This window comes from Heterocephalus glaber, unplaced genomic scaffold (assembly GCF_053883595.1).
Source record: "Heterocephalus glaber isolate CG9 unplaced genomic scaffold, H.glaber_assembly_v1.0 deba00001461, whole genome shotgun sequence".
Classification (NCBI taxonomy): Eukaryota; Metazoa; Chordata; class Mammalia; order Rodentia; family Bathyergidae; genus Heterocephalus; species Heterocephalus glaber.
This window is the reverse complement of record NW_028258308.1, coordinates 29,014,304-29,158,482: the sequence shown is the minus strand read 5'-3', so window position 1 is coordinate 29,158,482 and position 144,179 is coordinate 29,014,304. Positions and strand designations below refer to the sequence as shown.

Here is a 144,179-nt window from a genome sequence, read left to right as displayed (position 1 = left end):
AACCAACCCTCATAGTAATTACCCTGGTTATACCTAATGCAACAAATACTATTCAACCTGAACAAAATAAGAATTTTATACTGTCTGGTTTATTCTTAACTCTTCCCTAAGGGCCTATTTGGTTTAGCATCAAATATAAGATTAAAAGACTCTAAACTTTAGCTGAACAGCCACTCAAAGGATTTAGATATGATCTCTTTATACAAAAGAGTTAGCATCTATCTGACATCTCCTGGAGACATAACACATGTTAATACATACAATCAATCTCTTTTTCCTAACCTTGATTGTTTATTTGCTAGTAAAATGAAAAACATTTAACACACCTTCAAAAAACTACTTCTACTGTGTATCAATTTACACTGAATAAAAAAGGAAAAAACTGAAGATTACAGTGACTATATAGTTACATAAAAATAGGTGTATGTATCTGCATAGTTGTGCATGTGTTCATGTATATGTCTATATTTGCATATATCAGGTTTGCAAGTATAAATTAAATGGGTAGACATGAAAGGAATCCTCAGCAGGTTAAAAGACTTGTCAAACTTACTAATAGGTTCCAAAGGAATTCAAACTTTCATCTTCTAACACCAATTTTAAGGTCTCTTGCATTACTTTATGCTGACCTTAAACTGTAATAGCTATTTGCAGGGCAGAGAAGAAACAAGTGAAGGGTAATATTTCTCAGTCCCACCATTTGGCTAATGATAAGATATTTTAGCATATGTAGTGAACCACTATGTACTTTATTGAAGCATTTAAACTTAAAAAAAGTATTTTAACAGTTTCCCAAAGAGGTAGCAAGAGTAGAAAACTGGAGGAGAAATCAATGACAACACAGTTAGAGAGAACACTGCCTCTCAACTTTTCTCCAGAATTCCCAATTGTAACATGGTGAAGTAAAAAACTGGAGGGCCAGGGATTTAGCCCAGTGGTGCCACCGCCTGCCTCGCAAGCACAAGGTCCCTCAATCCCCTGTACAAAAAACAACAACAACAACAACAAAAACAAACTGGAGAAGCAGGTTAGAAAGAGGACAAGGAATGGAGGAATGGAGGAATGTGGTGGGAAAGGTTCAGGAAGGCAGAGAGTTAAGCTACAGCATGCCACTTGGCCAGACCTGGCTAGGCTGGACTTGTTTTCATATCTCCATGGACCAGTAGAGAAAAGTCACTTTCCTGGCTTATTTGCATGTGATAGAATATGTATTTTTAAGTATTCATATAGTTAAACACTATTATTTGTATAGATAAACATTTAAATGATGATGATGTTGTACTTACATTTTCTAGAATTCACTATTTTCAGTTCCATAATGCTTGCATACATATCAAAATGGTTGGGTGGAGAGACTATAAAACACTCCTCATTTACAAATCCCACATGTTGTACATATGCATAGCTTATGTAAAGTTATATTTTTAAATGTTACAGTGTAACTAAGCATTGAAAAACTATAGACTTTCACTGTTTTCTTTGATTCTCCAGTCCTGTTTTCTACAAATGGAATTTGTGACTTCACTTCCTCTGAAATGGGTGAGCTCTTCTACCAAGTCAGCCTCTTGCCCCAATAAGAAATACTAGTGAGAATGTAACAGCAACCAAGTAAAAGATTAGGTGCTTTTGGAGAAAGGGTATTACTCATAACTGTGTATACATCCTGCCAATTGCTGGAGTCTGATGAATAGTATGTGACCAAAAACGAGGAAGTGATACAACATCTTAACCCCAGCTCCTTGAAGGAGAAGGTGGAGCTGCTGAGTGACTGCATACCTGGCCCTGTGTCACAGCACATACCAAGTAGAGGGGTGGGGTCCTTTCTCCTGGGTCTTGCTGCAGGCAGTTTCTGCTCTAATTTGTGAGTCTAACCAGGTTTGACATTTAGGTCTAAGTAGATAAAGTATAAAGAATCCCAAATGAATTTTTTGTTCTAAGCCAAAAAAAAAAAAAAAAAAAGTTAAGGGTCTAGGGTGGAGGGTACTCATGCAAGCAAAAAGTCAAGCTTTGTTTAGAAAATGTGTCATTTGTCCATTTTCATTTTCTAGTTTCATGATCAAATCAATGTGTCATGAATCTGTGTGTGTGCATGGGTGCTGGAGATTGAACCTACACCCCCGTCCCACTATGCATCCATTTTTCAGATCTCTAAGTATGTCAGTAGACAGTAACTTAATTTTAGAATAACAGACTGAGAATTTCAGATATCCTAGTAGCCTTCCCAATTAAGTTCTCACTCAATGAAAGGACTCTCTCTACTATACCCTGGAGAGTTGCTTAGATAGTTATTTCTGAAATAATACCAGTAGTCTGAGCAAATCATGACCTAACCAGTCCTGTCTGTCTACTTCCAAACACTTCTATTACTGCAAACTTCTTACATGATAGGATGGGACAGTGTTTTGGATACTTCTAAAAATTTGCATCTCCTTCACAAAGTACTTATGTGCATAAGGTGATATGATTGGGAGTCTTCCTTAGACCAAAAGGAGGAAGTAAAAATGGAAGAAAAGGGGGAATGGACACTACACAGAGTTTCCCTTTGGTTTGGTTGAAATGCTTATGGAAATAATGATTAAAGGCCCCCAAAATAAAACACTATGAGCACAAGCACGCTTCCTTGGGACCCTGTGCCCAATACCCAGCAAAAACTTTCCTTGCCATTCTTCATGGAGCCCAACCCTGTGGCAAGTCCTCAGAGGATAGACATGCTGGGGAGCATTAAGCAGGGTGTCTTTCCACAGGTATTGGGCCTTATTTGGGGTTCCAGCAGCTGCGGTAAGCACATGGCTTGTTCAAGTGCCTTTGTATGCAGCAAACATGGACAAGGGACAGGCAGAGTAGGAAATGAAGAATGTGGCAGATATCTTTGGGGTACCAATGTGGTTAGACTGGTTTGGTAACACATGTGAGTATTTGCAAATCCTCAAAAATATTTTGGTTGGGAAAGTGGGGGACAGGAGGGGTTTGTGCAAGGAAATGCTTGTGTGTAGCAGTGTGGGCAGAATGAGCTCCCTGGGTTGCTGATGTTAAAGGGTATCCAGGATGGTGAGATATAACACCATTTCATTTAAGTTACATTTATGTGGAGCCACAGTTGTTCCTTTTACAGCACAGGCTAATTACATTACTCTTCATATCTCAAGATTATAAGGATGAAATATGTTACTAATCCTCTGAACAGTTTTTTTAAGTCAAAAATTGTTCTTGTCAATAGAATTTATGACTTCTGTTTTTCATAGTATAAAACACACTATGATCTAGAGTCATACAAGGGAAAGGGAAAGGTACTGCAATAAAGTTATAAGCTGTCACTTAAAAGAAGAGTGGCTATGTATCATCCATATGTGGACACTTCCTTTTCTTTTTTTTTTCTTTTTTTTTTTTTTTTGGTATCGAACTCAGGACCTTGTGCTTGTGAGGCAGGTTGCGGAACCACTGAGCTAAATTCCCGGCCCCACATACGGAGACGTCTGAGAGCGGAAAAGGTGTTGTTATTTATGCTGCAACACGAGGCATTTCTCAGAGTGAACTGAGAAATACAGTTACCCCACCTGAAGGTGACAGATTTGTGATTGATAAGACAGGAGCCTTGAAAGCAAGTAGCAATACTTTTATTGACTAAACAATATGCAATGTACAATGCAGCCTGAATATACTCTACCATCTTGAAGCCAACATTTGCCTGTGGATGCCAACTTTCCCACCAATAAGAGTGACAGAGGGCCAGGGATTTAGCTCAGTGGTTTTGGCTGCCTGCTGCGCAAGCACAAGGACCCGAGTTCAATCCCCAGTACCAAAAAAAAAAAAAAGAGTGACAGAAAAAAAACCAGACTATTCTATAAACCTGGCATAGAGTGATACATAGATTTTCTGAAAGGAGAACTTAATGATCTCAATCAGTACATCATATATACAGCTAAAGATCCCCAAATTCTCTTTTCCCTATCTCTCTCCCCGAAGTCTCCACTGCAGCAGCTCCTATTGTCTTCCTCCCTCCTCATAATTCTCTCTCAGCTATTTTTTTTTTTTTTTTTTTTTTTTGGTACCAGGGATTGAATTCAGGTCCTTCTGATTGAGAGGCAGGCAGTGGAAACACTGAGCTAAATCCCCGGCCTCTCTCAGCTATTCTTGACTTTGTCTCTTTCATCATTTTCCTGTCAAATATTTCCCTCTCTTATCTGCCAGCCTGCCATGCCATTTAAAATGTGCAAAGGGGAAAGAGGGAGATTGTGCATGTACATGCATTAACTTTATATGTGTTTGTCACACATTTTAGAGTCTCATTACAATAAAAATTAAAAGCTACGTTAGAGAGCTTGATGACCCCTGTTTGAGATGCATGGGAAGAACAGAATTCATGTAGATGGTGTAGAAGCAACTGAACTGACAATTATCATGCACAATCTTGTAATGGGTCCCCTACTCATACAGTGTGAAATTGGAGTCCTTCTTGTCTTGGTGTGTATGAGGCATGAAGAAAATAGGTGATATGTTCCTATCCTGGGGGAATTTTTAAAGCAGTTTAGACATTTACCTACAAGGGTACAAAGGGACTCAGTTGGATTTTGAAGATTTGTGGAGATTATTTGGTGATTACTGCTGGTGTGCTATTAGTTCCACATGCATCCATATCTCTTACATCAAGCAAGAGGGAACTTCGGAAGACCATTCAGAAAACTGACATTCTAGAATTTAGATGGATCCAGCAGACTTGGATTTGCCTCATGCCTGAAAAATCTGAGGACCCTAACTGGCTGGCTAGTGGTTTTGCGGGCAGACTGAAGTAGACTGTCAGGCTGGGGATTGGCCAGGGTGTCCAGAAACTGGAAGGGGACACACAACTCATACTGCTCCTTGTGGACCTGATGTGATCAGCCCATGATGAAGAGAAGGAACAGGGGCACATCTTAGAGCCTGTCCCAGGCCTCAGCTGCTCTGCTCTTTCCCAAAGAGTTGAGGGGAAGTCAGTAACCACAACATCCATTCCACTCACCCAAGCCAAGCAGCCTGAGTGGGAGCCACCCGAGGCTGCAGGGATCAGAAGTTGGCAAGCTCTGGCCTGTGGGCTGGCTACCTGTTTTTATGAATACACGTTAATGGAGCAGAGCCGCACCTGACACAGTCATGACCCAGAAATCACAACAGGGACAGAGGATTGACTCCTGGGCCCTTAACCTGTTACTCATTAAAAGCATGATTTGTGCTTTCTTCTAACATTGACGGGGAGGGACTTCAAGTGGATTTTGCCAAACCATGACTCTTCACTTGGGCCTACCAATGCCTAGTGGGCAACTAAAAGTAGAGCAAAGTTTGTAAAACTCTCAGTTTGTGAATCTTTCTCAGCCTTACATATAGGCATGTGAGCCATTTAGGAGGTGTCTAAAAGTTGGAAAACAAGGTTTATTAGCTTTAAGTTTCCCTAGCCTATCTCATCATCCTCTATGGACATCTATGCCCAGACATCTCTATTGCCCTGCACCTATGGTTACCTTGAATTCCAGCAGAGCCTCATATGACCGAGACTCCCCTGAGTCATGAGGATTCCTCTGGAGCTATGAAAGCAGGACTGAGATAATGATCGACCAGACTCCGGCCCGCCATAGCACCTCATAAAACCGGTCCCTTTGCTTTACTCATAGGATGGTCTGAACCTTACTTATTAAAGGCCAGCTGAGTCTTCTTTCCTTATATTATCTCCTACTTTCCAGTTAAAGATATGCATGTAAATTCATTCTGTTCCATCTTCACTACAGCAAGGGACCATGCTAGCCAATGACGCACCCACTCATGGACACATTGTCTGTGTGCTATAACTTCAATAGAGGCTGAATGGCTTGCAAAGCCTAAAATATTTACTACAGAAAACATCTGTTGACCTGTGGCAGAGGTTCTCAGAAAACCTTCAAACATACCTCAGTTGTGAAAGAGTTGGGCTTAAAGGTTTCACATTCAGAGAGCAGGAAACCACATTAAAACATTACTGTTCAAGTAAAAACTTTCCATCCCCTCTTCTCACTCACTTTGCATTAACCAATTACTTTCCCATTCCAAGGAGTGAGCTCTACTCTAAGTCAGATTTCAAATTGGGCTTATTCCAATGGCCCAAACATTATCAATGACTAAATCAAAAATCTTATGATTAACAGTAAATGTATTTTTCAAGAGGTGAAAAAAACTTCTACCCCTAAACAAATGTACATGTATAGTGGGAGATGAAAAGCAGCCTTCCCTTTAAGATGATATCCCAAGAGTCCTGCATGTTCAATATATGTGCTGGATTAATGTCTTTCTTCAGAGAGGAAAGTTGGATTCCAGAGGCATCTCTGCCATTATTTATACTATACAGGACAGTGCTCATCCCTTCTGGAACTCAATTTTCTTTTCTACCAAGCAAAGGTTGGACCAGCATTATGAGGGATCAGCACGGGTATGCTCTGATTCTAGAGCTTAGGGTCAGGCCACTTTTTTGACTCTGCAGCATTCCATGCATAACTGCTATAGCCTTTGTGTAAATTGAATATAAATTTGGGAGAAGCTGTTCACAACATGGGTCCCACCCTCACCTCAAGAACAGTCTTTGAGAGCTATCCCTGCCCAGTCTTCCTCACTGACACAGGGTAAGAGCAGCTGAGGCAGACAGCTTTGGTATGGGATTTTATATTTATGTAGCTAGGAGTTAGGCTGTGTTTACTGTTTGCTGTAGTTGTAGTGCCAGAAGTCACAATTCCTTTTGAAGTCTTTGTTTTTCTCTTCCTTATCTAGAGAGTCTACCACTTAAATTTTTTCCAGCTGTATTCCCCTGTGATCTAGGAACTCTATAAAAGTGGTGCTAACCCTGGTGGGAGAGAAGCATTCATAAGTCCTATGATTAGGTCCTCAGTCTCTTTGAAAGCCTCACTGGGGTATTTCCCTTTGCCCTCATTGATTATGCTTTAGTGAAACCCCAGTTGGTCAGATTCAGCTAGAATATTTTTCCTTGAGGGGAAGCCTTCTTAAACAGAACAAAATGTTCTGGGTATATTTCAAATGCTTATGCACCTGTTTCCCTGCTGGAAGCATAAGCAGGTTTTTCCCTGGTCTTTACTCTTTCTTTCTTTCTTTTTTTTTTTGGTACCAGGGATTGAACTCAGGTCCTTGTACTTTCGGGGCAGGCAGCAGAACCACCAAGCTAAATCCCCAGCTCTCTGGTCTTTACTCTTACAAGTAAAAATTTTCTAAGAATTGAGGTGGGGCTCCCTAAGGCTGGGCCACCGGGAATTTTAACTTTTAAACTAATTTAGTCAGCACCCCGCAACTCATCAATTAGCAGTTAAAAGTTCTTGCTGATTTCAGCTACAGCTGCAGGCTTCTGTTCCCAGGAGGGTGTGATTGTCCTTGTCTTTTCTCTCCAGTTCTGGGGACAGCAGTCAGGCCTGTGACCTCAATTCTCCGATAGTTCTGAGAAGAGTTGCTTTTCACTTCAGCTTTTTTCCTTTTGTGAAGACAAGAGTGACAGTTTTCAAGCTCTTTACCTGTCTGACAAGAAACCAAAAGTCCTCTCATTTATATAGGCAAACTATATGAAATTGTTCATAGCACACAAATATTTTCCAACAAAATGACAATTTCAAATGAAGAAAAATTAATAATATGCCAAGAAATTGACACATTTGAGATTCAGAGTGCATCGTCCTGGGTGATTTAAAATTATTTTAATGACAATGTGGTATAAAATTCAGTTGGGAAATTCAGTTATGTAAATCTCTAAAGCAAATTTTGACTTTGTGATACCTCAGCACTGTTTCAAAGGGACTCTTGCTCCAAGTCCTTTAAACGATTCCCGACATGGAAGCTTTTTCCAGCACTTTTTACTGCACAGACTGTCATATACATTATCTCAGAGGTAGGCAGAATCAGTGGGGTCTTTGGGTATGTGCCTCAAGAATGCTATAGCTCTTTATGGCAATGAGGCTAGTTTGTGGCCAGCCCAGGAATGGAGGCTGCTGCCCTGTGACAGAAATTTGGAGAGAACATGCATTTGCAAATCTAAATTCATGTATAGAAAAAAAAACTTCTTCATTTTAACTTGAAACAATTACGATTTTTTATTCCCAACCTTAGCAGAAAATTCCATTTCTATCATTACAAAAGTTCCTACCTTTCTGAGATACAAAGAGCCCAGGAGTTCTACATGGTATTCAGAAGGGAGCAAGGCCACATGTGGTCCCCAGTCTGATGTGGTTGCCCCACTACTTAGTTTTCTAAGCCTGTGGTCTCTAGAAGTGAGCTGCTCCTCACTCTCGGCCCAGAGTTCCCCCTCCTCTTTTGGCAAGGAGCCCAGTGTCTAGTTTCAATGTTCAGAGTTTCTCCTAGAAGTGCTGTCAAAGATTGGGGTGGAGCTGCCAGGACACTTGGACTGTTGGACTCTATGATGTGGGGGGGAACCTTACACAAAACAAGTCTCTTTTTCCCCCTCTGGGACACAGCTGACTATTATCAGTGAACTCCACCTTTTGAAACAGAAGCCAGGTAGAGATACTGTTCTCTTTTATTTTCTGCCTTCTGCCCTGCCAAAAATGACCAAGGCAGCAAAGGGTCAGTATCCAACAGAAATATAAATATTTTAATGTTCCAGTGAATTATTCTGGCACACATTCAATAAAGTAGGAAATCAAAGAATATTCACATAGATTAATGTGATTTCAGACAATGTAATCCCCAAACATTTTTTTCTTAATTTCCTAGATTTGAATATTAACTAGGGAAGTTGTGTGATAGAGTGACAGAACACAAATGAATTTGCAAATTGGTACTAAATAAATTTCTAAGAAAGATCAATACATTTCTTCTGTATAAAGTCATCCAAAGATAAACACACTACAATATGTGACTCAAGAAAGTGGAAACAATGTAATAAACATTGCCTTGAAATTAAGACAGAATCACACACACAGAATTATATATTTTAAAAGTACATGGCACCATTATCTTGATACAAAGAAGGCTCTGATAGTGGTACCTAATCAGTCTCTGGTAACTTTCCTCCTTGATCTCAACCCTGCCTAATTGCTTATAGCTGAGTTTGTGCAATAGTAGTCAGTCAGCACAGAAGCCAAATAGCTAAGTGCAAAACCAGGGAGGGGAGCCCTTCAGGAAGGGTTGGTAACATTTCAGACAGAAAATGCCTGGGAAATAGAGAACAAACAGTAAAGAAATTCGCAAAGAGGAATGAAGCTATAAAGGAACTACTGATACAACCTCCAGTTGCTACTAACTATGGGTCTATAGGAGTTGAAGTGTGTTTCCTTAATCAAGAATGTAAGCATGCAAGAAAGAGAATTCTTCTCATGACTTAAGGTATATATCAGATAACCTTACACTGAGTGTAATGTTGGTTATTGAATACCTGTCCCAGTCATCGATGATCAATATCCCAGTGTCCTACAAGACCTAGAGATTTTCTATGTTTTTAGGTTTCTGACACAGGCTCTCTTTCCCATTTCATGCATTTATTTCTGTATTTTCTAGCATGTATAAGTTGGTATAATTACTTACTATTCTGTAGCCCAAAGCTTCATTGAAGCAGATATCCATGAAGCATATTTCTACTGAGGAACAACCTCTGAATTCCTGCTACTGGATATAACATAAATCTAGTAAAGGCAAAAACTATCTTAGAATGCTTTCAGGGTTTCAGAATCTGATGGAAGAGCAGAGGTGAGGATGAGGCAGCGCAACCTAGGCACTGAGATCACTCCTGTGGCAAGGTAAGGCCCTGTTGAGTCTCATGCAAGACAACCAATTTTGAGCAAGCCAACCAATTTTGCATCCATGCACACACACACACACACACAGAGTTCAATTTCTGGTAATATAATAGACAAAATGACAAGATATTCAGATAAACTTCAAATACAATTCACCTAAAATTGCTAGATGGGTATTTGTGTGTGTGTGTGTGTGTGTGTGTGTGTACAGATGAATAGATATTACATGAGTTAGCTAGTGGAAGGAATTTCCTTTGTGTCCAGAAATGACAAGAAATCTTTAAACAAACGAACAAGCCACTGGTACTGGAGCTTTTCCTGGAGATATCTTTGCAGCCTGGGAACACAGAGCCTGGGATTTACCAGGCCATACATAGGAATCAGGAGGTAAAGCCTGAACACTGAGACCACATATGAGAATCCCTTCATAACATGGTATGTCCATGGGTGACAAGGTTCATGTGCATGAAGAAAGAACTTGCCATGGAGAAGCAGACAATGAGCAGATCTGCTTATATTGGGTTTGGTGGTGGTGGGACTACAGAAAAATAGGAAAAAGCTCTCCTGTGACCATTTCAAACCACTAGACCATGCTGACAAGTGTCTATGGCCAAAATGTCTAATGTCTGGATGAGTTGAGACTCATAAGTTTAAATGTAAAATAGTTCTGTTAGGCCCCCTAAGATGACCATGTTCCTAGCTCACACTGAGAATGCTCACCCTAAACCAGACCTCCTTGCCACCAATGAGAAGGAGGACACAGGCTGCTCTAAAAGAGATTCAGCAGAAACAAGAAATCATAGATGTATACAGGTAGACAGTAGATATTCAATGAACACAAAATGACCATATTTAGTATATTTAGAGGAAAAAGGCAAATTGAAAGAATTGATGAATATAGGAAGAGGTTATGAAAATTGACCAGATCAACTTGAAAAGGAACCAGATGAATATCTAAAGATGAAAAACTGGAAATTGGAAACTCAATGACAGGATACACAGTAAATTGTGGGAAAACAGAACTGGTGAAATCATGCAAACAATGGCACAGATTAAACATGGAAATAGAAAATATGACCAATTGAGAGAGATAACAAGTAGAGTACAAGAAGTCAAAACCTTGATGTCTTAGAGAATCCTGGCAGACTCATCAAGTAGGATGGAGAAAACCTCCAAACCCCAGGGTCTGTACATCTCAAGTGAGAATCCTTTTCTTCCAGTTAATTCAGCTCAGTATGGATAGTTGAGGGCCTCAGAGACACCTGGCTCTCTCATAAGGCGACTATCTTGGAAGAAATCTCATTCCGATTACCATGTTCTGAAAACCTCCTGCCCATATATTTCTCCTGTAAAAAGAGAAAATTTAGACTAGTGTTAGATGATGTTTAAGGACTCCTTGAGTGCCACAAGTCTGTAGGTATAAATTAAATAAGAAGTATTCACCACTTTGGTAACTTATCAGATTAGAATGCAATGCTAAAGAAACACTTCAGGGCAGGTGTTTTTAAGAAGAGAAACATTTTTAAGTTGTAAAGCTGTCAGGAAAAATCAGAAGACAGAAGACTGCACATGAAACTGGATGGCAAATTCCTATGAGCTTTTAAATTTTAATTCTGACCATATATAGAATTTTTAATGTTTTTTCTTCAGCACCTGCTGCATTCCGTCTCAAAGTTTAATGTACACAGAAGTCAGCTGGCGAGGTGACAACGCAGGTTCTCATTCACTAGGTCTGCAGTAGGGATGAAAGTCTGTACACCCTGCTCACAGTGATCACATTTCAGTAGAGAAGTCTGGAGCATTTGGAATAGCAAGTGGACCCCTGGTGGCCACAGGAGAAAGGCACACTCATTTTGTCTCATTTAAATTCTTCTGAGAATGTTAAAAGACAAATTCCCTCTAAAGCCAAGGATTGTAATTGCCACATTATCAGCACAGCCAACATAGTTTATTAATTTGGACTCTAACTAGTACAATATTGGCAAAGCTAGCAGAGTTTATTAACTTGGACTCTTAATATGGAATTTGGTGTCATTCCAGACAGACCACACAGCCAGCAGTAGTCAAAGAAGGGACATGTTTAGTCTACATGCTAATGCAAATGCATTTTTCCCAAAAGAACATGGGGGGGCCAACCAATTAGTAATCTTTGCATGCCAATTTCTTTTTACTTCTTTTTTATTTTTCTTGGTACCCAGGATCGAACTCAGGTCCTTCCACTTGCAAGGCAGGCAGTGGAACCACTGAGCTAGATCCCCAGCCCTCCAATTAGTAGTCTTTATAGACAAATAATGAATGAGTTACAAGTGATTTTTCTTTATTAATTTTTTAAAAATTCTCAAGGTGCAAGGTCCCGATTCCCCATACTGCAAAAAAAAAGAAATTCTCAAGGCTTTTGATTTTCCTATCCCAGTCAAGGACTGCCATGAATTGTTTCATATAAAGTGTTCTCTCACTTGGGCTCTCTATGAATCAGACTAGCCTGCTTTTTAATTAGGAAAAGTGAGGGTAGCTTTATAGTAACTTTAAATTTCCCAGTCTATTGGCTCCTCTCAGTCTGTACTTCTCAAACAGAAAACAAAAAGGGCTGTGCCATTTGATGAACAATTGTCAGTGGCTCCAGTTAAATAAAGAATTCATAAACATTTGAAAGACACTGTCAATTTTGGTAACATAACTTTGCTCTATCTTTCTAACTACAAATATTTTTTTAATTTTGAATGTCAGTAGACACATTTCCTGGTTTTACCCTGCTACATAGTTAAATATACCAAAAATCATCCTGTTTATTTTATTTTGAGATAACAACAGAATTATTATGACTGTAGGGTGAAAAGTGAACATCCTGCCCCCAAAATGTGCTCCTTGTCAAACTTGAAGCTCATCCAATTGAAACAAACCTGGAAGTTAATAACTTGCTATTGATGTAAACCCTTCACCTTAGGCCTAATCCCTTATCACTGGGCCACAGTTTTGAGCAGATCCTGGAAAATGGTCCATTGGTTCATGGATATTTTTTTAAGTACAGTCATGTTCCACTGTCCATGCTTAGGGACACTAAATGAGACTTCCCTGCCCCCTGCAGGTCTGTTTTCTTTGTTGGCTTTCCATACCTCGCCGTATCCATTTACGTTACAATAATGTCACAGATTTTATATGTTTATTCAAACTTATCATCAGCCTTATAAAAAATATCTAGAGTCATTACAACTAATGAACTAGACTTGGCATTATTGAAAGAATTGTCTGTGTAGACAAATTCAAAGGCTTCTGTTCTGTTGGTTTGATGTAGGGAAGGCTTTCTCTATAAAAGCTTCATGAAGGGCCTGGGATTTAGATCAGTGTTCCACCACCTGCCTCGCAAGCGTAAGGACCCAAGTTCAATCCCCAGTACCAAAAAAAAAAAGCTTCATGAGAGAGACAAGCAATGATTAATTGCAAATAGTTCTGTATCCCTAGAGTGTAAAGTCAAAATTTCAAATGCATCTCTGACTCAGGGATCTACCTGTGGGTCATGTGTGTAACCAGATATCACTTGGTAATAGTTTCATTATACTTGAAAATGTTAAGTTATGTAACTTAAGTGGAATAATGTTAACCACCTGCTTATCTGTAGTTCATTACCTTCATCATAACAAGGACTAAGGAGGGAAAAGAACCTCAACAGATACCTCCTAAAATACAAAACATGGATTATTTTCCACTTTAAAACCCAATTTAACTTGTTCTTAAGTTAATTCTAATTTTATTACACTTCATACCTTTCATTCTATGGAGCTTTTATACTGAATGAAGTAGAGAACACAAAGATAATAATCGGGGTGGATGTTTGAGCTAGAATCAGAAACAAATAGTGCCATATGCCAGCCCTTTGCAACAATTCAAAGGAGAAACACTAACTAACTAACACTGGTTAAAGCAAATAGGTATTTCACTACCAAAACATGCAGCTCACACAAGAACCTTAATATTTATGTTCTCCCATATCTGTGATCCCTACTATGAAGTCATTTGAAAAATTTAAACTTTTATGGGATCAATTCAGAAGTTGAGTAGGAGCAGAGGTAGCAACAAGACTCAGCTGAGGGTAGACTTGGGGAGATTCCATTAGCTTGAGACCTCTCATACCCCAAATACTAAATGTTTTACTTAGTATTACTGCATTTACTGACTTCTGAAAAACAGAAATATATTTAAGACATAACTTTATGCATTACATGGGTAATAGTAATTCCCACATGAGATAGAATCAATTTCATCAGATTGCTTTCCTCTTACCTCTGTAGATCCCTGAAGGAACAGCTGTTTTCCCAGGGTAGAGGGAGGAGCCCTGATTGTGGGTTCTAGAATCATCTTTGTGATTGCCTTTCTGAGTCAGGTTAGGCCAGCAAAGTCAGGTCAGTCTGTAGGTTGGGTGGGGCAGAGGAATGAAGCTTCAACAGCTGGGAATTGTGGTGTAATGTACAGACAGGTAAATACTGAAAGTCAACTTTCTGAAAAAATTCAAAGTCACAGCCAATATAAACATTCAGAACTGGGTCAGCAACCTCATGGGCCAGATAGTGAGTGGGAACAAAGAAGATGTGCCAAATGGGTTAGAAAAACAAAATGAAAGAGGAGAACAACTGAGTGAAACTATCCGGAAGGATCCAAAGGGGCAGGTCCTTGGGGTCATGCTGACTGCACTTAGAAGAGCCAAAGCCAAGTCCAGCAGCACCTCCAGACTCTCCTCTTAGGTCTCCCTCCACTTGCCTTATAGAAGGCCCTGAAGAGGTCTGGAGCCTGTGCTTCTAGGGCACAAGGAAATCCCATTGCCACAGTGGGTGAGTCCCTGGAGCACTAGTTGGTATCCATTGTCCCAGGTCAGTCAGTGGAGGGGGCACTGGTTGTAGCAGTGACCATGGGGTGGATGTTTTCAGAAGAATAAATCTGGAGGTTGAAAAGTAAAGGGTCAGTGGTCTCTAGCAGCATGAAGGGTTCAAGTGGTGCTCTGGTTTCTCAAATGTCTGCAAGAATCTAAAGGAGACCCAGCAGCTTCCACTGAGATGTTCTCCTTGAGGGAACGATAATTTATTTTGACCTCCAGCACTACACAGGGTTGACTGCAAATCTTTCTAGGTGTTTTCCCCCCAGTTATCAGTCAACTGTCAGGCCTATTATTACAAATGGACTCCTTTTGGGCAAGTACACAGTGTATGGTTCTGGCAAATAGCATGGTGTTGAGGTAAATACACTATTTCAGTTCCCATACAGCAGCAGAAGCTTCCTGCATTGCTCTTTTATCTCACTAATATGATGTAAGGTAAGCACAGTATAAGCACTTTCCAGGCAGTTCCCACTGACTCCTTTCTGTACTCTATAGCAGACCCTCCCCAGCATCAGCAGTACCCGCCTTCTTTCCCACAGAGCTCCAATTCTATTCAGTTACCCACCACCCCCATCCTTATGCCTCAGAAGAAGTTCACTTCCTGCTCTGGCCAGGGTGATCTTGATTTGCCTGATGGTCATCGCATTCCTTTGGCTACTTCTTGTTTTAGGAAGAAGCACAACAGCATATTTTGGCTGAAGAAAATTAAAGGGACATATGCCAGGGGCCCAGAAAGTGTTTTCTCATCCTGGAACAAAGTGGCAGGAGAAGAGAGAGGAGGAGCTTCTCTCTCTGTGTTCAAGTTGGACCTCCATGGAATCCTGCACCTGCTTACCTGCTACTTGCCCAAGGTTAAAGCCTAGAGTAGGCAGAGGATGGGCCAAGGTTGTCAAGAGAAATCCAGCCAGACTGCTGATGTACTTTCCTCAGGGAAGATTCCTTTTTTCATGAGATAATAAAGCTCGTTGGTCAGGCCAATTTAAACAATAATTTCTGCTTACTGCAGCCAAATTGACCTATACAACGTATACTATCAGGGAGACTTTTTTTCTCTATATTCTATAGATGAGGAAATTGAGGTTTATTAAGATTGAGCTGTGTTTCTAAGATTATACCACTTCTTAACCCTTCCCACGGTGTGGCTGATCTGAGAGATAGAAACTCTTGTTACACATTCCTAAGGGGTAACATCTGATCAGCAACCTTCACAGGGAGAATAGAATCAGCATTTGAAGTCAAGGTACACCTACTTCTAAACCTATTTTCTTAACCCATACAATTCTGAACATACACAATATCATCTCTTAGCAAAATGATTAATCTGACTCTTAGCCAGAAGGTCAAAAGCTGTGAACGTGGATGCAGAGTGCTTTGATTTTTTGGGGGGCTGCCAATCCAGGGTGGCTAAGCTCTTCTCAGGGTGCTCAGCTTGGAGCTGGCCTGGTTAGGATGGCACTTTGGGAGGCCTAAGACAACTGGAATCAGGAATTCATATGCAAATAAAAGAAGAGGGCTATGATGAGGAGGAATCTCTCTATGTTACATAAAGACTCTTATTCATCCATGAGTCACCCTAAATGCCACCCCTAAATGCCATCTTCTCTGTGAGATTTTCCTCCTACATCTCAGGCTTTACTGGTCCCTGTTTCATATGCTATCTAGCACCTGAACTTCTTGTGTGTGCCTTAATTGTAATTAGGTAGTTGGTTGATATCTGTCTTCCCTGAAAACTGTAAATTTCTTGCTTTTTTGTTTCCTTTCTTCTAAACCCATCTATGTCCTAGCCAATGATTTGATTTTTACATCAAGTAACATCGATCCTCCTATCAAAAAGACAGGACATCTGGGGGGAATGGGCTGGTTCAAAGTTCAGTAGATGGGGAATGGGCATCTGAGGACAAGCTATGGGAGCGTTTGGCTCTCTGGGGTGTAGTGAGATTATGCCATTATGTCAGAGTTTAGAAAGGAAACAGGAGGAGAGATAAATCTCACTCTTTCAGCATTTTGGCTAGAAATTCCAGACAGAAAAAGGGGGGGTGTATAATCTTTTTACCAGTAAGACATATACATGTACACACACCACACACACACACACACACACACACTCCACAATAAGGGAGCTTGAGCTGACTCTTTCGTTACTATCATCAAGTTATGTAAGATTTTATGGATTGGCTTGAAAACTGTCACTTGTGATTTAGTTCTTATGGGAAAATATTTTGAAAGTTCCCCAAAATATGTACAGAATACACTTTTCATAAAATTTTATATCGCTTTGTATTGACATGAGTTTTGCTGGTGATGTCAGCGCCTTCTAAAGCCAAGTGTAATACCTTGAACCTAGCAGTTGTCTAATGAATAATTGTTGAATAACAGGAAGAAAATTGATGACTGACTATGCTTTCTTATGTAGAAAATGAGCAGAAAAATAAAACTTTTAACAAAGAATGCAGGTTGCTAAGGGTGTTGCTGCAAATGTAATTCTCTTCCACTGGTATTGGTTGAAAAAAATGGAAAATAGCGAAGGAAGCACAAGGTTGTTGGAAACAAAGGGCAGCTGTAAGAATCCTGTGTGCCTAGGGCCAGGTCAGGGTTGCTGTCTCTTCCTTTCCGCTAGTATACATGTATTTGGGACTGTACTCCCAAGACTATGCTCAGTGTTCTGAGGTGCACAGCAGGTGGTAGATTATCTGGTTCTGTAGGAAAGGAACAATCACAATCACAGCAACCATTGAAAGCCAGAATGAGGTCATGTTATTCTACTGCATGAAATGATATCCCATTGCCCATTTTAGCAAGAAAATACTCCGGAGCCTGCATATTCTACCAAAGCACCTACTTTTCCTCAAGTTATTCTCCTCATCCAATTTCTGCTTTCCAGACCTTCTGATGTTTCCATCCTTTAAGAGCTTCCTTCTCTTTTCCACACCTGGTTTTGTTTACCTGCAGTGGCCTTCCTCTTTCTTCCCCTAGTCAGTGCCTATTTGTCCTTCAAGGTCAAGTCTATCCTTATATATTGGGCAAGACCTCCCTGAGTCCCCCAGGCAGGGCCCAGCTGTCCTACCTGCCTCTCACAGGAACACCACATCCCTTTAAAAGTATTTATCCAAATTGTAATTCAGTAAATGGGCAAATTATGTTTTTAATATGTTTCCCTTCTAGAACTCAAACATAAGGAAAGCAAGCTTGTCTTTCTTATCCTTGTTGAATTCCCAGGGCCTAAAATAATGTTTATATATTTTTCATTGAGTGAATGAATGTCAAATATAGTTATCTTTTCATACTCTCTTACTTGTGTGGTGTCCCCTGCTCAAGAATCAGTTTTGGGCTTCTCATATTGTGTTCATCCCATAAAAGCCAGAATTGTTTAGTATTGTGTCCTGAGTCCTCTTTCCATTGGGAGACCAGGCACCAGTCACTGTCCTTGTGTTTGTGGCATCAAGGCAACTTTCCACAATGCTCCACCTCAGGACAGTGACCTCCTAGATCTCCTCCTGTTGATCTCACACAGGTACCTATATGCCTTTTTGGTATAAGCCCCTTTGTGAAAGTCTGGTCTGGTTACTTTAGTAATTTCATCACCCACATTCTTCCCACCTTTCTGAACAAATGCCAACACCTGAGTGGAGCTTCTCTCCTTCACCAGTGGGTCTTCACACAGCTGTGTTCAAACATGTGGAAAGGAATTGTAAGAAAGATGAAATGTTTTTTGTAGGACAGTAACATGAGGAACACGTTTTAGGAAACTTTATTTCACTTATTTAGGATCTTAATTTCCATCAATGACTTGGATGATGAAATAGGGTGACATATTCATGAAGTTGGCAGGGAATATTCACAGGCTTTTAATTAGAAGGAAACTACGTGAATTGGAAAAACAACAGGAATATAATTAAGTTAATTCAAGGAAAAGCAAGCAGAGTACTGCAAGAAGGGGAGAAACTTACTATGGGAAACAAGTATTTGCTATAAGCAAATGTGTTACAGCACTGCTAATTTACTCCTTTGTAGTAACACTGTAAAGGGAGTTAAAGGGAGGAACTGACTGGTGTGCTGATGCATCCCTGCATCTGGGACCTGAGGGTCAAGAAAAATTGACCCTCTTCTTCTGTATGCGAAACTGCAGTAGAATAGGATCTATTTAGACTGAGAAATTCACATCTAAAGACAAGGAATCTGAGCCAATAGATAAAAGGATCTCCAATGCCACACAGCAGGAGAAAGAGAGAGAGAGAGAGAGAGAGAGAGAGAGAGAGAGAGAGGGAGATCCAAGCTGCTTTCTTCCAAACTTGACTTCCTCATAGGTTTATCAATAAAAACAAATAATGTTGCTTGTGAATAAATCTTTAAACACGTAATTTCAGAGGAAGTATGGTTAAAAGGAGCAGCCTCTGGCAGTCTTTATTTATACAGCAACACTGATCAAATTAGAAATAGCTGTCATCGTCAAAATAAACAGTTTGATCTACTCTTCTGCCAGAAAGGTACTAGGGAGCTTAGAGAGGCCCAGAAAAAGAGTCAGATCAGAGAACTGAGGAGGAAGTAGAGTAGAAAACTCCAAGGAATAGTCAAAGACACTTATTTTCTTCAGTGGGTACTTAGCGTGTATTAAGACCCAAGGTATGTGCTGGGGATACAGACATGATACACACACCTTCCCCCCAGTGGAACCTATAACCTAGGCAGAGGAAGCAGACATGTAAAAAATACAGTACATTCAGTAACACAACAGAATTATGGCAGGATTGTGTTCTGGGCCCATTGCGGGCACCAGGGAAGGAAGGGCACAGTTTCTCCCAAGAGAGATGAGCTCATCGTGAGTGATTATTAAACCAGGAATCTGTGCTACTGAGAAAAGGGTCTTTCAGAGTAGGAATAGACCTAGGTATGGTCAAAACGAGGAGAAAGAATGAGCTTACATTGTGTCCTCAAAAGAGGTGGATAATAATTAGGAAAAATAGCATTACAATGAAATTTAATCCAGAAATTATCTTCTACAAATGGTGTGAAACCTAACCTTCCTTCTTAGAAAAAAGGTAGATTTTCATCTGACTGGGATGGTTTAATTATGTTAACTAAAGTTCTCAAGAGTCTTCCAACTCCTAGAATGTTATTTTTACCAAAAAAAAAAAAAAACCAACCCACCCACAATTACTTTAAAACATGACGGTAAGCATGACTAAATGGAAACAATTACTGCTTATAAAACAGTGACTCATGGTCCATGGTGTCTCCTAGAAGCTAACTATTCTACAAAGCTTTATAGTTATATATGGAAATTCTCATACTTAACAAAACTCCTAATTTACAAGCCATTACAGGAGCAAAGCTAGTTTCCAGAGCAAAAAATGTACCAACTCGGTCTGCTACCAACAGATGGCAGTGACAGTTATTCACCAACATTATCCTTTGAATACACTTTTGCTCATAGCATTAGCCATTAGTATAATGTGTTTTGGCTATGTTTACAGTAGTATCAAGTGGTTACTGTCTGTAAGATATTCATTTTTAAAGAAAAAAGGTATGAATGAATTTTAAAATAAATGTCTAAAATATATACAAAACTAACACAAGTTAAAAGAAATCAAAGTAGGTATCAAAGCAAAATATGGTAAGAGGGATAAAGAACATCTTTGATAATATGGAAGAAAGCTCTCATTCAACAACTTCAACTTCTCACTTTAAAAAACACAAGAGCAAAGTATGTGCAAGGTAAGCACAGGAAAAGAAATAATAACACAGACAACTCCATGAAATAAAAAACAGAAAAACAATGGAAAGATAAATAAAACCAAACACTTGGTCATTGAGGAGAAAAACAAAATTAATAAGCTATAGCCAATTGTATCAAGATAATAAGAAGGAAGACATAAATTACCTGTAACAGGAATGCTAAAGGTGATCTAACTCGTGAATCCTGTCACTATGAAAAGGATGAGAATATTACAAGTAGTTTTGTGTCACTAATTTGACAACTTAGATGAAGTGTACACATTTCTCCAAAGACGTAAATGACCACAGCTCATTCAAAACTTACTTGGGAAGAAACAAATAATATGAATAGTCCTGCATCTATTAAAGACATTGAATTTGTAATTTCCCCCCCAAAAAAGAAAATTCTAGGCCTTGACTGATAAATTCACCAAATGTTTAAGAAGAAACTGCACCAGTTTCACACAAATTCTCCGAAAGTGAAAAGGTGGGATTATTCCTAAACTCATAGGACCAGTATTGCTGTGATACCAAAATCAGATGATATTACAGAAAATAGAAACTATAGACCAGTATCTCTCCAAAACATAGATATAAAAATTCTTATCAAAATTTTATAAAATCAAAATTAATGAAATATAAAAAAATAGCATACATAATCAAGTGGGCTTTTCCCCCGGAAATCCAAAGTTGGCTTAACATTTTTAAATTGATCAGTGTAAATAAATATATAAACAATTGAAAAACTAAAAAAAGTCATACGATCATCTTGATACAGAAAAATCATTTGACAAATCCAACATCCTTTCCTGATAAAAACTCTCAACAAACTTAAAATAAAGGAGCACTTTATCCATCAGATAAGAAATATCCATAAAAATCCTATGTTTAGTCCAATATTTAATGATGGAAAACTGAATATTTTATCACCAAGAAAGGGAAGAAGATAAAGATCTATATTCTTGCTTCTTTTATTCAACATTCTTCTGGCATTTCTACTCATGCAATAAGAAACATTAATTAATTAATTAAGCGAAAGCACCTAGTTTTTTTTCTTTTGTTTGTTGCTTGCTTATGTGCAGATGTGGGGATTGAATCCAAGTCCTTGCTCATGCTAGGAAAGTGCTCTGGCACGGAACTGCATCCCCTAATACATTCCTATTTGAAAGGAAGAAGTGAAACTTAATTTATTAATAACATTTTTGAAAATGCTATGGAATCTACAAAAACTATTAGAACAAATACATGAGTTTAACAAGGTTGCAGGATATAAGGCTACTATATAACAATCAGTTACATGTTTATATAATAGCTACAAAATTTTAAAAAATGAAATTTAGTAAACAGTACCATTTTCAATAGTGACAAAAATATGAAATACTTTAGGTTTCATATGTCACAAGATGTGGGAGACCATTTAACTGAAAATGCCAAAATATTGCTGAAAGAAAATAAAGATTAAATTCATGGAAATGTGTGTGCTATGTTCACAAATCAGAAGACTCAATAGTGTTATGACATCGATTCTCCCAATTTTGATCTATAGATTCAATGTAGGATTTGCAGAAATTTATAAGCTTATTTTGTACTTTATAAGAAAGTATAAAATATCTTAAATAGAAAAAAATGCCAGAAAAGAACACAGTCAGAGGACTTAAGCTGCCTGAATCTAAAATATATGTTAACGGTAGAGCAACTAACACAGTGCAATAGTGGCATAACATTAGACAGATAATAGGAAAGATTAGAATGGAGAAATAGACCTGCATACTTTTGTTCATTTGTTTTTTCACAAGATGCAAAGGCGGTTTAATGGGGGAAATGTAGTTTCTTCAATAGATGATATTCAAAAAATTGTATATCTATATAAAAATTAACCTTGACGAAGTGCAAGGCCCTGAGTTCAATCCCCAGTACCAAAAAAATAAAAAATTAACCTTGACACTTACCTCACTGCATATAAATTAACTCAAAGTGAATCATAGGCCCAAATGTAATGCAAAACAAAAACTACAAAACTCTTGCACAAAAACATGGGAGAAAACTTTTAGTGGCTTTTGTTGGGTTGGGCAAAGATTTCCTAGATACAAAACCCATAAATGAAAAATTGACAAGCTTCATGTCATTAAAAATAATTTCTAGGGGCCAGGGATTTAGCTCAGTGGTTTTGCCGCCTGCTGCGCAAGCGCAAGGACTCGAGTTCGATCCCCGGTACCCCCCCCCAAAAAAAATTTCTACTCTTTGAAGAATGCTGACCATAAAAATTGTATCACACATCTCAAACGACTTCAAAAATACAATTAAAGGAAAATAAATATCATACTTTAAAAAGAGGCAATGGTACAAATAGATACTTCACCAAAAACATACACAAACAGTAGCTGAGCATGATGCTCACTATAATTAGTTATTGGGGAAATGCAAGTTAAAGCTACAATGAATTAGCACTACGTACTTATTAGAATGTCTTAAATATCAAAGTCTGAATCTAAGAATTGGTGAGGATGCAGAGAAGCTAGAATATTCATTCACTGTTGGTGGGAAGGTAAACTGTACAACTAATTAGAAAAACACTTTGATTGTTCCTTAAAAAGTTCAATAGACACTTGGCATATGACCTAGCCTTTCTAATTCTTGCTATTTAGCTATGAGAATTGAAAGCAGGTGTCCAGAGGGAGGTTTGTAAACAAATGCACAATGCAGCTTTTGACATAATATGCAAAAGCTGGAGACAGGTCAAGTGTTCATCACCAGGCAAATGAATAAACAAATCATGGTATATCAGTATATTAGAATACTACTCAGCAAAAAGTAGAAATAAATTGCTGATATGTGCAATAGCCTGGATAAATCTCAAAATGATAGGCTAAGTAAAAGACATTAGATAACAACAAATAATACTTAGTATGATTCCATTAACATTAAATGCTAAAAATTGCAAACTAATGTCTAGTGACAGAAAGCAAGTCAGGGATTGCCTGGTAAATATGTAGGAGTGGGACAGGAGGAAAAGTGTGAGAAAATATTTGGAGATGATGGTTGTGCTCAGGATTGTGATTGTGATGATGGTTTCAGGATTGTATGTCTAAGTCAAACTCAGGAAATCCCACAATTTAAATATGTGTAAGCTTTGTACATCAATAAAAAGAGTTAGATATTTATGTATACCTGCTTACATGAGAAGATCTTTAAAATATATTTCTTGTGGGGAAAAAAAGAAAGTGTATAGAAGTACTTATATTATACTACCTTACTGTGGTTTTTATCTTCTTTTTTTAAGAAACGTGCATATGTAGTCTGGTCACTAAATGAAATTTCTGAGAAGAACCACAAAAAACTCAATAGTAAGTCCCTCTGGATAAATGATGATTTGGGAGGATGCAAAAAGCCAAGATTTTATTTTTCATTTTGCATTTGAAAGTTTTACACAATTTATCTGTTACCTTTATTTAAAAAGATGTTCCTAAATAAACAGTCTAGAAAGAATTGGACAAAAAAGAAACATTTCAAGAGTAATTTCTGCCTGAGTGAAATGGGACAGTGGTTACTGTTCCATTTTTATATAGCTCCCTGTGAAGTTTGATGATCACGAATCTTCTGGCACATAAACTGTATGTTTTGCTAAATCACAAAACTTGAACATTTATAAAAATTGCCCTGCAGCTGTATACCTACTGAGGGAGAGAGACAGTTGTTTGCCTCTGCTATCTGTCCTCCCCTTCTCATACACCAGTGGGATTTTAACTGCCCAGAGAAATAGGTGATTGCCTTTCCCAGTTTTTTGCCTCTCTCTCCTTCCCTTACTCCTTCTCCCTCTTCCTCTCTACCTCTTCTCCCTCCCTCATCTTCTCCCATGCAGATTCCATGGTGCACACATCACAGTGTGCTTCCTCCTGGCTGAATGCTCCCAGCATGAATACCCTGTAAGAAACTGGCAGAGGCTTCACATCCTGGTTACCTGAGAAACTGTGAGGCATCACTTCTGCCCCATTCCAAAGGTCTGTTCACGTTCAAGGGGAGGTGACATAGATGCCACTCTTTGATGATGATGTCCAGCAATTCATGGAAATGTTCTACAAGCGTCATGGAGTCCTTTTGTCCTAATGAGATTGTGTGCATGTGCCCCTGTACTCTTCCTCATCTTTCCCTCCATCCTGCTTCTAGAAGATGGCTCTTACTAGCCTGGACCATGCACCCCAGAGCAACAAGACAGAGGGACTATGTGTCATTGTAGAATAAATACAACAGTCCTTTACTACCTAGTCAGATTGTTACTACTGTCTTAGTTAAGAAAATTCTATTTGGAGTTTTCCATCACTAAAGCCAAACTTAATGCAAACGGATTAGCAAGACCAGCAGCACTAGAACTTGAAAACCCCAAAAAGATCAGCCAATAATAGTAATCCCATGAGAATGCAGGAAAAATGACATTCTGCTAGCCAACTACCTTTGAATATGTGAATTATTTTTACGACTTTGTAGAGAGAAATTCTGTATTGCCATGGGTAGTCAGGGAGTTGCTCTAAACCACTGGTACCTCTGCTGGATTAGAACTGCACTGCGTCTGTTGAGCTGGGAGTTGGGATCTATGTCTTGGGGAGGGGGTGGAGCGGGGAGCCTGCTACACATTCTCCTCCAGCTTGTCTCATTAGATCCTTTGATCAAGAGTCTCACACATTCTCAAATTAGAACCTTTTCATCAAAACTGAACATCACCTCTTAACCTAAAGCAGAGTTTAGCATCATGAATGAGATTTGCAGACAGATTTCAAAGGCTGCCTGTGATGGTTGATTGTTGTCAACTTGAGTAAGAGAAGCTCAACTAAATTGGCTCAGCAATTCCACACCCAGGGGTGTGGAAGTCACACCCTAGGGCAGCTTGTAGACTGGATGGCATAAAATGGAAATGAAGAAGGATGCATCTGCTTCTGTTTCTTTGGAGGAGCTCCAGTCTTCACCTTCACCTTGGACATCATCTCCTGGCTTCCAGTGCAAACTCTTCGGCTTGCAGCAGGGATCCTTCAGCCTTCCATCGCAGACCCATTAGGGTCCTGATAGGGACTCAAAGGGGACAGACACTGCACTGAGTTCCAGAGCTTCAACTGGATCCTTTGGATCTTCATTGTGTAGTAGACCCTCTGCACTCTTCCATGTCCAACTCTGTGGGTGGCCATTGTAAGTCAATCTTGTAAATTCTTATATAATTGTGTATCTTGTATCATAATCTGTTTCTCTAGTAAACACTAATACATTGCCTAACATAAAAATTATTCAGGTGATATATGATAAAGTGTTATATGCAATATACATGAAGGTAATGTTAAGTGTGACCCCCTCCCCCTGGAATTGACATCTTTCCTATATAAATTATCCATGCTGTGAAGTTACAAAGAGTCTGTGACATTATTTTGTACTTGAATATCCTTTGGCTATAGAATTTTCCTATATTTTATCTCCATTTGTGTGAGTTCTTTCTAAATCAAGGATTCTAGTGGAATTAATTATGATGCATTTAAATGTCATTTTTCATCACTAGTCATTCTCAAAAACCTATAAATATTCTATGTTAGGTATTGCCAAGTATTAGGCATCATGGTTCTACCTGAAGAATCTTGTGCAGATAATTGCTGATAAGGCTGATGGCTTACTCACTTGCTGGGGTTCATGGAATTACATTGACCTAAAACTAATTAAATCACTGCTTTCTGCTTTTGAAATCCTGCCATAGAACCCTGGCTGTCGTTAGCACAGTTTTTATGTTGGAGGCTTCCCTTGGATTATGACACAGACATTTTTCCTAAGTGCTTGCTTGCGGTGGTGGGAGAGGGGAAAATTATTACAAGAATGTCACAGACAGTACTGAACTGGTGTGCACACAGAAACTTCAGTATGGGGTCTTGTTTCAGTTTCTTGTTCTTTTAGTTTTGCTTTTTTTTTTTTACTTTCTTAAACTTTGATCTCCTGAGTATCTGTTTGAATCTGTTTCATGGATTCCATTTCTTTCTTATGCTGGGTATTCATGGCTTCCAGCATGTTTCTGAGCTCATCTATTTTTTTTAATCTGTTCCTATTCTAGAGCCTCTAATCATGTCTTTCACTTTGCTCACCATCTCTGCGGATATCTGGGAAATTATTTCTGCTTTGAATTTTTCTAGAGCTTCATTCATCTGTTTTGTTACTTCCTGTGCTGTCAGTTCAGGGTATCCAGGTGGTTGGTTATGGGACTTTTCCATCTCATTTCCCCCAGGATTTACCCTTGGTGGGGTGGAAGTCTGAGTTTGTGCCTTGCTTAAATGTCTTCTCATTTTTGTTTTTGGTATTGTCCTTGGTTTAACTCCTGGGTTGATAGTTTGAAATTGCTTATTGTAGGTATCTTTGTTGCTTGTAATTAGAACCCTTATGGAATGATTGCTTCTCAGAGGTGTCTTCCAGATACAGCTGGTCTTTAAGTTTTGAGTCTCTAATGACTCTAAGGATATCTCATTTTCCTTATACTAGGAAGGTTCATTGACTAGATCAATAACAGCACCTTAGCCCAAGTGATACAATCAGCAGCACCACTGCATCAAGTACATCTTTGAAAATGACATTTTGTGGTAGTTATTAATCTATCTCCTTTAGCTGTGTGAATTAAATCAAGATTGAGGACCAACCCAACATATAGCGAATAAACTCTTCAATATAACAACTTTACCCTTCGGGATGGGGAGTTAGAAGGGGTTGAGGAGGGAGGGACAGATGGGAAGAAGGATAGGGGAAGGTTAGCAGTGTGGCCAGAGGACACAGGTGAGAAGGAAAAAGAGAATAATAGGAAAATAAAGAAGAACTCTGAATGAGGATCAAAACAGGGACAAAAAGGGAAGATGAACAATGTGGGAGAGCAAGACAGTGAGTGTAAGAGAGAGAAAGGAAAAAGAAAAGAAAAAAGAAAAGAAAAAAAGGAGAGAAAAACATATTTGCAAAGAGTAGGGAAAAAAATTAAAGATAAGAGGAGCAAAAGAAAAGAGAAAAAAAACAAAATAATAAAACAAATTTTGGGAATAAAAAATAACCATGAAGATGAAGGGCCTCTTTCAGGGTATGTCTCTGCTGTCACAATAGACAACGTGGGTAGCAGTGTGCAGATATAAGTCAATGAGTCTCAGAAAGCCAGTCGCAGACCCGTGAGGTTCAGGCAGATTTCTGGCTGCAAGTCCCAAGTTGAGCTCCCTGTCCTCCCGTAGGGTTGAGCTCTGCAGAGTTGTATTGCAGGTTCCAGCTGCCCTTCCCCTGAAGATAGTCCCTGTCCTGATGGGAGGTGAAGATGACTGCAACTTACCCAGTACAGTGGTCTGGTGGTCCCGTGTCCTCTGAGTCTTTGTAGTGTGGAACCAGGTGGCTGTACAGAGGAGCGGGGGGTGTGTGGGGGGTGTCCTGATTGCTGCTGGGGCACAGGCTCATTTGGCGCGTTCCGCGCTACTGGCAGCATATTTTCTTAAACTTTGAACTGTATGTTTGAGCTTGCTTTGTTTCTCATTTCCTTTTCAGAATTTCTCTTTGAATAGAAGTTTTGGCAATCAACCAGGTTTCCTTTTTTCTTTTAAAGCCTAGCTCTTTAAACTGAACTCATAATTATTATTATTTCATTTCTATTTCTAGCAAATGATTGATTAATTGATTTGCTTGGACAGGATCTCACTATGTAGTCCAGGCTGGCCTTAAATTCATGGCAGTCCTCCTGCCTCAGCCTCACCAGTGCTGAGATTCCAGGTGTGTTATGGTTTAGATCTAAAATTTCCCCTAAAGCCTCTTGTGCTCAGAGGCAGGGCTTTTGAAAGGTAACTGGATTACAGGCTGTAACCTAACTGTGGGATACTTTAACCACAAAATACAGATTTTTCAACTTAGGATATGACTGATGAAGAGCAGAGCTCTTCTTTATTCGTGGTTAAATTGTCCAGGATGCCCCTTTACATCGAGTATTCAAGGGTTAAAGCCAGTCAAGAAGGCCAACTGTGACTTGGTGCCAAGCTGCTCTGCTCTGCCATCCACCAGTGCTGTGGTCTCTTTGTCACTTGTGTGTCATTTCATCACCTCTGCCTCAGTTTCCTCCTCTGAAAAATGGGGACAGCACAGCAATTATACTGTGCCACAGGATTCAGTGACAAGTAAGGGAACATATGTGCACAGTCTCTAGACTAACAAGTAAATGAATAAAATCATTTATATAAATATTGTTATTGCTAATTTTAATTCTTATTGCTAATTATAATAATAAAACACACTTTCGTTGACTTGTACAGTTACAAAGTTTTCACACATTTCACTTGACCTGAACTGGTTATAATTAAGTTGTGTGTTACTTTTTTGTTTTTCGACAGGGTCTCGCTATGTAGTTCAGGCTGGCTTTGAACTCACTATGTAGCACAGGCAGGTCTTGAACTCATGTTGATCCTCCTGCCTCAGCCTCCTGAGTGTTGGGATTACAAGTGTGTGCCACCACACACTTTACTTTTATTATTCAAGAAACTGAGGTTAGAAAGATTAAGAATTTTTCTCAAATGACTCTTACTAAAAGCCAAAACTCATGTTGAGCTCTGCCAAATCCCACTTTAACTGTGTATTTTCCCTCTGCTTTTCAATCACTTCAGTGGATTTAGAACTGGAGGAGATATCAGAATGCATTTACTCTGAGCCCTTCATCATGTGGATGTGAAGAGCAAGGTCCAAAAAAATAGATCTGCCCAAGATCACTATTTTGGAGAAGATACTTAATTCTGTTACTATCTGAAAAGCTTTCCCCCTAGTATATGTTAGATAAAAACCCTAGTAGGGCACTGAGACTCAATGCCTTCTTCCCCAGTGAATAATAAGGCTTCCTCTTCCAGTAAGGTGAGAATTTTAGTATCATTAATTTTCTGCAAGTCAGTTCTGGAATTGTTATAAAAGGCAAAAAATAGCCTTTCCATCAACAAGCTATTGTCATAGTGCTAGAATCCCTTTAATTTCTCCTTTGGAGAAAAGGCTTTGACTCTATCACCTAGTAATTTCTCCTTTCTCATGGAAAACCAAGAGCCTCCTGGTAGCTCCCTGCCTTGTTGATTATTCTTATGTTTAGCCCTTCCAGGAGCTGTGATGTGTGTCCAAGAGACAGTGACATCAGGATTCATGCGTGCCTGCTGGAAGCACCATGGAACAAGGACATGATGTAGCTCACTGCATCTCACAGTAAGACTCAGTGGATAAGTACCTGTGGCTTGGTGGAAGCAGCTTCTCAGGCATTTTACAGCAGAGCCAAATGAAATCATCTTGGTACAAAGGATGGAAATCAAAGTTCATCTGACATTAACTCTTTGAAGTCTGACCACACTTAGGGGAACTGTTATGGGAACCTAGGGAGAAAATAATGTCCACAGAAGATGTTTATGGCTCGTAGGTACAAACAATGGTTCAAAAATAGAAAATATGACTATCAAATATGACTATCAAATTGCTCACTGGAATGGAAAAATTTCTGCAAAGGGTTTCCTCTCCCAAATGTTCATTAGATCCCTCTTTCTCTCCAGTTCCAGACAACTGTGTCTCTTGACTCTAAAATATCCCAAATCTTTTCCATTTCAGAGCCTTCACATATTCAATCTTCTCATTTGTAAATTTTCTCCTGCTTTATATTTCCTATGCTCATTAATAATGGTGCCCTTAACTGCCCTAGGTATAAAGGTCTCCCAGACCTGCTTTTTATATTCATATTCTATTTGATTCTTCTGTAGCACTTTGTACCATGTGAAATCCTTTATTGCTATTGCAGTAGATATTTTAGTATTCCTATCAGATGTTAAGATCCATGATATTCAACCTCAAATTCAGTGTATAGAAAGTGCTCAGTGAATGTGTGCTGAATGAATATATTTGATTGAGTTTATTAGATGGATGGCTGAGATAGTTGCTAAAAAGTTACATTTAAGTGAGATATTTAGGGGAAAAATGAATGAGATGGAACCAATGTGTGAGAATAAAATAATAGCTAATGTTTTAAACTAGAAAATTAATTTAGGCCACCATCTGTCCAGCCACTCCCAGCCCAGAGGAAAGGGCTTTTGGGCCATCAACTGTCTCACCACTCCTGGCCCAGAGGTAGGGGCTTCTGAGCTCCCGTACCACTGTTCCTGGTCCAGAGGAAGGGGCTTCCAGGCCACCATCCCTCCCACTGCTGAGGAAGGGGCTTCCAGGCCACCATCCCAACTGCCACTCCTGGCCCCTGTCCCACCTCTCCCAGCTCAGAGGAGGTAATCTATGCAGGCGCCAACAGCCCCTCGCCCCGCCCCCTCAGTCGAAATGAGCAAACATGTAACTAAGTCTCAAAACCAGACTTCCAGATCTCCTACAGCAACAGCAAAGGAAAATGAGATAGAACACTCTTTTTTTTTGGTACTGGGGATTGAACTTGGGTCCTCGTTCTTGCTCAGCAAGCAACAAAACCACTGAGCTAAATCCCCGGCAAACACTCTTGATACTCAACCACCTGGACCCACTGAACTGGCAACAAAAGGGGATCTGGAAAAAAGGAAATCAGAAATAATTTCTCAGATAACAGGAGAAATTGTGCTCCTAGTGCAAGACATGATTAATAAATCTAGAGAGGAGCTGAGGACCATGACGGAATCCCAACATAGGAAACAAATGGAATCCATAAAACAGATGCAAATAGATTTCCAGGACATGAAAAACTCCATTGAAAGTCTATACAGCAGAATGAGCCAATGTGAGGACAGAATTTCAGATATAGAAGATAAGATTGCAATTAGTGACCAGGAAAAGAAAAATTGCTTCAAAATTGTAAAAGAACATGAGAAATCAATCCAGCAGCTGCTAGATGGTGCAAAGAAGAATAACATAAGACTGATTGGAGTCAATGAAGAAACAGGAGAAAGTGGAGATGACATAAAAAACTCTTCACAGGAGTAATGGCAGAAAACTTCCCAGGCAGGGGAAAAGAGCTTGACATACAGATAAGTGAGGCATATAGGACTCCAAATAGCCTTGATCAAAAAAAATCTACACATAGGCATATAATTGTTAAGATTCCAGAAACTCAACAGAAGAAAAAAGTTCTACAAGCAGTTAGAGAAAAGAAACAAATCACATACAAAGGAAAGCCCATCAGAATCACAGCAGACTTCTCAACACAAACCATCAAGGCAAGAAGAGCTTGGAGTGACATATTCCAAGCCCTAAAAGAAAACAGCCTCCAACCCAGATTGATGTACCCTGCAAAACTATCTTTCAAAATGGATGGAGAAATAAGATACTTTCATGACAAAGAGCCCCTTAGGAACTTCATGAATACCAAACCAGCACTCCAAAAAATTTTACACAATATCCTAGGAACAGACATTGAGGATCACAACCCCAGGAAACAAAGCAGAATGAACCCATCTGGCATGACAAGAAATTAAATGTAAAGGGGGAGAACCCAACAAAAACAAAAAGTCATGGCAATGACAAGTCAATATGTTTCAGTTATAGCCATCAATGTTAATGGTCTCAATTCACCAATCAAAAGAAATAGACTGGCAGAATGGGTCAAGAAGCAAAATCCAACAAGATGCTGCATACAAGAAACACACTTAATTCAAAAGGAAACTCATAGACTGAAAGTTAAAGGGTGGAAAACAATACTGCATGTGACAAGAACCCCCCCAAAAAGCAGGAGGAGCTATCCTCTTGGCAGATCAAGTAGATTTCAAACCAAAACTGATTAAGAGAGATGAAAAAGGACTCTATATCCTTGTAAAGGGAAGAATCCAAGAGGAAGAGATGACAATCATAAATATCTATGCACCAAGCACTAGTGCATCCAACTATATAAAACAAGTACTAAAGGACATGAAAAGTCATATATGAACTAATACAATTGTAGTGGGAGAACTCAACACCCCACTGTCACAAAGAGATAGATCAACTAGACAAAAAAATAAGTAATGAAATACTAGAACTCAATCGAACTCTTGAACAAATAAACTGAACAGATGTTTACAGAGTCTTCCACCCCACAAAATCAGAATACACATTCTTCTCAGCTGCACATGGGTCATTCTCCAAAATAGACCACATACTCACACATAAAACATGTTTAAGTAAGTGCAAAGGAATTGAAGTTATCCTCTGTATATTATCAGACCATAGTGTGATGAAATTGGAGATTCCTAGCAAAAGAAACTCGAAAAATTTCATAAACATGTGGAAATTGAACAACACATTTCTGAATAACCAATGCGTCACAGAGGAAATTAAAGAAGAAATCAGACAGTTCCTACAATTAAATGACATTGACAATACAACATATCAGAATTTATGGGACACAATGAAAGAGTCTTATGAGGGAAATTCATAACAGTGAATATGCATCTTAGGAAAACAGAACGAGCCCAATAAAACAACCTGATGCTGCACCTCAAGCTTCTAGATAAAGAATAGCAGGACAACCCCAAAGCTCATACAAGGGAGGAAATTATAAAGATCAGAGGAGAAATCAATGCAATGGAGACTAAGAGAATGATACAAAAAGTCAATGAAGCTGAGAGTTGGTTCTTCTAAAGAATCAACAAAATTGACAAAGCCTTAGCCAACCTTGTCAGAAAAAGGAAAGAAAAGGCCCAAATCTATGCAATTAGGAATGAAAAAGGTGAAATTACAATAGACCCAGCAGAAATCCAGAGGATCATCAATACTTACTTCCAGAACCTATATGCCAATAAGATGGAAAACACAGAAGAAATGGACAGATTTCTAGATACATATGAATTACCAAAGTTGAACGAAGAACACCTAAAAATTCTGAACAACTCAATATCAACCAATGAAATTGAAAATGTAATTAAAATCTTATCAACTAAGAAAAGCCCGGGCCCTGATGGCTTCATTGCTGAATTCTACAAGATATTTAGAGAGAAACTGCTGCCACTACTGTTTAAATTCTTCAATGAAATTGAAAGGGAAGCAATACTCCCAAATTCATTCCTGGAAGCAAGCATCACCTTGATCCCCAAAGCAGAGAAAGACCCAGCCAAAAAGGAGAACTATAGGCCAATCTCACTAATGAACACAGATGCAAAAATCCTTAATTAGATACTGGCAAATAGAATGCAGAAGATCATCAAGAAGATCATACACCCTGACCAAGTGGGATTCATCCCAGGGATGCAGGGATGGTTCAACATACACAAATCAATCAATGTAATACACTATATCAATAGAGCCAAGGACAAAAACCATATGATTATCTCCATAGATGCAGAAAAAGCATTTGACAAAATCCAACATGCATTTATGATAAAAACCCTACAAAAAATTGGAATAGATGGTCTCTACCTCAAACTGATAAAAGCCATCTATGAAAAACCTAAAGCCAGTATCATACTAAATGGTCAAAAACTGAAATCCTTCACACTAAAATCAGGAACAAGACAAGGATGTCCACTATCACTACTCTTGTTCAATATAGTTTTAGAAACATTAGCCATGGCAATTAGACAAGAGAAAGAAACAAAAGGAATAAAGATAGGAAATGAAGAAGTCAAATTGTCATTATTTGCAGATGACATGATACTCTATATAGAAGACCCCAAGAACTCTACCAAAAGTCTTCTAGACTTAATAACCAAGTTCAGTCAAGTAGCTGGTTACAAGGTCAACACACAAAAATCAATAGCTTTCCTCTACACCAATGACAGACTCACTGAGAGAGAAATAGGGCAAATAATTCCTTTCATAATAGCATCCAAAAATCTGAAATACCTAGGAATCAACCTAACGAAAAAAATCAAAGACTTCTTCTCTGAAAACTATAGCACTCTGAAAAGAGAGATTGAAGATGATATCAGAAAATGGACAGACATTGCCTGCTCCTGGGTAGGAAGGATTAATGTAGTGAAAATGGCCATACTTCCAAAACTGCTATATAGATTCAATGCAATTCCAACTGAGATCCCAGCAGCATACTTCATGGACCTTAAGAAACAATCCAAAAATTCATTTGGAACAAGAAGAGACTCAGAATAGCAAAAGCAATTCTAGGTAAGAGAGACATGGCAAGGGGTATCACAATCCCCAACCTACAACTCTACTACAAAGCTACTGTGATAAAAACAGCATGGTACTGGCAAAGAAACAGACCTGAGGACCAGTGGAACAGATTAGAAGATGCAGAAACAATCCCAGACACACTCAGCCATCTCATCTTCAATAAAGGAGTCAAACACCCTCGCTGGAGGAAAGATAGCCTCTTTAATAAATGGCCCTGGAAAACATGGGTTTCAGCTTGCCAAAGACTAAAACTAAATCAATATCTCTCACCATGGACTAAACTAAAATCAAAATAGATGAAAGATCTAAATATTAAAATAGAAACTCTGAACCAGTTGGAACAGAGGTTAGGTAGAACTCTTGAAGACATCGGTGTAGGAAAAGATTTTATGAACAAAACCTCAGTTGCCCATGAACTAGCACAAACAATCAACAAGTGGGATCTCTTTTTATTAAAAAGCTTCTGCACAGCAAGAGAAACCACCAGCAGTGTGAAGAGACAACTCACAATGTGGGAAAAAATTTTCACTTGCTTTTTCTCAGGTCTACTATCTCGAATCTTTAAAGAATTTAAAAAGATCAGACCTCCCAAATTTAAAGACCCAATCCAAAAATGGGCATCTGAAATGAACAGACATTTCTCACACAAAGAAGTAGAAATAGCAAATAAATACATGAAAAAATGTTCAACATCACTGGTCATTCTAGAGATGCAAATGAAAACAATGCTGAGATTCCACCTCACTCCAGAAAGAATGGCTGCTATCATGAAATCAACCAATAACAAATGCTGACGGGGCTGTTGGGAAAGAGGAATCCTGCACCACTGCTGGTGGGAGTGTAGACTGGTGCAACCACTGTGGAAATCAGTATGGAGACACCTCAAAGAACTAGGACTAGAAGTCCCATTTGACCCCACTATTCCCCTGCTGGGTATTTTACCCAAAGAATTAAAAGAATCATACCACAGTGATATATGTGCATCCATGTCCATAGCAGCACAGCTTGTGATAGCTAAAACTTGGAAACAGCCCAAATGCCCATCAACTGGAGGCTGGATAAAGAAAATGTGTGGTTTTTAAATAAAATGGAGTACTACTCAGTCATAAAAAATGAGAAATTAGAGACATTTATAGCTAAGTGGATGCACATTGAGGCGATACTCTTAAGTGAAATAAATAGGACACACATGTATAAATACCAAATAGTTTCTCTGGTGTGAGAAACTGAAAGTGTAAATAAGGACTAAAATGTATAATAGGTAATGTGAAATAGGAAGAAAAGGGGCAAAGGGGAAGGGGAAGTGGGAGGGGTAGGGGAAAGGAAAGAAGGGAATGGAATTAATATGAGAAAATGGAAAAATGGAAACAAAGTCTTTGTAAATAGAGAGGGATGGAGGGGTTGAAGGGAAGGCTGGGCATGGGTGAAAAATAAGAACCAAGAGAGATTATGTAAAGGTACAAATTTCCAATGACGAATGTCATTATATTGTATACCTAAAATGTACTAATGATTAGAATGAATAATCAATAATGTAAAATAGGAAGAAAAGGTCCAAAGGGGTAGGGGTCGTGGGAGAGGCATGAGAAAGGAAAGAAGGGCAAGGAAAAATGCTGAGAAATGGAAAAAATGGAAATAAAGTCTTTGTAAATAGGGAAGGGTGGAGGGGGTGAAGGGAGGGCTAGGAATGGGGAAAAAATAAGAACCAAGATGCATTATGTAGAGGTCCAATTCCCAATGAGAAATGTAATTGTGTTGTAAACCTACAATGTACCAATAAAAGAATTTAAGAAAAAAAAAAGAAAATTAATTTATTTACATGTCCTAGAAATGTAGTGTCAACATCAGAAGTAGCTTATTCTTCTGAAATTTAACGAAGTGATTTAAATCTATACTGCCTGTGGCAATCACCTTGAGTCCCTCCAATTCTCTCCAGGTTTGGACAGAAGAGCCTGGTTTACATCACCTCTAGATCTTTCCTTGTCCTTGCTTTATTCAGCTTGGAGGTAGCTGCACTGTGCACATTCTCCTGTCCTTCCAGATCCAGATGTGGAGCCCAGGAACATGCGCGCGCACACACACACACACACGCACACACACACACACACAAAACCACATTGCCCTTTCCCACCTTCAAATCCCAGATAGTCCAGCCATCTGCTGCCCAGTCTTGCCTCTGGGATTGGGCCATAAATCCTAAGCTACCTTTCAAGGTATTTTTCTTGGTGAAAAACAGTTCATCCCTAAAGGAAATTCTGGTGCTATTAAAGTAATTTATTAGTTCTCTTTGTTGCATAAGTTAAGAAGGTTCCTTTGGTCATAAATAATAGAATCCAAATCAAGCTAGGGTAAGCAGAACAAAGATTTTTATTGTGAAGATTCTGTGGTTTCTTCTCTTTCCTCTCTTCTTTTCTCTTTTCCTTTGTTTTCCTTCCCTTTCCTTTTTCCTTTTCAAAGATGCTGTGGTTTCTGATGGAGCTCAAGGAAGAACTGAATAGCCAAGCCTTGGGACAGCATCTCATAGTAAAAATGCAGATGACAGCAGCATTGTTTCCAATGACCCAAGATCGTTACCCAGAAGGGGAAACCAGAGTGGCCTGGCCAGACCCTCCCATCAACATCTGTGTGACAGCAATGCCCAGCTGCACCCCACAAGCAGCTCAAGTTCAATTTGGCCAGATGCACAGTCCACAGAACTTTCATAAAAGCCACTTTCACGTTTTTAGAAAACATAATCATTGCTTTACTTAAAAAAATACATGTACTTCTCTTAACCATTCAAGTGAGATATGGCTGGAGTGAGAAGAAATAATACATCTTTCAGCTAATGGCACCAGAAATTATAGTGGCCTTTGAGTGATCATCTTGAAAGCCTAATATTTGTTCTAAGATGCTGTCCACCTTGGCATTTTTTGTGTACCCACTCTCTGTCCCTATGAAATATGTAATAAACCTTTAACTCCCATGAAACATGAAATATGGTTATCATCTGATGGGTGAGCGAACTCAGTCATACCAAATAAATGCAGTCATGTACCACTTCATGGCATTTCAGACAGTGATGAACTGCATATACAATATTAGTTCCACAGATTATAAGGCAGCTGATAAATTCATATGGTCTGGTGATCTTGTGGCTGTCCTGATGTCATGGTGCAATGCATGACTCAATTTGTGGTGACACTGGTGTAACCACTCTACTGCACTACCAATTGTACAAAAATATAGTGCATGCAATAGTGTACAGAACATAATACTTGATAATAATAATGACTATGTGAGTTATTTATGTTTTTTATACTATCTGTTTAACATTATTTTAGAGTCTACACCTCTACTCATAAAAAATTTGCTGTAAAACAGGGCGCTGTCTTAACTGACTACAGCTTCACTGTACCTGTTGTTCTTACCATGTCTCTCAAAGGTACATTGTCTCTTGTGCTTGATTTAATTTTGAGTTGCTTTGTGCACCATGGCCCTAGGGGCACTAGGCTACTCTCTCTCTCTCTCTCTCTCTCTCTCTCTCTCTCTCTCTCTCTCTCTCTCTCTCTATATATATATATATATATATATATATATATATATATCATCCAGGTGTGTGTAAGCACACTCTATGATGTTCACACAATGACCAGACCTCCCAACAATGCACTTTTCAGAACAAGTTGCCATCCTTAAATAAGGTGTGTGAATGTGTTCATAAGAGTATTCGTTCATAATTCAGGCTCCAAAAACTGGATTGAAAAGTATTCTCTCTGTAATAAAAAATAAAGTTCCTAAGAAACAGTATGGCTATATCCAAGAGCACATTCTTTGTTGTCATAAAAGCAGTCTTTGAAATGTGTGGAAAATGGATCTGTCGGGTTTCCTTCTGAACTTGACGGTGGTGTTTCAGTTTACCAAAGCTGCAGCACCACCTAGTGGCTCAACAAAGACATAAACCTGGTGAGCCGTTTTCTTCTTTAACAATCCCACATCTAAGAGTGAAAGATTAGTTTTAGGTGTCTAAAAACAAAATGACCAGATATGTTTATCTCCTTTACCTCAAAAAGTTTCACTAAAATGGAGATAATGAAAAAATTCTATTAATTGACAGATACAAGGAAAAGTGGAGACAACTCCACAGGTGACACAAGCTTTCAACTAATACTTAGGAGAGAGAGGACAGAAGGTGGTGACTGACCCAGCGGAACAGAGGAAGTAAAGGCCTACAGCTGTATGAGGAAACCTGACGGGGCTGCTCTGTCTGGCTCTGAGAGGCCCGAGACTGGACAGTACCGTGTTCTGTGCAGGGAGGCATAAGGCCAGGGGCTGAGCCTGTGCTCAGCCACAACTTGGGAGTGAAGAGGGTCACACCAGGAGGTTTTCAACTTCAAGGCTCTGATTTTAGGGACAGCAGGTCCGGAATGTTTTTTGTTCTTGTATTTGATTTAGTTTTGTGTTGACAAAAAGGAGGACAAAGAGGGAGGACACTGAATGGCAGATTTCCAACCTCCTTCCCATACTCTGTTCACACATTCTTTTCTGGGGAAACTGAAAAGATCTGGACAAAAGTCCAGCCACACAGAAATCCCTCGGGGAGAAGACCAGCTGCTTCATGAGACTTCTTTGAAGCCACTGCTGAGCCAACAAGGCCCCAAATGCTTGGATCTCTAACACATGAATAGAAGGTCAAAGGTTATCACACACTGGAGTAGAGTCATCATCCTGAGAAATGAAGACCAAAAATAAGAAATGGAAAACAGAGAAGAGGCTAAAAAGCTACATGCAATTTTATCAGAAGAGAACATCATGTAAACGCAAATACATACTTTAGAAAAAAAGAGTTCTTTGGAATTTATGAAAGTGGCAATGGAAATAGCAATTTATCATAAGTTTTGAAGGTTAAAGTTGAAATTCCACAAATATTGAACGTAAAAGAAATTATATGAAAGAGAAGACAAAAGAAAATTAGGAACAGAATAAATTTATGTTGGGAAAATCTCGTTTAATGGAATTTCCAGAAAGAGGAGAGAAAAGAGGAAGCAGAGGTGTTGTGCGATTTCACACTGACACACGCGGGTGAAGCTTTTCCCGCCTATGAGGATGGCCTTCCATGTGGGCCATTCTAGTCATTTTTAAAAATTGCTCGGCAATACTTGATTGTCTAGAACCAAATAGTATATTTAATTACCTATTCCTTTATCCATGAGCATTTAGATGTTTTTGAAATTTTTTAGCATTGCAAACAATATTGCAATAAACATCTTATGATCTTTCTCCTTGCAGATATTTGATGAATTCTAAGAAATAAGCCTTAAAACAAGATTTCTGGGTTGCAGAAGGTGAACATTTTTAACTTGAAATTCAAAATTTGCCCCTTCCTCATAACACATTAATTTGCTCTCCCATCAACAGAGCTTGAAGGACCCGTTTTCCCACACCTCAGCCAATGCTGGATGTCAGTGACCTGTTTCATTGTTTTCCAATCTAATAGGTTAATAAAATATATTATATTTATCTTAAATTGTATCTTAAATTGTCACAGTCGTCAGAAGTAAGTGGACCACTGAGGAAGGCTCCCTGGTGATCTTCTTCAGCCTAAAACTGGCATCTAATCAATGGTATTAATAGACTAACTGAGGGAATTGTAACATTTAAGCAGCTGGCAGAGATTCATATGTCATGAGGATGGGAGAACTGTCAAAAATTCAATCTGACAGTCAACTCAGTCTGACTTTTCATATTTTAACACAAGTGTCAAGGAAATATTCTAGTGAAAGACTTTGGTAGGGAGGAAATGTGCCACATGTATTCTTTCAATTATAACATTTTAGAACTCAGTGTGAGGTTGAAATTTTGGTATTTATATGTTAGCAATGATTATTGCAAAGTTTGGGCCTTTGGAAGCTTGGGAGGTATTTATGAATTTATTAGTCGAGACATTTGTGGCATTTTCCCCCCGACTTTCTACCCATTTAGTATGAAGAAACCTCCACCAGCCCTCATCTGTTTAAAGCCATGGTCCAACAGCAAACAGGTTCACTGTTTAGAGTTGGTGAATTGGAATAGTGAGGAGATTTCATTTTTTGCTTTTCAGGCGTCTGTACTGTTTTTCTTTTGAAAGTGTGTAGTATACTATAATTATATTAAGATGAGCCAATAAGTCTACCACCTAAAATCAAAGCACACAGACACTGCCGGGAAGGGGCAAGAAGTCGTTTTACTCTCAGTGGCAGTAATTGGATCTCGATTCTTAGGCGGTGGGCAGTGTTCACTGCATTCTCAGGCTTTCTAGTTGCCAGTCGGAGGCAAGAAAGGAAGTCTGAGTCTAGACGTTGACAAGCGAACCCTCAGGTTTTTTTCCTTTTTTTTTTTTTTTTTTTTTCGGGACTGTGCAAGAAAACAAAGGAAACAGCGAAATTTTCAAAAGATTGGTATTTCAGCCTGCACTTGATCCTCTTGGCCACTAGGTGGCATTGGCGTGTCTTTACAAGGAAGGGAAGATTTGAGCAACATTAATTAAAATAGAAAAATTTTAATTGGAAAATTTGACGCTTAGCCCACGGAGAAATAAAGTATAGGTGTTTCATGACACATTCTTATGAGCACAACAGGAAAATTCAGTCTTGTGAAGAAATTCTATTTTCTCCTCAGTTAGGAAAGTCATGTCTGACTTCTGTCTGAACACTCACTCCAGAACTAGACTCTAAACTTATATTTAAGATTATGGAAATTAGGTTCACATAATCAAAAGGTGCACAGTGCACACCTATTTACTTCATTCTAAAGGTGTTGGTTGGTTCCAGGCAGTAAAAACACAGGCATATCTCAAACTTGCCCTCTAGACAGCATAACTGAAAAACATCTGCTTTCTTCCTGACCTTGGGGAGTGATACTGCAGAGAAATCCTCCATTAATTTAACACTGAATGACGCAAGCCTTGTTCCTAAACAATTCCTGGGTTTCCAATAATGGTGAGTGATTCTACCACACTATGACTCATGGCTTTATTGACTTCCTCTGTGTGTGTAGTATTACCCTAAAGACATGTATATATTACTTATCATAGAAAACAAGCAAACTAGAAACAGCCCAAATTATCTAGAACACATAAACAAATCTGTGATAGGCTCATAAAATTAGTAGCATGTAGCAGAGGAAAAGATCACACTATAAATCACTGCAGACATTCATTCACATAATACTGAAATAAGCTAGACCCCATGCATACATGTCATGTTTTGTGATTCCATTCACTAAATGGAAAGAACTCATGAATGGTTTCAGACCTCAGTGTAACAGGTAGATTTGGGGAGGAGGTGAAATTTATGTTCTACTGGGAGTCAGGCAGAGAAAGCAATTCTCCTTTACTCAGCTTTTTTTGTTTTATTCAGGCCTCCAACCAACTAGGAAGGACAATCTACTTTTCTCAGTCTACCATATTCAAGTCTTAATCTTGTCCACAAACATCTTCATGACACCTAGAATAATGTTTAACCAAATATCTGGACAGTTCTGGGCCCAGACAATTTAACACATAAAGTGAACTATCACAGCTGGATACATAGTAGTACCCTCAATAAACTGTGGATCCACTCCTGTCAGCACTCCCCTCTTGGCCGAGCTGTAAGCACAAAACTCCATGTGGTTCTCTAATTCAATAGGAAGCCCATTACATGGGCCACTGCCCACCTCCAAACCTGGCCAAACTTCCATGTGATAAGCAGCCTGGGTCAGGGCCCCAGTTCCCTCCCCTCCCACGTATCTCCAATTAAGTACAAAGGAGACAAAGTGGGGAGGGGGCTATATCATATAAAAATGCAGAACATACGATATATACTCACAGGTAGACACACATTCATATGAATACGTACATATTTTATTATTCTCTCACCATATTAATACATTAACATGCACTTGTATCCCTTTTACTAACTCGGTCTTGAATGTGAGGTTCTGCTCTGATTCTCACAGATAACCCCTTTGACAATACAGAGACCAAGGAAACCCTGTCCAAAAGTGTTACAAGGGCAATGGAAAGGACAGTGGCAGAATCAGGGGGGTCTCGGAGTCTAAAATACCCAATCAAATCATAACAATTCTCAAGGGGGGAGGGTCCCTTTCTTGCCATGTAATAAAAGAGGCTAAGAACAAAGAGCCTTGAGAGTCGGCCCCCGGCTTCCTACCTCACTCTGACAAGGTAGCTATCTCCTTATGTCTCTCCTTTTGCCGATAAAGTGATTTTTTTCTCATTTTTCCTCCTCCTTCCAATAAAGTGATTGCCTCTTTTCAATAAAATGATTTTGTTTCTCCTTCTAAACTTATATCTCTAATTCTTTTATTGATGTAGGTTTTATGCACCCTAGATAAAAATCTACCCTCACCAGATGTAACATGTTTCCCTAATTTATCATTTATCAAGTCTGCTCATTCTCATATCTTCATCTACTTCCTAGTTCTCAACTTCTGCTCAGCCAGCACAGTCTATCATGGTACACTGATTATATTTGTGTACTTATGTGTTTTCCATATTAAACTACAAATTTCTAAAGGGTGGATATCAGCATTCCAAATACTGTCCCAGTGCTAGGCACATGGTCGATGCTGATTGTTTTGGAAGCAATGATCTAACTCTAAAAATGGTGCTGTGATATTTAAAGGGATTTAAATTTTCTCCATTTGGCATCCCTAACCACCATATACTGTCAACAATAAGCTCAAAGCTTACAGAAAATAACTTAAGAACAGACTATGCACTGTGGGTAGCTGAGGCAGAAGGGTCACAAGTTCAAGCCCAGACTATGAAACTTAGAAACTGAACAGACCTTGTCTCAAAGCTACAAAACAAAACAAAAAGACCAGACTGTATTCTTCTAATAAATGGATAACTTTGACTTTATAAAATTTCTACTCCTATGTAGAACCTATTAATCTTCTAATTTTGAAAATTTTACCAAGTTGGTGATAGATAACATGGAATAATTTGTTCATCTTGATATCCATATATCCAGTCATTTCATAGGGGTTTATTAAGTAATTACTATATTATGGAATTCTTGAATTTTTCAAAGTGATAAGAGTAGGGATTTTCTTATCTGTGTGTCTCACATCTTGAAGAGAGACTGGGCTAATGGATAGAGCTCCTGAAGTCAAAGGCAGGCTTATTTTGATCCCAATCTGCTGATTTGTCCCTGAGTCTGTATTTTCCTCATGTTTGGCAACTTTATCTCTACCTGAACATTCTCCAACCCCAGTTTCCAAACACTATGTAGAGAAAAAGGAAGCTCTTAGCCAGTGTCAGCCCCATTCCACACTGGATTCCACCACACTCCTTGTGGTCAGTCTGAAATCAATGCTGTCCATCGTTTGCTACAGTTGCCATTACCGAGTACTGCAGACTGGTTTCTTAAATAACAAAAAGTTATTCTGCCACAGTTCTGGAGGCTAGACACTCCAAATCAAGGTGTGGCAGGGTCTTGCTCTCTCTGTAGGCTCCAGGGCAAGATCTGCCTCACCTTACCAGCTTCCAGTACCCAGGGATTCCCTGGCCTGTCGATGCAGCTCCCATCTCTGCCTCATGGTGACAGAGCCATCTTCTCCCATGTCTTCTCTGTCCTCGCATGCTGCGCTCTCTGTGTTTCTCCTCTTCTTATAAGATAGCAATTATGCAGGATTAAAGCCCCACTCCCTTCACTATGGCCTCACTTTAACTAATTACATCTGCAAAGATCCTAGTCCCAAATAGGTTTATACCCGCGGATTTTGAGTGTTAGGACTTCAGCATATAAATGTGGAGGATATATAATTCAACCCATGAACAAGCACCATTAGTCACCACAGCCCAAAACTCAAAACAACTCAAATGTGAATGAACAAAATGTGTTATTTTTATATGATGGAATATTACTCAGAAATAGAAACTAGTAAGTTTCTAATAATCACAATATGATGGATAAATCTCAAATTCATCATGCATCAAGTTTTCTTGGACAACGTGAAAAGCAGAATCTATAAAAAAGAAAAAAATTAGAAAATGGACTTCAAGTTTAATGGTCTTTAAATGTTTGTTCTTTGAAAGATAATGTTAAGGAATAAAGGACAAACCACAGTCTAGGAATAAATATAGCATATAAATCTTACAAAAAAGTTATATCTGGAATATATAAAAACTTCTGACACAATACTAAGAAAGCAAATGTCCCAACTAAAAATGAGCAAAAGATTTGAACAAATAATTTTTTAAAAATGATAATAAGCACAGAAAAAGATGGTCTGCAAAAATAAGTGTCATAGAGTTGCAAATTATATTCTAATGAATTAAGGTAATGTACTCATTATTATACATAAAATTTTCAATACTGACAAAACAAGTCTTGGTAAGCATGTGGAACAACTGGAACTGCTATGCACCATGAAGTGCATATGGTATAACCACTTTGGAGACCTACTTGGGAGATTTTTACAAAATTAAATATACATTTTATTGACTATGCATCTACTAATGAAATCACTGGAGATTTTTTTCCAATTCAATTATGTATCCAAAGATAAGTATTATTTATGTATTGAATGAATGACACAGGGTTCACTATCAATCTATTCTTATATTTCATTTAAAAAAATTTAACCATTAAGAACACTTAGAAATAGTTGAAGCATAGGTAGAGTATGAGTATAAGGAAATGGAAGGAGTTCTAATACAGCAATGTTACTTGATTGTTGGTACCCCTTCTGAGTTAACAGTAACCCTGCATTGCAGGTGAGCTATTGGGAAATTCAATTTTAGGAAAACTTATGTATGGAAATTGAAGATATGAATATTCATTTTCTTAAAATTATCCATGCCCCTCCCCCTTGGAAAGCTTTGCACACTTCTGGGGTACACCTGCCCCCATTTATAAATTATATGTCCTTCTTCAGGCTGGGAAATAGATGATGGTGAAACAAAGGAAGAAACAAGAGATTTAGGAAGAAAATTGGCATGATGGCGATAGAATGAGAGAAAATGGTAAAATATGACTACAGAGTTTCTAGGTAGTGGAGATACCATTAAGAAAGTGAACATGTTTTGAGCTCATATACTTTTAGACATTTAAGTTTAAGGGGTTTGTGGTGGACTCAGCTAGATGTTTTCAGAAAATTATGTAAGTGACTCTGGACTTTAGAAGAAAGCTCTGAGTTGGAAATGTAAAATTGGAAATCCTTGTCATTCAGATTTTAACATAAACCATGGGTGTGGTCGAGATTCCCTGAAAGATAAAATTAAAAGTGTGAAGAATTTTGGAAGTATCTTCTTCCCCACACTTTGAGAATCTAGTTCTAATTTATAAGCCTTGATTTTCCCAGAGTCATTGAACAGGGCTTGGGAAATGTGAAGGAGTAGCTGTCTCTCATGTAACCAGTAAAGAGGGTGAGTGCTTACACCTCAGCCTATGCAAGCATAGACATTCAGGTTCCCTCCCGAGTACCATACAGACCTGCAGCAGATCCTTGCCAGCCAGCTGAGAACAGCTGATAGCTTCTAGGATCAAGGGAAAATAATATATAGCAGACCTTGATTTCATCTCATTATCTGCCTTTATTTTTAAGGCCAACATGCGCCACTTTCCTTATCCAGTCATAATGGGCTGATATACAATGAGCCCAACTCCTGCTAAGGATGTATGACCCAGAAGCTCTTTATTATCTCCTGAATTCCTCTCAGGAAAAACAAAGAAAAGCATCTCCCAAGTAGCATTCTTTCTGACGTGTTCCCCCAATGGAGGATGCCAAGTTTCAGCATGTATCATATCAACTCCAATATACTTTAACCACATTTTATTGCAGTAAACCACTACCAGCATATTATCTTCATCTTCATCTTCTTTTCCAAACAAGTACCATTTTCTTTTTCTATTATGATTAATAATAGAAAATGGTTAATAATTTTCTATTAGGTTTGAAATCTCAGACTCATCTTTGAATCCTTATTTCCTTTTACTTCTTATGTATCTCAATTAGGAAGTCCATTGATTTTCACTTTAGTGCAATCTCTTGAATTAATCACCAACTCCCTATTTCCATTGATGCTTACTTGTTTTTCTTAAGTTCCTGAACATAACTACAGAGGGTCTGAGTCTCTATTTGCAAATATAAGTGTACAAGCAATGTTGCATTTCTTCATTTTTTAAAAAATATGAGCAATTCTGACTTTGAATATATACATCAACCACTATTATTTTTAACAGTTATCCTCACCCACAACAAAATTGTACAAAAGCCCTAGGTTTTTCTTTTTTTAATCAAAAGTCTTTAGAGACAAGGATGTGTAGTTCAGTGGTAGACCACTTGGCTCCTGGCATATGTGAGGCCCTGGATTCAACCCCAACACCAGTGAGGGGTGGAACTAAAGTATTTTCTTTAGTTATGAGTTGTTATCGGTCATCCCAACATATGAGGTCTCTTGCAGGCCTGTTGACTCTGCTGCTTCTACACCATTCTTTTTTGTTGTTGTTTTTTTTGGTACCAAAATCGAACTTGGGACCTTGTGCTTTCTAGGCAGGCAGTGGCACAACTGAGCTAAATCCCCGGCCCTTCTACACTATTGTTTGGGCTTGAGGGAGTCTGGGATACTATGTCTCGGGGTCCCCACTTCCCTAGTTGCACCAGAAAGCCAGCCCCTAAGATCCTGCTCACTATTCAAGGAATACCTGCCATACAGTCTATATGATGTCCTACTTTCTCTTAAGACTCAGAGACCTCGTTGTTTGTTTGCTTGTTTTTGCTTAACTTCTTTTATTGTTACATTTTAGGTATACAATACGTTTATATTTATCATTGGGTGCTTGTACCTGTACATGATGCATCTTGGTTCTTATTTTTTTCCCATTACCTGTGCACCTGTCATCCCCTCCACCCTTCCCTATTTACATAGACTTTGTTTCCATTTTTTTCTTTTCTCAGAGACCTCTTTTCAAGAGGTAACATCTCTTCTGATCTTTCTAGAACTTTGAATAAACACTTTGATGGCTTGGATTTTAACTAGAGACAGGAAAAGCACTGCATTTCAGGCTGTTTCTGCTTTATGCAAAGTACTTCCCTTGAGGCCAGAAAAGTAAAACTACTTTAGCTACTTGATGTACTGTGGGAATATAAAGTGATTACAAACATTTCAGTGCATTATTCTGCATACACACAAGTTATGTACCAATTTGGTTATGTATCTATATATGACGAAGTTTATCCTATATGAGATCATTTATGTTGCATGAAGTCAATTCATCTTTGTTCTAACTCTGAGAGAGAAAATAGTGGTTGTTTCTTTACTTCCTGAATGTAGATTTCCAATGTTGCTTCTGAGATACAAAAAATGGAAAATTAATCTGAATTCCAACCTCAAATTTCTCCACTTTTCTTTACTCAATTCGTAGACAAAGTTATTTAATCTGTAAATACAACTTTAATAATAGGGACTAACCACTGAAAGTGATGACAATTCTCACATTTGTCTTGTAAACAAGAGTTATGACTGTATTATGTAAAAGCTATTGAAGCTTGCCTGGGTTTCTTGCATTTTGTTTTTCTTTGAAGATGAACTCTTAATTCATCCAGTGAATGCTAAAGAGAATAGAGTGTCATTAGGCAGTGTCAAGTCAGGATAGTTTTTCAATCCCAGGTTGCATAGCACAGAACTTTCTCCATTTTTTTGCATTTCTGTATCCTTACCCTTTCAGAGCACTTTTGTTTAATGATTCAAAACAACTCCATCTGAAGAGTTTCATCGCTATGGAGTTAGCAACAGTAATCATGACTCATTTGAGTATCTTCTATTTTGTCTCATGCTTAAATACATTGTCTTCAATTCCTATTTTGATGAAGAGGCTATTGAGACTCACAAGTATGAAAAGCCCTGGCTAAACCCAAACAATTCACTGATAAGAGAGCGAGGATTTAAACTTCATTTTTTCCCACTACCCACACTGTCATACAAAGCAGCATTCTCTGAAATACAGCTACTTGGCATAAGAATATTCTATACAGTGTGATGTTGATGACAGTTTGGCTATAAAAATGCCACCCTATTAAAGTCAGTTTATTTTACAAATTATGCCCATTTCAAAAAACTTTTAAGAATATTCTAATTCCCATGGTTTAATATTCTTACTGCTATATTGTCACGTTGGCTTCTCTTGATATTTCCTGATACTAAACTGTGAAAGAACAATACCAAATACACTAAGGGTGTTTTTAGAGGATTATGCCTGCTCAGTAATTCCTTACCATTTCACAGTTTCCAGTTTAGCAATGCAAACACAACACATAAAGACTTCATTATATGGTCACCATCTCGGATGCTGAAACCCAACGTAATGTAGTCACAGATTGAGCAGATTAACTCTTGATGGCTGGCTTTCCCCACACGAAAGACATTTCTAAAGGAAAGTATTATTCTTTGTCAATCTTACTGATTTGATTTGTACATTATCTTCTAATCTTTAATTAGATTCATACAGTATGGAGATAATATAACTATAATTTTTAATTTTGCATTTCACACATTAGTCTCTCCTGTTTTTAGTGGCTGAGTATTACTCATTTGAATTTCTATTTGTCACTTTAAATAGGCATTGCTATTTCTAAGTTTTTGCTGTTCTAGATATATTGAATAAAATAGTACCTATTGTCATGCATATAGATTTTAATTACACCCTTAAATCCTTCAAAATTGGGTCTAAAAATATGCACATTTTAATGAATCTTGATAATTTATGGAATATTGCTTTCTAAAAAGTTCATCAATTTACACTGCTCTCCAAAATACAGGACTGAGTCTCGTTTGAACATATATATATATATATATATATATATATATATATATATATATATAATTTTAGTAAGTTGTATAAAAACATGTTCTAATTCCACCACTGTAAAATCCACCCTTACATGTAGACCCTGCTATGGCAAGGAGTCATCAGTCATGTGTAGACCCTTCACTCCTGAATCTTCCTAGATGTTTTATTACTTGATACAGTAGTAAGGCGAAGCCAGACTATTTGGTTCAAAGCCAGTCCTACCCCACAATGGTTTTACAATTCTTGGACAAATTATTTCTTAGCATTTGTTTCCTCATTTGTGTAAGAATACCTTCTTCATGGGATTTTTCTGAGGGCTAAATGTAATGCCTACCACATTTTGAAATGGAAGTGTATATTCTTTTGAAATGAAGCCCATATTCTTTTCAAAATCCTAAATTGTGCCCCCCTCAAAATCTTTAAAGACATTTAATTTTAGTGAAAAAAATGCACTGTAAAGGCAGGTCCAAGAGAGCTCATTTATTAAGCTGCATTCTAAATACCAATTAAAAATGTTTAAAGTGTTAAGTATTTCCATGAAAACATCAACTTAGAAAATGTATATCCTTAAATTTCCATCATTGAACATGTTATCTTGTTACTGATCAATACCAGACAATTAAGTTATTACTATTTTGTTTACTCTCAGTCTGTGTAAGTTGGCCTTTTTGCCCTTTAAATGGATGTTTGGTCCCTAAGAATGCACGTAGAATATTTTGTTAGTCTTGATACAGGGAAAATTACATGTATTATTTATTTCTTCCCTTCTACTTTCAAGAAACTATGATAGATGTTAAAATTCTGAATCTATTGTCTATATCTACTTTTCTCCATACTTTTGTTGTAAACTCTCAGCATTGTTATGAAGATACCAACTTACACCGCCACCTTATTCAGTTTGTCTGCATTTCTTCTTCTACTTAATCTACACTTTGTTTTCATGATTAATTCACTGACTCAATGACTGTTTATTGAAGGTTTCTAATGGACCAGGACTATATGAAGAACACTTTTTTACATTCTCAGATCTTTTGAGGGATTAAAACACTCTCAGATCTAAGCATATTAAGTTTGTCTTGTTCATTTTCTTCACATTTCTAGAATTTGCTGTTTGAGATCAGCCACTTGGGTTGCCAGTTCAGCCAAAGGTAGCCTACCTGCGTTGGTTATGGCGTACATGGAACATCCTGCCCTGCGAGGCTTCTCATCCTACTTGGGATCTAAAGCTTTGGAAGGATTTGTGCGTCTTACCTAGTCAAACATCCACATTCAATACTTTGGCCAGAGAATAATTGCTGTTGCTGCCTACTGCCCAGTGCATGTGGGACAGAAAGTCAAATGGTCAGCTGTTTCAGTCACCACAGGGTTTATCAAACCCTCTCCTAGTCTGAGTTTCTGTAGCTACTTGGCTTTGACCATAGTCCTCCATTTCAGCAAAGGCATGCTTTACCCTGGTCCTATGTATCACATCCCATGTCCCTGTCTCAGTCCTCAAAAACACCACTCAGTGAAATTTTGTCTCAGAATGCCATTAGACTTCATTTTTTTCTGATTTGCAAAAGCAGAGGAAACAAGGGTATTTGCTCATCCAATCATCTTTTTAATTGCCTTGCTAAGCACTGGCATTTATTTCAATTATATTTAGTGATCAGCCTATGACGACTTAAACCCATTTGAACTGCTAGATAATACTAGACGATGGTTTATATCTTTTTTTCAGTTACTTCCTTATGTATCACAAGCAAAATACAAGGTAAGTGCTACGGAGTTGAGTTCTACTACTTGAGTTGAAGGTATCTGTGTGGGACCTTGAGGAACATGAGAAATTCGTGTATAAAGGTGTATAACTACTAGCAAATAACCACTTAGGCTTGAAATATAGAATTCATGACAGAACTCAGGCACCTAAAGTAATAATGTGAAAAAAATCTGTAGATAAAATACCTGCCAGGGATCATCTGTCACAAAATATAAAATGATTTTAAAAGCCCCTAAATTTGCAATAGTATACATGTATACATGTGGGGAATTGAATGCTCATTTTTGTATGTACACAATATACACTGAAGATTCAGATTCGACATCTGGGAATTCCTTTTGCTATCTGATATACTGAGGCATACACAAGTAAACCCTTCATTTATACTAACGAGTCCTTTTTAACAGGCATTTAACAGCTTTTTCAGAAACTACTGATAACGTACTATTGGGGAAATGGCACATTCTATTTTATTTCTGATTGATCGGTACTGGGGAATGAATTCAGGACCTTTGCACTAAGTAACATCGCCAGATCTTTTTTGAGACAGAGTCCCACTAAGTCCCTAAGCCTCCTAGAGGGCTTGGATTTCAGGTGTGTGCCACCATGCCTGGCTGAATGGCCCAATCTTTAAATGTTTCCTGTGAAACTACTAAGCATATGCTTAAGTGGGATGATTGTGGGAATAGACATGATTCTTTAGGGAGTCATTTCTGAATAAAATCGTAATAAAACATTCAATATTAAAAGGCTATTTACATCTGGAATATCTTAGCTGGGAAATTTGGGGGCAGAAGTGGTCAAGTCTGTGTAACAAAGAGGAGTCTTCAATGGGGTAGCATATATGTAAAAATTTTTATCTTTAGCCAGGCATGGTAGCCCAGGCCTATAATCCCATCACTTTGAGAGGCTGAGGCAGGAAGTTCATAAGTGCCCTGGCTTGGCAAACTTGGCAAATTTAGCAACTTGGTAACTTCTTGTTTCAAAATAAAAACTAAGAAAGGACTGGGAAAGGACTGGGGATGTAGTATAGTATGAAGACCCTGGGTTCAATTCCTGGTATTGCAAAAAGGGGGAATTTTATCTTTTCCTAAAGGGAATTTTATCTTTTTCCTAAAGGGAAATGGATTTTAAAAGGTTGAAAAAGTTATTTAGAGAATGATTCTAGAACTTGAAGCCTCTGTAAGACAACGTATTCTTTGTTCAAAAACTGACCCCAAAATTTATTTTGAAAACTACAGTTTATAACTCATATCACAAAACCATAAATGAAATTCATTTGTTCTTTAATATATGCAGTTTGGTTCATCTACTGGTATTTTTGGACACTGATTTAAAATTTAAGAAAAAATTATGAATTTAGCTTTTATTCAAAATTAAATAAGCAAAAGCAAAAATTTTAAGAAACTTTTACAAATTACTTACATAAAAGAAAGTTAATAGAGACAGTCATAAGTTGGCAACAGATAATTACAAAAGTCTCTAGGGCAGCATGAAGATAAACCATGTCACAGCATGGTGATCTAACTGTGATATGAATAAGGCAGAACTCACATTTGCACCAAGACCAGAATTAAAAAACAAAACAAACTTTAAAAGCTTAGTTCTACATTAAGCTTTTTCTCTTCCCCCAGTCCTTAACAGGTTTATCCTATGTAATCCTTAAACACATCATGTCAAACTATAAATCACATAGATGGGCAGTTAACGTGAAAAGCCCCTAAAATGTACAAACTAACTGGTACTGAATTGAGTCCTCCATTTACCTTTATGTACAATTACATGTAAACCATAATTTCACAGTTTTGAGTGTTTTATGAACAGATGCACAGTACCATGTCAGGTTTGCAATTGTTCCTGAAAACTGGCTCTAGGTTCTGCATCCAAAGCCTGTTGGCCACTGGGATGCAAGTATTTACATAAATAAGAAACTGTGTCATAGTCAATGGTCAAGACAGTTCAGTAAGAGCAGTATTTCCAACAAAGAATGATACTTGGTACCATATTTTACATACTTGTGCAAATATAAGCATTAGGACAGAGAAATCTGAGGCAAATACAATTTGCAAAAACTTATATCGCTACTGTTGTAAACCAGGCAGTAAATGACCCTCGGCAAGTTCTGCTCTCTATGGCTTTTTAAAATTTTATTTTAAAGCCAGAGAAAATGCACACATACTACCCAGACACACACACACACACATACACACACACCCACACACTACATACACACACAGAGTTAATTCATTTTCATATATGGTACATAGTGCAACTTCATCACAATGTAGAGGTTTGACACATATTCACTGAGTGTTTTTCTGTGCAGGTTCTTAGTGGTCTAAATCCTAGTTGAAGGTATTCATCTGCAGATCCACATGGTTCAGAAGGTTGAAGGAAACAAAGTTCATTACATTTCTCAAACCAGCACTGGATCTGCAAAGGCAGCGAACAATCCGGCTGTCGTAGCCAGATTAGGGTAACTTTAAAGTAAGATCTAAGCAGTTAATTATTTAGATTGGTCTCTAGAAAAATATGTTAGTATATGCTGTATCTTTGTCAAACGTTCTTCCAAAGATTTCATTGACAACACTGATAGCTGATACCGAGGATCAACAGGAAGAACTGCAAGAAGCCACCAACACCACGCAGGTCCATTAGGAGTTGCCTAAAAATAATCAACAATGGATTTGACAGTATAAATAAAACAAAAATTTAGGTAACAGTAACAAACAACTATAAAGCCACTATTTACTGAGCATTTTACTTTGTGCCAGCTGCTATTTCAAATTCCCTTAACAATCCTATTGGACAGGCAATTATGATGCCCATACAAATAGGGACACTGATGCTTGGAAATGTAATGCAATTTTCCAGTATCTTTCAGCTGCTATGTGGCAGAGCTTACATTCCAATCCAGACCTGACTCCATGGCTAACACTCTTTTCTCTAGACACACTGCTTTAGGGTATGGTTTCTGGGCCTCAAACTAATGACATTTGGGGCTAGGTAATTCTTTGTGGTATGAAGCTGTCCTATACATTTTAGTGGCAACTCTGACCTTCATCCACTAGATGCCACTAGAACCTCCCCAGTTGTGACAGCCAAAATGTCTCCAGATAATGTTAAATGTCCCATGGGACCAAAACTGCCCCTACTTGAGAACTGCTTAAGATATATAAAGAATCAGGAAAAGTTAACTTGTCCTTAAAATTTCTTGAAAAAAATTAAATCCTAAAAAAGACATCAGAAAATTATCTTGGTTTCCAGTTTAGTTTGAAAAATGAACGTATCTCCAGCAAAGAAATCCTTCTGAGGCTGCAAGGGCTGGCAAGTAGCTACTGAAAGGACTACGAATGTACACAACAGGATTTGTAAACGCCCATAACTGCTCATTGAATTGTGCCTGAAACATGAAGTTTCAGAATAATATAATGAATTTCAACAGTGATCCCAATAAACTCCGTCTATGTCCAAATTAGATTTGTATATTTGTATATTATGGGTTCTCAAATCAACATAACCACTTTCTTATACCTTCTAGAGAGAGACATGAGGAACTACACTTCCACGAACCCCCTCCTCCACAAGGCTCCAGGTTAGACATGGCCAATGAGACTGCTTATGAGAATGCAGACATGGAAAGGAGGTCATTATTCTCTAGAGACTGTTGCAAATTATGGGCAGCAGCTTTCCAGAGAATTCTTGAAAGCCATCTGCTCCACTGCTGTAGGCTGACAAATACTGGTAGGACTCCCTTGTTCCAAAGAATTACAGCAGCTTCCCCACAACTTCTTGAGAGGCATCTGCTTTCCTGGTCCTAGGTGACTGGTGACAACAGAATCCTTGACCTATGGATACAGACACCCTGATCTCCGTTTCCAACTGCCACACACAGTCTATGTCCTACAGTAAATCCTACATTCCTGGAGTGTGTAAAAGCAGCTGCTTTTGTTTTCCTAACTGAATCCTATCTTGATGTCATAAAGCAGAATGCAGTAGTAGAGGCTTGGACAATAAAAAATGAAGGTAGTGAAAACAATGGGAAAGTAATGTTGAATTTTTCTGTAGTTTTAAAGATTTAGTATTTATCTATCTATCTATCTATCTATCTATCTATCTATCTATCTATCTACCTACCTACCCACCCTACCTATCTATCTATCTATTTGGTTTTCATCCGATTCAGGTAACCAGGATGAAACAAGTATCTATCTATCTATCTATCTATCTATCTATCTATTTATTTGGTTTTCATCAGATTCAGGTAACCAGGATGAAACAAGTATGGAGCAACTGATAATGTGCTAGACAGAGAATGAATACAGTCCTCAATTTGGAGATGGCCTGATACTGAAATTTCAAGTTCAGGTGGAGGCTTCAGCTAGGATTCAGACCGACTCAAGCCAACTGTTGAAAAATGCAGTGAGAGGCAGTGGGCATCGCAGTGGGATCTGTCATCATTCCCTCTTCATATAATTATTTACAGCCATCCTTTTATGAATTTGTTACCTTCTAATGACCAACACTTCATCTAATTAAACTCAAAATGCTTATGTCTAAATGTTAATGTCTTGATGATCCTACAGTCAGATCTTCCAGGAGAGAGGAGCCTCCTTTAAGCCTCATGAAGTGCCCACTACACAGATCTGCATGGATAGAAAATGCAATACACATTAACTAAACTGAGCTCTAAGCACCGGAGCAAAACCTTAAGGGTAAAAGTTTCATAAGGGGCCAGGTATTAAATGTGAACAGACAAAAATGGAATGAAGCAGTGGGGTAAGATTCTAGGGGTAAAGGACAAGCGAGGAAAGATTTTTTTAAAAGTACAGAAAATGATACAGCTTAACTGTCGAATAAATAGCAACAGATGAAGGGCTTGAAAGTACAGTTGTTTCGTAGTCACTCTTTAATAGATGGTAACATCCTATTTTTAATTCTATATCCCTCCTCTTGAACATCTTCAGGAAAGAACCCTCCCCTCTCTGGCACTCCTTCCTATAGGCAGCTCAGCTGACAGCTATTTCCATCTTCTACCTATGTAAAATGTAATGGATATGACTGCTCTAGAAAATACAGTCATAATTCTAAAGGAGGGGGTCAAAGGAAAAGTTTCAGAAAGGAAAATGAAAAAAAGAAATTGAAAAAGCTATTGATTTGATTTTACAAAAAAAAGTGAGCAGTTTGAAAGCAGTATCAAAACCTCATACCTGAAGGTTCTCCTCCCTCTCAGGCATTGATCCAAAGTGTTGAAGAATCTGGCTTCGAAATCTGTCTCTTAAATTCTGAAACCAGCTGCAGGCTTGAGAGTAAACCAAATCATGAAGTTCTCTAAGACTCTTTACCTCATCTTCATTCTCAACCTAGAAGATAACAGCTGATAAGAGGTCTCTGTCTAATCACCCTTTCCACATCACCAACCCTTCAAAAATGCAAAACAGATGAATACCCATTTCAGTGCTAGATTATTAGAGAATATTGTTTTTATGCTGTAATAGCATATATTTTTGCATCTCATAGTGCTCAGGCTCAGATTACAGAAAGAAAACCCTGGCCACCACCTGACCCTGCTGATCAGTAGGGCACTCTCACAAACTACTAAAGCCCCGAAGAGGGAGGAGAAAGGCTGAGAGTGAGTTTTGGTTCAAAGGTCTGTATGAACTGGAAATTTCTTTTGTCTTCTAAAAGCAGTGAAACATGAAAGTGGCAGAGGATATCTGCTACAATAAAAGGAAAAACAGGGAGTCAGGATGCATGGCAGAAAGTAGTAACAGGGAGAGCCAGACACACACTTACTTTACCAAGGAAATGGGTCAAAACAAACCAAAAACAAATAATTTGGCATACAAAGACAGTAAATCAAAATAAAATAAACTACTATGATTGACTTCTCCTACTGTAAAGACTCAAGGCCCTGGCTACCTCCACAGCTTTCCATGTACCCTTTAGACTACTCAGTCACCAAATAGCAAGTGTAAAATTAAGTGCAGTCTTCTGGCCTCAAATCCAGAGGAGGCGTCTCACAGAACACAGGTGGAAGATCTAAGTCAACTCATCCGTCTTCTATTGATTCCCTTAAAACACACTCATCTCCCATTTGCTACCTGCCAGGAAGTGCTCCATTTCATATACATTAACTCATCTGAACAAACAGCAGGCTGACTCAGCCTTTCCTACTTCAAGGATGACTAACATGAAACAACAAAGGGACTCTGGAAAGATCTGAAATATAGATAGTAAAGTTAAAGCACACAAGAAACAAAAGAATCTATTTTCCTTTTGAAAGAACTAAAATAAAACTTATACTAAATGCCACTGAATTGTACACTTAAAAATGGTCAAAATGATAAATTTTATGTGTGTATTATTCTTCTAAAATAAAGAAGAAAGGAAGAAAAGAAGGTAGGTAGAGGGCTATAAAATCGAAACATTGTTCTTAGAATGACTATACTACTAGATACAGTTACCTGATAACACACCTGGGACTGTGTATGAGCAAGAAATAAACTTGTAAGGTGCTAGATTACTTAAAAAACACCAAAAAAACCCTCCTTTACATTCTCACAAAATTCAAGGATTGGTAAAAATGGACTCTGAGCTGGATAAGAGAGACAGGCAGGAAGCATACAGAAATGTTAAAAGCAAGCTTTTAAAGCTAAGAGTATTACTGTGACATTATAACAGAACTTAAAATTTCACTGGAATTCATAGAAAAACACTACAAAAAAATAAAAGTATAGATGTAAAAAACAAGTTTGAGAAGCTTTTCCAGGATGGACAAGAAAATCACTCAATAGATGACATTAAGACAAGAAAAAATTAGACATTCCTAAGACCACAAAGACATAAAGAATTCAATTTGCTAAATATCAAATCAATTTTCTAAACAGGTTTTAAATATGCTACTCTATTGTGTGTTTGTGTGTGTGTGTGTTCCTATACTGACCATATACCCAAGGAATTTTTGCCATCAAATCCAAAATAGTTATAAATTTGCATAAAATTAAAATTTGCCTTTGGCAAATCATACTATTAACCAAGCATGTCAAAGACAAACCATATCAATCAACTCAAAATTTTAACTGCATAATATTTTTGGCCTACTACTCAGGGCAAAGTATCTCATGGCCTGTATAACATGACAGGATAGGCAGTATCAGACTCAGTTCATCACCTTAGAGGCAAGACAGAGTAGTGATAAAATGCAGAACTTGGAGTCAGAGCACGGGCTTTGAATCATTTCACACACAGAAGCTTGGGAAAATTAATTAACACCTCTGAATTATATTTTCTTCATATGCTATTTCACAGAATTGAGAAAATTCAATGCACTAATGTTTGTGAAAATGCCTTATACCAACATCCGATGCATGTTGACTGAAATAAAAGGCCTGAACAGATCAGTGAACAGGTGATAGTATAAGACGTATGATTTTATTATGCCTTTCCATCCCAAAATTGTCTTCAATTTGATATTTATGACCCACAAGCCATTTCCTGGCACCTCAACTAATTATAATTGATATATTAGGTACTGGAAACATACAAAGAAACACATTAACCCTGCTGAACAAAGATTTCACCATAACCCTACCCAGGTAAAATATCAGCAATATGTATACTGACAGTGCTTTATCTGTGATGTCCTAGAGTTTTAACACAGTGTCTAACATTTTTTTTCACTAATGTATCTTTGGCAAAGGAACAATCTTAATATATAAAGCAATTCCTAAAGGATTTTTATGTGTTTACATCAAATTTTAATCTAATGATATCAGATCTGATACTAATGAACTCAATAAAACAAGGCAGAGATTAGCAACCCACAAAACTTAGATGGTTTGGACATTCAGTACAGTCGACTGCTATTGTTAAGTAACTATCATGCACATAACATGAGCATGAAAATAGACATACAACCTAGGCACTGTTGGTTGGTAAACATGCAGAAATAGAGAGGATGTCAGTGTTAGTCTCCCAAGTTCCCTTGAATGTACAACACAAAAGCAAGATAAGAAAACTGTAACCTGCAGCTAATCCTCCTGAGTGGCACTGAGGGTTTTCGATAAGAACTGGTTTAGATGCTTGAAAATATCAGCCTGTATGCTTCTACCAATTTCCAGGACAGAGTAGAGTATGCTAGGAGAGAAAAACTGTAAATACCTTAACATCTTCCAGATATTCAATGTCTGCAGTGCAATATCCATCTTTCATTCCTCTTTTTAAAACCCTAAACCGCTTTCCTCCAACTGTATCAACCACAGATCTTCCATCAGGTAAGAAATGTACATTTCTAATTTGTAACATACAACCATAATCTGCAAAGCTAAAAGAAAAATTCTAATTAGTATCAAAGTTCAAGTATATGCATGCAAGTTTTCATTCATTATAGAGTGAGTTCTAATGTACATACAAACATTTAAGTTCTCAAAAATCATACCTATTTTGTGTATCACTGACACACATCCCAAACTGCTTGGTTCCAGTCTGTATACATCTTCGAATCATCAATCTGTATCTTGGCTCAAATACATGAAGAGGGCAAGGCACAGTGGGATAGGCCATAGTGCAAACAAATATTGGAACATTCTTGGTCAAGCTGAAGGAAAAGAAGTTTCATTAGTAGGTCAAGACATAAAACAAAAATAAATCAGTTCTCAGGTGATTCTAATTCCTGGCAAGAACAAAAATCAGCATCCCCTTCAATAAGCTCATGTTGATATAGTAGTAACTCTAAAAATCTGTGATCCTCTTATTTGTAAGTTTGAATTTTGAGATATTAGGTTATTATACAGAGTTAAGTTCCTTTATAAAAAAATTATCACAACTAATATTTTATATTAAAATATATTTAAAATATTTGTAAATGCTGGACAAAGCTAATGGATTTTATGTACCAAAACACTTACAGTTACTCTTAGACGACAATAAGAAAAAAATGAACTTCCATAACAAACAAAAATTCTTATGTATTCAGGTATTTTCAAGCTATCAAAAAACATAATTCAAGAAGATAACATTTTTCCAGGTAACTAAAAATGATGTAACATTTTTCACGAGCAGATTGGCAGACAGTAATAGAAGAATAAAAGCAATGCCTGGTTTTGGCAGGAATATGGGAAATATTGCAGTGTGGGGGCAGTTTCAAACAGTACAAGTGGTCTAAAGAAGCACTTGGCATTATACATTGGAAATTTTATGTTTCTGATAGATGTTCCTGGAACCAAAAGGATTCCTTTTAGAAATAATCCTAATTACTATATGGATGTTCATAGTAGCACTGTGGATAGTAGTCTAAACTTGGAAACAAAAAGAGTAAAATATGGTATATCCTTAAAATGGAATATTACATTTTCCATTAAATGATGATGTTTGACACTGATTTTAAAATAAGTGCAAGGACCCGAGTTCGATCCCCAGTACCAAAAAAAAAAAAAAAACAAAAGAGCTATTAATGAGAAGATTACAGAACAAAATATGACCCCATCTCTATTTAAAATATATTTTATATACAATATTAAGCCTGGAAAGATATATGCCAAAATACCAATGGTGATTTCCTTTGGGTTATAGAATATAGCTTTTCTTCTGCACACTTTTTAGTTTTCTTTAAAAACATGAATTAGTCATGCAAATATATCTTGTAAAAAATAGCCCCATAAGCAGCAAGGTTCCTTGCAGCTTCTTTCTACTACACTCAGCTCTCCCTCACTCTTCCATTCTGCTGTGGGCTGTCTGCTTCTATCACTGTGCTTAAGATTTCAAAGGTCTAACAGAAGCTTTTAAAAATCTAGCTTTTTCAGTATTGATCAAAAAGGCCCAGAGTCCTCACATCAGAAAATTTTCTATCAGAAAACCACACAAGGAAATATCAATTCCGTAGGCAGTCACACCACTATCAATTTCTGTCAACAAAAGACTGGAAACCTTTCTTCTATTGAAGGTCACTGGCCTGCTGAAGACATCTGATGGGCACATATTGGAAAAGAAAAGTTCACTGACACAACTGATTATTTGTAATAAAGTAAGACATATACAATGCTCAATTTATGTTCTGAAAAATAATGGAAACGAAAAGTTAAATAAAAACAGCACACAAAATTACAATATTGCCCTTTAGGGTTTGGTTAAAAGATAGTAACAGAAACAGTTAAGAAATTAAAAACCTGTGAAATAAATTCAGAGACCCATGTGACTGGTAACTGAGGGAAAGACATTAAAGGAAAAGAGGGGAAAAGCACAAGAGATAGAGAAGGCAAGAAAAGCCAAGCCCAGCGAACCCAGCTCCCATCAAGCGTATGTACCCCTGACAGTGGCTCACATGACTAAATCCCAAAGTCTCCTCTGGGTATTTCACCTACTTGACACTAACTTAGTTCTGCTCCTTGTCAGTATCTTTACTGAGGATGTAGCCCTAGTTACTCCTCCAGATTTCAGTCTTCAGACTCTATTTCCAAACCTTCAGTTGGCTAAAACTCCCCTGCTAACTAGGTCCATTTATTCTCAACCTTCCACATCCTCTGCCATGACACATGACAGCTGTTGCCACCATCTATGTTACTGTTACCTGCTCCCATTCTCTACCCCATTCCGCTGCCTGATGTCACTTCAAGAAGTTCCTCCCCCACCTCAAAAACTGCTTCAGCCCAACAAGCTGAACATCTGGATGCTACCAAATTAACTCTTTAAAAAACTGTCTACTGAGGACAGGGGAAGCTAACTAATATTTGTTTAAAATATGTCTTTGCTAGATTAAGCTGAGCTAAAGACAGGATCCAGCTTACTGTGGGAATGCTTCTCTTCACTATTTGCAGGGGTCATAGTTCACAGCTTAAGTTAATTTTTATGAGAAGAAACTTACTGTGAGAGTTCAGCAGTTTCTTCATCATATATTTTTTTTCTCTCAGACAGTTCATCAGGCAGATACTTCACTATTAATTCTTCCAACAGCTGTGTGACACAGTACCTCCTATCTGCTAGATACTAAAAAACAGTATTATTTTACTTTCCAGTAGTAGTTTTCCTATAGTATAAAACAGGCAAAACAGTTTAACTGATATATGAAAGCCTTTTCCATACTTATACAGTTGATTCTGAGTAAGTTTAATTAGGTGGGGGAACATTACACTGATGATGCTATTCAAGTCAGTCTGTCTGAGGTTTTGCTCAAGAGCATAAAAGATAGGTGCAACTTGAACCAAGCACTACAGATGAAAGTATGTCTTGCTAGGATCAGAAAACCTTTATCAGCAGGCAGCCCCACTCCTGCCATCTCCCACAACAAACGCCAATTTCCAACTGATATGTCCTGACACTGAAACTATCATTTTAACTGACAAACAAAAAGAAGGATGAAGAAAATAATAATTTGCTTTAAGAAAAGCAAAACAATTCTTTTGGTCCCCATTTTCAGAGGCAAAATCTCTAACCAAGTTTTCCTTTCACTGCCACTCACTGGCACTCAGTCTTATGAAAAACCTGCTTTCCCTTCACAATCTAACCCGACTCTAGATAAAATGGTACACTTTTGCTCCTCCTTAAATATTCTTACAAACTGCCATCCTGTGCATTTCTGTTATTTTCTATTTCAACTGATAAAAGTCATCTAACTCACTCCTGCCTATTAAAAGTCTATCTACCGTTCAAGGTGTGGCTCCAATTTTACCTTTCAAAATGAAGCCTTCCTTAATTGTTGTTCTGTCACCCTAAGACCTCAGATTTTATTGCCTTTACCACATGAAAGGCACTTACCGTCCTCCATACTGTAATACATGGATGTGGATAATTAGATCTCTGAAGTTAAACTAAAAATTACTTAGGGCCAGTGACCAGGTCAGAATGTGCATAAAAAATGCCCAACACATGTTTATTAAAAACAAGGAAAAACTCTTGGGAGATAATTACAAGACAAAGAGAAGTCTTCCTTTATTCTGTGCATCAATAATAAGGTTTCTGTCAATATCCCATGAAGACTAGATTAGGAAATGTAAGAGTTTGAGAAAGTGGCTACAAAAGTGATTCTCAAATCTGAGGAGTCAAGGTGTGTTACGGTACCAATGGCTGAACACCACCCCAGAGACTGATTTAGTGGACCTGGAATCTGAGAATCTGTACTTCTAACAAGTTCTCAGGCGGTACACGTGCTACTAGTGAGGGAAACATATTTTAAGAATCACCAGTCTATACAGACTTGAGAGATGTACTCTTGAGAAGAGTTTACACAGTGTACATAATGTACACAGAAAAGAGTTTATAGTAAAATTAATCCAAGTACAGATATTATAAAAGCAGCCCTCTAACAATTTTTTATTAAATAACATTGGAAATTTAATGCCCATACAATTAAAGCTGGGGAAATATGATACCTCTTATACTACTGACAGGGAGTCTAAATCTGTGTAACATTTTAGGTTTGAGGGGTAGGAGAAAGAGCAGGCAATCTGGCAAGTGAAAGAGCTTTATATATAGCCTCTGACCTAGTAATTTACCTCCCAAGAATTTAACCTGAGGAAACTACAAGGTGCATGTAGCCATTCATGTTCATAAAAGCATGGTGTATTAAAAAATGAATAGCATATACACAGCAACAGGGAAAATGTTAAAACTCTATACTACTATGCTGCTCTAGAAAATATTTAAAAAGAAAAAGTAAGCAAAATGACAAGTAGAAAAGAATGTAAAACTGTAGAGCATACCAATATTGTTTTAAAAATTGTATATTATATTTAGAATTTGCAAATTAGTGTCTTCAAATTGCACACAAGATAAACATTTTTAAACAGTACATTTTCAAATAATATACTTTTATGTATTTTTCTTTAAACTCCAAACATTTTTTAAGACTATTTCTAAATGAAAGCAATGGATCTAATAGTTAATTTGAACAAAAAAACACATCATTATACTAGAGAGTACCTAAAAAGACTGGAAAAATAGCATGTTTAGAGTACACGATCTGAAAACATCGAGCATATCAGTTGATAAAGTAACCAGCAAACTTTTTATGAATAGCTTTGTTTCCTGACTGGCAACATTTTGTATGTGGTTTTGTTTTATACATCACGTTGGTATGTTGTATGTCACATGCCAAATATAACAATACCCATATGCTATATGCGATATTCAGTGTTGTGTTCTCTCTATAAAAAATAACTTAAAATGGGCTTTATTAATCTTTTATTCTATTTGGATGACTTTTGTTTTCTGTAAACAATGTAGATCTACCACCATAGACAGAATCGCTTTCTCTATCAACGTGCCCACTGCAGTTGCCACTCAGCATCGAAAGGCCTGGCAGCATCCTGGTTGATCTCCAGTCACTCAAGCATGACAGAGAGGGTGCTGTCTTCCCTCAGGGACAGGAGACACTACTGAGATCTAGCGATTTCCCTATCATAGGTTCTCTGTGCTGACTGTTGTCTGCAAAAAGAGCCTCATCTCTTGCTGCAAGTCTACCACTTCCAGCTCTGTGCTATCTAATGTGGTAGCCACTGGTTATGTATGCCTACTTCAACTTAATTAAATAAAATTAAAACCACAGTTTCTCAGTCACACTAGCCTAGCCACAATTCAAGTGCTTGAATAGTCATGCATGGTTAGTGGCTACCATATTAGATAAGAAAGATATAGAACATTTCCATCAGTGCAGAAAGTTCTACTGATCAATGTTATAGATGTTAAAGGAGCTGCAAGAGGCCTCAAATCTGCTCCACTATTGTGCTCAAGAGGCACTGTGGTGAGGTTTCCCCAATACTGCAACATTAAAATGGAAGCTACTCCTGACCAGGTAAGTGATCGTCCTCCTTTTGCTAAAAAATTACATACAAAGGGTTTGGTCTCTAATACTTATCTCCTTTCCCTTACTTTCTCAGTTTCACTTTTCTCCAACATCACTGTCTTTTTTAGTAACTCAGCATTTGTAATTTAACTCATTCTGAACATAATTACTATTTCTATGGCTGAAAAGAAATCAAATCATGTTGCCAAACTTAAAACCAATAAACAGATACCAATACAATATTTACCTCTTTTAAACTTTCTTTGCAAAGGGGACAGTATGGTGCATGATCTAAACAACGCTCAAGACAGTTCTTACAGAACGAATGTCCACAAGGGGTTGTCACTGGCTCAAAAAACAACCTGAAATCAACCAAAATACATGTTAGTTTTCAAATTAAACTATCCACTGGAAAAGCTTCAACTAATAGTGGAACCACAACACTAATCTCTACTTAAGAGGAGGAAGTTAAGGAAGACTGGTGGGGAAGAGATGGGAAGGGGCACTGGTAAGTGTACGATACCCTCCTGAACCTTTACAAACTTCTCAGTCAAAAAAAGTATCTAGCCCAGGACCTAGACTTGCACTGATTATTGTAACAGCACTGGATACTAAGCACTTGAAATGCAGCAAGCTGAGACATACAGCAAATGTAAAAACACACAAAATTTCGAGAACTTAGTGCAAAATAAATAATGTAAAATATGTCACTAATAATTATTAATTTATATGTAGCCTCCAGACTCTCACTTTATCAACCTGATTCTTTTAATAGGCTTATAAAAGCCTTACTATGTAAAATTCATAAAAAGAATAATCTAATTACTACTGTTGAACCCTAAAAGAACTATTAGGCTTAATAATAGATGTAATACTCAACCAGAAAAACTGACTTTATTAACTTTATAGTTATTTCCTAAAACATGACACTTCTGCATTCCCTAGAAATACTGTTAGATCTATAGGTACTTTATAAATCATTTGATCTAATCCCCTCATTTCAAGGATGAAACCAAGGCTCAGAATTAAAAGACTTGATCAGGAATACAGCTAGTTATCTCTAGCCTAATTGCTACTAGCTCCAGGCCTCCTGACTCTTCAAGAATCTTTAATCCTACCATAATTTCTGTAAATGAGAAATGTTCTTCCAAAACAAGTCAGTTTAGAATCACAAGTATTCCACATAAGGGAAATTCTTATCCATTGTTACTTTAAAAAGACTTGTGATTAATATAAACAAGATAGAGGCATGCACATAAAATACATAATTAGAATTTTTACCCAAATCTAAGACCACAGATACAACTAAGTTTTAATAATAATACCTGCAACTTTCATAGTATTTTCCAACTCCCCCGATTCTTTTTACACCTTAAGCCATTAGATTCTCATCATACAGTTAATATAGGCTATGCAAATATTAACCCTATTTTCTGAACAAGAAAAGCTGAGGTTCAGAAATTATTATTTTCTAAGGAGGTGAAAGGCAAACTTAGAACTAACATTTGTATCTTTTGTTTAGGCCAGTATTCTGTTACTTTTCAGTGCCTATTATTACCTTTATCTGTGCTATATTATACTTATGTTAATATAAAATGTTCACTTTGTATAAGATTTTATATACTTACCTCATGCACAGAGAGCATTCAAAATCTGATACATCTATTAATTCTTCTGGGATGTCGCGATAAGCAAATGAAAACATACAGATTTCACTGGGATTTTCTATTGAAACAAACATAAATAGGGATTTCTTCTTTAGGAAAAAGTTTAAAGGCCACTCTGAATAAATAAATTTATATTGTATGAGAGTAAAGTTTTTACCTCCTTGTTTTTTAAGCTTATTTCTTCCATCTTCATTTATAATCACATCCTGTTCTAAGAGAGACAACTTTCTTTTCAGCAGAACACCTTTTTCCTGAGCAGAGAGTAAAGGTTCTGAGGACACCCTTTTTAAGCAGTCCTCTCTGGCAGGGATTTCCATGGAATTTATAGCCTGTGTGGACTGAGCACGGTTTAAGCTTCCTTTGACAGGTTCTGAAGTGTCCTCCGGTACCTCTTCAGTCTACACAAACAATGTTTTTTAACATTCTTTATTCCTCTCACCAAGAATCAAACTGAAATAAAATGCCAATGCCTCGTAATATTCATTTTTATGTTCACTTAATAACATTCACTTTTAATTTCAAAAACCCATAATTATTGAGCCCTAGATATCAAGCTGACTTATGTAATGAGGTTTGAAACAATCATGCTAATATAGTTAATACACTGAACAAACTAAATACAATGTTCTGTATATTCTAAGCAACTAAGTGTTCTGACATTTAAGTGATGTAACACTGTGGTTAATGAGCAAATATTTTACATAAAAAGTTTTAGCATAAATGAAAGACTACAGACAAACTCCTGTTAAGATAACTAGACAGCACATAAGTACTTAAGTAGGTCCTAATGGCTGGATCTAGGAAAGTAAAGATCTTAATTTGTAAAGAGATAGATGTTCCAAGATACGCCAATCTCTTCTCACCCTTACCTTCTTTGAGCCGAGCTCACTAGGAGAATAACACTCATCCATTACTGATGGGAAACCAGTAGGTTTGCTTTTAATACAAGGTAACGAACTCCAGGAGGATTCCTTCAGGCCTTCTTTTAAGTTTTCAGGTGATAATAAGTCACATAAAATCTGTAGAAGTATTATAAAAATAATGGAAAATACATACTATCTCGTTAAGAATACAATTTAAATTTATCCAAAATATTTTTAGAAATTGTTAAAAAATTTTTAGAATTTTTAGAAAGTTTGTAGCAGATGTTATTTTAACTAGCAGGAGAGGAACAACATTATAAAAGTCTTACAAAAGCAATGTGGGCCTGAAGGGGGTCAAATCACATCCCTCCAAAAAAATTCAGAATTTTGAAGTATGGAGTATAGAGTGACCTGAGAAGGTACCCAAGGTAAAATCTCACTTTTTAACATAAAAATTATAAAGAGAAGAGTTCTTAAGAGAAGTAGAAAATATGTAGCTCTAATCATTACTGAGCCCCATCCTGTCAAAACTGTTCATGGTTTACACCAATGTGTATTGTCGGGTTGGACTTGGAGTGCTAGAATGTTTATGTGAACTAAAAACTTGTATCTTGAACTATAAAATTCTAAAATTCCTGTATTTACACCAAATTTAGCTTATCACTGAACAACTAACTTGTGTTGCAGCACTTGGCAGGGAGCATTAATAGCAGCTGCCCTATACCCAGTAAACAGGGAGACAGCCTTACAATCAAAACTTTGAGTGTTTATATAAGAAATGTATCTAAAACTCTCAAAGAAACTGAAAGAGGAGCTGGGCATGGTAGCACACCCTGTAATCCCAGCACATGGGAGGCTGAGGCAGGAGGATCACCAAGAGTTCAAGGCCAGCCTGGACTACATAATGAGTTCAAGAACAGTCTGAACCACATAGAAAGACCCTGTCTCAAAAAACAGGCAAACAAAGAAACTGAGAAGGATTTGATCTCCGGCCCCCGCTCCCGCTCCAGGTATCGAATAAACTGTATTTATGTGTACATCAGAACATTTCTTAAAGTCTACATTTGAAGGTTCAGTTTCTCAGCTGTACCTTCTCTCCAATACACAGAAATCAGAATAATCCACAAATCAGTATATGAAAATATAAACAGTGTAAATAAAAATATGCATCTTTAGTAGATGCTCAAGCAATATCCTACTTACTAAATGTTTAAGGCCTGGGATGTAGCTCAGTGGTAAAACACTTACCTAGTATGTGTGAGGCTTGATCCTCAGTACCACAAAAGATAAAAACAGAAATAAAGAAATATTTAAAAGCTGCATGCCTTTTTACATTTCCTCTGGTTTAAAAAATGTATTAAACACATATGTTTAAAAACATGTTTATGAAATGACTTGTACAAGAACATTCATAGTAGCCTCATTTCTTGCAGGAAAAAAAAACTGGAAACAATCCAAATGAAAGTCACTATTACTGAATACTACAAACTGATGTGTTCATTTAACAGACTCCTTGGTCAGTAATAGAAAAGAAAAATTCCTGGCTGTATCACAAAATAGTAAGTTGAGATAAAAAAGTAAGCCAGAGGATACATTGTATGATTCTATTCATATAAAGCTTTAGAATGTATTTCCTCTTTGGTGACAGAAATCTGAATAGTACATACCTCTAGGAACATAGGATGGAGTATTTACTGGTAAGGAGAAGAAGAAATGTTCTAGAGTGATGGAAATATTCCCTATTTTGACGGGGTGCTGTCATGTTGCTGTATACATTTCTCAAAATGTGTATCTGATCTTTTACTAAGCTGTAAATTCGTTTCTTTTATTATTAAATAAATGGTGGTATATATATATTTATATAATATACCACAACTTAAAAATAACTATATTGGAGAAAAAATACTTTAAAGCATTTCTTTCGCATTCATCTAATTTTACTAACCAGCAAACAAACAGTTACAATAATAGGAAGGTGTCTGGCAGCACTGAAAATGCAAAATTACAAACTCATTGAAAGTTTGCGATCTCAACAAGATAATGCTAACATAGGACAGTCAGAAAAGGACAAGAGTAAACAATTTTTGGCTAACACTGTAAGCTAGAAAGTATTTGCACACAAACCTCTAGGAACTGTTATGTTTAAGAGCCAGCCTGGATGATTGTTTTAGAAAGCCACACTTTTAATAAACACTACGAAGGTGACAAATACAGTGTTTTGAGAATACTGAGAATATCGTGACTGGGACTCTGAATTTGAACTAGGGTAGACTGTTCTCAAAGAATTCTTCAAAGACCCTTCTCCTTCCAGATGCTCTGTGAATAAATTTGACAAGAGCTGAGTCCATTTTTTAAAATGACAGGATATTAAAAATGCTGATCGAGGCCAGGGATTTAGCTCAGTGGTTCCGCCACCTGCCTTGCAAGCACAAGGTCCCAAGTTCGATCCCCAGTACCAAAAAAAAAAAAAAAAATGTTGATAAATTCTCAAAAAACTTGTTTAACCTAGTTTAACCAGCATTTCCTCCAAAGTCAGGGAATCCTTTTCATTTTCTCCTCTCTTCTTTCCTCCTTTCTTTCTCTTTTTAAAATTAATAGTTACTAACATACCACAAAATGAATTATGGGAAGTGATACATGGAATATTGAGAAAAGTAAAAGTTGACTGGGCAATATTATTGACAATCATAGAAAGTAAGCAAAGTTTAGAACTGAAGTGAAAGGCAAGCATGTCAATAAAGATTCAAATAGGAACATCATGACAACAACGTTTAATTAATGTTCAATTAAAGACCATTCATTTGGTTTGACTGAAAAAAATCATAGCTTGAGTATCCCTTTTTTGAAGTGTTTGGGACCAGAGGTGTTTTGCTGGGTTTTTTGGGGTGAGGTGTATTTGCAAAAACATAATGAGATATCTTAGAGATAGCACCCAAATGAATACAACATTCATTTGTTTCACATATACCCTACACATATAGCCTGATAATTTTATCTAGTATTTTTACTGCTCTTATGTTTTGACTGTGACCTGTCACATGAGGTCATGTGTGGAATTTTCCACTTCTATGTTGCATTCAGAAAGTTTCAGATTTTGGAGCATTTCAATTTCCAAATTAGGGATGGTTAACCTCTATTAGGAATGATCTAAATGAAGCAAAAATACCGGGGATATTCAATGTGTATTAGAGGACATATAAATTAACCAAAATAAAATATGTGTGAAAGAAATGTTTTGATTTCACTAAGAATTCAATACACTAAATATATGGATCTGAAAGACACTTGTCAAATTAACGCAAGGAAAGACGGGGTCATGTGAGGGCAGAGGTAAGGTAGAGCTAAGGTAGAGTACACCCACCAACCTAGTTCTATCCTGAAACCTCACACTAGCCCACCTCTGTGTTCTGTTCTTGTGGTTGAAAGTCAGATGGTAAAATCAAGATAACCAGAGCAGGGAAAGACCCCAGATGCGGGCAGACACAGTTGAGTGCTAGACTGACCTCAGGTAGGCTCCAGGGCAATTAAGCCTTCATTCACTGGGATTACACCTAATTAAATGAATCTAATTAAAAACAGTGGCATCATGCAAAGAAACATTCACAGAACCCCAGATGTTATATAAGAAAGAGCTGTCCATTATTCTCCCCACAGGGCCCAAGACCCCTCCACAGAAAGAGGAGCAAATGAGGGAACACTGAAAAATCACACTGCCCTAAAAGCCTCTTGGCTTTGCCTTCCTTTTTTATTGGTACTGACCTGCTCAGTCTCTCTAGGCCTCCTTTTGCTTTCAATAAACTTCTGCTATCACAATCTAACTTGAGTGCTTGCTTCAATTCTTTGATAGCAACACCAAGAACCTGGAAAAGAGGGCCTGACCTACTCCCAGACAGTAACAAAACTGTTCCTCTATTACTCACTATTTATGTTCTTTTATAAACTTTCAAATTAGCATTTTTGAAAAAGACCCGGGTCTTAGCCCTGCCTTGAACTGCTACAGTTGTAAAAAACTATTACCTTTTCTACTTGTAGCTTTGCAGGTGCAAAATCTTCATCAAGGGCTAAGCACTGAAGAAAGAGTTGTAAGGCGTCACCTAAAAAGCCAGCATCCTGGAGTACTTTCCCTTTCCTGAAGTAGACCTTCAACAAAAGCACATATACAAAACCTTTACAGGCAGAACTGCTTAAGAAAATCATGATCAAGTAAAGGAAAAACAAAAAAGTGCTCAGAAATGCTGATTCTGAAGCTGAATAACACTGAGGAGACCAAAGAATTTTAGAGCTTTATCTACATACTACCCTAAACAAGCACTAATGAATTTCCAGGCGAGTTGAGAACCAGAAAATGGCTTGACCAAAGCTCATGGCAAGTTAGAGCTTGTCAAGACCAGTATTCCCCCACTTGTTAACTTCTTAAAAATTTGAAGGAAAAGAGGAAATAATATGCAAAATTATACTAACTTTAGAATGCATTAATTAGGATTAAAAACATTAAAATATGAAAAAAATTCATCATAGTATTAGTACTTTATGGTAAATGTATTCCAGATCCTTAAGGGATATATCTTTGGCAATAATATTCCTTAAGAAAATATTTATAGGCATAAGACACTTTTCATAAATCCCTTGTCTTTCCTTTTTAATCCCCATAATATGAGCTCAGCAAGTTCTATAACAAGTTAGAAACCTACTAATTATCATGAATAAACCAAAAATTCACTTTGTGGGTCAGTCCAACATAGTGTCAACTGGTAAGCTTTACACAGACGTTGCTTAAGTGATTAGAGTGAAAAAAGTTTTATAACCCAAACAGTAAAAAGTAAGAAAAAACATCAGACAAATGTAAAGAATGTTCAAGTCAGTTTTTTAGCTACCACTGAAATGGCTGAAGAGAACCACATTTTCAATTATACCACTTCAATGATAAGTCAAGAGGAGTCTTTCCTTTTCAACAGTCTTAAACCTTCCAAACCAACCAATACCCTCTTAATATATATTTGCTTTGTACTAACCATTCATGCCATCGTGGGAGTTTGCAACATTTTCCTCACTGATGTATAATTTTTAGACTTTCTACACTGTCCTCAAAGTCACAATTTTGAATGAAGGGGGAAAAGTCACATAAAAGTGTAACCTCTCTAGCTTCAGGAATATGTACAGGAGACAGACTGATTGGCCTTCACAATTTGGTAAAAAGGATAATCAATCAACTAATTGTATGTTATATACCTTCCTCAAGTCTTTTTAAAACACCAGGAGCAAGGCAACTTGTTTTGCCCATGTCTACTGTATACATTCATTGCCTAGTCACCTCATTGCCATTCCAAGGCCTCAAACATTTTCTACCCTCAAGGACATGGCTCTTTGCATTAATAAGCCTTCTTCAGTGAAGTCCATTTGGAATCCAACTTTGCAACATGGTAAGCTGTATTTCTTTGTAAAAATTTTGTGTAATAATATCTTTATTTTCCCCCTGTATCATGAATTCAGCTTGTTCTTTGGTAATGGAAGAAAGGTTTTTTTATAATTTAAAAAACTGTCAGATGACATTATCTACTCAAAATATTGACCCCAGATTTCTTGTTATATGTTATTTGGAGCCAACTGTACATTTTGTTAAAACCTGTAACCAAAACCAAAGTTCCCTACAGTTGATATCTTAATATTTATACAATTTACAAACATTAATTTACCTCAGGCCAATGTGGAAGTTGAAAGAGAACTGCATTTAAATCTTCAATGGCTGCTTTAAACTCCTGAAGACCAGCATAAGATTCTGCTCTGTAAATTTTCAGAGTCAGGTCACTGGGCTCTGAAATATTTTGCAAGGATATGATTATTTTAGACTGTATAATCCATAAAATATTATCATACTAGGTTAAGAAATGAGTTATGATTCTAGAGGAATAACCAAGTTAAAGTTTATAAACTAAGTACAGATAGGTATAACCCTTTTACATGTTGAATCTTACCCGTAAGTTTTATCAAATTATCATAGGAGACTATTTTACTGGAGGGGACTGTTAATTTTAAGAATACTGGAAATATGTTTATAATATGACTACCCCTAAGAAAAATAATATTTTTAAAAAGAGTAGTCTATAAAGATTTTAAAGTCATGTCTTATATGTTTATTTATATCTCAGTGCCTGAGAACTGGAATTATATTATTTGCTCAATTTTGTATCAATGAGTTTTTAAAGAATGAAATTAATATTTCATGAGAATGTTTTACTTACTCATAAAAAGACATGCCTAGAATGTTTTGTCTTTTGTTTCTTTAATTGAAAATCATTCCGAACAAAATACATAAAAATGAAAAGCTTGACATGAATAATGAAGAATTAAAGAATTCCTAGCACAACACTAGATCCTGTAGGTGCCAAAACCATCTTACATTATTCCTGCATTTGAGGAGCTTACAGTCTTAGCTAGGAAATTTTATGTGACTATGAAACAGGACCATGTAACACTGATTTGTCAAGCACAAGTGGAGACTGGAAAACACAATGGTACATGAACACAGTCAAAGAACGTGTCGTAAAACTTTAGCACCAAAACTCTGGGGCAGAAATGCAGTTTTCCACCCTCAGCTCAAGGGCTTCCAAGGCATCCTTGACAGATAGGCTCTACTCTACAGCAAGGGAGTTCACTGTGAAAACAAGCCACCCAGCCTACTCTTCAGACTCCTTACTGATCTTCATTTCAATTATTTTTCTTGCAACAGGTTCTACACTTGGCACAATGCACATTCAGAACTGCTGAATATCTACCTTTCTCTCTGACTTTACTGGTTAGTCATCTCTATAGGGAAGCACTGAAAGAGGTGCTTGAGACAATCTGTCTTTAGAAAAAAATTAATCTATAAAATTCATGAATATGCTAATAACCATGATTTAATCACTATACAATATAGACATCTACCAAAATATCAAATGTACCTATCAATATGTCAATTATCAAACACAGCAATAAGAAAAAAAATGGTTCTTCATTATAACCAAAGTGGAAAAAGGGCTCTCTTTGTTCTCTACACAGACACACTCAAACTACTGATACATTTTAAAGAATATCCTTAAAAGACAATATTGGGGTTAGAAAAGTATACCCTACAATGAGATGAAAAGAAAGGCAGATTTTGAAACACTCACAACTCCTTAAAGGTAATGCTTTTACTGAAAATTTCACATGTGAACGGAATAATTATCCTAAATGAATCTATTGGAGAAAAAAAATCAGTTTATAAAACAGATCAGATCTATCCCATTTATTTCAGTCCTTTTTAATTTTAAAAAGGAGCTAAATGTATTAACTGAAGCCCTTTAAATAATAAGCATACAGGATAAGCACCATAAATTTTGAAGAAAGGCAACAAAATAAAAGAAAAGGAGTCAGCCCTGCTGTGTCATTAACTCAAGTTTGAGTCAACAATATTTGCTCCGTATCTCTCCCTGACCTTGAGGGCTCTGGAGTGCACAATTCCCGTCTCTGCCGAGGTCACTGGGAAGGATCAGCTCAGTCCACTATGGCAGGTATCCCTGGTGCCTAGGTAGGCAGCAAGTGCCTGGCACAGTACACTCCTACTTTGTTGAAAAAGTGAAAAAAATACAAAGATAACTGGTTCGAGCTAACTGTATTATGCCTCCTTCCTTATACTTTCCTTATCCAGCACTCCCATTCTTTAGATAACTTTTCTATCCAATAAGACACAGCTCACCAATTTCCTCGCAAGATGCTTTCTCTGGTGTCTACCTTGACAAAAGGCATTCTACAGATCAAGAGTGTGAGTCTAGCTGGGAGCATGCCTAGCTTCAATGTGGGGCCTGTTCACTGACTGTGTGCCAGGAAGTCACAAGTCATCTCTTCAGCTTCCTTAGTTATAAAACCGAAGGGTTTTTTAATTTTTACTTTAAAGAAGCACCACTTGCCAGGTTCTGTTCTAAATGATTTCCACTCTTGAACAATCCTATGTGGATTTAGCTTTGTTCACATTTTTGCGGACAAAGAAACTGATAAAGATCCTCAAATACCCTGCCTAGGGTAAGCTGGTAAATGATAAATTTAAGATTCTAACTCAGCAGCTCTTGTTGTTTACTTCCATGCTAGGTTAACAATATCATCTACCTCACAAGGTTACTCAAGAAAGTAAGTTCGTGTATGTAAACTACTTACAACAGGGCTTGGTATACCAAAAACACTATTTGTTTGCTATTATGATTATGTTCCTTCACTGTGTATGCACGGCATTTCAGAGTAGTTTGAGTCTAAAATCTGGTTTTGAGTTTCCACCCCTACTTCTATCATTGTATCTTCAAATGCCAGCTCAGACAATGTTTTCTGAATGCTAACATCTGACTCCTTTGAGTGCCTCAGGTCATGTTCCCTTTTTCTCTTCTTTTAGATTTAGTACAGTTATTTATAAGTCATTAGGCAAACAAAACTCAGCTCTTCTCAAGAAACTAGCTTTTGGCTATCCAGGGTCTTTTGGGGCCAAAGTGAGAGTTTCCAATCAGTAGGCAAACGACTGGCACCATGGCAGTCTTAAAGTTGTTCCTTAGCCCATATTTGAGAAACATTTTTTTCCAGATTGCAAAAGTTCTAAAAGTTTCTATCTACTCATAAAATAAAAAATTATAGGACATAAACAATTAAAAACCATCTTTTTCCAATCACGAAGAAATAGCCAGCGTTGGTACTATCAAAAGACAAAATTATCACAACTAGTTTAAATATCTAGTTGGTCTTTATTTGCAAATCTAGAATTGGGCAACAACTAATTCTATAAAATAGAATATTCTGATTACCTGAATACAGAAAAGAGCTAAGAAACTCAGAACTGGGGAAAAAGAGGATTGGTTGTTTCAAAGTTATCCTTCTTTATAGGGTTAAAAGAGAAAGGGCTTGATACTGACAGGTTGACTAGAATCTTCTGATCTTTTGGATTACATGGTACTTAGTGCAGATGACTCTGTGCAGTCCTGGTCTGGTCTGCTGCAACTCAGGGAGGCTGGTTTAAACCAACGGACACCCATAAAATCCGTTTCATAGTATATAGCTTGTACTTTGTGCGTGTGTGTAAATTACATCTGTAGTGTGTATTTTTATTAAATATACTATCTATAATGGTTACTACTTCATATGATTTTAATGGATATAAAATATTCTACTATATGTGTAATCCACCTAAAAATTCCCTATTCTGCAGGTAAGTTACCTCCAATGTTTTGCTAATAGAAAAAGTATAACATACAAAATTGTCAACATATTTCTGCTTTTATAAGAACTTGATTTTATATTCCAGCTAGCTGTTTTGTTTACTAGAAAAATACAAGTGAAAAATAGCATTATTTTAGCATGCACTTCTTTAGCAAATTTGACTTTTAAAACTATACAGTCATACAATACATAACAGCATTTCAGTCAGCAAGACAACAAATTTATGACAGTAGTCCCAAAAGGTCCTAATAGAGAACAGATGTGTAAAGGGCTATAGCATACCACCTAAATTTGAATAGTAACTGTGTTCAGAAAATAATGAAATAGTCTGATACATTTCTCAGAATGCATCTCCATCATTAAATGATGTATTACCATGTTTATTAGGTATTTGGATTGTGTTGGTGTACAAAATGCTCCATTCACATCCTTTTATTCTTTTGAGTGTCTTTCTTATTATGTGAAGCTACCAAAATTTCCAAGGGTCAACCAAAATGTCAATTATTGGATTCTAATATTTTATTATGGTCAGAATGGTAGAACCTGGTTATCATAGGTAATATGAAAGATGCTAACTGATATCATTAATGGTTAATAATATCCAAGAGTAGGAGTTTGGCACAGTGATTAAGATCATAAACACTGGATTCAAAAATCTGGATTCAGATCCCCTTTGGGAAATTTATCTAATGCTCTGAATCTTAGCCTCCTCCCCTTTAAAATGTTCACCTATAAAATACATTTTAAAACTGTTGTAAGGACTGAATAAAATAATGCATACAAGCAGAATAAAATAATGCATACAAATACACTACCTGGCACACAACTATTATCAATAATAGTAGTCATGGACAACATTACAAATATTTCAGAACACATTGATTTAAATAATTAGGTTAGCTGTTGAAGCAAGGCATACAAGGATACATTCTACTCTGTTGCTTTCTCTCATAAACATTAGACACGATGGGAAGCATCTTTAGGGATCAGCAGTGTGGACAGGACCATGGGGCCAAGGGAAGAGGAGAACAAAACACCGACACTATCTACCACAAGGAAGTGTCTGTCGTCCATTTAAAGCTCTCTGAAGTTGTTCAGAGTATATTTAAACACAAAAACAATGCTGAGTGAAAAGTTATTACATAAATAGTAAAAATATAAGATAACTAAATTTTGGTATATTTGACATTTAATGAATAAAAACAGGAAAAATGAAAATTATTTTTAAACAGGGCTCGACATAGTAATTTATAACATTTTTTATCTTCTACTTCAGTAAGAATATGCTATAACTGATCTTTTTAGTAACAGAGGCACTACAAAGACCCTTACAGCACCTTATGAATTAAAGAAACAAATTAGAGATACACTGCATATAAGCCCAGCTAATTAGAAATCATTTATGCAACAAATCCTGGTTGTTTTTCTTCCTTTTTTTTTTTTTGTTATTCAATAGATACCAATTTGCTGCAATTATAAAAGAAAAAAATATAAACTCTGTAAGGGCTGGGATTTTATTTTGCTCACTTCTATATTTCCAGAAATTGAAACAATGCCTGACCTATATAGTAGGTATTAGGTAAATATTTGTTGATGAATAAGAATATTTAAGATTTATTTCTAATATAGTAATTTCTGTAATCCTCTTCATGCCCAGAAGCAATAGCTGCTGTTAGTTCTAACTTGGTCACTTAATTGTCTTAAAAAAAGTCACCTGAAATTCTTGGGGCTTTTTCTAATATCTGAATTATGGATACTAATATTTGCCCTTTTATCTCACATGCTCTTTTATAAGAATGAATTAAGGTAATGGAAGTGAAAATATTTTGTGAACTACAAAGTACCATATAACTGTCAACGTTTCAAGTCCTTCACATAATATAGAACATACATAAGTTATTGATTCAATAAATTCAAATATCTTCATTTTAACCCAGAGCTACTAAAGATATTAAAAATCTTTCACATTCTCTTTAAATGTATTTAATATTTACCTATGATTTGACTAATCTGTTTCTAATTATGGCTTTGCAGCATCTATATGTCACTGTGTTAAAATATTAACTGCTAATTAACATATGTAAACTAGAATCATGATTTAACCTTTATTCTGGTAATATTAAGGCAATAGAGAAAACAGAATAGGAATTAAAAAATCACAAGATTTAGATTCAGCTAAATCACCTTCTAGCCATAACACAACTTCTATATTTTAAAAATATTTAATATATTCCAGGTTTTATCAAAGTACCTTTTTGAAGTACTTTCCATGTTTTGACTCATTTAGATTGGGGCTCACAACAACCCTGTGGAGTAGAGCCATCATTCATTTTACAGATAAGGAAACCAAAACACAGGTTAGGCAACAGGCAGGAAGTCAAAGTGGGTAGAGGGCTGCATGGCTTCCTCCCCAGGTAGTCTGCTTCCAGGCCAGAGTCACTGCACTTCTGTGTCTAGCGGCCTCCATTTCCTTCTGGAGGACAGTAGGAATTCACCACATTTTCTCTGAGGATCAACTGATACAGATACATAAAAGTAATGGGCAACAGTTTTCAAAGACTATTTAATTAATACTGAAGACAAAATTTTCCTTCCCCAAATAGTTTACAGTTAAAATGTCATCCCCAGTATGACCTTTATTATTTTTTAAAAATCAGTTCAAACTATAAATTATACTGTTGTCTTCTTTGAGGAAGAAGGCTGAACAAAGGAGGGAAGCAAGTCAGTTTAAAAATCCATTGAGAACAAAAAAAGGCAGCATTACATACTGGGATCACTTTCAATAGATCTGAGTATAAAGACTCAATGCAGAAAAGACTTTTACATAATACCCTTGAATACTAAAAAGAAAGTTATGAAACATCTGAGAGTTAATACCAAAAGATCAATGGATTAAATGTTATCTAAATATATTTCAATGCAACAGAAACTTATGTAATCTCAATGGGAACTTCTGGTTTTGGCAAAGGTTTTCAAGCTTTCCTTTTCTGTTGGCAGGGATAAGTTTGAATATGTGTGGGCTAACTGTAAATGAGGAGTTTTTTCCTAGCTAATAGTATTTGTTTCATGATAGGAAATATATGAAGAAATTATAATGAAGATCTTTTTCATTATTAAAGATGACAGTAGCATTAATAACTAAAACTGTATAAACACATTTCAAATGCCTATCTAGCTACCTTGCTAACACCAAAGTTACAACTTAAAAATCAACAAATTTATAACTCCACTATCTAACATTTTTATTTATGCTCATAAATTATGATTCTTTTTGTTTGTTTGCAGTTCTGAGGATTGGTAGGCAAGTTCTCTACCACTGAGCTATATACTCACCCTTTACTTATGCCCATAAATTATGAAAGCAATTAGTTTGTTTAGCTCTACATTTTTATACTACACATTAAGAATTCAAAAGGTTAAAAAAACCCTTAAGCTTCATTAGTGCCACTGAGACCCAGGCTCAAGTATGGAATTAATGATTTTTAAAAGACCTACAAATGAACAAAAAAAATAAGCTAGTAAGGTGAAAGTCAAGAGATGGAAAAGTAAGATTAACTTAATGGGCAAAATGCCCATGTGCAGTCTATGAAGAAAAAGCAGTCAATCTTGCAGAGCCTTTCTCTGCTAAAAATAACATCCTCAATCCAAGGCCCAGAATCTTCCTTAGTGAAAATATTAGTTATTGAATGTTAAATTGGATCTTAACTGTAAATTTGCTCACTTGTCCTTCCATGGACTAAGTAGGACCTGAATTCTTATGAATCACCTAATTTCAGGAAGGTCAAATAAATACATCTGTAGAATTTAATACCTAATAGTGTTGTTAGTAAATTTCATCCTCTTATCATATACCACTGACCAAAAAAAAGACTTTCTTGGATTTTTCTTGGATGAGGTATAAAGGCTGGGTCAACATGTAGGAGAACTGGAGGATACAGAGCGGCTTTTACAGGAAACCAGCTGTGTGACAGTGGACAAGTCATTCTGATGTTCTGACTCGTGCTTCCTCATTCTGAGGAGATCAGGGCCAGGTACTGCATGGTCTGTACACTCAGGTTCAGCTCCCCACTCTGAATTTATGCACCCAGAGCTAGTGTCATCTGTACCAGAATTCTGGATACCTAGCAGTTTCCTTTTGTTCTGGGTCTATAGTTCTATCTTGTAACTGTCTACTGAAAAATACTGAAATACTGAAAAAATAAATACTGAAAAAATACTGAAAAAAAATGAACATAAGTCAGGTTTGTAATTTGAACTCTGAAGGTATTAACTCAAGATACTGTCACTAGTTCAACATGACTAAGCACTCAAGAGTAAACGACCCAAAATATACTTTGAATTACTACTAAGTCAGTTTATACTGTATTTAGATGTCTATTCATTTCCCTGACGATCACTCCCATAAGTACTATTTTATGACAATACATCAAGAGCTATGACCTTCAAATATGCTTAACACAGATTTATCAGCAGTGACGCTACAGACATTTTGGGCCAGATTTTTTTTTGTTGTAGGAGCTGTCTTGTGCCTTGTGGGATGTTTCAGCAGCATCCCTGGCCAAGCCACTAGATGTCAGCACCAGCACCACCCCCATAAGGCATGGAAACTGTTTCAGATATTGCTTTACACAATGGCCCCTGAGAGGGGGAGGTAAAATTCCAACTTGGTAAAGAATTGCTGATTTAAAGAACTCTCCTCTTTACCTAAATTTGACATTTTTTTTCCTTTGGATTCTAAATCATTTTCAGAAAAGTGCTAACCTAGGTTAAGAGGCCAAAGCTAATGTATCTTGAAGAAGAAACGAACCAAAGACCTACAAAACCTTTCCCATAACTTATGAGTCAAGGCAAAGAAAGAAAGAAGGAGGGGGGCGGGGAGAGAAGCTCTACCTCTACATCTTACAAAACTAGGTGCATTTCAAAGTAAGCACAAATGTCTACACTGAAGTATGATCTGAAACAGGCAGGTTGAAACTTTCGAGAGGAGCAATTCTGCGGGCATTTTTAGGTAAGAGCCAACCACTAACACCGGCTCTAACACCGGCTCGGAGCCCAGCGGCCGGCGGGGGCTCCGGGTACTGGGTGCCAGCGCCGAGCTCCCGCCACGCCCACCGGACGTCACTCGTTACACAACGCCACCCCCCAGCTTATGCAATTCTGCCCTCCTGCGGCTTCCAATTGCCCCGGGGACTTTTGTGCGACAAGAAGGTAAAAGCTGTTCGCCTGGCCTCGGCTGGGGACCCTCTGCCCGCCCGGGCTGATGTTCCCCGGGCCGGTCCCGAGTGGCCAATTACCGGGAAAAGCGCGGCAGGAAGCCCGCGGCCGCTCGCAGTCGCCCAGCTCCCACCCACCCCGCTCCCGGGGCGGCCTGGCTCCGGGTCACCCACTCGGCGCCGAAGCGCGCGCCCGCCGCGGCCGAGGGAACCCCGCGCCCCTCCCCGCGCCGCGTCACCATCAGCTCGGAGGGCGATCCTCATTGTGACCGAAGCATCCCGGGGCGCCGCCCCTCGCACCCAGCCCAGGCCCGGCCGTCGGGGGACCGAGGGTGTGGTCGGGCAGGCCCTCGCCGCAGCCCCGCGCGCTCACCTGCTCGTAGCGCCTCGCAGGCGGCGGCCAGGGCCTCCCGGTAGCGGCCCTGGTGCAGCAGCTCCCCGAGCCGTCCGGCCGCCCGCGCCCGCTCGCGCTGGCCCGGGAACCACTTCTCGGCCAGGTGGTTGAGCACGACGCTGGTCCTGAAGTCCGAGGCGGCGGCGGAGGCGGGTGGAGGCGCCGGGCGCGGGCCGGCGGCCCCGGCGTCAGCGGCTGTCGCGGCAGAGGGAGGCAGGCGGTCGCGGCAGAGGCGGCAGCGCGCGCGGAGCTCTCTCCGCAGGCAGCGGCGGCAGTAACTGTGGCCACAGGGCACGGTCACTGGCTCGCTCAGGAAGCCTCGGCAGCCCAGGCAGCTGAGGAGCCCGCCGGCGCCCGCGGCAGGGGCCGCACTCCAGTCCAGTCCGTGGCGGAGCCGGTAGTTGAACGCCAAGCAGTCCACCAGGGTGCCGAGGCACTCGGGCCTGGCCGGGGCCCCGCGGCGTAGCGCCGCCGCGAACGCCTCCAGCGCTCCCTTCAGGTGGCCGCCCAGGGCCAGCAGCTCGCCGCGGCTGAGCAGCAGCTCCCAGCGCTCCGACTCCGCGGCCGCGCGCTCCAGCCGGTCCCCGCCGCCGCCCACTTCCCACAACCGGCCCCGGCCCCGCGGCTCGGGGGCCATCGCCTGATGCCCCTCCAGGGAAGCCCTCGCCACGGTCGGAGAAGACGTGGCCCGCGGGGGGCTGCTCCGCCGCCGCCCGCCGCCACGGTCCCGGAGCCTCCGGGGCGCGCGGCTCCGCACGCGGCCCGCGAGCAGGGGGGCGTGGCGCGCGGACATGGCGGGGCGGCGCGCGCCCGGGAAGCCCCGGGGGCGGGGCCGGGAGCGGGGCGGGGCCGGGCGGGGCCACCGCGCCCTGGACTCCCCCACGCCGCCCCAGGCCCGAGTCCCCCGGAGTCGGGCGCTGAGCCCCGCCCCTTCCGACCCCTCCTGGCTCCAGGACTCGAGGTCAGATGATAGCCCAGCGGGGCCGTAATTGGCTTCTCGGGAAAGGAGGGCATGGCTTGTTACTGAACAAAGCCCGAAAGCTCGAAGAACTCTATCTCCCCAGTCGCCTCCCCGCGGGACACCGCTCACCCCGCCGGGCGCCCCCCAGCCTCTACGGCGGGCGCTGTTCTGCCAAGCGGCCTGCCCCTTTGGAACGAGGCCCAGGCTGTCAACCTACTATACCCGCCCACCTCCGTGGGGACCTGCGCCCACCTCTCAGTGTAGTGTCCTGGTTGTCAGGTGGGCTCTAATTCGTCAGGTTTACAGTTGGGCGCAGAGAGGCGGAGGGACAGGGAATGCACAGTGGGATGACTTTGTGACCCAACTCTGGAGTCGGTCAAGTTTAGACACAAAAACCCCACCCCTGGGGCGATTCCCTCCGGAGAGCAAGATTTTTCCTGGTGCCAAGTTAGTGCTGCCTAGGCCCTCAGGTTCCTCGGGTACTTTGCACACTCCAAGCACTGCCCACAGTAAGCTATCGCACTGGCATTTTAAAGAGAAAACACCAGGAGAAAGGCTTTTCGCCCTGGCGGTCACCAGATCGCTGCAACCCAAGCAGGGTCTGTAGTTGTGCCTACAGAATAGAAAGAAAATGATCCGGTTTACGTGTAATGGGTTATATCGCCTTTAATCCTGACAGCAAGGAGTGTAAAGCTCTCAATCGAAAATATAGTATAGATTTGATGTAGGATGCTAGAATGTTAATGTAGGAAGTGACTTGAGAAAACTTGGTTCTTTTTCAGATGGTTGGAAACAGCAAGGGAAAGTTACTTGTCCAAAATCACACAGCCAGTATTATATAAAGGCTTTAAAAGTCTCTAACCCTCCACTATTACGTTACAATGACAGTAACAATATATAATGTTAAATAAAATATGTCCTATTTCTTTGAAATATTTTACGTGAGATTTTCAAAATAAAGGAACTTGTATGGAATGCTAACCCTCATATTTTGTCTAAAATTGGCTAACATTTAATATCCCTGTTTATGCAGAACAAGCAAGGCTCAAAAATGTCTTGAGTTACATGTCTTTTTACTACACAATGAGCAAATTTTATAACTTCAGTCAAGATACAGATATATTATCTCAAAGGAGTTAAGAAAAAAGAGTTGACTGAAAAGGCCCCAGCTTTTAACCCAGTAGAGTGGTACAAACTCCTTTATTGTTCACAATGCATCTAAAGCAAATTGCAAGGATAGTCGAGAAGCAGCTCCTAATCATTTGGAATGGGGACCTTGGAATTAATTTATGAGCATAACCTTCAATCTAACTGTAACCTCCTAAATTACTACCTTCCCTCAACTAGTATGAAAAATGACATTAAGTCAGATAACCACATACACACTTGAGGCTTGGAAATCATAACTAGGATAACTAATATCCACTTGCACTGCACATTAACTTTTATTGATGTATTTGTGACCTTAGCAGTTTGCAAAATGTACAACAGTATGCATTTCATAAATGTGCACATGATTATAGAGAAAGTATAATGAATTAATGGGCATGTATATATTTCTTTTCAAGTGTAGTTGAAATCAGGTTTTATTACGGAATTTCCCCTAACAGTAAAATGTATGGTTGAGAAATAATATGAAGGATCATTTGTCCTTTGGAGTTTCTTTCCCTAATAAATATGACAAATAGCCTCATCTGATTCTGATGTGAAATAAAATGGCACAATTACGATAATTTGGGGTGGAGGTGCCTGTAGGAGGAATCTTGCCCTGTTCTCCTTGGCATTTGTGAATGGTTATAATTCATGTTTGCTGGTTTATACATTTACATAACTTGTTCTCATTTATGTAACTTATTTATGTAAGAGGCTGTGCTGCCACTGTGGCCTTTGTATGCTGCAGTTTCCCTCTGAATCAGGAAGTCTGGGCGTACCAATCACAGCTCTGTAACAAGTCACTGTTCTGTCGTTCTGTGCCACCAAAAAGGTGGCAACTGCTTCCTCAATTCAAAGGAGAGAGGGATTATTATCTTCATTCATTTTCTAAGATTTAAACTTTGCTCTCTGACTCACGATGAGCAGGCTGTGATGAAAAGGGGGGAATCCTACAAGACAGCCCCTGTGCCGAGAGGAATGTGATGGCTTCGAGAGCTCGATCCTTTTTTTTCCTTCAAGCATTACTTGCTTGTGTCATTCTTTGCTAACAAAGTAGTAAAATCATGAGATTTGTATTTCACTTCAGTTTTTAATGTTGTCTTCTAAAATAGATCAGTTATGTAAGAGAGTAAGAAGAAAAGCGTATCTGTTTCCTAATTTGGAAAATGCTTATCACCATCATTCCCTGCTTATCCCTCCCACCCACTGCCAGCATAAGACTTTTCCTGATATAGTTAGGTAAACTCCTGTTAAAGACTAACATAACAGTGCTTTTCTTGTACACAAATCAGCTGAAAATGTGTATTTGAACCTTTCTCTCTCTCTCTCTTTTTTTGCTGTGTGTGACTTTACCATTTGTTTCTTCACATTCTTAGTTAAAAAGAGAGATTAAATTTAAGCTTTAAAGAACCAAGCAGGGCTGTCAGTATAGTTCAGTGGTAGAGTCCATGCTTATTGAAGGCCTGGGTTCAATCTTCAGCACGTACGTAAATAAACAAATAAATGAAGAGCCAAGCAAAATTATGTCCACTGCCTGATTTATTTCAGGTTGCTGACATTCTATTCAATACATCGAAAACAGTAAACCATAAAGTTTCATATAATCAGCACATCCCTAACAGCATTTCTACACATGGTACATGGATGGCTCATTATGTTTGACAAAATACATGTAAAAAGTTGCTTGCTTTATAGAAGCCACACTGCAAAGGGAATCCAGAGACATTACCCTGACTGTATTTATGCCTCTGTGGCTGGGAAGAAGTCACCTGATTTCCTTGAGCCGAATTTGCCATCTATAAAGAGAGGGAAGCAGAACTAGCTCTAAGGTGTCTTCTGCCTCTGGAACCAAGCCCTAGGGGTTGGTTTGCACACGATAAGAGGAGGCAGAGAGTTTCCCAGGCTAGGATCACAGACATGTGACACCCGATGACAGTGTAACAGCAGAAAGTGAAGGCTGGGAGCGGAAGAAGAGGGTGTCAGAAGACACTCTTTGTAAGTGCACACTCAGCCCTGTTCAAAGGAGGAGCAAACAATCCCAAGACATGAACTTTTGCAGTCACTGGGTAGGGATCCTCTAACCCATGCATGCTGCTGTTCCTCTACCATAAATTCATAAGAGGCTGGAGGAAAGCCTTTGGGGGGGGGCTGGTTATATAATAGGCATTGGCTTTGTGGAGAAGTTTACATAAGATGCTAAAAATAGGGAACAAGAGTGCTCAAATACAGTTCTAAGTGAAATCCCTAATAATGAGGACAATCTGGATAAGCTAAATAAAGGTGATACTAAATAGTATCAAAAGTTGCCTGCAATGACTACTTCACAGCCAAGCACAGTTTACAACTCATCACTGAAATATTCTATTATCTCTATGAGGAAACTGCCAAAGTGCTTAAGAGACTCACCAAGGGCACCATTCATAATAATTCTTTTCTAATACTCTGAAGAATCTAAAAACACTAAGTGTCTAACTGATATTTTATTTTATTGGTAGTCCATTTGATAAAATGAGTGCATTTCCCAGTATCAAGCTGGTAAAAGAAATAAACATAGGATACAGACATTAGTTAACAAATTCTAAGAATTGACTACATATATATTCCCCGATACTCTCCATCCCCTTTCCTTGCCCTGTATTCCTTACCATCTGACATATTATACATACATAAGTGTAGATGTGTATAATTTGTCTCCATCCGCTAAGAACAGAAGCTCTTTAAGAGGTCTGGGGTTTCTCTGAATCTTTTTGCCAAGGCACTGAGAAGACATTAGGTAATCATTATTGAATGAGCCCACCCACAAATTAAAGATATCACCTAATATTTTTTATTCTTGTTACTGACAAAAACCCATTTACCATTAACACACTAGGACAATTTATTTTCTCCACTTTTCCTGTTATGGGCTGAATATTTGCATTCTCTTCAAATTCATATTTTGAAATCCAATCTCCCATGTGATGGTATTAAGAGGAGGTGGAGTTTTGGGGAGGTAATAAACTCAGGAGGGTGGAGCCCTTTACAAGAGGGAGGCCAGAGAGCTAGCTCAGTCTCTTTCTGTTACAAGAGGAAACAAAAAGTTGGCAGTCTGCATCTTAGAAGAGAGCCTTTAGCAGAACCTGACTATGATTTCAGACTTCCAACTGCCACATCTGTGAGAAATTAACATTTATCAGTTGCCACTAAGTCTATGGTACTTTGGAGTACCAACTCAATGGATAGAGACATTCGCTTTGTCTTCCATACTTTCCATCTGCTATTCCAAGGAATCCTTTTGGGTCCACTTTTAGAATATATCCTGAATTGACTCTTCTTACTGTCTTCCCACCCTATATGCCCAACCACCACCCTGGCCCAAGCCATCAGCATCCCAGTCCTAAAATTCAAGCAGTTTTGGTATTATTTGCATAGAAGAAATAATTTTGCAAGTAGAAACAGATATAAAAATTATATTTAGAAAAAAGTATATGTGTATATGTTTATATAAATTAAGAAAAGTAAAGAAACCATTAACAATTTGAACAAAGACTCTGGCATTATTATTGACATGCTTTTTTAAAGTTTTATTTTTATTAGTGCATGTTTGCCATATGCAATATTTATATTCCCTGTGTGGAGTTGATACACGTATGTAACACATTTTAATTCCTTTTTCATCCCCTTTCCCTCTCCTCCCTCCCCACGCCCTCCTTCTCTTGTCCTCCTTCCCATTTGAGAAAGCTCTCCCTATTTCTTATTATCTATCTTTTATTTTGCTCTTCATTTATAATTTGGGTTTCTCATATTTAAGCTTGTGTGTCAGATTTAGTTCATTTAACATAGCTTGAAGGTGCATCTATTTTCCCACAAATGACTCAAGTGAAATATTTCTTAAACACGGTCTTTAAGATTTGAGACTGTTTACTGGGTTAAAAAATCTTGGAGTCATCCTCAACTCTTCTCTTTCACATCCTACCTGGTCTGCCAGAAAATCCTCTTGGTTCTGCCTTCAAAACATAGACAGAATCTGACCCCGATCATCTTTCCCCTGCCACCACCCTTACCTTCTGGGCTAGCATCTCTCACCTGGATGCTGGCCCCTCACAACAGCCTTCCACTGGCCTCCTTGTCTGGCCTTGTACCCTTTCCTTCTGTTATTGACACAGAAACCAGAGGCATCATCTTAGAACGTAAATTACAAGCTTCCCTAAACACAGCATTCCTTTCCTAGTCATTCGCTCAGAAGAAAAGCCCATCAGAACTTTATGTGCTCCCCACTCCCAACCTCTTTAACCTCATCTCTAGCCGGTCTCCCGTCTTCTCTCCTCTCCATGCACACTGGCCTGCTCAGGGCTTTTGCCCTTTCTGTCCCCTCTTCTGGGATATTTTTCCAATAGACATCTTCAAGACTACCTTCCTCTTTCTTTAAGGCTTTTTAGCATATGTTGCCTCCTCTGTGGCCTGCATATGTGACCTGTCTGGACTCCTTATCTCCTCCCCCTTTTTATCTTTAGCACCTCTCACTGAAATGGTCTGTGTTTTATTTATGTTATCTTGTTTATCTCTCCCAAAGAATATAAATTGCACAAGAACGTAACAGAATTAAAACGTTGTTGAATGAAAGATTGAGGCAGGGGCCTTAGTGCTACACCCAGAAACATGTTTGCTTGGATGCTCAGTGTGGCAGTTGAACTTGATCATTTCAACTTGACTGGCTTGGGAGCAATCTAGGGGATTGGTGGAGCCCACTTCTGCATGTGTCTAGGTGGATCAAGGTGATATGACTTGGGGACTCTGCCTGGTTCTGGCCCCCTCTTTCTGGTGTTACTCTTCTGCTCAGTTTCCTGACTGCCATGCATTAAGAAGCTTTGCTCCACAACATCTTTCCATCATGATGTTTCTAGCTCGGAGTCAGTTGAGCATGGACAGAATCCCCTTAAAAAATCAGCCAAATGAAACCTCTCTTCCTTTAATTTGTAGGCATCAGGTATTGTGTGCACCAATGGGAAAGCTGACTAATACAGTGGACTTTTGCACATGATGGCTATGGTCTCTTATGACACAAGGAATGGGGAGAATGAAGCCTGTAGAATTGGAGGTGTGGACTGTAAGCTCTAAGATGGTTTTCCAGGAAAGACACTAATAGGATAACAATATTTCAGAGATAAGTAGAAATAATGTAATATCAGCCCAGTTGAATGACCAATACCAAGGAAACTAAACTGCCACTGTCTTCCACCCACATGATTTTGTCTCATTTATATATCCCAAGATCATACGACTTGGTTGTTCTGTCCCCTAGCTTAAAGGATAAGGGCACATAGTACAATTTTATCTGGCACATTTTAAGAATATGAGCTATTAGGTAAATCATAAAGAATTCAGGGTTGCAATTCATAAAATAATGAGTGACATACGAGTCCAATTCTGTCTGAAAGATTAGAGTTGGTTAGTTGGATAGGGAGAGAGTTTGATGAAGGGGAAGATCAAGCACATTAAGTAGGAAGTCATCTGTAACTGGGTTCACCCAGATGCTCTGTATCCCCAAATGGTCCAAAAGTTCAATGCCAAATAAAGGAAAGATGGTAACTTTACATCACAGAAGAGTTCACGTTTGCTTTCTACCACTGTTAACAGGTACCTGAGATAATCACTTGTAAAGAGAAAAGGTGTATTTGGCTCAGTTTTGGAGGTTCTAGAACCTAATATGTTGGCCGTGTGGCACTGGGTCTGCCCCTAGACAGCACATCATGACAGCAGCATGTGACAAAGCAAAAATACTCGCCTCATGGACAATAAACGAAAGAGGAAGAGAAGGGGCCTGGAATCCCACAGTTCCCTTCAAGGGCACCTGCCAATCAAGTAGGAGCTTTGTGCCAGGCTCCACCTCCCAAAGGTTCCACCACCTCAGCAACCAAGTCATTAACAGAGGGGTCTCCGAGGAATGCTCAAGACCCAAATTATAACAGTTTCTCATGAGATGAAAATGTACACATCAGAGAGTCAAGAAAAGGTCAAATGATAGAATAAGCAACTAGGCCAGTGGTTGAGAAAGTTGAGACTGGAAAACAAGCAAGATACGTAATCCATCAAGTCAAATAATACAGATAATTTTCAACTAGTGTATAGAATACGCTTCAGACCAGGCTTGTTTAGGGCCTTAGACCAGATAGAAACATGCATATCTCTTTTCCAATTCTGAAGTAGCTAGATGAGAGATATTCTTTCAAACTTATACTTAAGCAACAAGATGGACTCTTTGATGTAGCATGGAACACTAATGTCTCAGTCAGTTCTTTCAGACTGTTATAACAAAAATATCTTAGATATCTGGGTGATTTATAAATAACAGAAATTTATTGCTCACTGTTCTAGACATTGAGAAGTCCAGATTCAAAGTGTGATCAGATTTGGTGTCTGGAGAAGACTTTGTCTCTATACATGGCTCCTTGTTGCTGTATTCTCACACGGTGAAAGGGAAGGGGAACCTCTTCCAAGGTTCTTTTGTAAGACCACTAATTCCATTTATAAGGGCTCCATCTGTGACCTAATCATCTCCTAAAACCCTGCTTCTTAATACTATTACATATATATGTTTCAGCACAAGAATGGAGGATCACTCACACTTAGACCGTAACAACTGTTCATTACAAAATTAATAAAATATATTATAGGCTTTTGGACAAATTTAAGAATGAAAAATACAAAATACTGCAAAGAGAAGCCAGGTTTTGCTGAGGTTTAAGTTAATCAAGAAAGACAATGATGCCTTTCCATGATCCATCCTTTGACATTTCTATCAAGAAAAAAACACTAGGAATTATCTATCAAGAAAAAAACACCAAGAATTAACACAGTGGGATGGTTCTCATTTTCTTATGTTTCTATTTAATCCCATCAACTCCTTTATGATACCAAACACAAACACAAACTAAATAAAAGGCTGTACAACAGAAATACCTGACCAGAGAGGTCTAAGCAAAATGTGAAACAAAGGAATCTGTAAGTTTGTGAAGACTCTTCCCTCTCTAAAACTGACCAGTTCATAATGGTCAGTGCCCCAGAACTCCCAGCACTACTATAATTGGATTCTAAGCCTAGTCTTTGTGAAAATTCTGAACCCAAGACTTCTGACTCTGATTCTTATTTCTTATCTTCTAATCCAGTGAGGGGAAAGAGGGCCAAAGATTCCCATGAACACATTTATTCCCAAGCCAATTTTGCTTTAAGTGCCTTTTGGCTTTATAGGATTTATTAATCCATGTGTTACTATATCATTGTCCCCTGTTACATCGACCAAAGCCTCTCCCATAGAAAATGGTTTCCAGATTTAGATCAAACCATTCTGAGCAGCCCCAGGCATTTTAACTAAAGATCTGTAATTTCATTTCCCCCTAAATTTGATGTAGGCCAGCCATCTGACTCCAAATATAACTCAATAGCTCAAATACAGCCAGCAATAGCTGAGTTTAGGAAGTTTTCCTCACTGTATATTTACATAACAACTTGCTTAAAAGAACATTTGGGAATCTTTATATGATTAGTCAAACTTGTTTGATGTTTATATGAAAAAAATAGAGCCCTTTAAATGCATAGAAAAATTGGCAACCGTCAAGACTATGTTTATACAGTAATACCCCAAATCAGATTACCTGGAGATAAGCCACCTTGATTCTGTACACCATGAGATAATTTCTCCAAGTCTATGTGTGATAAGGGGCTTTATAGATCATTTCTAAAGTCCTTTTCAGTTTAGAGAAACTGTAATCTGAACAAACACTTCCTTGGCTTTTGATAAGGGGTGAATCATTCCCTGTGGAGCTGGTATCCACACACACAGGCACGCACGCATGCACGCGCGCGCGCCCCACCTCCCTCCTTCCTACCCAAGTCCTCTACAGGGTGACCAGACTCCTTTGAAGTGTTACTGTGTTGACGCTGCCATGAGGGCCAGTTGTTAGGTGACATAAACAAAAAGCAGTGTGGTGACAATAGGTCACAATAGGCAGCAGAGGGGTAGTTTAGGTGGGGCTCCAGAGAGAAGTTTCATATTTCAGATGAGGTTGAGAATGGAAAAGCGGATTACTGCTGAGCCCCTCATCTCTGAGCCCTGATCACTTGAGCTGGCATCAAGGGCTGTGTGACCGGCAAGTAGCACCCCCATTCTTTCCTAGGTGTCCCCTGGGTTGCTCTGGGGCAAACAGTGGGCCAATACAGGAACTCAGCTCACCCACAGTGCTAGAGGGACTTGGGAATGTGGAGCAGCTTGTGAGATGTGGTCTGGGAAGTGTGGAGGAGCTACAAAGTGCCATCTTGATAAAAGGTAGGTACAAGCGCCAAATATGTTGCCATGTGAGGAAAAGCATGCAATGGGTATGTTCGATAAGTGCCTTCCTGGGGACACTGCAATGACAACTGTGGGAAGGATATACCGTATTCAAATACACGGTGATCTTTGAAAGTAAGTTTACAGAGATTAGCAAAAGAGGGAATATGATCCACATATATACCATGTGAATGGTTACTGTGGGCCTTGCCTGGCAATATCTGATGCCACACTGCTGACCTGGCCAGAAGTGTTAGAGATGCCCAGGGAAGAGGCCACAATGACCTTGAAGGCTTCACTGGAGTTTGTGAAGCCAGGCATGTACATGACATAGACAGACTGACCCACCTGAAGCTTGGCACCAGCCACTTTGATGATCTATCACCTTCAGCTCTGCCCCCTTCAGATGCTAAAGAAAGTGTTTTAGCTCATGGAAAACCTTGTTTATCCCCTATGACAATCAGGATGGCTGCAGAGATCTTCAGACTCAGGGAAAGTAAATACAGCACCAGGAAGAAGCAGAACCACTAAGTCCATGGCAAATGTCCTCAGAGGGTCTGCATGCAGTTGCAGCATGTGGTTGCAACCACGTCCTTGCCCCCAAGCATGTATACAGTGTGTCAGCAGGAGCTGCTGGTCTCTTCCCAGACGGCTACCATGCAGTCATCAGAATGTAGCTTGGTGGCGAGGAATATAACTTTGAAATCTATGGAGTCAGAGCTTGGAGACAAAGCTGTATAGCCAGTTTAACTACCCTTAAATTTAAGTAAATAAAAATAAACAAAATACATCCTAATAATGAAAGACAAAGCAGAATAAAACAAGCCTGTAAAACACAATTCAAAGGCATATGTCTTTTCATGATGAAGTTGAGCTGTACATGATAATGAGAAAAAGTAGTCTGCAGTCTATAAAGAAACCCCTGCATCCACACTGGAGTGGCAGAGTGATGCAATGGGCCTCTGCTGGCTGGCAGAAGAATATATCTTCCCTTCCATTTCTCCAAAATGCATACATTTTGTTATTTCCCCCGATGATTCTTAAACTGTAGTGCGTCTAAGAAGCATCTGGAGTGCATTTCTAAAATGCCAATTCTTGGACGTTGGCCAAGTGAAGCAGGATGTCTCAGAGTGGAACTGTCTTAGGTGATTCTGATAAAGATGATCCAAGATCTGAATTCAAGTCTAACACTGGTACATGGTTCAGTTGAAGAACTGACCTTGCAGTCAACAAGGAAGCATGCTCATCTCTGTGGTCTATGCACTGGTTCGTTTTAATCACACCTATAGTAGGCTTAGATTCATCAACAAATTACTATGTGCTCTACATTGTTTTAGGGGCCTTGTTAGTCAAACTTTTCCATTTCTTACACACATGGTTTTTATAATGTTACATAGAGAGTTACCTTAGTATTTCTAGCTAATTGTCTTAGTCACTTTGTGGTTTCTGGAACAAAATTCCTGACAACCACAACTTATAGGAGAAGTTTGTTTTGGCTCATGGCGTTAGTCCCATGGTCAGCAGGCTCCAAGCCAGAAACAGGATGGCAGAAGGGCATGGTGGAGGAAAAGGTGTTCAACCCATGACAGTCAGGAAGCAGAGAGAGAATGGAGGAGGTAGAGACAAGAATATACACCGTTTGAGGCTCACACTTTAAAGGACCTACCTCAAACAAGGACCCACATCCTAATGGCACATTTAGCTACTCAACTCATCAATGGAGGAATCCACCGATGAGCACAGCTCCCCATGTTCCTATCGTCTATCACACACATGCGAACTGGGGGGACATTTTAGATCTAAACTATGGCATCACTACTGGTGCACCATTGTATGGTTGAGTCCCCATTTGACGTTTCTTCCAGAGGGAGAGGGAATGTGGTGGAGAAGAGAGAAGGCCCTGTTTATTCTTATCCTTCTGATGATAACCTGTGCAAAGTGTAAAGCTTCCGCCAACTTTCCAGGGCTTTATAATATTGTGAAATACAAGTATAAATACATATGCCAAAAACATGTAAGAAAATAAAATCGGTTTTCAACAACAGCAGAGGGAATGTTGTGAAATGGTAGGTGAACAGTACATAAGGAAATTACAAATCTTTCTGCATTGACAGAGGATCTATACTGAGTGACAGATAAGCCTATCTTCTCCTCTTAATCATAATCATATCCATAGTAACACACTACAAAACTGGGAAGTAGATTGTAGGAGTAGAATGACAAACATATTTTAGGAAAAAACTACAAATCTTTTATTGCCTTAAACAAATAATTGCTTCTTCCTCAGCAGTATCAAGTCTCAGCCTTGTGTAGTGTATAGCGGGTTTTTTTTTTTTAATCTTTTAGCAAAATATGGTGCTATGGCTTATAACTACATGCCTCCCTAAAACCTCATGCGTTCATAGGTGGGGCTTTTGGGAGGTGATTGGATTGTGGTGGCATGATGCTTATAAGTGAATTCATCCACTGTTGAGTTCATAGCTAATGTGGCTTGGGAGGTGAAACCTGGTTGGAGGAGGTGGGTCACTGGGGTGTGGCCCAGAAGAGTCTATCTCCTTCCCGCTTCCCTTGATCCCTCTTTCTGCTTCCTATCTGTCATACCATGAGCTATTTCTCCCCTGCCATGCTGCCCTGCCTTGGAGCCAGTCTACTATAGACTGAAACTTCTACAAGCTGTGAGCCAAAATAAACCTCTTCTCCTTAGAGCTGTGGGTATTGGGTATAGTGTCCCAATATCAAGAAAGTAACTGAGACATATGGTCACCTTTAGCACATTCCTATGCTATAATTTACACACTAAGAAAATGAGCAGCTCATTGTGTTGATGTAAGTCCTAGAATTTGGCCAGTATTGTGTGCTGCCTTAACATGGTGTCCTCAGGAGAGCCTTCAATATCTGACTGAAATTTTCCCTCTCTGCTCTGCTCCCATGGATAAGGTCTGCTAGACGAATAACCTTCCTTATCCAGGGCACCACAGGCAGTTCCTGATCCTGGCTAGCTTGCAGAATTATTCGAGGGAGCCAGTCACATCCTCCACAGGAAGCAGCAGACACTAAACCCTCTCAGTACTCTAAAGCCTGCCTCCCACAGCTCCTACTGTGCAGTGTTCCTCCTGTGCTCCTGGGTACAAGCCTGCATGACATACACTGTCTTTCTCCCATAGGCAGAGTACATGTAACTGTATACTACTGGTGCTCTCCTCTGTCCATTGTGAGTGTGGCATCTTCAGTTAGCCTCACAACTATATGGCCACAATCCAACCTCATCAATGTAATGAACAGAATGTAATTAAATCAACATGTTTTGTCCACTGAAATGAGATGTTTATTGAAATAACTTCTACACGCTTAAATAAATTAAATTTTTATGTAATTTAAGAAGGCATTAGAAATAAAATATTTTCTCACCAACATCAAGACTGCTAGCAATGTGTTCTACTTGGTTATTTTCTTTTTTCATAATCTGTCCTTGTAACAGACTGAAAGCAAAAAATATAAATAAGAGGCTATCGTTAGTAGTCAATTGTAGATTGTTAATCCACTTAAGTTTTTGAGATAGGTACTATTATCTACATTTTACATATGAGGAAATAGTATGAAGTAACTTCTTCTAAGTTGCAAAGTTAGTAAGAAGGGGAACTTAGATTCAAATCCATAGCTAATCTTTTTTTTCTTCTTTTTTCAGTACTGGAGATAGAATACAGGGGCAGTCTGTTACTGAACAATGCTTCAGGCATTTTTCTTTTTAATTTTGAGATAGGGTCTCACTAAATTGGTTAGATTGTGCTCAAACTTGCTATCCTCCTGCCTCAGCCACCTGAGAAGCTGAGAGTACAGGCATGTGCTACCAGGCCCGGCCAGAGTTAAGGTTCTTCAAGGCAACTTGGATGCATCTGGGCCTTTCTGGGGAAAAAGGACTAGAGAAAGGGAGCTTCCAGGCAATCAATTCCAAGTGCAATGCCAGTAAGGAAATATGTTATACCTTTCATAACAGGATGGGTAACTTTGTTTTAGACAAAGGAAGAAGCATCAGTTAGGTGTCCCATAAGCATACACCATTAGAGCTTTATCATAATATAGATAGATCCATGTAACATTAAGAGGTAATGCAGTTAAAGGACATAAAATAAATGCACCGCCACACTATGAGCTTCAATGGCACTTTTCAGACAGCTTTCAAGTGGTTGTACAAATTGATTGAAGCAGTATTTAGTATAGAAAACAAAACATGTATGCTCTGAAGGTGTTGATCAGCAACTAGCACAGTTCCCCTTACATAAGCATGTTTATGTTACGTAACATCAACACCCAGCCCAAGAGCCAAAAGATGCTGTACTAACTGGCAAGCACAGAAGAGTACTGCAGACCCCAGCAGTTGCCACGCTTCTTCCTTCTGAGGCCACGGAGTAATAAGAAAGTATTCACCTTGAGAACACCCCTCCTGCAGCTCTGTAATCAGTTCATTTACTTTTACACTTGTTTCACTTTGATTGTAACCTGTTAATTCTCATTTATTTGTTAGCTTTTGATGTAAGGAATTACATTTTAAAATCCTTCCAATTTGAGCCTTGCCTGGGAACTTAGTGATAACAAGAAAAATTTGCTGCTCAAAATTTGGAAAAGGAGGATGGGGTGGGGATATAGATCAGTGGGGAGCCCCTGGGTTCAATGCCCAGCATGAAAAAAAAAGTTCTTCCAAGTAGAAAAGTTAACACAGATGAATACCTGCTGACTTGCATAAAGGTTTCTTGTACAAATCCATTGTTTGGAAGTATTTTCAGCAATAGTTTATATGGCATTTACAGAGCTTAATTTAGATCTGAAAGAATAACTTGGAAATTATGTAGGTTTGAGTTACATTCATGATAATTGTGGTTCAGAAAAAGTGTTTCTATTTACATTAAATCACAGTGCTTTGAAGACATTGTCTTTCATTAAACCTGCCCACTGTAAGACCAGATCATTTTAGTCTCCCTCTTCATTGCAGTGCTTACTATAATTAGTATTTATGTACACTATATAAATATTTGATCATCTTTGTGGCCTTTAATTTGCTTTGACTCGTTTTTATTACACTGAAACTTTATTTGAGGAGGGGGTGGAGATTTGTCTGTTTTTGCCTACACAAGCCTCCAAACTTACAGCAGAATGCTCTGACCATTCTGAGCACCCCCCCACACACACAGGATTTTGTTTGACAAGATTTTCAAGTCAACAGTGCTGTATTTTAGCTCTGAAAACAGCTCATAGAAATCAAATTTTGATTACCCTTCCCAGGTACACACAGTATCTTGAATAGTTTCTTAGAGTAAAACACCATTATTCATTTACTACAAACTCATGTTAAAATAAAATCAACATCTTACTCATGTTCATTTGCAAAAAAACTCACCATACTTAAAGGCTAAGGAGAATTTAAATGTATACCTTATTTCTAGTTTATAACAATTTATCTTTCATTTACTTTCCCCCCTGCCTTTTCACAGAGATTAAATCTAAAATACTTTATTTTTCCAGCCCATGTGTGCACATATTTCTAGATCCATCACTTACCTTATAGGTGATTCCTATTTAAAAATTAAGATATACTAAAGTCTGAGCTTCCTATTAGTCAAATTGGGAGGGATATTATTTTACACTACAATACATTTTTCCATTTATAAAAGGGGCCACTTATTTTTCTACAAATATTATTGAGCACAATGGCCAGATGAATTCTATGGATGGATCTATGGATGGATGGGGATGGTAGTATAACAGTATGAAATTATTTAATGCTCCTGAACTGTATACTTCAAGATGGTAAATTATATATTCTGTACATTTTACCACAAAATTTAAAAAAATCTGTTACTGGGCATCTCTGTGGGTCTGCACTGTGCTAGAAGCTGTGACCATGATTCTGAGACAGGTGCTATCACGGGCCACATGGAGCTTGCAGTGTAATGGGACAAACTATCTACTCCACTGGTCAACTAACCTGGCAAACATGGCACAGGGCTGCAAAAGATTCTTTACTGTGACTGGCAACCTCAAAGTGGGAACCTAATTAAGGTACAGGAGCTCAGAGGGTGCCACCTCAGGGGTGATGTTGCCATGAGGTGGGATTCACCATCTGCAGCATGCAGGGCAGGGCTTCAGTACAGAGAGAACAGCATGAGCAAAAGACATGAGATGGGAAAGAAATCAGTATGTGTGAGAAACTGAAGGAAGGTCCATGGGGGTAGGGGGAGGGTATGGAATAAAGAGAAGTTGAAGAGGAGTCAGGATCCAGATGATTCAGGTAAAAGAGATTTGGATTTTATTCCAGGTATAATAAAAGCCCCTGAAAGTTTCAAAACAGGAGATTGGTATAAACGTATTCATACAGCACAGAACATCAAATATTTCACGGTCTCTTTTACTGGAGAAACCCAAAATATAAATAAATGAAAGAGTTAGATAAAAGAGACAGATGGTAGGAGACAGGAGCCAGACTCTTTGGAGATGGAAAAGGGGACCAGGGCATGGGAGGGGAGAGGGGAAGAGGAGTGAAGTGGGAGGGGATCAGTAATGGTCAAGATGTGATACATACATATACACATACATACATACATATATACATTCTCCAAAATGAATTAATTATGTATGGCAAACATACACCAATAAAAGCAATCATGATTGCTGCATAGAGAATAAGGAAGAGGGTATAGTAGAGGCAGGAAGAAGAGAAAGAAGCTATTTGAGCCCTTTCCCCTAATACTTCTAAAATATAATTTTACTTAAAAACATATTAGACAATATTTTTCAAAGATCCATTTAACATGAAAGAAAAGATGCAAATTACATCTATTGGTTTCTGTGTGCTTCTTTATTATGAATCTAAAGTATTTCCTTGATTGATTTTTCTATTCTACCATTTTAATTTTTTTCTTTTGTACATTTTCCTGAATAATATAGTGGATTTTTGTATCAGTGAGATAAATTATGACAATGCTATTTGTGATCTGTCCAATTTTGCTCATATGTAATAGATTGCTATTTGTTATTTAAATATCAGATAATAAAATGCTAAATAATATTTCACTGCATGAAAAGATGTTCTTAAATGATTGTTATCTTACCATGAAAGGTTGATATTATCTTTCCTTTCACCTTATTTGAAACATTCAATTGCTCTCTGATTGCTGGGTATGGTCCCTTCGGTTCAAAGAGAAGATTCCTGGAGAAGAGACATCTCTAAAGTGGACAACATACTCCAATAGGTATCTCTTCTGATACTAAAGAATAAAAACACTCACATCACTTAAAGTCAAGGACTGGTACAAAACATACCCAGAATGAGGGTTGAATTCTCATTGCCAACTGCAAATTAAAGGTGCGTGGATAAAATATACCAGAGCATTCTTATCATTGCATCCTCAGCCTTCATGATGTCATAGCTAAAGGATGGTAAGAAAACATTTCACAACTGTGCCTGTTATGTAGCTCAAACTAGAACCCTGGATCTGATACCACTCTTGGGACAGTGATGTGAGGGAAGGCTAAGCATTGGCTTTCTACTTAAAGATTCTCATCCAGGGTACCCATGTCCAGCAACCTTCAAAAAAGAACTGAGAGGGAAGTATGTGAAAGAAGGAAAATGTACATTGGCTTAAATTGGCTATTAACTCAAACAAACCCCAACATTCTAGTTAACACAAAGGAAGTTTTTTCATCCCTCGCATAATATTTGAATGTGAATGTGAGGACAGTGATGAGGATGTGTGGCAGTCATGCCCCTAGCAGTCATTCAGGGATCCAGGCTGGCATAGGCTCTACCCTCTTAAGATGGGTGGCTTGCTAGAACATCCTGAGCCTCAACGTTCCACAAGTAGATGTAGGAAAAGGAGACAACATGTGGTCACTTTTTCTTGGTCAGATCTGAAAGTGAGGCAGGAGAGAAGAGCCTGACACCCCCAAGAGGTACTTTTAATTTTTTTTTCCTTCCACAGCTGCTCCAAATGCCTTGCTGCTGGCCAAGGCCACATCAGATACCATATGGCTACTCAAGGCGACTTTGGCTTTGGCTTCAGCAAACTGTGGTCATAAGTCCATCCTAGATGACTCTGTACCACAGCCTCTTTGGATAACTGCTGCAGCATAAACCTTAATAAAGCCTCTTTCAAGTAGTACCTATCATAATTTCCATAGACTAGAGCTGGTTAAACTGGTACCTTAAGACCTGGTAACACAGAAGACTGTTAGTAAGACAGGCCCAGCCAGGGCTGGTGACACGAAGGATGGCTAGCAGCCAGAGACCATGCAGAGCAACAGAGAGCTGCCAGGAGCTGACATCTCCCGTCAACAGAAGAGCCCTGAGGGCTGCCAGTGGCTGCTGGCTTCACGCTCCAGAAGAGTAGTGGAGGGTCGCCAACACTAAGAACTAAAATCTGACGACATTTAAAGCTGAGGGCTGCTATCACTAGAAAGAGCTACACTTTGCTTGTATGTGGTTTCTATCTGAATTGAACAAAATACCTTACCCAATTGGTGGCATAAGTGGGATTTATCACTCACACCCCCACTCTGCTAACTGCATTCTTTCCTATGAGACAATTGCGATGTGTTGTCTGACTATGTGTCCAGGAAGGAGAGAAAACAGGTTAAACATCACCATATCATCAAGAATGCTGTTGTTCTCATGTGTCAAGAGGTTTAAGAATAAGAAGGGAAGTCAGACTGTTGGAAATTGTGTTTTATTTACTCATTTGCTCAGTTACAGAGAATAAGAAATTGGGATTACAGAAAATAATTTACCATTTTATAGTGGATGAATAATATGAGAAATTTGAAATAGCTCTCAACTAACCTCAACTAAAGATCTGAAAAAGGAACTTAGTTGCAGCCAACATTCAGAGAGAGGTACAAATGGTGATTTATAATATGATATAATTTGGTAAATGTGAATGAGTCTCTACTTATTACAATTGAAGACAATAGGGCTGGGGATTTAGCTCAGTGGTTTCGCCACCTGCTGCGCAAGTGCAAGGACCGGAGTTCGATCCCCGGTACCAAAAACAAAACAGAACAAAACAAAAAATACAATTGAAGACAAGAAAAAAATTGAGCCTTATAAAAATGTGCTCAAAAAAAGAGAGAAAATACCCCCTAAGAAGACAAATTAAAAACACATCTCTGAATATGGCTTACTATAGAAAGATGTAAGATATATAAGACAACAAAGCTTTCCAGATATGAAAGTTGTAAAAATAAGGAATTAATAATACAGTATAAAAGAATTGTAAAATAGTGGGAAGGAAGTGGGGGTTCTTTTGGTACCAGAGATCGAACCCAGGACCTTGCTCTTGCGAGGCAGGCACGGTGCCATTGAGCTAAATTCCCAGCCCAGGAAGTGTTATTAATGACATAGGAAAGGATCTAAAAGACACTAAAAATGCAATAGAATCATTCAAGTCACTATCGGAGGTATGTGGGTCACAACTAAAGTAAATAGAAATTATAAAGATAAAAATAACAAAAGTAATGACTCTCAAAAGGATCAAACTACCCAATCTAACCTATATATGAAAGATACACCTATAATAAAATTATTTAGGAGGAGGTTTTAAAAAATAGATGAACAAAGATGTATAGAGCAAAGTTAAAAAGAAAAAGTGAATGTTACAATAATGTTACCAGGTAATATGGAATTGGGAGTAGTGAGCAAAATGCACTAAATAAGACATGCACAAAGATGATGGAATATTCATGACTCTTCTTGAACTGAATACTATAATACCAAAATACTGTTTTAAAAAACTGGCAAATAAGAAACATAAGCAGAGGTATATCAGTGAGAGGCAATATTTTTCTCTAGTGTTTGGCACATCAACTAAAGAAAAATGAGAATATATTTGAGTATATGTATCCCTATGTGTGAATGTGTGTATCTAATTTTGTTCTCTAGAGAAGATGATTTCCTTTTTAGTATTTGAAAATTTACAAAAATTGAATCTCTATTAGAACACTAAGAAATTCTCTGTCATCTATTTACCTATTATCTTCACAGTGGAAATAATATAGACTACAATCTCTAATCCCAATCAATACACCTAGAAATTATAATGTTAAATGTTTATAAATAGATGCATGCACACCTATATATGTATATGTAATATATGTGTAGAAATTATAGATATGAGTATATAATTTTAATTTCCCTTAAAAATTTTAAACATTCTTGGGTTGAGAATGAAATAAAAATTTCAGTGTCATCTCTATTTTTAAAATTAGGACGGGGGGCCAGGGATTTAGCTCAGTGGTTTCTCTGCCTGCTATGCAAGCGCAAGGACTCGAGTTCGATCCCGGGTACCAAAAAAAAAAAAAAAAAAAAAAAAAAAAAAAATTAGGACTGGGCTGGGGCTGTAGCTCAGTGGTAGAGTGCTTTCCTAGTATGCAGTTTAATCTCTAGCACTGCAAAAATAATTAAATAATTAAAATAATAATAGTGACAATGCAGATAATACTTAGTAAGTATTGTAGCATGTGACCAAACTGAACTTAGGACAGCCCTAACTTTTTATACTTAAATATATTCATTATTAAACAATAAATAAGAATAAATTAAGTTAACAATCCTTTTTTTTGTTGTTTTTTTTTGGTACCAGGGATAGAACTCGGTTCCTTGCACTTGGAAGGCAAGCAACAGAACCACTGAGCTAAATCCCCAGCCCAACATTCTTTTTTTAAGAATCTTAACAGCTTGCTGCATATAGGAAAAGATAGACCAAATGGCCCTTCCTGGAATTACAGTACCTTAAGTGATTTCAGCTTAAAATAATCAATATACCAAAAAGCAGGATGTTTTGAAATGGCACATTCATAATTTAAGAACTCATAAAGGTAAAAGCAGGAATAAATTAATTAGATAACAGAAATATATCATGTTAATGATTTTTATAAATTTTATAGATGTATACACAAGAAGACCTCAGATACAAGATCTCAGGGACTAAGAAATATTTATATAAATCTATACAACAAATGTTAGTTGACTTCACTTGGAAAGAAGTACTAAAAGTAATGTCATATAGCCTCTTTTTCTTTTTGAAATGGCTAACCATCACCATCTACAATGGCTTTTAAAATTCAGATATAGTATTGATCCCTGCAGATGCGTGAAATTTCCCTATGAGGATGTTCCTCACACTGTTGTTTTTATTATAAAAAACTGGGGACAGTCTAAATATTTTTAAAAGGTTATAATAAAACTACTCAATCTTCATGGTATAATATTATGAAAGCAATAGAGTGTGACTATAGCAAAATGTCAAACAATGTGAGAAAATGTTCCCTACATATTAGGAACTTTTTAAAAAAAGGAATTCACAAAATAAACTGTAATCTCATAATCTCATCTGTTTACACACTGACACCACCGAGAATGAGAATGGGGGGGAGGTGATTACTACTAATCTTAAACTTTTTTCTTTGAGCTTCTTTGAGTTTTTTTTCATTTCTGACATGAACTTATTTTATAATCAGGGAAACAAATTTTAAATGGTGCAATATTAAACATAATGATTTCATCAGTGTGTTATATAGGAAGGGCAAGCAGATAAAGCAATGCCACAGTGAGTCATACATTTATTTAACAAATGTTTATAAGGTATGTACTAAATGCCAAGCATTGTTCTAGACCCTAGAAATATAGCAGTTGGCACTGTTACACCCAGCGAGAGAGAACCAACCAGAGACCGATATTAAATCCACACAGGAGTTTATTACCGGCCGGGACCAGAGCCGAGCATCGGACTCGAGCCTCGACTGGGGATTGACAAACATGTTTTACACACCTTTGAGGCCAACAGTTTCTAGGCCCCCCTATGGGATAGAACTAGTAAAGCAAGCAAAAAGTACAGAAGCAGAACGTCCTGCTGTTAGAACATTTGTAAAACAATAGTTGATTAATTGTTATTTCTAAAGAGACTTTCTAAGGGGAGGGGGTTTTTAAGCTTCCTCCTTCTGGGTTCATCTAAAGGGCAGGCAGGTGGGTCAAGCAGCAATATGGAGTCTGTCTTGCTAACTAGGGTCCTTCAGAGAAAACTAAGTCCTTTGTCTCTTGGAGCTAGTACTTTAGAGAAAGGGAGATATAGATAACAAATTAATAGAAGTACATATAAAATATCATTTGATAATGAAATAATATAAAAAAGAAGAGAAAGGAAAAAATATGAGAAAAAGGAAAAAATGGAAACAAAGTCTTTGTAAATAGGGAGGGGTAGAGGGGTTGAAGGGAGGGCAGGGGAATAGGGAAAAAATAAAAACGGAGATATATCATGTAAAGGTACAAATTCCCAATGATGACAATAACTGTATTGTAAATCTAATATGTACCAATAAACTTAATGGAAAAAAAATAAAGTTTCATGTCAAATAAAAAAAATTGAATCAGTATAAGAATGAAGAGGAAGGCATTATTTTCTAGGATAGTATTATTTTGATTTTTACATTCTTATAGAGAAGTGTCTCAAATGGAACATTTGCAGCTTTATGGAGCTTCTTTGATTTTTTGACTCTTAACAAGAATTGCCCAGAATCTCCAAACTCTAAACAGAATTTTAGTTACTGATGCCTACATAACACCTGTATTTCAATTAATTTTAATATCAAGGCTAAAATGAAGGCGAGCAGCAGGAATTCCCAAGTGAAGCAGATAAAACGTGAATATTCAAAAAAAAGAAAAAAAACTTGGCTTTTTGCCTCTTTTGGTAGTGATTCTAAACCACTTTTATTTATGCTGGTGTTAGGGCCCACTGCCTAGCAAAGCAATGAGCCCCACTCACAGCTGCTGAATCGGAAGTCTTAATTCATAAGCCCCCTAGGCGATACTAATGAATGCAGAGAGTATCTTTGGGAGCAGGAGCACTGGTATGATGTTTGGATTGTCACAACAGTGGCTGATTCTGACACTTTTGTATCTTCCAATTACATAGCTATATTAACTGTGCCAGTATTAAAAATTATACCTTTGAAATAATCTTTCCAAATTCAATCAGTTCAGATATCAGAAGAACTTCTCAGAACAGATTAAACTGTTACATTTTAAAAAAGCAAAACATGCAAAATATCAGCCTCAGAAATATATGAAGGTAAAGTTTTGGTTGAGGTTAGAATGGTGGAGGCAGAACTTGAACCTTATTAGCCTCTCTATGGCCCTATGTCCTGTCCCTTCTAGGTCACTGCTGCAGCCCCTACTTTTGTGGTTGCAGGATATACTTTAAAAAGCATTGACCCTTAGCAAGAATTTGAACCTTAATTATATATTTATCTGGACTTGTACCTTCTCAGTTTCACTTTGTGTTGTTTTATTATTGCTTTTGCTCACTGTTTTACATGCTTGTGTTCTGAGCTCCTTCCTGAAGGAGACAGAAGGAAAAAAATCATGAAGCATTGAATGCCTAATGCAGTATAAGGAGTGCACATAGAGCAGACATATTATCCAAACTACTATACGCAGCAAGGCAACCAGGAAACTAAGGACAGGGTTCTGGTCACAATATGTTTGCTGTACTTTACATGGCTTATCAACCATAGGAAAGAAGGAACAGAACTGGCATAAAGAAGACAGCTCAGCAAGGTGACAGTGAACCTCAGCTGCTATGCAAGTGACTCTCCACCTTTCTTGTTTAAGTAAATTAGGATCTTCATTTTTCTCCTCGTATTTACGAATATTTTCTCTACTAGAGTAACTATCCTAAATAATAAATTGGATTTCCCAATTTTACTCAATTAGGTAGAGATCATGCATTTTCAATGGGTGCAAAAACTAGTTCTTATGTAACTGGTAACAACATCCTTCTCTCACCAGAACACACCTACATAAAGCACATAAAAGCATAGCTAGTATAGCCATGGTACTAGAATTTCGGGGGGCCCATTAGGGAAAGAGTCTAAAAAGGCCTCTTAGAGAAAAAAGGCTGGACAATAAAAGGTAATGATGCACTCATATAAGTGAGGTCCAGAACTTTTGATAGGTAGGCACTTACCAGTATTATCACACCGAGTTGGAATTTTAGTCAAAAGCAAATAAAGGCCCCACTTAGTTAGTAGGAAAATGTAATGTTCACTCATCAGGGAGCTCTTTGTTTGCCAGTAGTGTCACAGTATGGATTAAAGGAAGACTTTTGGAAGGCTACTGTAATAGTCTAAGTAAGGGAAGTGGATACTTAACCAGAATATTCAAATTTTAGACATTTTAAAATACATTGTTGTGAAAAATTGAGAACAGTTCAAGACCCCCATAATAAAAAATCCCAAAGTTCTAGGTTTTATTCTTGGGTATCTTTGCCTATATACGTGTTGGGGAAAAAATCTTCCTGGCATGGTAATTCTTTACACTGGCAGAAAAAAATTAATCAATCAATCTCACATATTCCTTTATAGGAAAATTTTGTTTGTAGCTAGACTGAAGTTCTTTTTGGGCAAGGAGTGGCTCTTATTCAAAGACAAGTTTCCATCTATATTTTACTGCACAGCTGTTCTTTATCTTTGAAACTGTCAACAATATTTTCACAATCAAAAATGGTCTAGGTTGATATAACCTGCTATATTATGTAACTTCTAAAGTGCATTTGCATTTGCAGAAAGTACATAATGCACATTAATGAGTCTTCCCATGCAATTTTTAGCTCACTCCTGGCATCGATCGACTGTTATGCTTAGTGCAGCGAAACTTTGTTCCAGATAAAACCCGACTTTGGCCCTGGACTCTGTTTTTCCAATGATTATTGTCTTAGTTACTTTTCTTGTTACTGAGACAAAAGACCCAACATCCACAAGATAAGGGAGGAAGGGTTTATTTGGCTCACAATTTGTAGAGGTTTCAGTCCATAGTCGGCTGGCTCCAAAGCAGAGTGATATGGCAGAGGAGCATCACAGAGGAGAAACAGTTCACGACAAGCAGGCAGCGAGAGCACATTAGCCCTCTTTCTATCCCTTATATGTAATGCAGGCTACCTGCTCTAGGGCAGGCATAGCACTCATACCCTTAATCCTAGTCAGAACTATGCCAAACCAATCAGTGGACTGATTTAGTAATCATACACCCTTGATCCCAGCATCACACACTCTAGATCCAGCCACCTTTGAAAAGCCCCTCACTATGACTGCATGAGGCTTTGGAGGACATCTACAGACAAGTCATAACAACTTTTTTTTTTTTTTTGTATGAGGGATTGAACTCAGGACCTTGTGCTTGCAAGGCAGGCGCAGTGCCACTGAACTAAATCCCCGGCCCCATAACAACTATTAATCAATTTTGCAAGCTGCCTCAAATTCTTTTTGGAGATAGGCTGTCATGAATAATTAAGACTAATCCGGGTTGGGGATTTAGCTCAGTGGTTCCACCGCCTGCCTCGCAAGCTAAGGACCCAAGTTCAATCCCCAGTACCAAAAAAAAGAAGAAGAATCCTTGGTTCATCCAGGAAGTGGAGATATGCAAGCTACTATATGTGCAAGGCAGTATGCCTGCACACACAATGCAGGCTGGCTCAGTGCAGATGGGAAGACTGTTTCTTTTCTGAGGTTACATGGGGCAAGTTGCTTATACCTTATCCTTTTCTGAAGTCTGATAATGATGATAAAAGGATGTGATCCAGTGGCTTAGTATCTAAACAAATACATCCCATGAGATGTGAGCTGTCATTTAACATCAGCAATGACCACTGGTTAGAGTTCACTTAGAAGGGTTTCTTAATGGGCCTGTATGTTTTGTGAAGAATAGGATTTACCGGGAAAAAACTAAAATTTTTAAAACTGAGACTTAAACTGGTTTCCTCATTTCTGGAGCACAGATGAAATATATTGCTCAGGTTTATCCATATAGACATATGTTGAGGAAACATGTGTACTCTACATGATTTTGTGTTTTCAAATATATTTAAAATATTTATGAAGGAAAAATAATCCAGCCTATCTTACACCTCATATGTAGTAAGGAAAAAATTAGCTGGTGAGGCCGAGGTTGGGAAAAGATCACAAAATGTTTAATGATCTATGGATCAGAAGGAGAAGGGGAAAAGCAAACTCACATTAAAAATAGTGCAGCCAGCAAACCATCAGGGAGAGCTGGGCTTCTCCCATTACCACTGGAGCACAGTGGACTGGGGGTTCAGGGACTTAGCCACTCACTGAAAGTTCAACTCACAAAGGCAAGGGCAGCTGAAGACAGAAACTCAGCAAAAGAAGTGAGCAGTCCAGAATTGAGATGAATCTCATACTTGGGGTCTTTGGGTCAGGGTTTGAAGAAAAGAAAAGTAAAAAGGAAGCAGAAGCAGAAGGTATACACCAAGATTCTGGTGTATACCTGTTATGGCAACTAAAAACTGAAAGCGAACATTTTTTGGTCACAAAAACGTTTTAAGTGGAATAGCCCTACAACTGATAACATAGAAACATTTTATCCGTAGATGAAGATTTTAGTTAGATAACAGTCACCAAAATATTTCGCATACAGTCAAGCATTACCTATCAGTTATAATTTAAGCATTTTATATGAATGTGTTAATCCTTGTGGTTCCGATCAGATCTTGTTTTTTTTAAATACTATTTTGAAGAACTAAATTAAAAGGCCTTTTATAAGACAGCATGTGGGAGGTGAAAACCAAAATAATAGAACTCTCATTAAGGGGAAGGGAGTAGAGTCAAGTGCCAATATCCATGTTTTGCAGACTTCTAAGAGCTAAAGGATTTTTTGAAGACTACTACACTATAATTTCCAGGGTCAGGAGAAGTCAGCTGTGGTCTGCACAGACCAAGGCCTGGAGGCAATCTACACTATCTGAACACTTACACGTAAGTTCTCCTTTAGTGTTTAACTCTAAGATGAGCAAGTAGAGTAAAAACAGTTTTAAAATCAGCAAGGCCTTGCATATTTATGTTCATGGGTTGGGTCTTCTTTTTAACTCTTGCTCTTCAGAAAATCTCGGTAACACTTTGTGGTTGTTTATAATCTTGTATGGATAAAGAATGCATTTTTCTAGAGAAAAAGATACTGAATGGGATTTATGGCTAATTTCCCTCAACTGTCTTTTTCAGCAAAACCTTAACCCAAGAATATTCAGGGGAATAATATGCCACTTCTGGAGAAAGCTGCTGCAATTGCAACACTGAATAAGGAGCAGATATATCATTTTTAGCCAGCATATCGTAACATTCCAAGCTGCCTCCTTTCTACCAAGACCTGAACACTAAATTTCTTTCTGAATGAGAGAATGAATGAACCAGTTGGGGGATGATGACAGCACTGTGTCACTGCTGACTTCTAGTTTGGGTGGCTGTCCCATGGTTCTATGAGAGAGTGCATTGTTTTTGAAAAAGTGAATGCTAGTGTGTTTAGCATTAATGGGCACTATGACCACATTGTGCTCAAAAGCTCAACAACCCCCCATATAGCAAAGAGAAAGAGAAAATGATAAACCAAATGCTGTATAATGAGAGCAAATAAGAAAGTCTTTTGTGTTATTTTTGCAACTTTTCTGAAAATATGAAGTTATTCCAAAATGAAAAGTAGAGGAAATAAAGAGGACATACTCAATGTAAAGGGCTTCTGGATGGTCAAATTTTGGCCTATTTAAAATTCAAAAATATAATAACTGTAATTGATTGTAACCTAATGAATAAGAATACATGAGGCCACATGATGCTACAAAGGAAAAGGAAGAAGGGAAGGAAGGAAGAAAGAAGGAAAGAAAAAAGAAAGAAAGAAAGAAAGAAAGAGAGAAAGAAAGATCATCACTATCAGAAGCTATTACCACCTTCAGAAGCCAATATCTATCTCTGAAATTTTTTAACAAAAACATTAATAACTTACTCTGACTTCATTTTTAGTGAAATTATAATCATCACAAATTGCTAAGGGAGAGAAAACTATTCAGGGAAATGACAGCTAATATGTGCTGGAGAAATAATAAAATGAAAATTACCGTTTAACAATCGCAAAAAAATAACAAGTTATTTGATATCCATCACTATATCCTAAAAAAAGTATGTGTATGTGTGTAAATCCATATATAGAAAGACAAAACAAAGATGGTAAAATGGTAAAGAGAGAAACTCTATGGCATGAATGTATTACACCTTTAACTTATTTGTGTGTTTGAAATTTCCCTAATATTTGTGGCATTCCATGTCTGGCTGGAGCGTAACAATCCTAGCCAAGTGACAATCCATCCCATCAGTTGTTTAAAAACCTTTGGATATTTATTATTTTGCTACCCCTTCAAAAATAAAAACATATACAATGGAGGGGATTTTCTACTGGCTGCAGAATTTAAACATTCAATTTCTGAGAGCCAAAATGTATTGTACTGCATGTATGCAGAAAAGTTCATGAATTAAGGAAAAGTGGCACAAGAGGTTCTGGCCTTGAATCCCCTGGATGGTAGGAGTACATGGCACAGAGCAGAGAATATAGTTGATTGATATTTTGAACCCAGAAAATTAAATATCCAGCTGCACTTATAACTTCAGGTGTTTGAGTTGCCATTATTCATATATTAAAGGATGACCAAATTCTTTGCTATTCTTATTAATAAATATTTCAAGAAAAGTCTGAGGAAATGGTTAATGCAAGAACCTTTCTTGAGTTCATGGATAGTCATTCTGGTGTTCTCTTCAGCTGTGAGCTATCTCTGTGGTTCTAAGGGTCAAAGAGAAGGTTCATGAATTCAAGCAAACCTTTAATACAGTCCTCATATTGACCAAACATCTCATACCTTATCTTCAAAGAAATATCCACTCTTACTAAGCTATATAACAAAAAGATTTCTTATAGAAAATAGAATTATTTTTGTGTAAACATGGCAGTAATTTTTAAAGTTTCTATTCTTATTACAAAATATATTTAACATCATCAAAACTGTATCTCAATATCTTAAGCATATCATTTCTAAAGATGAGTTATACTAAACCAAATCTGAGATACAGCTGCACTGTCTTTGTGGCTACACATCCTAGTCTCCTTGGAGACCCCAGGTCTGCTTCAGTGACAGTATTTAAGAAACTGAGATGTGTGGTTTTACCACATATATGCTGATTCTTGCCTTCTCCACCTTCCAGTCTGCTTGGACAGAATGCTATTTTGTGTGATCCAGTTAAGTTGGTTTGTAAATTATCTAGTCATAAACACATCTGCACAAATTAGACAAATGGCATAGATGTCTGTAAAGACAAAACCAATCCTCCTCAAAAAAATGCTGTTTGAAGATAAAATAGCACAAGCACAAGAAGATAAAGGAAAAATTTCTACTCTTCGTAGGTCTTTGACTATATTATATGGTTAAACTGATAATGATCTCAAACTAAAAAACTCTGAGAATGCCAAAAATAAAAGATGATCAAGAATTTTCAGAAGCATGCCAAACACAAAAAATGATCAAAACATTGAAAATATAGTCTTATATGCAATTTCATTAGCAGCAAACCTCAGCCACAGGACTTATGGTGCCTCAGAATATTACTTGATGTTAGAACAAAGCATCACCATCAGCAAGATGTACAGATTAATCATCTGAAATATTAAGGTGTGCCTTTATAATTTCTTTCAGTAAGATTTATTCACAAAATATTTAGTCCTACTTTTTACAACCTTTCAAAAAATTTAATGATGAATTTCTAAGTAAGAGTTCAGTAGTATATGTACAAAATACACTAACAAATAACATTCCCATTTTAGTGACACATGAACAAGAATTCTCTGTTGCCAAAAAAGGGTTGGAGACAACCAACTTTGTGATTCAAAGCTGTTGTAAGTGGTATAGTGAAATATTAATACTAAAATAAATGTGAAAATAACCTCATTTGTCCTGAGCAGTCAATCTTTGCCTAGATATTTCTTTCAAGACATTCACAGCTAAAGAAACTGAAGGCATCAGAATTAGTTCTCAGTGGGGTTAACAGCACTTATTTTGCTAATGTACGAGTAGAGCTATAATGGCATTGAATTGTATGTGGTTCACTGTATGTAGGCAAAATTCCATACTGGAGCTACATAGCCCTGATAACTAATGATAAGGATCCAGTAAGCTAGGAGATGAGTCTCCCTCAGGAAATCGTGAGACCACAACCCAGGAGGGTTAGACTACTACCTGTTTGTGGTTTTCTTCTCTAGCCGAGCTCCTATTCTCCCAGCTGTAGCTCTTGTCTAGCTAGTTGCCTATTCTTCCAAACTCAGAGCAGTTTACCTTAAACTTCCTTCTATTTGAAAAATTCCTGGGGGAAAGGTACATTTATGCATAAATAACTTCACAGCTTCTCAAGTTTGTATAGAAGACAGAGTATAATAATAAAATAATTACAAACTGACTGATGTTAGCTCCATATACAGTATCATGGATAGTAGTTACATGCATTATTGATCTCATTACAAAATGTAAAGAAGTTTTATGTCTCTGACTAAAACAAGCAGGACTCAATGTCTTAACTCACCTAAACCAAATAAGTACATTTGCAGACTTTATGTTTCCCAATAACTGCTATAACCTGAGTTTTCTCTATGAAGATATTTCAAGCGTGTTTTAATTATTCTAAGTTTTTAATAGATCACTAAATCTGCTTTTAATTCCTTGTACTTCAAGCTGCTAAAATTGTGAGAAAAAGTGATAAATGGCACCTGTGGTTACATCCAAGATCAGGAGGGACTCCCGAATTCACAGAGCATATATTGCTTTATTTATAATTTCCTTTCTGGAAAGAGGGGAGGTAAGCATAATGACAACCAGCAGAACTTAATATGGGGCCTGTAGTTTGCTGAGTGCTATGTATTTGTTACTGCATAACTTTTAGTTTCTGAAGTCACACAACACACAACCTCAGTACATATCTTACTGCCTAAATTAACAGACTGTATGACTTTGGTTTTGGTTTCCTCATTCAGGAAGGAGGAATAATACTAATAGCCATGCCATGGGGTAGATCTGAGGATTAAATAAATTATTTTTTCTAGATGAAGTGTGGAGTTCATGCCAGTTACATAGTAAGCACTCAAACACAAATTTTAAATTTAAATTTAAATTTAAATGCTCACAACAGTCTGAAACAGTAGGTGTTCCCATTTTACAATAGTGACAATAAGCTCAGAGAAATTACATAATTTTCCTGGGTCATAGAGCAAGTAAGAGGCAGTACTGGTAATTATACTTATACTGGTTGGTATGACTCTAAAATTCAAGTTCTTTTCTCTGTATCACAGGGCTCCATGAAAAAATATATGTGATATATATCTATATATATGTATGGCTATCCAAGTCATGTCTGATCTGACCTTCATTTCTGTTTTGCTCAAAATATGTGGAAATCAGATTTGATCAAAATCCTTTTCAGAATATAAGTTGAATAGAACAAAGAATTGTGCTCTAAATTTTGAAGAACTATTCCATAAGATGTGGGAAATCTGTAATATTTATTGTGGAATGTAGTCTTTTGCTATTACTTGTATAAGAACACATTTAAAAGTCTACCCAATTTCTAAATTACACCTATACCAGAGCTTTCTTCTTTTGGTTTACTTCTAAATATGTTGGCAAACACGAGAAAAACAAAGCTTTTTCTTTTTTTTTAATCTGAGGTGCTTCTCTTCAGCAGCAAAGACACAGCTGAAGCTGGGTAAAGAAAGTGCGTATCAACAATGCAGCATACTTTGCTCTCCCCAGTGCTACAGATAACTGGAATAGTTTAGGCACGACATCTAATCTCTTACATAAGTCTTATGCAAGAGATGTGAGCCAGTTTTTTCCTGAAACAGCGCCAAAGCTAATTCAGATATTTAAGGGCTTTTGCTTCCTAATATTCCTGGTAAGCGTGGCATACTTACTTTACTTAGTTTGCTAGGTTATTTTTAAATTAGTTGGGTAAACATTGCACACTACCCACACACACACACAGAGTCATGAACATCCTTGCCAACACAGTGAAAGCCCCACTATGTTTGTTCAAATGCTCAGTCTGGGGCTGGGGGAGAAAGGGAGAGCAAGTTTTGGTATAATTAATGCTATTTCTTTAATCGTTCTAGAAATGTATATATATTCACTGTATATATTTTTGAGACAAACTATTATTCACTAGGCCTTTTGCAAGACAGAACTCTAAGGTAGAAAGCTATTAGTTCTGTTAACTGGCTCAGGAATTTTATTTTTCACATTTTAATGAAGAAATCAAGGCAGCTCAAAGATAAGCTACCTTGTTCAAGGACAAGGAGGAAATCTGAAACAGAGATTAGGTGTTAGGGATCCTGTTTGGATCAACAGAGTGAAGAGTAGCACAGAAGAAACTTGAAAAAAAAAAATCAAAAGATAGAATTCCAGGAAACTCCTAATGCTTTCTTCTTTCGGGGCAGTCTGTTGGAGCAGTCTTACTAGTCTTTTGCCTTAGTGGTTTACCTCTCCTTAGAGCAGAATCATAAGTGATCTTCCTAGTTTGTTTGTCACTCCTCTTAGAGCAATAATGAATGAACTCAACATTGATTCATAGGAGTTATTGTTTTAGTGGCAGGGACAAAGCTAGAAATAACCTCTACTTGAAGGAATAACCTGTCTTTATGGATTTGCTAGAATGACATGGCTTATTTAGCACAGTAGTTGTCAAATCTGTGATTAGAAGCAACTAGAAGCTTTCATAAAATATCATGCCTCATCTCCCTGGCCTCAAGAGAGTCACTTGGCCCAGGCAGAACCAGGGTGCAGCTGTGGCTGAGAACCAGTGGTTCAGTGAGCACAGACCACTGCCCAGGGCCTGTGGCCATGCTGTTTCTTTATTTCGGCAGTTGCCCCAGAGTGTATTCATACGTAAGATAAGTATAAGTCCTTTAAAGATAAATTTTTTCATCCAAATAGTGATATTTTGTGTGTACTTAAATACATATATCTATATAATATATATTACACAAAACTGGTGCAGCAAACTTGTGAATTAATAGCTATTTTTGTTCAGTACTGAAAGGGAAGCAAAATTTTATTTCTACCCTCAGGGTTTTTGGCTGGGCCTGAGAATTAAATTGATGTAAAACAGATTAAAAGAAGAGAGAAGCATGTACATTCATTTAATATAAAATTTTCAGGACCCAGGGCCACTTTATAAGGACCTCAAAGAAGCAGAGTTGAACATATATATACCGACTTGGACAGAGAATAGTAAATTATGAATATGTGACAAGATGGAAGGGTTTGGGCCAGGGCAGTTAATGGTGGAAAAGTAACTAGGAAGATAAAGATTAGTTTAACAAGATGTGTTTGTACAGATTTTTCTCAGTTTTACCTCTGCATCTTTGCTGATCAGCATGTTTCTTTCTGGTATCTGGAGGATGTGTTTTACATGGAAATTTTATCCTCTGCTTTTTATTTTTTCAAAGAACATTAGGAGGATGGGATAGGAGGATCACAAGTTCAAGCCCAGCCTGTGTAACTTATCAACTTTGCAAGACCCTGTATCAAAACAAAACAAAACAAAACAAAAAAAAACGGAGCTGGACACATAGCTCAGTGCAACGGGTTCAAACCTAGTGCCCCCCCCCTCCGGCCCCCCGCCATGGAGAGGTCAAAGTCTCTTTCTTGTACCTGGGGTTTATTTAAGCACCATTAGCTTAAAATAATCCTATGCCACAGTGATATATTTTGAGGTGACATTCTGCCACTCTTCTGTAAAATAGTTTGAAATGTCCTTTAAAGTATAGTAAGGGAATTAAAATTAAAAAGTGAGTCACATTAAAAAAGAATATTAAATAAAAGTACAGGTATGATGAACATATTACAAAAATCATAAAGTTGGTATGAGAATGACTACAAATTTGGAAACATGATCTAAACTATGTGCGAAAATCACCATGCAGGTATGAGAAGGTTGTGTGTGGTCTAAAGCACTCTTAGTGGTGGCTCGCAGGCATACAATACCTTCAAGGTGAGAAAAAAGTGAAGCTGACTCTCTTCAGTTCCCTAAATGACCGTGTAATTCATGGCCACTTCCATGGGTGACCCATTTACTAAAAGCTAACTCACTGAATAATCAACTAACTAATTGAAAAAAAAAAAAGATTAGTTAGAGATAAATACCTTAGACAAGATCTTTTGGTGTTTTGCTGTGAGACACAGAGCAAATGCATAGAGAAGAACTCGACTAAGACACAAGCCCTCACACGTGGGGATGAAAGTATGCTCATCTTTTCCCATTGCACATGAAAGATGTGCTCTGGTATCTGAAGTCTGAAACACACTTGAGATTTCCATGCAACTGAGCTGCACTTAGAGATTCATGGTGAGTGGCTGGGGATTTAGCTCAGTGGTTTTGACCCTTGCTGTGCAAGTGAAAGGATCCCAGTTCGATCCTTGGTACCAAAAAAAAAAAGAAAGAAAGAAATTCATGGTGAGATGTCTGCTGTGACCCCGAGGAGAAACTCAAATAAAAAATAACCCTCAAAACCCCATAATGTAACAGTGGATTACTGTAGATTGGTTTTTGCTGAACAGCTTTTTGTGAGTTTGTTGCTTGACAGATTGGCTTTCTATAAAACAGACTTGCTTTAGAATAGTAGCTACCTCCCTCCTGGGAAAGTTGGGTTTTTTGGGGGGGTACCGGGGATCAAACTCAGGACCTTGTGCTTGTGAGGCAGGTGGCAGAACCTCTGAACTAAGTCCCAGCCCCTTCTGGGAAAGTTTTCATGTGTAGTCGTCTTTATCTATAAGTCTCCTCTCTGGGTTGGTAGCTTGTGGAAGAATTGTATAGGCTCTCTGTGCCCCTCCAACACCTGCTGCATCATGGTAGAATAGGAACAAGCCTGCTAGGTGCATTTAGCCAGAGCCCTCCTCCTCAGATCACAATGTAGGGCACACATTCTCAAATCCAACATCAGTGGATCCCAATCAATCCAGATATCCATTTCTGTGTAGGACTGATGACCATGAAAACTATCTATCTATGAATAGGAAGTGAATTTAACCTAGGATTTAAGAAACCAATAGAAAAAGACAAATTCACATTCCAGATCAAGACTTATATTCATTTATAGAATTCAATTAATAAGTTAACTGAGAAGTCTTTAATATATAGTGAAAATTCTGGTACCAATTTATAATCCGTCTTTCTCAACAAGTGTTGACTAGTTAATTCCCTTCAGTGTGACTACTAAAATTGTTCTGTTCTAGTCAGATCAGAATTTTGATCTTATATCAACCTTCCAGGTCTTACTGATCTTTCCATGTATTTTCTGGTTTTTTTCTAGATCCAGGATGTTTTACTTCATTTTATTTTGTTTTTATAGTAATGAGGGTTGAATCTGGGGGCTCTCTAACCACTTAGCTACATTCTCCAGTCCTTTTTACATTTTTCTTTTTTGATACCAGGGATTGAACTCAGGACCTTGTGCTTGCAAGGCAGGCACCAGAATCACTGAGCTAAATCCCCAGTCCTTTACATTTTATTTTGAGACAAAGTCTTGCTAAGTTGCCCAGGCTGAGCTTGAACTTACCATTCTCCTGCCTCAGCCATCCTAGTAGCTGGTGTATGCCACTACACCATGCTCCCAGGCTGTTTTATACAAGGTTATCACTCTCATGTATTAAATGCAAAAAATAGTCTTTTGTTAAACACGTTCAAAGTGCTGGTTTTAGATACAGCTGTCATCTGCTATATTTAAAGGGGTTGCTTTCCTCCAAGGATCCTTGGTAAATGCCTGCTACACAATAGGAATGTCTCTTCTCTTTATTCTGTGACCTTGCATTTCTCTCTCAAACTTTTGCTTTCTGCCTATTATGGCTATAGAAACACAGAAAGCTTAGCACCACCTACCAGGAAAAGTAATTTCCTGATTGGATTTAAGCAAATATGACCCCTCTGCTGCTAAGTCAATTAACACCAGGACACTACCCACCAAACACTATTAAATGACTCACCTGGCTGCAGAATCTCAAGGTTTTATTGTATAACCATTTCATATGCATTGCTATATGGGCAGCACTGAACTGTGTAATACACAGTTAATGCTGAATAAGTATTTGTTTATCTTCAAAAGTGTAATTTCTCTAAGAAATAAGTCAAACTTTATCCAAGTGGTGTAGCTAGAACAGAAGAAGTCATGGATAAGGGAACTGGTGGTCACTCAAAATCATGGTAGATCCCCGTGTGTGTGTGTGTGTGTGTGTGTGTGTGTGTGTATGTGTGTGTGTGTTTTACTGGGAATCAAACCCAGGACCTTTGAAATAAACTACCTTCCTACTGCTTCTTTTATTTTTTAATTTGAAACATAATCTATTTAAATTGTAAAGTTGCCCATGCTGGGATTGAATTAGCAGTCCTCCTGCCTCAGCCTCCTAGAGGCATCCACCACCAAGCCTGGCTAGGTCCCTATCTTAATCTGTTCAGGCTGCTATGGTAGATACCTTAGACTGGGTAATTTGCAAGCAACAGAAATTTTATTATTCATACTTCTGGAGGCTAGGAAGTCCAAGATTTAGGCAACAGCAGATGTGATGTCTGACAAGGACCTGTTCCTCATGGATGGTGTCTTCTGCGTCCACATAGGGTGGAAGTGGTAGAGCCTCCTGCAGGCCTATTGTATAAGCCACTAAACCAACCCAGGAGGGCAGAGGCCTCATGACCTGTTGCCTCTGAACATTCTCATCTCTTAAAACCATTACCTTTGGGGTTAAGTCTCCACATGTGAATTTTGGAAGGACACAGACCATGACAATCCCCCACCATAAATTTTATAGCTGAAATTCTATAATGAGAGGTTTCTTAGGGTTATTTTGAATTTAAGAACTCAGTTATTCCTGTAAATGGTTTTATATTATGCCTCCAAAAGTGAAAATCTGAACTGAGCTTAGTGAATACATACCTTGAAATAAGAACAGATTTCTGGTAAGTGGTCTAAAAATGGAAATGTGTCTTGGTGCTTTGTGAAATGGATAAAGAGAATGGGGACTGAAAAGCCAGTTGACCTGGTAGGGGAAGAGAAACAGGCATGGGCACCATCTTGTTTCCCATCCTGGGATGGCAGACCCTTGCCAGGTGCTTTGGGACAGAAGTAGCAAAGCTCACAGATAGTCTCTGGGTCCAGACCAGCACTGCCCAACAGAACTTTCTGCAGGGATGAAATGTTTCCTATCTGCTCTTTCCAATATAGTTACTGGCCACATGTGGCAGTTGAGCATTTACATTGTGGCTAGTACAAATGAGAAACTGAATTTTTTATTTAAAAATTTAAATATAAATAACCATATACAACTACTGGCTATTGTATTAGACAGGGTAATTAGAGACAGTGCTCCCTATGAGAGTTCTGCCTATGTGGCTCTAAGACTAAATGAAACTCTAGTTTCCTTAGTTCTGTCTTCCATTTTTTTAATTGAAGGAATATTTCCAAATGAGAATATACCAAATTAGTATTACTACTGTACTTCCACATACTGATTACCTATAAAGTACCAAATAATTTTATTATTATTTTTAAATCCAGCAACAGATATTCAGGATAAATGTTATTTTCCTTGTTAATTTTTTAAAGGTGAAAAAGCTGAAATTCTGAGAGATCATGAAGATATTTCAAAGATAGAGGGGAAGAGCTGGAATTTAAACCTATCATTCTGCTTTGAAGTCTACATTTTTTCTATTATATCACACTAAAGATATCAAATATATAAAAATATTTAAACATTCTACTTACCTTTAATTTTGTAGACCAAAGCATACCTTTATTACATTTTATTAGTAGAAAGAATAAAATTTTCTCTGGCTCTATCATTCTATGTACCTATTTTTCTCAGGGTTTTTGATACAAAGAGAGTGGTTGTCATCCACCGGCATAAGTAGTTCTCTTAGGAAACATAAATGGAGTCGTAAAAGGCATAGACAAATTTATGACTAATAGCAACATAAATTGTTACTAGCACTCTGGGTTACAACTATTTTTAAAGGCTGTTTGGAAGGACAGTTGCATGTTCTCCCTGCATGATATTTGAGGTAACTATTCATGGCTGAACACTGAGATGGATTAATCCTGTTATGACTGAGTTCAAATCCTACATTCTTTTGATAGGATATTAGCAAATTAAGTAGTCAGATTATACATGAGGCTCAGTTGTAAATAATTTATTAGTTCAAGGGAAGTTTATTTACTGCTGTCATTATACAAAAATACAACTGCTGGAAAATATAAGATTTATGAATATCGAACACAAACAAATGTCTATCTATTCAAATAAATGCATAAAAAGTAACATTAATTTTAAAGGAGGTGAAAATGCATAATACAACTGGCCATACAGTTTTAAAGAAAATCTCAATTAATCAATTTTTAAGTGTTCTTTGCAGTTTTAACAGGCAGTCTTCTCAAACAAGTTTAGATGACAGTAAAACAAGCCAAAGTGGAAACAGAAAAGACTAAGTATTCACCTAGACCCAGAATGTTGGGAGGAGGGCAGTGGCTGGAGTAAGCAAGTAAGGTCAAGCATCAGGTATTTTAGGAACAAATGGTACCCATAGATGAGAGTGAAAGGGAGTTTTTGAAAATTAAGAGTTGAATCTCAAGAGAAAACCAGTGATATACAGAGTAAAAGTCCATGCCACTACCAAATTAAGACAGGGTCAGATATTCATGAAAAGTTATAAGCAGGGCAGTCGCAGTTAAGCAGGCTATGGGTTATTGCAATGAAATCAACAATAGTGTTATGGTGTAGATCTAAAATATCTACCAAAAATTCTCATGTGTTGTGATGTGGGGCTTTTGGAAGGTGACTGGATCATAAAGGACTTTGACTTCATCATCAGATTAATCCATAGAGGAGATCTAATTCAATGGCTTTCTTGGGAGGTAATGGCAGTTTTGGAGGTGGAGCCCAGCTAAAAGGAGAGGATTGTGGAGCATGACCTTGCAAACTATATCTGGTTCCAGTCCTCTTCTTCTTTGGCTTTCCCTCTTCTCTCTTTGCTTTCTGGCTGCCATGATGTGATCAGCTTTCATCTACCACATCCTTCCACTATAACGTTTCTATCTTGGAACAAGTTGACCATGGACTGAAGCTTCTGACACTATGAAAAAAAATAAACCTTTTTTTATTTGAATTTTTTATCCCAAGAATTTTTGTCACAGCAATGAAAAGTTCACTAACACAAGCAGAAAATGCAGTTGGCAGGGGTGTTACAGAACAAGACAAGAAAGTCTCTGGGAGGACAGTGTCAAAGTCTGACTCCTGAGGCTGAAGAAGGATGTCAACTATAAGAACCAAGCACTACAGTGTCTTAGGTACCATCAGTTTGTATGAAAGAGAGCCAAAGAAGATTCTCTTTGGATTTGATCCCAGGATGGAGAGGACAGTAAGTGTAAAAGGCCATACTCCTCCTACAGCACATGTTAAAATGTTATTGATCATCTTTGCCTTATTAATCAAAAGAGGCATACTTTTGAAAACTTACCTGATTCAATGCTCTTCCATTAGAGTCCATTTAGTCACATTTATTTATTGTGTTCTCCCACTCACATGAGTGAAGTCATGGCAATTGTACTTAAGTGTTTAGCTTGTTTTCTTTATTTGGTAGGAGGCTTGGCTTTTGAGCAGAGTCAAGGATGGAGAAGAAATGGATGAATGGGGTATATCTTGGAGTCCACTGTCTCTGAATCTTAGCAATAGAATCTGCTTGTACCCTCTTGCATATATTTGATTCTCCCTCCCTTTTGTTTTGAAATAATTAATTGGGCTACTTGGAAAACAACCAATCAATCTGATAATTACCATAAGAAAGGCATTAAAACCAACAAAACATATAAAGGATATGCCTATAGAAACTTACAGATATTTTCTGTAATAAAGAACAAAGGTCTTTATCTAGCAGCATAATATGCCCAGAAGGAGAAAAGGATGCTATTGAACAATGAGAAAAAAAATGCAAAGAATTACCAAAATCATGCAGTTTTTAGGGTTATGTTCTTAGAAATAAATCTAACAATCAAAATAGTATTCTCTCAGATCTAATTTTAAAATGTGTGCTTCTGGAAATTTCTTACTTGTTCCTTTGTTTGTAATTATTTCAAACATTTGCTTTTTGTTACCTGTGAAGAAATTTGAAAAGATCAGGTCTCTATTAGAGCATGGGCTATAAAAAAGACCTGGCCTTGCTTGAATAGGCATTTATTGGATTTTTAACATCTCTGCATGATTTTTACAAGTTCTCAGAGGTGAGAAAGGTAACTGAAGCTTCCAGAATACAGAAAAACTACAAAAGATAGCTCATTTTTATAAATCCTATTGTCTTATATAACCCCCTGGAAGACACCCAGTTCCTACTTCACAGAGCTCTTGGGAGTCAATTTATCATTTGATATTTTGTAGAATTTGCAGTAAATTGGAAGAACTGAGTTCTCCTACTAAACTTCAAAAACAAACTATTTTGTACTTTAGTTCTTTGGGAAACCAAATAGAGGGAAGCTATTTTAACTCTTTCCTCTTCAAGCCCAACATGTTGAACAGTTTCTTACCAGTAATAAGTGTCCAGGAATTATTTCTACAGTTAAATTGAATTTTGTAATTTTTTTCCTCCTATTGAATATAGAACTAAGAAATATGAAGCCAGAGTAGAGCCCAGTGGCACATATCTATAACTGCAGCTCTCTGGGAGGCTGTGTCAGGAGGATGGCAAGTTCAAGCCCAGCCTGGGCAACTTAGCAACTTAGAGAAACCTTGTCCCAAAATAAATAAAAATTAAATTAAAAGGGTTGGGAAGTAGCTTTGTGTGATGGCCCTGGGTTCAATCTCTCCTCTTCCTTTCTTTCTTCTTTCTCCTACTTATACCTGTGTCTTTCTTTCCCACCTTATTCTTTTCCTTTCTTTTCTTCCTTAGAGTTCATAACAAAGAAGTATATGCACAAAGGATGATAGATAATGTGAATAAGATGTCACTTTACTCACAGTTGAGCCAAGCCTCGATGATTCCAGTGCAAGTCTACTAACAAGGTAAATTTGGAGAAATGGGGTTTAAGAAGCCAAAGCTCCTGAGATGATCAGAGAGTTTACTTATGCTGCAAAACACATCAAAAAAGACATGATATCTTATAGCAAGACCAAAAGCCTTGCCAAAGTCCTTTGCTTCCTTGGGAAACTGAATAAAGGGCAACTGCTTTATCTCTTCTTCAGGTGAAACCCACACCTAAGAGCCTACCATGTGAACACAGGAAACAGTAGCAGAGCTTTTCGCATGGACTTGTCCTTTAGCCCATGGGAATTCTGATCCAGGTAAAGCACAGAACATCCACAATCTCCTAGTCTTACCAACCTAAAAACCATGTGGTCTACTTTGGAGAGGAGGAGGAGGACTGGGCGTGGGGGTCAGGTGTGGAGAAAACTATGGAAATATTAGCTCCCCATGGACAGAGATAGGAAGGAAAAAGAAGGAACTAAAAGTTCCAGGACAGGGAATCCCAAGTACATAACTAGACAGAGAGTCTAATACTCTATGTGATCTTCATTTTACAGAAGAAACTCAGTTACAGAGGTGTGACTTTGCCCTAAGCTCTACCACAAGTGTAAAAGTACATGAGTTATCTCTGACTACCACCTGACTCTCACCTCCCTTCACTGCTCCGTGCTACTTCTCTCTCCTAAGCTCCCCATGCTGCCACCAAATCTGACTGCTTTTCAGGCCCTTAAACACTTTCTGTACTTTTCTGTCTCTGGATCTTTGATGATTTTCTTCCCTTCTCATCTGTGTCATAATCTTATGTATCCTGCAAGATGTAACAGAGATACAACTTTTTTCTTTCTTTCTTTCTTATTATTTTTTTGGTACTGGGGATCGAAATCAGGACTTTGCACTTGCAAGGCCGATGCGGTACCACTGAGCTAAATCTCCGGCCCCTAAGATCCAACTTCTTTAAGGCAATCTGTGGTTATTCCAATCAAAAACAGTCAAACCCTCATTGTACATCAAAAGTGTGTCTCGTAGGGCAAAAAGCAAAGATCTAGCAATCTGTGTCTAAATCCTGGCTCCTTAGCAAGTTACTTACATTATCTGGTCACTCAGGTTTTAAATTTTTATATTTTTTGTCAAAACTGGGATGGTAGCCAAGGCCTCATACATGTTAGGGAAGTGATCCACATTGAGCTGTATCCCCAGGTTTTGGTTTCTTCATTTATCATAGGCAGAATTGTCATGTCATTTATTTACATCACATAAATTACATAGCATAATTCTGGAGATATTTAAATCATCAAAGATGGGACCTACTCTTACTGCTTATAGCAATATTTTAGCATCAATTACAAAATATGGTGAGTTATATTTATTTGTGGAGCTGAGGAGTCTTCTCCCACTGGATTATTCACATGGTGGAGGAACAAAAACAGGTACCTCTTTGGGCCGGGGATTTAGCTCAGTGATTTCACTGCCTAACTCTCAAGCGCAAGGACCCAAGTTCGATCCCCAGTACCAAAAAAAAGAAAAAAGAAAAAAATAGGTACCTCTTTATTCATCCATTCCATCCTCTGCCAGGTATTTTGCACAATACATACAGTCATTTTGTGTCTGATTGATAGAATAGACTTAAATGTGTTGAAGTAGACTTTACTATCAGTGTACAATATACTAAACCATTATTCACTTACTTAATTACTTACCTAGGTGGAGCACTATGAATTTTAACTAATCAGTATCTACATATATCTTATTAAAAATATCCAATCATCTCCCTTTATACTTATGTATACAGAAAATGTATTCTTAAAGACAGTGCTTCACTTTTATAAAGTGCTACAACCTATTAGTCATTTATCATAACTTTTGCTTAGAAGTTAACTAAAATTTAACTTTACCAGAAGTTCAGACCTTGCTAAATTTTTTTCTCACCCAGTTAAGAATTATTTTTGTTTAGTTTAATCAGGTTTTTTATTGTAGCCCACTTCTTATCAAGATAGTTTAAGAGACTCAGCAAACTAACAGTGTGTGTTGAAAGGTCCTTGATAATTGAGGGTAATGGTGGTTCCTTATGGCCACAACCTGAGCCTTTCTGCTTTACTAGGGTAGGTGTCAGGTGGTGAGTAAAGTGTCATCTTATTCACATTATCTATCATCCTTTGTGCATATACTTCTTGGAATGGCATCTAGACAGCCCTGTGATGCAGTGAGACACCTTTCCCAAGGGGGTGTTAGTTTCAACTACATCTCTTTTAAACTCAGTTTAAAACAACAAAGGGCTGGGAGTACAGTTCAGTGGTAGAGCACAAGCATGTGTGAGTTTGTGCATTCAACCACAGCACTGCAAAAATAAAAAGAGAAAAAATATATATGTATTAAACAACAACAATATAAAACCCCTGTGAGTATAGGAACTTTACATCTCACGAACAGCACCTCCACAGATGGAGATTCTTCCAGACATGAAGGAGACAAACAGAGCCCCTTTGTTCCAGGAGTCCATCAGAAAGAGATTCCAAACCCAACAGGCTGAAGGGGCACACCACAGCCCTGGGCAAGGAGCCTGCCAAACACCAATGATGGTTCCCAGGAATCTTCCACTGCTGGCTGAAGTGCTGACAGGCTCTGGAGCAGAACGATCAGGCTGCTAATAGGCATACATGCCTCAGAGAGCAGAAACCAGCCTCCTCATATTTCCTGGACCATCCTCCACTTCATTTCTCTCTCCAGAACAATCTCAGTATAGATTTTGTTTTTAAAACCATCTTCCGATAAAGCTTTCCTGCTTTCCCCTACCAGGAAAGACTAAAAGCTTTAAGGTGCTTTAAGGCAAGTGGTGTTATCTCCCCTCACTATCTGCCCAGCAGTGCGCTCTCCTGGATTCCAGGGAGGGGAAGGCTAGCAGTTGGCAGTTGTCCCTCCCCTGTCTGCTCACATCTCCCTTGGCTCCTTCTTCACCTCAGGCTCAGTCATGTCTTCTGGGACTTCACAGGGAAGTGCAAGTATTGTTTGCTTGCAAAGAATGTAGGAACTCCTGCAGTCCATGGCTCTTTTCTATTTTACTTTCTTCTAGAAAACTTCTATTTTTCTAAAAAACACATCTAGTATAAGTTTGTTCTGATGGTTTAAGGGTCATCATTGCCTCAGTGCACATGCTCTTATTGTTAGATAATAAAATTGAATTTATACATTTAAAAACAGAGAGAGGCAGAGAGAAGAGGAAGAAAGAGAAAAAGAGAGAGCAGTTGGCAGAAAATATGAGCTGCCCTAATAATTATTTTCCTTTTTTACAACAATGAAACCCTTGAAATTTACCTGAGGTACCTGACTGCTTCGGATGGCTACCACCTTTTTCTACTTTCCCAGTGGCTCTTAAAGACATTGTGCCTAAATTTTGGCCTATGGAAGGTAAGCAGCTTTGTATGCACTTAGCAGAGCATATCCCTGAAGCCTGGGGCATACTCACTTGTCTAGCACTTCCTCAGTCCTGCTTCCTGGATCAGGATTGTAAGGTCCAAGGGAGCCTACATCCTAGGGATGACAGAGAAACAAGGTAAAAGAAACCTCATGCAACACAAACTCCATTTTCTCCCTGAGTGTCTATCTCCAGACTACTCCATGACAGAGGAATTCAATTATGTGCTATTTATGGCATTGTTGAGTTTCCATTATTTCCATGTAGCTAATCATATTTTAAGCAAAAGTAGATTTTCCATGAAGCTAAAGTAAAAGGAACCTCATGGAACACAAACTCCATTTTCTCCCTGAATGTCTATCTCCAGACTACTGCATGAGAGAGGAATTCAGTTATGTGCTATTTATGGCATTGTTGAGTTTCCATTGTTTTCATGTAGCTAATCATATTTTAAGCAAAAGTAGATTTTCCATGAAGCTAAAGAGTATAAACTTCAGACATCTTCCTTCATCTAGGACTATTTCAAGGCTTGAGCAAGAACATTAGTATTGTGTTGACATGATCATCTTGTATTTTTCTTTAAAGGGCTCTCATTATTGCATAGGTCCTACACCTCACCCTTCATGTATTTCTCCTCTGTAGAGCTGCACTCTCCAGTTAGTCAACCTTATTCACAGCATGACAAATAGTTCATAATTTCTCTTGCATAAAGTCAACTTAATATGCTTAGTGATATAAAGGAAAAGAATAGCCCATGTTTCTCAGGGTATATTCTTAGACATGAATTATTGTTGCAAGTAAAAGGAGTTTCATGATCATGTAACTTGAAGAAACAGAATATTACCTAATATATTTTATCGACATTTTTAACTACAGTATTTCTTAGAGAAGGTAATATGTGAATATGCATACTAGATATCCCAGCAACAGAGAATGGTGTTGTTTCCTAAACTTATTAGACTACCAGATTCCCTTTTTCATGAGCTAGATTTCTGTGGAACAAAATATAAGCACTGTCCTGGTCTCTGGAAGAAGTATTTGTAGATCATCTCTTAGGGAAACTGTGTTTTTTTGGTAGCATTAGTATAAGAAGGTACTTTTTCTTCCAGGTCTTATTTTTTTAGGTTGTTTTCTGGAATGTGCTGCTCACTATGCATTCAGTGCAGGAACATTGGCATTTCTGGATTGATACTGGCTCATTTCTCAGGTCTCCTGGGAAAAGCTAGGAGTATTATGTACACAATTTCAAGTCACTTGTAGAGGAAAGGTAGGAGTCACACTGAAGTTCTTTCTCGAATGAGAAGTCTCTTTGATGGTGAGATACAGAAAGCTGCAACCACAACTGAGATGTGACTCTGCATAAGGGACTTTTTCCCTGTCCTTATGTTAGCACTTGCAGAGCTATCTAGGCTCAGTTATATAAGCCAGAGTATCATTGCAGGGAAATGATTGCCTCCAGGCTACATGTCTTCAAATGAAGTTTAAATGTTTGTTCTTGTATTGGTATTTTAGGTCTTTCATAACAAAATGCTCCAAACTGTGTGGCTTGAAACAACAGAAATGTATTCTTTTCCAGCTGGTAGCCCTTAATTCCAAAGTCAGTGTGTCAGCAGGACTGTGCTCCTTCTGAGATTCCTGAGTAGACCTTCCTCCATTCTGGCCGTGGCCATAGATGAGTGTCTACTCATCTTCTTTCCTTCTGGGGGTGGCCATAGATGAGTAGACCTTTCCTTCTAGGGATGGCCATTGATGAGAAGACTTTCCTCCCTTCTGGGAGTGGCCATAGATTCTTAGCCATACTTGTTTTGCAGCTGCAGTACTCCAGTCTTGCCTTTGTCTTCACATGGAATTTTCTTCTTCCCAGGAAGGACTTCCGCATATCTTCTGGAGGAAGCACAAGTCAACATAAAACGTTACAGAATCTTAATTGTCTATTGGACAGCATGGTGTCCTGGTGGACAGAGCTCTGAGTCAGAAGTCAAAAGGCCTGAATGGGTCCTCAGCAATCCTAGGCTACCCTTTTATATACACAAATGAGGGTGACAACACACTTTTTGATTTCTCTGTGAGAATTGTAAGAAAGATTTAGAAAAGTGCTCTGTAGCCTTTCAGTGATGATGGAAGTGTTATTGTTTTCAAAGAGAAACATGGCTAATGTGGGTAACTGAAATTTGGCATAGTGTCTCATACCTTACTTTAAGCAATCATTTTGACCTCTTCTCTCCATTACACAGGATAGGATTTTTTTTTTTATTGATGCCCTTACTCTCTCTACTAAGTGATGTCAGATGATGAGAAGATTCCTTGTTAGTACAGTCAACTCACAAATTGAACACGAAGCACTGAATAATGAGAAAATACCATATTACTTTAATAACTCTGTGTTTCAAATTAAGGTAAAAGACTGACAAATGCCAGCAGAATACTTTAAGACTAACTACTAATTAGTATATCCAAAATTACTCAGCATTAATTGAGTATATACTACTGCTCTCTTAAAACTTTTGATGCAGTAGTGCAGAAATAGTAGAGTCACAGTTCCTGAACTGTTTTGATCTCTAGAGATACTGGTGGTTATAATGCAAGTTTGCAAGCTACCTTTAATTTCACAGAAGTCACTCAAATCATAGTTCATTTAGTTAGTGCAGGATAAATATCAGTTTTTTAATACTGATTGTCTCATGCTGTGTAGATACTCTCTTTGACAAACATATTCTTAATAGATAAAAATGAATAAAAATTCTTAGTAAACATAGGGACAATGAGAGGTTGAGTTTTTAAATGGATTCTTGTTTGTTAAAACATTGAGAAAGGGGCAAAGGGTAAGAACTGATCATATGATTCTTTTTTTTTTTGTACTGGGCATTGAACTTGGGTCCTTGTGCTTACGCAGCAGGTATATGATTCTCTCTTAATGAACGCTGGAAAAGCAAGGCAAGCTTCCAAATACTTGGTTCTATTTCTATATAAACCCATTACTTAAATGCCTTTTAACTATGACCTTCTAGAATTTCCTGCACAAAATGTTTAAAATGTACTTGGCTGATTGATTCATTTAACATTACAGAACATCCTGCATCATTTCAATGACCGTGTGGCGTCTGAGTTTGTTCTTAGCACCATAAGTAAGCAAAGCCAAAAACACTTACAGAAAACAAATTTATATATTCAAGAAAAACCTCAAACAAGGCAGAACGCCTTTGTGATATAGTGCATTAGAATATGTCAAAGTGTGGGAGGGCAGCATTGCTGTCCCTGAAAGATCTTCAACTGAAAATCAGAAGGTACTACCTAAGGAGGCAAAAATGTGTGAGCTCTGTTGAAGTGCCTGCCCTCCCTTGTCACATGATAACCCCATCAGATTTCGCCACCATCTGTGGCACCCTGAGAACATCAGCAGAAACCGCATCCCCTGACCTTTCTGTGGTGGTTCCTACTGCCTTCCCTAAATTTTAATTTAATAGGATTGCAACTTATATATCTTTTTTCCTTGGAGTAGAGTAGTTATTACAAGAAAGCGTTTTCCCACCTCTGGGAAAGGTATTCCCAGGTGTAAGCCAGAATTTGTTTTCTCTTTCATCCAGAGATTCTGCCACAAGCAGCTACTCACCTTCACTTTTCCAACAAGTTCCTTAAAATAAGCTCATTTCCTTTAAAAGATGGGATAACATAGAACATTCTCTGTCAGGGGCCTGTGAAGTGAGAAAAATAACTCCCTTAGTCATTTTTTTGAAGGTAAACTTTCTCACAATGTTTAAAATACACATGTACCAACTGTAACAGTACAACTGAATGACATTTAATGCTGTAACTACTCATGGGGCCACAACTAGAATAAGAAATAGTTAGGCCAATAATTCAGAAACTTCTCAAAGGCCACCTCCCAGTAACTCCCCACCTTACTCCACTCCAGAAGATAACCAGGATCCTGACCTTTAGCACCACAGATTAGTGTTGCCTCTTTTTTAGATTTAGGGAAATGGGATTGGACTGTACATACTCTTGTACTTGGCTCAGTATTCTGTTTGTTGAATTTGCTGGAGCAGTAATTGCATTTTTATTACTGACTCATATTCTGCACTATAAAATGTAACCATTTATTTTTCTGTTTTGCCATGGATGGGCCTTTGGATGGTTTCTAATATCTGACTATGAAAAATGCTATAATAAAAATTGTTGTGCATGTCATTTGAAGGCATTTGAACATCTTTCTGTGGATCTATGTATAAAGTATATTTTCCAGGTCACAAGCAGTGGTGTGTTCATGCAGGCTTCTAGCAGCTTTTAAGAGTCCAGTTTTAAATATTAAGAAATCTGGGGGCCAGGGATTTAGCTCAGTGGTTTCGTCACCTGCTTTGCAAGTGGAAGGACCCGAGTTCTATCCCCAGTACCAAAAAAAAAAAAAAAAAAAAAAAGAAATCTGTAGTCCAGCTGTTACACAGAGTCATTATTAAAAATTAAGTAATAACAATTTATAATTAAATTATTTTAAAAACAATAGTAATATGTATTGAAAACTCCTTCATTCCTATTACTGTTGCCTGTGCTCCCAAGGTTATTTGCATTTATTTATATCTGTATGATAGGAGTATTACAAAATGTTGTGAAATTCTTTCTTTCCTCAACTCTGTATTCAGAAATGTCATGTTGGTAACATCACATTTATTGTGGTGGTAAGAATGGGCAACCACTAAAGATTCAGTGATTGATTTATTTTGTTGGTTTTTTGACATAAGAAAGAGATGGGACAAATATTAACAATCCAAGTCATATCTCTAGCCATTGCATTGTGAATAGCATAAACATGATGAAAGTATTTTTTCAAATATTTAATAACATTCAATACAGCAAAGAATAATGTAACAGACAAGTGAATGAATGACTTTCCAAACTAAATCTCTTGGTTTCACTTTCATCTTGTTAATGTAAGCAAAAATATTATCATCTATGTTGGAAGCATACCTGGAGAGTGTTAAATAATCATCACTGGTCAGAAAGTATAGTTACAATGAATTTTAGTAGAAAGCATCAAGCAGCTTCCCAATTTACATTCCCATGTAAATGAGTATTTAAATGAGCAGTACATGAGAGTTTCAGTTGCTTCCTTAATTTTTTGTTACAAGTAGTTTCTTTTAATTTTAGCCATTTTGGTTATGTAGTGAATAAAGATATTGAGTATCATGTCAAATATTTATTGGTCATTTAGATATTCCCTTAGAAATGAATCTGTTTTTAAACTTTATAAACATTTTCTTATTGGGTTATCTGTGCTTTCCTATTGCTTCTTAGGCACTCCTCATATATTTACTTTCAGATATGTATCATATCAGATATTTTTGGCTTCTTTAATGCTCTTTGTCAGACATATAGCTGTTTTTATAATTTGAAAATTCCTTATCTTAATAGTGTCTTTTAGATACTATTTTAATGCATTCCTGGTTATCAATATTTTCCTTTACAGTTCTGCTGAACTATTTATATATTTTACAGTGTTAGGTGGTATGTCATTTAAAAATTTTGTCATGCATATACAGTAATCTTCTATGTTCTTATATTCTTACATTTGCTTTCCAAAAGCTTTGTTGTCCTTCCATATCAACCTATGGTACATCTCAAATTGATTTTTGCACCTTTGTATGGGATGAAGGTTAAAATTCAATTTTTCTACATAAACATTCAAATATTATCCATCTGAATTTACCATGTGGATATAAAAATAGCCAAAGTGTATGGGTAGCCACATAACATTTTATTAACAGACCATCTTATTCTATTGAAATGTAGAATACCTTTTGTCACAAATCAAAGAGCTGTATATATGTGTGTCTGTTTATGGACTTTATTCTGTCCCATTGGTTAATTTGCCTATCCATGTTTCAAGAATATAATGCTTGAAATAAGTCTTGAAATCAGGTTGTATATGTCCTCTACCTTTTTTGTCTTGAGGATTACCTTGGTTATGCTTGGGTCTTTGTAATGTATTTTTACAAAAATTTAAACCAGCTATTTCTCAACTGGAGGAAAAGGGAGGAGAAGTCCTATGATATAATCTATTGGGATACTGTGTGAGAGAGGAGGAGGTGGAGAGAGAGAGAGAGAGAGAGAGAGAGAGAGAGGGATCCAGATTTTGATGAAACATTAGGTTTGTAACCTTTATCATTAGAATGACTTGGGATGCAAACAATAGAGAATTCTAAACCAACTGGTTTAAATGTTAAAAAAAAAAGAAAACAAATCAAAACACAACAACAACAACAACAACATTATTGTTTTCCTAATAACAGAGTATTCAAGGGAAAATGGTCCCATTCTTGGTAGGTTCAGTGTCTGTGGGTCCACTTCTGTATGAGTTTGTCCTCTATGTGTTTTGGTATTATCTTTATGCTCAGGCTGGTAAAGATGACCACAGTTACAGGAAACATGTTCACAAACAATAATATCCAAGGGAAGAACACTGTTTGTTTTGTGTCTTTCCCCAAACAAAAGCATCCTCCTGCCAGATTCCTCTTTGCCTTCTTGGCCAGGATCATGTCCCATGTCTTTCCCTAAAATAATGAATAAGAAAACTTCAAACTATTTTTCTCCTTATATTCCTAATACGTCAATTCTAATACCAGTTGTGTGGGTGTTTTTACCTAACAGCAATTTGATTCAGTTCTCTGATGGATATAAGCTGGATGTCCTATAATTCAATTCAATTCAGTTCAGTTTAATTCAGACATTAACCTTAGTATAAATCCCACAGGTTAAGAGTTCATTTCTATAATACTCTCTCCATTCCCACTTCAAATGTCAATCACAAGTAATAGGTCCCCAGATTACTCATACTTTTATTCTTTATTGGCTATAAATTCCCTTATTCATGTCATAGGAATAGGTTGAATTTTTCATATCTATTTCTTGAGCTAATGACTATAGCCAGAGATTGTGTCAACACAGTCTTTGTGTCTAAGAATTCCTCCCACATGCTCATGATCTTCTATGTCTTATTTATTCTGTCTTTAATTAATAGTCTATGCCTTGATATTATTCCAACTAATAGCTTTGTGTGGGCAAATCACTAGCCACAAGCAAGCATTTCTCTACACTTTGTCTCCTTTTTTGGCTAGACAGTGGTTAGTGGGAAGTATTTGAGCAATGTGTGGCAAATTAGGCCTTGCTTTTACTCCAGTTTTATCTTGTTGTAAGTCTCTAGCCTCTCTCTTCACTTTTCTAGCCTCATATCTATTTTAGCCTCATATTTTAGGCTCATATCTCCATTTTAGGACTTTGCAGGAGCTATAAAAGTAGACCATTTTCAAATTACCCAATTCATATGACTGTTACCAAACCAGGCCTGTTTTGCCTGCCATAGTGTTGCCAATCACAGAAGTGGCCTATTTTACAAAAGAGAAAAGAGTTCATTCATGAGATGCCACAAAAGACTCCTGGAAGATAGGTTGAGGAGTTATTTGTGGGATGGAGAAACAGGGTGGTGTGAGGTATGTGGAAAGGTGATTGGAGCTAAAGAAAGCTGACATAATCAGTGGTCTGCACATTTGTAAGCAAACTTGAGGGCTGTTCACAGGATGCAAGCTCAGAAAATGGCAGCATTAGGATGATCAGAAGTGGAGTTTTTGGCCTTCCAAATTTAAAAGGTCACTTGTGTGGGCCTAAGTTGAAGGGATAGGTGGCTTCAACTAATTTGAGCTAGACAAATCACTGAAAAAAAAAATAGCCAAGGTTACCATACATCTGAGGTATTATCTACCTTAAAACTAGCAGAGGTCTATTAATTGCCTCATTGTTTAGCTAAGGGAAGTCTACAACTACTAAGGAAAATAAATAACTAAAAGCAAATGAAGCCAGAGGGTTTATTCAGGTTTTCCCTTGCATTTCAAAAGAAAAAAATGTTCTTTTTCATTCTTAAAATTCAATCCAGGAGGGAGTACGGTATAAACCTTTTACAAGAAAAAAAGTATCTTCATTGTGGGTACTTGGTCACAATATATCTTGTTTATAAGTAAAGGTACAATGAGTGATAGGATAGGCTGATTAAGTGTTGATTACAGCAAAGCAAGAGTCATCTGACATAAAACAATTCAGCCCTAACTCCTGTGCTCAACAAATTTTACATGTTAAGGTCTGTTTCTCTCAAAATCCCATTCCTTATACTTAGTTTAATTATAGTTCATAGTTACCAACAAGGAAAAGCAACACTGTATTGTTTAAACAATCAAGCATGCACACACACACACTCACACACACACACACGTACACAACATGTAGTGAAAGGATTTGAGGTAGGCATAGACTTCTGGATGAACCAGAAAATGAAGTTTAACTTAACCAGAAACAAGAGCCAAAACCCCGTCTTGGAATGGTTTTGGTGTTGAGTACGAAAGTTGCATGTGAAACTGTTAATACCTGTGGAACTGGACAATGATAACCTTGCCTGTATTAAACTAATACTGATTTAGGAAACTTGACTGACAATGTTTTGGGTCCACGTTTCCATATAGTCTCTTCTCCTGGAGGTCCAAAAAGAATGCAAATCACAAAAGTTGCTCCTACTTTGGCTTTTCCCTCTTCTCATCTATCTGTCCCATCCCTTCCCCGTGGTACTTCGGCCAGGAGAGGAAAGGCTGGGAGAAAAATGATGACCTCCTATTTCCCTTTCTTCTGTCTCTTTTCTCTCTCTGTAGTCCAGCTGAGTCAGAAGGAGCTGGCCTTCTCTTTGTAGTCCTTTCTCATTTTTACATTTCCACATTTCCTCCCAAGACAATTTAATCTTACAACTCAGCTTTCCTGTGGTAAGCTTTTCTCTTTAGACTATAGCTATAGTTAGATATTAAATGTCTCCTGAGAGTTCATGTGTTAAAGATTTGTTCCCTAGCTTGGTACTGTTGAAAGGTGAGGTGGCAGAAGCTTTAAGAGAAGGAGCCTAGTGTAAAGTCTTCTAATCACTGGGGGTGTCCTTGAAGGGGATAGTAGAATCCTTTTTCCCCCTTTCTTCTTTCTCATCCTGGCCTTGAAGTGAGTGGTTTTCCTCCATCAAGCACACCTGACTTGCTGTGCTGCCACAGACCCAAAGTAATGAAGCCAACCAACCAATGGACTGAAACTTCCAAAACTGTGAGCCAAAATAAATGATTTCCTTTACAGGTTGATTATCTCAGGCACAGTAGTGGATAACTGATTAACATACAATAGAAATAATTCTATGGCTTGAGTTTATTTGGGAACCATGGGGTAAGCTAGGAACTAGTCCTTAGAAATTGTGTTGTTTTAATATTTCCAAAATATTATCTCCCAATATTCTGCATAAATTTACTAATTCTACCGAATTGTCTTTGGGAAATGGCCAATTAAGGAATATTTAGGCTCCTACATTGGATGGTTCCAGGCAGAACTGGTTTAGCTAGAAACAGCCAGCATAGTTGAAGGACCTAAAAATATTGAAACAGTCATTCTAGTCAGTAAGGAGTATGACAGTAACTGTGATAAGCAGTGAAATTAATAAATAACATATCAATTCACCAATTATTTGGAAGGGTACTGAGAATTGAACCTAGGGTCTTTGTGCTGAGCCACATTCCCTGATTTTTTCTTATTTATTTTGAGACAGACTCTTGCTAAGTTGCCCAAGTTGGGCTTGAACTTACAATTCTCCTGTCTCAGCCTTCCAGAATGCTGAAGTTACAGGTGTGTATCACCATGTTTGGATGTTAGTAAATATTTTTAATATAATCTTCAGCCAAAAGTTTAAGTTACCAGTAAAAATGTTTTGCTTTTGGGGTACAGGAGGATTTCAGACTTCCCTAAACCGCGTGAAGCCACTCAAATGAAACATTCTTGATATTTAGCATTTAAAGCAGAAGCTTCTTTTTTTAATATGGAATTTTTATTATCATCACTGGCCCTTAAGGTCAAGATCATCACTAACCTGAAAGAAAAATAAGTTTCTTAAATCACAACCTAATCTAGTTATTGTAGTATCTGGGTGTGTTTCTTGGTAAATAAAATTGTAGAAATACAAATTTCTAGCGGTACATTGACAATGCTTCATAACTCATCCAGTATGTATAACTCCAAACAAAAGATTCATTTCTTATCTTTCCTTTGCCTTCAATCCTAACGAAAGGGCACTGCTAAGGACTATAGGCTTTGTTGATGCAGAAATAGGCAATGAGTTCCTTTCAGAGAGGTTTCTGTTACTTGGCAGTGTTGGACCCCAGGATTATTATTTGTGGGAGGTATGGAAGAAAAGGTTCAGTGCTCAGAGGTTGTTTTGGGATTATCAGGGGCTCCACCCACAAGATATTTTGTGTTCTGGATATTCCCTACTTTCCAGAAGACTACAGTTCTGTAAGACCTCTGACCCTCTAACACTGAAACATCTTTATACTTATCCCTCTCTAAATTTGAGCACAACTCTTACTGCTATTAGCCAGATATTTTGGAGCACGGTATTTATCTCCATGTATCTCTGGAGAGGTGCATTTGACATCGTGTTGATATAAAATCCCTTAATCTACCAGCAGAGATGGGTATCATTGCATCTGTGGACACACATCTCTGACTCTTTCCTAGGCATGAGCACTCAAATGATTGCTGAATATTTTCAATGGTGCTACTTAATTTATCTGTCCAAAAAGGTAATGTGTAAGAAAAACTTAAGTTTTTGTTAATTAAAAAAATTAACATATAGATGCAATGACAATTGAAATTTTATTGAATATAAACCAAAATGAATTTATTTTTATGATTCCTCTGGTTGTTTTTCTTTTTTTAATTTTTAATTTTTGTTAGTGCATATTTTTAATACATAAGCATTGCATTCACTGTGGGGAGTTGGTACGAATACATAACACATCTTAATTCTTTTTTCATCTCTTCCCCCTTCCCTCCCTACCCCACTCCTATGTTTATTAAGAAGATTGGCTTATAGTTCTCTGTTTTAGTTGGATCCTTGTCTGACTTTGGAATCAGGGTAATGCTTGCTTCCAGGAATGACTTTGGGAGTACTCCTTCCCTTTCAGTTTCATTAAAGAGTGAGAAATACTGGCATAAGATCTTCCCTGAACTTCATGTAGAATTCAGTAGTGAATTTATCAGGTTCTGGGCTTTTCTTAGTTGGTAGGTTTTTTATTAGTGCTTCTATCTTCTATCTTATTAGATTTTTCAGGGTTTTTTTTAATCTTCTTGGTTCAGTTTTGGTAATTTATATTTATGAGGAATCTGTCAATTTCTTCTGAATTCTCCAGTTTATTGGAGTACACATTTTCTAAATAATTACTAATAATCTTCTAGATTTCAGTGTTATCTGTTATGATCTCACCTTTTTCACTTCTAGTTGCACTGATTTGGGTCTTTATATTTTTTTCCTGAAATTTGGTGAAGGGTTTGTCTATTTTTTTTTTTAATTTGAAGATCCAGCTCTTCCATTCATTGATTCTTTGTATTTGTAGTTTAATTTCATTAATTTTTAGTCTGATATTTTACTCTGATAATTTCCTACTTTGTACTAGCTTTGGATTTGTATTGTTCTTGTTTTTCTAGGAACTTGAGGTGCATTGTTAGGTTATTTATTTGGGCTTGCTCTGTTTTTCTGACGTAGATATTCACAGCTATATGATGACTTCTTAGGACTGTTTTCACTGTGTCCTATAGGGTATGGTATGTTGTACTGGTATCATTATCTGTGGACTCCTAGAACAGAACTAATTTCTTTCTTTTTTTTTTGTACCGGGGGTCAAACTTGGGTCCTTGTGCTTGCACAGCAGGCAGCGAAACCACTGAGCTAAAGCCCCGGCCCAAGAACTGTCTAATTTCTTGATTTCTTCTTCACTGATTATTCAAAAGTATTTTCATATGTTTGCTTAGATTTCTTTTGCCATTGATTTCTAGTTTCATTGCACTATAATCTGATAACATGCGTGGAATAATTTTGATTCTTTTGCATTTACTTAAGCACGTTTTATGGAAAATTCTGTGTGTTGCTGAGAAGGATGTGTATTCTGCTGTTGAGTGGAAGATTGTGTCAATATCTATTATGTCCATTTGTTTGATGGTTTGGTTCAACTCTGATATTTCTTTGTTCATTTTTTGTCTAGTTGATCTATTTATGACTGTGAGACATTGAGGTCCCCCTCTATAATTATGTTGATGTTTATCTGATCTTTTATGTCTAGTAGTTTTTTTTAATGAAGTTCAGTGTGTGAGTATTGAGCAGTTCCCTTAGCTGATATATAGTGACTTTATTTTCTTCTCCTCCTCCTCCTCCTCTCCCTCCTCCTCCTCCTCTTCCCTCCTCAGCCTCCTGAGTGCTCAGATCATAGGCAAGCATCACCACACCTGGCCACCTGGCCTTCTTGGCCTCTTCTGATCAGTTTTGGTTTGAAGTTCAATTTTTCTGAAAATACAACTGCTCCTCTTGCTTGTTTTTGCTGCATGGAATAATGTTTTCTTTTTTTAATTTTTAGTCTATAAACTTATTTTTGGATTAAATATGTTTTTCTCTACTTGTTTTTCCAAGATTAAATTTTAAGCAAAATCTATCTATCTAACTAACCATTGATCTATTTTTCCCATGTTACTAGGGATCAAACCCAAGGCTTTCACAAAGGGCTTCATTCTCAGACTGTTTGCTTATTTGTTTGTTTTTGAGACAAATTCTCACCAAGTTACTGAGTTTCACTGCCTGGGCTAATCTTTGTGATCTTCTTGCATCAGCCTCCCTGAGTGTTGTGATTACAAGTGCGTGCCACCACATATGGCTATCTAGTATGAAATTTTCATCTTCCTGTAAGGTCTATTCACTGTAATTGATGTTATTTTGTTATCCATATTTTCAATTACCCTATTTATAATTGTTGTTTCTCAGAGCCTCTCTTACAAGGCTAAATCGTTTCAAAATGGGTATTTTGAAATAATTTGTTTCTTTCCTCTAAACTGGAATTTCAGTTTATCTTACAGTGGCTTCTTGGAGAGTGGGAGCTCACATATTCTTTGTACATGTCCAGTTGAATGAGTTTAAGTTCATTAATTTCAATTCACTTTGAATATAGCATATTGAATTGCTTTGAAGCAGATAGATCTGTGTTTGAACATCTTATTTTTGATATACATTTCTTACTAGTTGTATGACCTCTAAGAAAGTGGTAAACCAATCTGAAGCTCACTGGCAAGACAAAGACCTATTCACAACTATTGGTTGGCATTAAATAATGTGAAATGTGTGATCCCTGATAATTAAACAATCAGTTCTAGTTGACAATGACTTTGTCTTCCTGATTACTAATAAGGACGGTGTGTACATGACAACAATAAAATACTCAAGGAGCTTTGACAGACTCAGGTTTCATAGCCACAAATGGTATTAAATAAATATGAGAGGAAATGTGGAATCTCTCCAAGTAACTGCCATTACAATGCATCATAACATAAAACAATTGCCAAGTGAAATCACATATGCAAAAAAAGTGCCCTCACAAAAGTAACCTTATAGGAACTGCTCAAAGAATATACAAATCCATTGATAATATTTGTCAACATTTGTTAGGTTAGGGTAAAGTGCTGTATGTATTTGTGTGTGTGTGTGTGTGTTTTGTTTGTTTTTGTCTTTTTGGTAGCGGGGATCGAACTTGGGACCTTGAGCTTGCGAGGCAGGCAGCGGATATATGTATTTTTTTGATGGAAGGATTACATGAATCAGATCACAAGAGAATATGGAAATGGTACTCTGAAAAAACTGTCATTATACCATATAGTGATTACTCCAGCTTTGAGTAGAACTCAACACACCATGAATTTTATCCCCATAAATCAATTTTGCCAGAACTTGATGTTGTCTGGGTTAATTATACTCAAACTTTTGAGCTGAGAAAGCAGCAAATAGAATATTAAGAGCCAAAGCAATCATAAGTCCTTCTGGACCAACAAACTTGATATCAATACTATACAGGTCCTTTTTTTAATGCTTAGTGTGTTTTAGTTACACAGAACAGTGGGTTTATCTTGGTATATTTGTACATGCATGTAAGATATGTTGATAATTTCTACCTCCCCACTGTCTGCTGCCTTTCCATCCCCCCCGCCCCATTTCCTTCTTTTTCTCTGTCTCCTTTCTACTTTAATGTCCTATCTCTTCACCTTTCTTTTTAAAAACATGCTTTTTAATTTAAATAACATATTTTATTCATTTAAAGGGTACAACTCAATGATATTAGTATATTTTGAATACTGCATATCCATCATTGCTATTTAATTTCAGGAGGTTTTTATCATCTCTAAAGGAAACCTCTCTTAAAGAGAACATACTTCTAGAGGGTAAATTCATGAATTCAACATTAAAATTTATATATTTTCAGATTTTTTCTCATTCCAAATGATAATACAAGGTTTAATGTACTAGAGGAAGAAAAGGTCACTAGAAACAGAAAGAGAGGAATATTGAAGCACAGTTTATTACTTGGAATAACTGTGGTAGCCTGCCTCCAAGGTGGCCTCCAATGACTTCTGACTTTTGTTTGTCACATACTATGTAATCCCTTCCCAGATTGTGTCAGGGTTGATCTGTATGACTAACCCAGGGACAAATGGAGTACACAGAAGGGTGGAGAAAATCAGGTTAGTGAGACACCTGAACTGGAGAAACCCAGCTAAGGCAGGTCATCCACCTACCTGATTCCACCCTGAAACCTCCCACTAGCCCACCTCTGCATCCTGTTCTGTGATTGAAGAGCCTAATGATAAAATCATAGTACCCAGAACAGGGAAAGTCCCCAGATGTGGGCAGATTCCGTTTGGCAGGAGAGTGTGCTCAGGTGAGACCCAGGTCAATTAAGCTCCCATGCATAGGGATTGCAGTCAATACATTTCAAAACAGAGGCATCATGGGAAGGAACATCCACAGAACCCCAAATATTATGTAAGAAAGAGCTGTCCATTACTCTCCCCACAGGGCCCAAGACTGCTGCATAGTGGGAGGAGCAAATGCAAGATCCTAGAAAACCATAGGGCCCAACCTCAGGGCCTTGCTTTCCTCTTCAACTGGCACTGGCCTGCTCAGCCTCATTGAACTAACTCCTTCTTTCTTTCTTTCTTTCTTTCTTTCTTTCTTTCTTTCTTTCTTTCTTTCTTTACTTCTTTCTTTCTTTCTTTCTTTCCTTCCTTCCTTCCTTCCTTTTCCTTCCTTCTTTCCTTTTCCTTCCTTCCTTCCTTCCTTCCAAGCTTTCACTTTCAACAAACTTCTGCTACCTCAATCTAACTCCGGTGTTTACTTCCAATTCTTTGTTGGCAGCACCAAGAACCTGAAAAAGAGGGCCTGACCTACCCCCAGACCAGTGAAAGCTGTAGAAATAATGATATGGCCCTTCTTATTTTTAAAGCTTTTTTTTATTAGTATATGTTTGGGATATGTAACAATTACATTCATCTTGGGAAAGTGGTACATATACATACTGCATTTTAATTATTTTTACTCCCCCTTCAATTCTCCCACCCTCTCATCTGGTTATAAAAGCCACTGTTGTTTGGCCATGTTCTCCCCCTCAGATCATTCACCTTTTGTGGAGGAAATCAGCTGCCATGTCATGGAGATATTCAAGCAGTTCATAGCAAAGAACTGAGGTTTTGTGTCATCCAGGGAGGAAACAAAGCTTCCCTCCAACAGCTCTTGGAAGACATGATAAGCCTCATATGGATGCCAACCTTTAGCAAAATTCTGGAAACAGCCTCATGAGAGACCTTGAGCCAAAGCCACCCAGCCATTCTGCACCCAGATTTCTGACTCTTAGAAACTATGGGTGATGACTAAGGTCTGTGGTTTTATACTGCTATGTTTTGAGGTGATTCATTATAGAGTAACATAGGTTATGCAGTGGTATGAGGATGATAATTCAGTAAAGCTGCCAGACTGAGAGGAGGAAGTACCTCTACCACACAGGGCAAAACACTGAGGCTACTAGATGTATTAACAATCAAACCCTTTAACTGGCATTCGCCTGGAGAGGTAGGTTGCAGGTTTTTGTGTTTTGAAATAGAGTCTCACTATGTAGCCCAGGCTGATTTTAAACTCACTAAGATCCTCTTGCCTCAGCCTTCTAGTCCTGAAGTTACAAGCATGCACTACCACCTTCAGCTTTGAAATTTCTCTTATATACTCCTATCCTGTCACCAGGATGCTCTGTGGCTACTTCTTTATCTAATCAAGACAGTCCTTGCTCAAATTTAGCTTGCATCACATGTAGATTAATAGAGAAGCTTACTTGGTACACTTTTCTCTGGGCCCCATTTATGACTAGAGATGCATGACATTGATCTCTTCATTCTCCATGAAGATAGGCTGAGAAAAGGTTGATGTAAGTATTTTCTAGAAGAAACTTTCAATTTTTCTGTTGTTTTTATTGGATTTTACTGAAGGAGGTAAAACAAACAGAACTTTAAATTAAATCCAAATAAAATGACAAACCAATTAAAAATTAGTAGGAAGTCAACAGAGAGCTTGAAAATGTTAAATCAGGTATTAATGCTTTCACTTTTCTGTCCTTCTGGAAAGAGACTGCTTTCTTCCCTGTTTGAACACCTACCCAGACCTTCTACTCCTTTGAGCTGCTTATAAAATTCAGTGTTTTCTCTTGGCACCAAAATCTGTTTATATAATTCAAACCTCAAGTCTGCTCAGATCTTGTTAAAACCTGTTATGTTTTGCTAAGTCCTGCTGAAGTAAATGCACGTTTAGAGTTTGGGCCATAGACCTAAGGCACTTTTGATGAGACATTTGCAGGATACCATCCATTTCTGTCACCTAGTCAACAAGTTACTAGGGGATTAATTTTCTTTTTATAGAAACGTAGACTAAAAATGTGTTTAATGATTGTAGGCACTAACTGTCTTGACTTGCAGTGGCTCTTAGATGACAACCGTGAGAAACAGCCAGATGCTTTCCAGCTACTAATATCAACAGCTGGGAGCCAGGGGAGCTCATCTCTGGTTACATCAAATGAAAACACAGAACAGTTGCATTCTGTTAATTGCATATGAAGGGCAGACATCAGATCCACAGGCTAAAGCATAATCAAGATGTGCTCTGGAGCTCTTAGAATCGGATATGCAGACAAAATGATGGTGTCTTACAGACTGGAGTCCCTGCATTCTCCTCCTCTTCTGCTTCTCTTGGTCTTTGAAACCATTCTTTGCTGGGTAATCCACTTAGCAATTTCTGAAAACAATTTGTTGCTTACTTTTGGGAACTATTTCAATTATAAGGTCCAGAAGTAATATGAGGTGTTTATATGTATGGCACCCAAATTGAACAAATGTTAACCTTTGGTTTCTGGTTTTTTGAGAGAAACAATA

At 37.9% G+C, this 144,179-nt stretch overlaps 1 protein-coding gene and 1 long non-coding RNA gene across 3 annotated transcripts; one reads left to right on the top strand and one right to left on the bottom strand.

Annotated features, from left to right (window-relative positions):
* Positions 1-49,673: 49,673 nt before the first annotated feature.
* On the bottom strand, positions 49,674-82,905 carry Lonrf1 (LON peptidase N-terminal domain and ring finger 1). 2 transcript variants are annotated; one of them, XM_004867665.3, is made up of 12 exons: positions 82,077-82,905; positions 72,968-73,086; positions 71,292-71,414; positions 67,281-67,430; positions 66,569-66,809; positions 66,373-66,469; positions 64,992-65,106; positions 61,829-61,950; positions 59,408-59,566; positions 59,131-59,293; positions 56,178-56,330; positions 49,674-53,632 (listed from the first exon to the last, which is right to left on the bottom strand). In XM_004867665.3, the coding sequence occupies exons 1-12, from the start codon at positions 82,888-82,890 to the stop codon at positions 53,474-53,476; spliced, it is 2,415 nt and encodes an 804-aa protein (XP_004867722.2). In that variant the 5' UTR covers positions 82,891-82,905; the 3' UTR covers positions 49,674-53,473. The 2 variants fall into 2 exon arrangements, with proteins under 2 accessions (XP_004867722.2, XP_087073345.1); XM_087217219.1 differs by lacking the exon at positions 71,292-71,414.
* Positions 82,870-116,032, top strand: LOC110346276 (uncharacterized). Its single transcript, XR_002390209.2, has 3 exons — positions 82,870-92,512; positions 109,207-109,330; positions 109,574-116,032. It is a non-coding gene; the product is annotated as an uncharacterized LOC110346276 (long non-coding RNA).
* The last annotated feature ends 28,147 nt before the right edge of the window (positions 116,033-144,179 follow it).

Excerpts from the sequence above, each read along its gene's own strand:
- Lonrf1 (XM_004867665.3), bottom strand. The coding sequence starts at position 82,890 with ATGTCCGCGCGCCACGCCCCCCTGCTCGCGGGCCGCGTGCGGAGCCGC. Across the intron at positions 66,810-67,280 it reads GTGAGCTCGGCTCAAAGAAG|ACTGAAGAGGTACCGGAGGA; the intron begins GTAAGGGTGAGA and ends TTGTTTGTGTAG. Across the intron at positions 59,567-61,828 it reads GAAACTGCTGAACTCTCACA|CTTGACCAAGAATGTTCCAA; the intron begins GTAAGTTTCTTC and ends CTTTTCCTTCAG.